This window comes from Grampus griseus (assembly GCF_964374135.1).
Source record: "Grampus griseus genome assembly, chromosome: 3".
Lineage (NCBI taxonomy): Eukaryota > Metazoa > Chordata > Mammalia > Artiodactyla > Delphinidae > Grampus > Grampus griseus.
This window is the reverse complement of record NC_139019.1, coordinates 42,611,653-42,755,831: the sequence shown is the minus strand read 5'-3', so window position 1 is coordinate 42,755,831 and position 144,179 is coordinate 42,611,653. Positions and strand designations below refer to the sequence as shown.

The 144,179-nt window shown below is 38.9% G+C and overlaps 3 protein-coding genes and 1 pseudogene across 5 annotated transcripts; 1 reads left to right on the top strand and 3 right to left on the bottom strand.

Annotated features, from left to right (window-relative positions):
* Positions 1 to 8,362: 8,362 nt before the first annotated feature.
* IL31RA (interleukin 31 receptor A) lies at positions 8,363 to 62,830 on the bottom strand (the record flags this gene model as incomplete). Its single annotated transcript, XM_082650290.1, is given in 10 exon segments — positions 8,363 to 8,812; positions 10,127 to 10,203; positions 10,206 to 10,208; positions 11,392 to 11,481; positions 17,311 to 17,451; positions 19,445 to 19,518; positions 19,520 to 19,589; positions 20,538 to 20,639; positions 21,632 to 21,814; positions 62,518 to 62,830. Coding segments are annotated over 10 exon segments (1,503 nt in total).
* A 3,891-nt stretch (positions 62,831 to 66,721) lies between these two features.
* Positions 66,722 to 133,933, bottom strand: DDX4 (DEAD-box helicase 4; the record flags this gene model as incomplete). 2 transcript variants are annotated; one of them, XM_082651644.1, is made up of 21 exons in its annotated part: positions 66,722 to 67,233; positions 67,900 to 68,010; positions 68,472 to 68,742; positions 69,900 to 69,999; positions 75,072 to 75,217; positions 82,110 to 82,276; positions 83,659 to 83,788; positions 86,950 to 87,104; positions 88,239 to 88,391; positions 89,029 to 89,171; positions 89,397 to 89,444; positions 89,549 to 89,596; positions 91,239 to 91,286; positions 92,348 to 92,424; positions 93,389 to 93,494; positions 98,459 to 98,518; positions 102,716 to 102,766; positions 105,027 to 105,104; positions 107,963 to 108,040; positions 124,973 to 125,033; positions 133,862 to 133,933. In XM_082651644.1, the coding sequence occupies 21 exons, from the start codon at positions 133,931 to 133,933 to the stop codon at positions 67,147 to 67,149; spliced, it is 2,190 nt and encodes a 729-aa protein (XP_082507770.1). In that variant the 3' UTR covers positions 66,722 to 67,146. The 2 variants fall into 2 exon arrangements, with proteins under 2 accessions (XP_082507770.1, XP_082507771.1); XM_082651645.1 differs by lacking the exon at positions 92,348 to 92,424 and having other exon boundaries at positions 93,393 to 93,494.
* LOC309820549 (inorganic pyrophosphatase-like) lies at positions 79,234 to 80,103 on the top strand (the record flags this gene model as incomplete). The annotated part of the gene is given in 3 exon segments (XM_082651372.1): positions 79,234 to 79,284; positions 79,288 to 79,929; positions 79,933 to 80,103. Coding segments are annotated over 3 exon segments (864 nt in total).
* LOC309820581 (MORF4 family-associated protein 1-like) lies at positions 130,519 to 130,886 on the bottom strand (annotated as a pseudogene). The gene has a single exon. The product of its transcript is annotated as an MORF4 family-associated protein 1-like (transcript).
* Positions 133,934 to 144,179: the final 10,246 nt, after the last annotated feature.

Below are 144,179 nucleotides of genomic sequence, written 5' to 3'. Positions count from 1 at the left end.
GAGGATGGGTTTGTGGGTAGAAACTAGGGCTGCAGGAAGGAAGACCAGTGAGGCATTTTCTCAAAGGTCCAGATCAAAGATGACCAAGCCGGGGTTGGCACGGGATTAGAGGGAATGGAGTAGAGAGGGCTGATGGGGAGAGTTTTGCAGAGAGGAGTATGAGGATTTGGTGACCCACTGGATGCTGGTGACGAGGAAGGAGCTTCAATGACTCCAAGTGTCCAAGTATGAGAATGGAGAAACAAGGTCTGAAAGAGTACTACATAGGTTGTGGATACACATTCTTTGTCTTGGACGTGTTCATTCCAAGTGGAGATGTCCACTGAGCAGTTGGAAGTGTGGATCCTGGGCTCGATGCAGATGGAGATTTGGGGATGACACAGATGCAGCTGAAGCCTGGGTGTAGATGATGGAGAACTTGTGGAGCCATCTGTCCACCAGGGACTCAACCCCAGGGAACTCTGAGGTTCAAGGGGCAAGTCAGCCAAGAGGAGTCTGAGAAACAAAGAACAGAAGAGTGAAGGCTTTCCTGGTGGCGCAGTGGTTGAGAGTCCACCTGCTGATGCAGGGGACACGGGTTCGTGCCCCGGTCTGGGAAGATCCCACATGCCACGGAGCGGCTGGGCCCGTGAGCCATGGTCGCCGAGCCTGCGCGTCTGGAGCCTGTGCTCCGCAAGGGGAGAGGCCACAACAGTGAGAGGCCCGTGTACCTCAACAACAACAACAACAAAAAGAACAGAAGCGTGATTAGGGAGGAGTGGAAAGAAGGGATTAGTGGGAGGGGAAAGTCACGTGCAGCGCCCTGTTCCAACTGTCATGGGAAGTCCCCTCTTCCACCAGACTTCCCTTTGCCCTGCCCGAGGTCCCAGGGTGCTCCCAGAGTCTATCACTCTGTCGTGGCACCTCGTCTGGCTTCTGCAGCTTCCCAAGCCCATCCTGAAGCTCAGGCTCCCTGGGTCTTCTCCCTTCCTCTCATTCCCTGTGCTGAGAACATGGACATGGTGCCCGCCCCCAACCCTACCCACTCCTGGATCTGAAACCAATCTCAGGGGTCCTGGCAGGCAATGAGAGAGAGGAAGGGTCTCTAGGCCCAGCCAAGAAGAGATTCTCAAGGGCCCTCCACACCTTGGAGTCTCCACTCCCCTTTAACTCTCTCTGACCCCAGGAGCCAACTTGTTATTGACCAGAGGCAGAGTAGCACAAGAGGAGTTGGGAGCCTGGGTTGCAACCCACCACTCCCTGGTTGCAGAACCGTGGCCAAGTCACTTAAGCCTCTCTGAGCTCAGTTTCCTCGTCTGTAAATTGGATAATGGTACTACCCTATCTATGGTCCCCACCCTTCTGCAAGTTGGGTAGTAGTACCTCACAGCGCTGTGAGAATTGCTGGATAATGCACAGAAAGCCTTTAGCACATGCCTGGTACACAGCAAGTGCTCGTAAACATTAACTGTGGGCGAACTTAGTGATGAACAGAACAAAATCTGGTAACCGCCCCACTCCAGCATTTCTCCAACAAGAGTGGGCACACGTGTGCCTTATACTTGGGTACTTAAGAGGCCAGTCTGGTGCCCTTGTACCCTGTTCCAAAACTGTCTGCTCCTGAAGCACTTGCTTTCTATTCCTTTAGAATATTTTAGCAGTGCAATCTTCTCACTACCAAAATAAGAAAAAGAAAAGGAGTTCAGCCACCTGGAGAAACTGCTACACTAGATGTGGCCCTTTCTACCCTAAAGCACAGACCGGGCTGCAGGGTCACAGGTAGCAGAGGCAGGTGAAGATCGAGGAGCATCCTTTGTCCTCTTTGAAGTTGGAAGCAACCAGAGCAAGTTTAGAGGCCAAGGGGAAGGAACTGCTGGAGAGGGAGAACTTGAAGGTACAGGAGAGGCCAAGGAAAGGATGGATGAGAGCAGGGCCACCTCTGCCTCTGAGGCCCTCCCGGGAGACAGGCCAGCAGTGCATCCTCCATGAGTGGGGGCCACGTCACCTGCTGAGAGCAGTGAGGGAAGACCCCGAGGGAGCTCGAGGAGCTGGAAGGAGTTTGAAACACTGCCACGAGGAATCAAGCAGGAAGACAACCACAGCTCGGGCGTGAGGCCTGGCTGGCTCCTTGGTGGGAGGCGCGCAGGGGTAACTGCCGGCATCTGATCCCTGGTCACCTGGAGCTCTGGTGCTTCCCACAGCCACAAGACCCCTCATGTCTAACAAAGCTAGCCTTTTACATTTTTTCACGTCTCATTTTAAACATCTGAGTGGGTAAAGCTTTAAAATGGAAATATAGCATTACATAAAAACGGTATTACAGCTTTACTATTTGAAAGATCAAAATGTAAATGCACTTACAATAAAGCATTTGAAAGGCTATTCTCATTATAATAACATGTCTTCATACTCTCCTTAAGACAGAGAACTTTCTTGTACATGCATTACGTGTTGCATCGACATACGAACAGTATGTGGAAAAGACAACATGCACAGCCCACAGAGAGGCGTCTCTCCTGGTACACGTGGTCAGCCTTCCTCGTTGCCATCATCATTCTGGTTTGCACATCTTGATTTCTGTCTCCAAGTCCAGGCCTCCGGACACCTTCCTGGCATTTCGCTGTACACATATAGTGAAGTTGGGCAGGACAGAGAATTCCATTCCTACAAAGGGAATCAGCACCTCGATTCCCTTGAACAGCCCCCTGCGGCTCAGGGCCAGCTGGCTGTGAGGTCTCCTGGAGGGGTCACCTCCCACCCCCTGCCTCTCCTGCACCTTTCTCAGCAGCAAGGGGACAGGCATCTGGACAGGATGGCCCAGCAGGAGCTCAGCGCGGAGGGCAGGGGAGGTCTCCAGGCCCTTGCAAACGTGGACTGTGGCTGTTTGTGCTTCTGAGCAAACTCTCCCCCTGCTGACCCGAGTGTCCAGTAAAAGCTGCAGAGGGAACAAGACCTGCTAATGACCCTTGTCACTCCGCTCCGGACCTCCCACCCAGCAAGAGCGCAAGACATGGTAAAGCCACATACTTTGATTATAAATAGGCCTTGTCGCTAATTAATGTTTGCATAAAACAGTTAAAATACATCAGCATGAAATGTCTTTTTAAATACCCTACAAAACCCACATATTTTTAAATAGTCAACCAGAGGACAAAGTCCATCAATTGTTCTGAAGTCCTGCTTAGTGCCTCTCATTTCTAGCAGCTCAGCTGGTCTCTCAACGTCCCTGGGAGCTTAGAAATAGAAGACTCTGTAATGTCAACAGGTGGACATGTGGACAGTAAGATATAGATGGGAAAACTTTAGCTTCATAATGATTTAAGCAACACAAATAACTATGAAGTTTCATTGACCATACCCAGTAAATTGACAAAATCCAATTAACAGCAATGAAGAGCTGATGACCAGTGGAAAAGGACAAAGGATACTTCAGACGTGTCTGGTGATATTGCAAATCAGTGTAGCTTTCGCGGGGGCACAGTCATGCAGTAACCATAAAACTCTGACCCAGCCATTCTACCTCTGGAAACAGTCCCAAGGAGTGAGGACAAAGGTGGGAAAAGAAAATTTTGTGCAACGAAGTTCCCTAAAGTGTCTCTCTATACGAAGAGGACGTTTAAAACAATTCTTAGCAAGCCACAACACGCAGGTACACCGAGGGGTTCCGTGTGGCCACCATGAGCTATATTCATACATGGAATTTTACACACGAAATAATAAGTGACAGTAAAGGGAGACTGCAATCGAATCAATATATAACTTGCAATAGATGAAAACATGTACAGGGACACACAGATCATATCAGGCGTGAATTAAGAATGATATAAATAATTGGTATTAAGAGGTTTTTGCCGTCGATGTTGTTGCAAAGTTGAATCCAAAACAAAATTTAAATTTACAAAGAAAAAAAAGAGTGCCACCTAGAGCTCTGTATGGAGGCTGAACAGCACCCATGGCAAGGGACGTGGGCCCAGGGCAGAGGTTAGCTCGGATCCTCAGGCATTGCCAAATGTGTGACAGCTGGGGGATGGGAGATAAAATGACCTGGGTCAAGGACCACTGGAGTAAGTGGTAAATAGCCATCAAGTCTCCAGCTTGGCTATGGGCAGCAGGGACAGCGACTGTGAGGGCTCTGGCGAGCCAGGGATGTGTGCCCCTCTAAGCGGGCCGTCCCTATCCTGTTAGAAACCCAGGATGACACAGTCTGATTTTTTTTTTCTCATTAGCAACCATTTCCAAGTTAAAGTGCTTTGTGCAGTCTGAGCCCCATGTCTGTGGGCTACACACGGGTGGGCCAGCAAACTATTTCTGTAAAGGGCCAGATGGTGATCATTTTAGGTTCTGTAGGAGAAACTCTGTGTCACAGCTACTACTCAGTTCTGTCTGTGGGTAGCAGCCGCGGGTGACACATAAAGGATGGCGTGGCTGTGTTCCAATTAGGCTTCACCGGTAGACACCGAAATTTGAATTCTATGGAATTTTCACACCTCATTAAAACGTTATTCTTCCTTTCATTTCGTTTTCTAGCCTTTCAAAATGTCAGGATCATTTCTGGCTCATGGGCCCACAGAAACAGGGCCCAGACTGGGCCTGAGGGCTGGCTGGCTGAGCCCTGGGCTGAAGCGTGCCTGCGGCGGCAGCAGTAAGTGGGGCGCGGGCTGCGTGCGCGCCCGGCAGGCCGCACGGGCTTTCCCCGCACGAGGTAGGAGCGGCCTGGGGACGGCTGGGGCCCTTTTCAAGCCACGCCCCTCCCCACCCAGACCCGCCCCCCACCTGGTGCTTTTACTGTGTTTTACTGTAGCCACCCGAGAAAGAATGAAGGTATCATCTCTCTTTTTTAACCACAGATTGGCTTCTCTGCCATTCTTTAACATTTTTTTCCTTGATATTATTGTAAAAGAAAGGCTATTGATAGGGCACTAACGTAGTTGTTTGCATGGTTCCCAGAGCCCTAGAAAACTCTAACGGGAATTTTATCAGTTTTTAATGACCTTGCTAAAACACAAGTTTTCCTGTTTGTGTCCTCTCAACGTCTCTCTGACAGTTAACAGAGAAAACGCAGATGACCTTCTCCAGTCACAGAGGCAGCGCAGGACACTGGGAGTGGGGACAGTTCATGACTCGATTCCAGGAGAGAAAGGTCACCACTGCCTTCTTTTAGGCCATGTCCTGTGATCTGCTCTGGAGAGCGAAGTGTGTGGCCTGCAGAATGCGCTTCTGGGCTTCCTGCCCCTCTTACTAGAGGAGATGCTGACTCCTATGAAACTATCTTGGACCGTCTAGAACAAAACAGAGGACCCTGATTTCCCTAGCCCTCAAAGGTAGCAAAAGTAAATTTGGAAATCATACAAGCGGGGCTGATGGGAAGGGGAGAAAGGAATAAAAAGAAAAGAAACAAGAAATAGGGAAAAAAAAAAGGAAGTGTTAAAAAGATGAGAAGCTGCTGGGAGTTGTGGGAAAAAAGAAGCAGAAGACAGGAGGCAAGAAGGAAAGTGAGAAAAGGGAAGAAGAAATGAAAAGAGGAAGGGCCAGGGTGTGGTATTTGCAAACTATTCATTCAGGCTTTAATGAATAATTAAGGGGAGGAGAGAAGAGGGTAACATCTTCATCTCTGAAACCCACTCACAGAAGCCACCTGTGACCTTTTCTTCTCCCCAGCCATCAAATTCTTGGACTTCAGGTTCAAAAGCCTCACCCAGGTGTGAGACCAACAAGATTAGAGGGGCTCCTCCGGCCCCCCTGCACTGTCCCTCAGCTGGAGGTGGCAGAGGGTCACAGGAGGGAGGGAGGAGTTTTGGGGCACCAAGCTAGGACTTCCTGTGAGTTCACAAATCAGAAGCAGGCGGAAAGGGCCCCGTCTGGAACTCTGAGGGACTGGCGGCTCACAGAAGTGCCCACATCACAACAGTCGGGGGTGGAGGAGGTATCAGGGTGGAGAGAACCCACCACAGCCGGGACCCCATGTATCCCCTTCGCTTGGTCCCTTTCCACTCCCAGGACACAGGTTCCCCAGAGCCCTGTTCCAGGCCCCCCTTATTCCTTGATTTATCAGTAGTTGCTGTTCTGTAAACTAGGAGTGACGAATTTGGGGGGTGGGAGGGTGCTACAGACGCTGGAGATTTAACGAGGAGAGCTTTGGGAAAGCATCACCCTGCTTGTGCCTGTGATAAGGATGCAGCCATTGGCTGAGGACAGAGGCAGGTGGCGGGGAGGCGGGGAGGCACATCCCTGCCCAGCGCTGGGCAGCAGACTCCGTGCTGCTCTCCTGAACATCTGTTGGTGTTCAGAGCCAGTCCCAGGGTGGACGGGGCACAAAATCCCCAGTGAGACCGAGTTACAAACCTGAGGCGACACAAATCATTGCACTGGGCCATGGCCACTTCGAAAGGCCAGGGGCTTGGGCCAGAAATTAAGTTTAGTTCTAGAAGAGTAAAGTGATGGTTTTGCACACCCGAGTCGGTGGCTTGTGAAGTCTGTGCCTGCTACACAAGCACTGACTTCTCAAGCACTCAGGAAAATTACCGTCAGCCTTTCTCTCTGGCAAATGCCGGGCTCACTGTGCCCTGCTGCCCCCATCTCACCAGGCTCTCAGCGACCTCCCCTGATGGCCAGGTGAGTCTTAGCCACACGTCAGGAAGTCACGTGATGTCACTGTGCTCAGGGTAGGAGCCCAGTGCCAGCCATAAGTTCCCAGGTATCTGCCATTAGCACTGGAGCTAGAGGCTCCAGTCATGGTTGCAAGCCCTGGGCTTTGCCGCGCGAAGGCAGAGGAATCCTGGTGTTGGAGCAGCACAGGTGCTAAGCATTCCATGTGCACAGGCCCTGCTCAGCTGCTTCTGGGAAGAGGTCTTTGAAGGGTGTGTTTAGTAAGCATTCCTGGGCTCTGAGCCAGTGTGAGGGGACAGAGTCCCTGTAAAAAGCTGCTGCAGTCTTTGGTATCTTTCTATTCCCAGGCTTGGGTGCAAGATCGAGGGGCAGCGAGGGCCTCCAGGAACTGTCTGCAAGGCTGGGCAGTGGTCTGGACAGTGGTGTGGACCTGCCGGCCCAGCGAGAGTCCGTTCCCCAGCACGCTGCCAAGGCCCTCCCTCGTTCCTCCATCCCCAGCCATGCAGTGGACCAAGGGCAAGAGCCCTGGGCGGGGGTTTTGCTACAGACACTTGAGATTTAATGAGGGTAATGAGGCATTTCAGGCACACCATCAGGAGGGCCACACCACCTCCCACCCCTATGTTGAGAGAGAGACTTAATCTCTAAAGTGGTGTCAGCGCTACCTCAGAGGTGTAGCCTGGAGCCAGGGAGGTCAAGGTGGAGGGAGAGAGCCTCGCCTCCTGGCACACCACCCAAGTGCCAACTAAGCAACTGTTCTTTGGCAACAGGGAAAGTCTCTCTTGGAGCTGCGAGGAGTGGTCCCAGCAAAGACTGTGCCCATGGCCCAATTCCTCAGGAAGGCCAGATATGTCCCCCTCTGGTGTCCACTGCCCCTCCAAGTCAATCCGTCAGAGGCCTTAGCGAGAGCTTGTTATCTGAACAAAAGAAAATAAACTGCTTTTCCTCTGCAAAGTGCTCAGGCTGATCACCATCTCTTTTTTTTTTTTTTTTTTTTGCGGTATGCAGGCCTCTCACTGCTGTGGCCTCTCCTGTTGTGGAGCACTGGCTCCGGAATGAAGAAGTAATTTTTTTTTTTTTTTTTGTGGTACGCGGGCCTCTCACTGTTGTGGCCTCTCCCGTTGCGGAGCACAGGCTCCGGACGCGCAGGTTCAGCGGCCATGGCTCACGGACCCAGCCACTCCGCGGCATGTGGGATCTCCCTGGACTGGGGCACGAACCCGTGTCCCCTGCATCGGCAGGCGGACTCTCAACCACTGTGCCACCAGGGAAGCCCTTAAATCTTTAGTTTTAATTAATTAATTAATTTATTTATGTTTGGCTGCGTTGGGTCTTCATTGCTGTGCACGGGCGGAGAGCGGGGGCTACTCTTCGTTGCAGTGCGCAGGCTTCTCATTGCGGTGGCTTCTCTTGTTGCAGAGCACGGGCTCTAGGCATGTGGACTTCAGTAGTTGTGGCACGTGGGCTCAGTAGTTGTGGCGCACAGACTTAGTTACTCCACGGCATGTGGGATCCTCCCAGACCAGGGCTTGAACCCGTGTCCCCTGCATTGGCAGGCGGATTCCTAACCACTGCACCACCAGGGAAGTCCACCATCCTTTCTTCTCAAGCAAGCTACACGTCTGGGCCAACCAAGCTCAACGAGTCACTCGGGGGTGTGCGAAACTTTCTCTAACACAAGCGGGATGGGGAGATGCCAAGGAAGCTCTTGTAGCCATGTCTTCTCTCTGTGAGTCATGCACACTGAGACGTAGGGGGATTCAAGCCGTGGCGGCATTTAGACTTCTCTTTGGGTTTGGTCTAGAAGTTTTTCAGACATGAGAAATTCTCTGGTTGTCACTGAATTTTTCAAGTATGGGTTTGGTGCTCCTTCCCCACAGAGATGGTCTGGCCCTAAACCTTGGGTAGGAGGGAGAGGATGCTCTTTGGCTTCTGAGCAGATCCCCTCTGGCGTTCCAGAACATAGGTGTTGCGATTCTCTCGGTGGAATCTCGACTGAAACTGCGGGACAATAAGTCCCATATGGGGAGGTCATGTACTCATTCTTTTCCCCTCCCAAGATATTTTCCTGACCCTTTTCAGGTTCCTCTGTGGAAACCACTTCCAGAAAATTCTCAAAATTTACCACCAACCTGTCAATAAGGTCACTGGGGGCAGAACATGGTTTTAGAATCCCATCTTCTTCTGTGTTCACAGAGTCATCAAACTCCTTCAGATTTAGCTTATCCTGGAAAAGAGAAAGGGACACCCCAGTGGTCATTTGGGGGCCACATATGATGTAGCCAAAAGCTATTAGGCTTGGGACACCCAAAGCCCCACCTCTGGACCAGCCCCCCTCTTAGAGGCCAGAAGTGGTGCCCTTCCATGGGAGGTTAGCAAGAGTGGTCCATTTCCTGAGAAGAATGCAGTGTATTCAAACAATTTCTTCTTCTAGAGAGCTCAAGGCTATTTTCCACATAATCATATGCTCATAAAATCCCAGTGAAGATGGAAGCATCAAAATTAGAATTATCACAAAGACAAATAACTTGTCCAACATCACCAGAAAATCAAAGGTGGCCTCCTGGTGGGTGTGGTGTCCGACATCTTTGTAGCCCCAGAGCCTAGCTCACTGCCTGGCGTATAGTGAGTGATTAATAAGTGACTGCTACAGAGGCCAGACCTACAGATGATTCAAAAAACATTTTAGACATCAGACAAGACTGCCTATGAATTAGTTCACTCTCTTAATAATTTTTGGTAAGCAGGAAATGAAATAAGGTAACACATGAATGATAGAGAAGAAAATAGAAACAACCAAAATTTAATTAAATAAATAATAAAAATAATTTTCACGTCCATGTTAAAAAAAGACTTCTGAGTTGAAACAGGGGCTAATATTAAAAATTCCGTATCAAGGAATACTGGAAACAGTCTTTCAATAACAAGGATTTAAAGGTTATATTTGATTGGGCTTCTTTCTACTTAACTGAGAAATTAAACCTTAACATTTCAGAACAGTTTTCAATTTAAAAATGTATGAAAATGGGAGGTTTCTATTACGGATAACTCCCTAGGAAACCCCATTGCCAATGTCTCCAATCTGAGAAAAACAATCTGCTGCAGCCTGCCCCAGCCTCTGGACAGAAGTGCACATTAGCGGCCCCTCGGGTCCCCAGGTGGTCTCTAGATTAACTTGCTCTTGGCTGCTTTTTAAATGGTCTCCAATCTTATAGCTGGGTTCTCCTGCTTTCTAATTAGACAGTCAGGTCCTTAAGGGTAGGGCCAGTGTCTCTTCCGTGGCACCCTGTATAGGACCAGTTTTATGCCCAGTAAACACTGCATCCTATGAGCCTGGTAAAGCCCTTTCCTCTTGTCCAAAGAATGAAGTCAAAGTCATTCCAGGAAGGCTGATTCCACCTGTGCTGCCAGCCATTCCCTGGGACTTTTTAACCTCGAGTTCTCTTTATGTGAACCCTATGCAAACCTCAGTCCATCACCCTGTCCACCTCCCACAACCAGCCTGCTCAACAATCACCTTAACAAAAACAGGAGTGTTTACCTTTAAATCATCTCCACGCCACGTGGCTATACTGCTTTCAGCAGGGTTGGGGACACTGGGCCAACATAGGTGCTTTCATTTGCTAATAAGAGATAAGATTTTAAAATAGGAAGTGAGTCCAAGAAGAATTTTACTTCTACTGCATGGCCAAGCCAAAGAGCAGGGCTTCGATGCAGGGAATCGTATGGCTCCCTATTGAATAAGGGCAAGCTCACAGCCTCCTGACAGAAACTGGGAAAGCAAAGTACTTTGGGGAGTGAAATTGCAAGTCAACTATGGGACGTGATGGGAGGAGACCTTTCCCCAGGCAAAGCTTTTCTTACTCTTCCCTGCTCTCCCACCCTGCATCTCCACCCCCTGGTCCTGATGCTGAAAATCACACCATCACAGAGCCATTTCCTTGAGATTTATTCCCCAGGAAAGGTAACACTCTAAGCCTTACAAGACACCCACACTTCAGAGCAGTGATTCTCAAAGTGTGGTCCCAACCAGCAGCATCAGTACCACCTGGGAGCTTGTCGGACGTGCAAAATGTACGAGAACGTGTGCTGATGACTTGCTTACAACCCAAAGCTGACTCAGGTTGACATTAGCTTGGCCATAACTAAGCACAGCTGCTTGGCAGAGAAGGCCCACGACTGTGTAACTCTGGAGAGAGCGGTCTAATGGGGAGAGAGCCCTTGACCCTCAGGGTAGAATGAGGCTCTCTGGAGAGAGAAAGCACAAGACCCTGAAGACAAGCTTCCTTCCCTACAGTGGCCAGAGCAGGCAGGACAAATGGCCCTCAGCGAGCCCTCCGACACTGCGCCACAAGCAAGGACCTGCCTGTGCTGGGCATACGCTGGCCAGTGCTCTAACTCCATGGGCACCCTGCTCCCTGCTCTGCCTGGGAGAGAGGCTGGTGGCCTTGAGGGCCCTTGCTGCTGCCACGGGTCCCCTCTAGACACACAGAGAGAGGATCTTCTCCCCAACTCTAGTCTCAGATGCCGAACACAGAAGACAAGGCCTGTGGGGCAGCTGGCCTTTCCCCGGCTTCAAAAAGTCCTAGGCCCGGTGCACAGCGCTGTCTGGGGTACAAGTCCTCCTGTTTGGTTAGAATTCTGATGTGCCACAGTGTAAGGCATACAATAAATTCAATACATATGTACCAACTCAATAAATGAATGGACACCCCTTAACGACAGTGTGCCCTCTTCCACCCATGGTGTCTTCCACCCCTTTCCACCCCCGATTTTGAGGGCCCACACTGTTGTCTACAAACTCACTTTTTTTGAGATCATATGCCACCGTCAGGATGATGAGAATAAGAAGGGCACCTCCAACCAGAGAAGTTATAACAAAAATCTCAAAGACACCTTTGAGAAAAGAACAAAAGTCAGTAGCAGGTTGAGCCCCTTACTTTCTTGACAAAAATCAAAGATTAATGTTTTCTTCCAGTAGCTTCAGCAACATATACCCTAAACGTTTTCTTTCAATTTAACTCAAATTCATTCAATTTCTCTTCTCCCTGAATAACACTGACAGAAATTGTGTTCCCCACGTTCATCCTCCAACTTCATTCATCTAGTAAACATTTTCTGAGCACTTACAATTTGCCAAACACTCTTCTGGGTAATAAAATAAATAGCAAGAAGCAAGAAACACAAGATCCCTACTCTCGTGGCGCTTACCTTCTGGCTCAAGAATTCAGACAATAAATAACCTAAGATTATTTCAGATAAAATGGGGTGATAGAGAGTAGGGTAAAGTGGGTAGGGGGTTAGCACCTTTAGATAGGGTGGCAAAGGAAGACTCCTTGGAGAAGTGAAATCTGAGCTAATGTGAATAATGAGAAGGAACTGCCCACATTCATGCTGGGGAAAGCATTCCAGGCAGAAGGAAAAGCATAAATGAGAACATGAACGGGAAGTGGTGGGAGGTGAGGTCAGGAAGGGACAGATGAGGAAGGGTCCTGAAAGCAATGGGAAGCAGTTTGGATTGAATTCAAAATACAACAGAAGCCACTGGTGGGTTTTAGGCAGGGGGTCTAGGATTTTAAACTCTGGCTGCTGTGTGGAAAACAGATGGTAGAGGATCAAAGAAGCAGGGAGCTCTATAAGAACCAAGAGTAACAGACCCATCACGAGTAATGAAATTGAAACTGTGATTAAAAATCTTCCAACAGGGGCCTCCCTGGTGTAGCAGTGGTTGAGAGTCTGCCTGCCGATGCAGGGGACACGGGTTTGTGCCCCGGTCCGGGAAGATCCCACATGTCGCGGAGCAGCTGGGCCCGTGAGCCATGGCCGCTGAGCCTGCGCGTCCGGAGCCTGTGCTCTGCAATGGGAGAGGCCACAGCAGTGAGAGGCCCGCGTACCACCAAAAAAAAAAAAAAAAACTCTTCCAACAAACAAAAGTCCAGGACCAGATGGCTTCACAGGTGAAATCTATCAAACATTTAGAGAAGAGCTAACACCTATTCTTCTCAAACTCTTCCAAAAAACTGCAGAGGGAGGAACACTCCCAAAATCATTCTGCGAGGCCACCATCACCCTGATACCAAAACCAGACAAAGATGTCACAAAGAAAGAAAACTATAGGCCAATATCACTGATGAATATAGATGCAAAAATCCTCAACAAAATACTAGCAAACAGAATCCAATAGCACATTAAAAGGATCATACACCATGATCAAGTGGGATTTATCCCAGGAATGCAAGGATTCTTCAATATATGCAAATCAATCAATGTGATACACCATATTAACAGATTAAGGAATAAAACCCATATGATCACCTCAATAGATGCAGAAAAAGCTTTTGACAAAATTCAGCACCCATTTTTGATAAAAACTCTCCAGAAAATGGGCATAGAGGGAACCTACCTCAACATAACAAAGGCCATATGTGACAAACCCACAGCAAACATCATTCTCAATGGTGAAAAACTGAAAGCATTTCCTCTAAGATCAGGAACAAGACAAGGGTGTCCACACTTGCCCCTCCTATTCAACACAGTTTTGGAAGTCCTAGCCATGGCAATCAGAGAAGAAAAAGAAATAAAAGGAATATAAATTGGAAAAGAAGAAGTAAAACTGTCACTGTTTGCAAATGACATGATACTATACATAGAAAATCCTAAAGATGCCACCAGAAAATTACTAGAACTAATCAATGAATTTGGTAAGGTGGCAGGATACAAATTAATGCACAGAAATCTCTTGCATTCCTATACACTAACAATGAAAAATCAGAAAGAGAACTTAAGGAAACAATCCCTTTCACCATCGCAACAAAAAGAATAAAATACCTAGGAATAAAACTACCTAAGGAGGCAAAAGATCTGTACTCAGAAAACTATAAAGCACTGATGAAAGAAATCAAAGATGACATAAACAGATGGAAAAATATACCATGTTCTTAGATTGGAAGAATCAATATTGTGAAACTGACTCTACTACCCAAAGCAATCTACAGATTCAATGCAATCCCTATTAAATTACCAATGGCATTCTTCACAGAATTAGAAAAAAAATTTTCACAATTTGTATGGAAACACAAAAGACCCTGAATAGCAAAGCAATCTTGAAAAAGAAATGGAGCTGGAGGAATCAGGCTCCCTGACTAATCTACACTACAAGGCTACAGTAATCAAGACAGTATGGTACTGGCACAAAAACAAAATATAGGTCAATGGTACAGGATAGAAAGCCCAGCAATAAACCCACACACATATGGTCACCTAATTTATGACACAGGAGGCAAGAACATACAATGGAGAAAAGACAGCCTCTTCAATAAGTGGTGCTGGGAAAACTGGACAGCTACATGTAAAAGAATGAAATTAGAACATTCCCTAACAGCATACACAAAAATAAACTCAAAATGGATTAGAGACCTAAATGTAAGACGAGATACTATAAAACTCTTAGACAAAAACATAGGCAGAACACTTTTGATATAAACCACAGCAAGATTTTTTTTGACCCACCTCCTAGAGTAATGAAAATAAAAACAAAAATAAACAAATGGGACGTAATTAAACTTAAAACCATAAATAAGATGAAAAGACAGAACCTTCACAATGGGAGAAAATATGTGCAAATGAAGCAACAGACAAAGGATTCATCTCCAAAATATATAAACAGCTCATGGAGCTCAATATCAAAAAAACAAACAACCCAATTAAAAAATGGGTGGAAGACCTAAATAGATATTTCACCAAAGAAGACATACAGATGGCCAAGAGGCACATGAAAAGCTGCTCAACATCACTAATTATTAGAGAAATGCAAATCAAAACTGCAATGAGGTGTCACCTCACACTGGTCAGAATGACCATCATCAAAAAATCTACAAACAGTAAATGCTGGAGAGGGTGTGGAGAAAAGGGAACCCTCTTGCACTGTTGGTGGGAACATAAATTGATACAACTACTGTGGAAAACAGTATGGAGGTTCCTTAAAAAACTAAAAATAGAACTAGTATATGACCCAGCAAACCCACTACTGGGAATATACCCTGAGGAAACCATAATGCCAAAGGACACATGTACCTCAATGTTCATTGCAGCTCTATTTACAATACCCAGAACATGGAAACAACCTAAATGTCCGACAACAGATGAAAGGATAAAGATGTGGTACATATATACAATGGAATATCACTCAGCCATAAAAAGGTATGAGGGTTTTTGTTGTTGTTGTTTACATGATAATATTTATCTTTTATTAGATATATTACATATTCCCCCAAATATATAAAATCTTCCAAGAGAAAATATCAAAACCTATTGATTTCAAGGCAAGCAACATAATCAAAACAAAAGCAAAGAATTTCTTCCAGACAAAGGAATGTGAAAACATTTCAGCACAAATACAACAAAGACATGGGAAGGTAATTACAATGTTTTACATTTTACAGCATGTTGTTTTAATCAGTATTTGTAGAAAACAAGGATGCTGAGTTCTCAAACACTGTAGTTACAACCGCAAATTAAATTTTCAGAAAAAAAAATAAGAGAAAGTAATGAACTACTGAACATCTGCAATAATAAACGTAATAAAACATAAGCAAACAAATATGCCACTGAGATCACAACCGAAGTGTGTGATTTTTAGTGTGTGCCGGGGACACTAAATTATTTAATCAGTTCTTGACCACAACCCAAAGCAAAAGCATCCTCTCTTCATTTCCCTGATGATTTATTCTAAAAATAAAAAGCAGAAACTTGCTGGTAAAAGAGACTTTCTGCTTTACCTGTGAGCAGCCGGTGGCAACACACACTGAATAAGACCCCAACCAAACATGGGACAGATCCATCTCAAACAACCGGGAGTGGCAAAACCACTATTATTGCAACAAGATTTTTTAATTTCAATTGATCAGAAATTCCAGAACAATTAAGCACACCTGCTTAAACCACAGAACACAGTGAACTCCTATAGGAAGGTTTTATTGGGTATTTGTAGTGAGGTGGATGGACCTAGAGTCTGTCATACAAAGTGAAGTAAGCCAGAAAGAGAAAAACAAATATCGCATATTAATGCATAGATGTGAAATCTAGAAAAATGGTACAGATGAACCTATTTGCAGGGCAGGAATAGAGATGCAGATGTAGAGAATGGACATATGGACACAGGGCGGGAAGGGGAGGGTGGGACTAACTGGGAGATTAGGACTGACATATATACACTACCATGTGTAAAACAGATAGCTAGCAGGAACATGCACAGGAAGCTCAGCTCAGTGCTCTGTGACGACCTAGATGGGTGGGATTGGAGGGGTGGGGTTGGAGGGAGGTCCAAGAGGGAGGGGAAATAGGTATATATATAGTTGGTTCACTTCATTGTACAGCAGAAACTAACACAACATTGTAAAGCAATTATACTCCAATAAAAAAATGAAAAGCAAACAAACAAAAGAACCAAGGGTAAGAAACTTCTAGTCTCCAAGGCAGACTCTTGCCTTCAATCTGACCCGTAGAGAAAATTCCATCAGATAATGCAATTTGTGCCTAGTGTTGTGAAAATATAACATGATTTTAAAAGACTTTAAAGAGCAATATCAAAAAGAACTCCCAAAAGACAATGTTAGTCAATAAAAACAGAACATGTTTTCTGTGTAAAAACACATGTTTTACTCACATTTTCCAGAACCATAAGCTATTTTTATTCTTTTGGATGTGTGATGATGAACAGGAGAATTTCAAGAATACTTAGACTATTTATAGCTTTTATTGAAAATTTTGCAATGTTCCTTCACTTTTAAGCTTCATTTTTTTTTAAAGTGTTAGTATATCCTTAAAATCAAACCTCTGTCATTCAAAGACAGAGATTTCTGTTTCTCCCATTCTATTTCTCTGTTTTCTCCCATTCTCCTCCCTTCTTTCTTCTTCATCTCCCTCTTCAGCCTGTCTTCTTTCCCTCTTGAATATTCCCCATAACCATCGTATGAATCACATTATATTTTACATTATTGTTGCATTTATTAAATTTTTCTTGCTCCCATTTTTTGTTTTATTTATTTTTTTTTGGCGGTACATGGGCCTCTCACTGTTGTGGCCTCTCCCGTTGCGGAGCACAGGTTCTGGACGCGCAGGCTCAGCGGCCATGGCTCACGGGCCCAGCCGCTCCACGGCATGTGGGATCTTCCCAGACCGGGGCACGAACCCGTGTCCCCTGCATCGGCAGGCGGACTCTCAACCACTGCACCACCAGGGAAGCCCTGTTGCTCTCATTTTTTAATATAAAAGCTGATTAGTAGAACATATTATACACTTTTTTACTCAAAAAACTCCACAAACAATGAGGTTGAGTGGGCCAATGGTGCTTGATCAACCAAGGCTTTCCCTTGTTTGACACACAGGGACTGGTGACTATGAACTTGGGGATAGCCTTGAGGTGGGAGCTGGTTTGGAGTGACAGTGAAGTTGGCATTCACTTGATCCCTCCTCCCTAAGAAGATTCGGGGCTACCCAGGAAGAAGCAAAATGACCCATCTTTCCAAATTCAGCTCTCAATTTTCCTGCTCTTCCTCCTCCCTCCTCACCCATATGCTTTCCAGGAAGGCCAATGAGTCAGAGAGCAAATGGTTCTTCTCACTTCTCCCTTTCACTTGCCCTCCCCCTGCCTTTGGGAAACATCATCTGTGACTAGCCTAAAGGAAATGCCAAGGAGACATTCCCAGGGACTGAAGGAGTACTCACTAATTGACAATGTCTTGAAGTTTATCCTGGTGCCACTAGTTCCCCCAGCACTGGTGCTGGCCATGACCTGAACAGTGTAAGAGGTCTTTCGTGTCAGGGACTCCAGGCTATACTGCAAGATGCTGGAGTTGACTGTCTTGGCTAAAGGAAAAATATAAAAGTCAAACACCACAGCCAAACCCAAGTGAAAACTGTGCTTTAGTGGCACTGATATAAAAGCATTGGAACCTGGGCTTCCAAACTTGGCCACCTCATACCCCAATATCTCTATTCATGTTCTGATTAAAATTAGCCTATCAAGATGGATCAAAGACCTAAATATAAGAGTTAAATCTATACGACGCTTAGAAAACATAGGATAAATCTATATGTCCTTGAATTTGGCAATGATTTCTTAAATATGACACCAAACACACAAGCAGCAAAAAGATTAAACTGAACTTCATCAAAAGACACTATCAAGAGCGTGAAGAAACAACTTACAGAATGGGAAAATATTTGCAAATCATATATTTGATAAGGAATCTGTATCCAGAATATGTTAAAAAAAACCCCACAAAACTCTAACAGCTCAACACCGGAAGACAAACAACCAATTTAAAAATGGCAGGGCTTCCCTGGTGGCGCAGTGGTTGAGAGTCCACCTGCCGATGCAGGGGACACGGGTTCGTGCCCCGGTCCGGGAGGATCCCACATGCCGCGGAACAGCTGGGCCCATGAGCCATGGCCGCTGGGCCTGCGCGTCCGGAGCCTGTGCTCCGCAACGGGAGAGGCCACAGCAGTGAGAGGCCCGCATACCGCAAAAAAAATAAAAATAAAAAAAATGGCAAAGAGTCTGAAAAGACTTTCTCCAAAGAAGATACACAAATGGCCAAAGAGCAAGTACAAAGATGCTCTACATCATTAGTTATTAAGGAAGTACAAATCAAAACCACATTGAAATAGCACTTTACACCCACTAGGATAGCCACACTTTTTTTTAAAATGGAAAATATCAAGTGTTGGTAAGGATATGGAGAAATTAGAATTCTCATATATATTGCTGGTAGAAATGTAAATTGGTGTAGCTGCTATGAAAAGAGTTTGGTGGTTCCTAAATAAGTTAAACTAGAATTACCATATGACCCAGCAATTCTACTCCTAGTAATACACCCCAAAGAATAAAAAGCAGAGATTCAAACAGATAGTTGTACACCAATGTTCATAGCAGCATTAATCACACTGGCTAAAAGATGAAAACAACCCAAATGTCCCATCAACTGATGAATGGATAAACAAAATGTTTATCCATATAATAGAAAATTATTTAGCCATGAAAAGGAATGCGGTGCTAATACATGCTATGACATGGATGAACTTTGAACACATTATGCTAAGTGAAAGAAGCCAGGCAAAAAAAGGCCCCATATTGTATGATTCTGTTGATATGAAATATCCAGAATAGGTAAATCCATAGAGACAGAAAGCAATGTTGTGGTCGCCAGGGACTGTGGGACAAGGGTAAGGTAGCGACTGAATGGGTACAGGGTTTCTATCTGGGGCGGAAATAGGTAGTGGTAATGGTTGCACAACATCATGGATGTACTTAATGCCACTAAATTGTACACTTTCAAATATTTAAAGTGGTAAGTTTTGTGTTATATGTATTTTACTGTAACAACAACAACAACAAATTAGCCTAAATGGGAATCCAAGCCCAGCCCAGAACTCAGGATGTTAGGCAATATTGTAGATGCAAGAAAAAAGCAGTGGACAGTAGGAGTCATGGTAAAGGGTCCTGCACTGAAGTAAGTGCCTGTCCCCCTCCAGCCTTTAATCCAGGTTATGCCCCACTCTGGAATAGAGGTCAGGAAGCTCCCAGAAGGCCCACCTGTTCACGGCCTGATAGGCACAAATTATATCAAGCCCTCTGGTTCCTACCGGACTCTCAGGTACAGTCATTTCACTCTCACTTGACTCTAAAAAACTCAAGAGGTGGGTGCCCTTGGCCCCATTTTCAGAGAAGCTCAAAGAAGCTGAGTGATTCCTGCAAGGTGGCAGGGCACCAGCCATGGGAGTCACCCCTATAGCAGGTCTATCCATAGCATCTATCTGGGGCTCGGGGTTCTTTCAACTTGTCTATAAGCTCACTTACAGAATTCCTTTCCATCTTCAGCTTGGTAAAATATGGTACAGTTGTTGATGAAACCGTTCCTCTGACTCTTGGGACTCCTTCCATGTAATTGTGACTGTCTCCACACCAATGTTCTCCGCCTTTGTCATGGGACCTGCTGATGGACCTTTATAGGACAGGGAGATAAATAATAAACACCGAATTACACCCCAGCAGATCCTTGCCCCACAAAATCTCTGGCCAGTCCTCAGACTAATCAGTGCTGGGGGTGGGAGGTGGGGGCAGAGTAGGGAACTGATGAATCAGTTTGTTTGAGAAAATTGTTGTCTAGAATGATCCATCTTGAACAGGAAGGGAAGCAGTGTCCAAGACCAGAGAACAAGACCTCTCACTCTGACTTGGAGCCCAGCTCTTTCATTCATACCTGTAATAGCTATTATCAAACAATTAAAGAGTATGCCTCCATGGGCTACCTCTGAGTGACAGGATATATTTCCTAAGGTTGAATCTGGAAGATGTTAACTTTCAAAAAGATACAGTCTGAGTGGTTTGCCAATAAAACCCTGGCTTATCACTACACAATTAAAAATAAATAATGTTTTAGCATCTCCAAGTTACGAATAACTCTTAGGGTTCCTAACTTGGTCTTAGCTAAATGTTGTTTCTGCTTACAGCGCTATCTGCACTGAGTTTCTTTGTGACTTTGGGCAAGTTATTTCACCTCTCTGAGCCTCAATTTTCCATTTGTGAGATGAAGGGCTTGGACTTGAGGATCTCTAATGTCTACTCCAGCTTTAAAATTCAGTGAATCCAGGGACTTCCCTGGTGGTCCAGTAGTTGAGACTCCACGCTTCCAATGCAGGGGGTGCAGGTTCGATCCCTGGCCGGGGAACTAAGATCCCACATGCCACACAGTGCAGCCAAAAAAAAAAATTCAGTGAATCCATACCGTGACCACAACTGGGTCAAACATACATAGCTTACTATGAGCTAAGGTGCAGCACGGATGGGCACTAAAGCAACTGTGAACAAGCTACAGGCCTTCACAGCCTTGTGTAAATGTTGGACAGGCCCCAGTGTTTCCTTTCCTCAACAGAAACTTGTCCATACATACCACCTTCTTTGCCATAAGCCTGGATAGAATATGGCTCACCCACTCGGTCTTGCAACATTGGATACACAGAGATGTTACAGCACCGGAAAGGTTTTAGTTCATCTGTGGAAAAAGGGGAGGGGGGAGAGAGAGAGAGGGAAGGTTGGGGAGGGAGGGAGATGGAGAGGAAAGGAGAGGGAGAAAGAGAGAGAGAGGGGGACAGAGAGAGTGGGAAGAGAGAGAAACAAGCATTAGGTGCAGAGCATGGCATAGAAGAAGGAAAGCTAGACTAAGACTTATGTCCTATGACTTACAGAAGATATTTTATTTTTCTATAGTTTCCACATATGGAAAATAAGGAAGTTAGGTTGGATGGTCTCTAATGTCTATTCCATTTCTAACATTTTAAAATTAATTATTAGAACTAAACCTGCACCACTCTGACAAAATGACAGAGCCACCCAGGAAAGGAGAAGTAAGAGCTCCAGTCTCTCCTCCATCACTGATTTTGTTACATGATTTGGGGGCAACTACAGAATAAACTTAACCCTTCTTTCAATAGCATATCACCCTAGAGAACTCAGGTACCATAAATTGTACCTCTTCTGTCTGCATCCCTACATAAGCATAACTCTTCATGTGGATGCTACTAAGTATTAAGAAATGGTTGGAGAGTAAAGCCTCACTTATGTGTCTTACATGGAGCAGGGGCTTTCTTGAAAAGAAGGCTATTCCCTGTATCAATCACCTGGGGAAGGGGCCTAGATCTTAAACAGGCAACCAGAACTGAAGGAGGTGCCCTGGGTAGGACAGATGGGATACAAACTCTGGTGTTATCCACGTGATCAAGATATCTGGGAAGAGCTCTCTGATGGTGGGTGTCAAGATGGTGTTTTCCACCTGGAAACACGCCAGATGCCTGGTCTGATACCTATGGCTTCCTATTCTAGTATTGCTGGGAAATGCCAAGAAGTACACTTCCTTAAGCTTGCCCTAGCTTGTCAAATTCTATTACTCACACTTACAGTTTTGAAGCCAAAGTTAAGGATTTAAAAACTGATGAAAATGAAACGGAATCCTACACAGAGGGAATTTGTGGGCTCTGCACTGGCTACCCTGCTGGATTGTCCAGTTCCTGGTCTGAGACACAGATTCCCAGGAAATGGTCGAGGACTCTGAGTCCAAATCTGGGACCCACTCAATCATCCATGTATCCACCTCCAGAGCAGAGCTTTGCCACTCCACCACCAGCTGGTCCTGAGTGAAGCAGGTCTGCATGGCCTCGATGCACTGAAATGCTGAAAGGAGAAAAGAGGACTGCTTCACAACACCCAACTCATCCTCCAAGTGCACCAACAACATTTACAACCATTCATTGCCCAAAGTGTAAAGAAGGTCAAAGTTCAGGATCCCCACTGCAGCCTTCCCCTATGATACTGTTTTTACTGCTTTTATTGTGTCCCTTTTCCTTACCCTCAATATTTGATGAACTGCCTTCTTCACATTTTGTTATCTTCCCCAATTTTACCTATTTCCAGCAAAGAATCTTACTAGAAGGTTGATGACTAAGACGACTTACAGGGTAGCTCTGGTATCTCTGCAAGTCCAAAGGAAAGCAAGCCTGAGACAAAGAATGAATCTCTAAAGGTAGAATTTCAGGCACCTGTAATTCTGTGGCTGGGAAGCTGGAAGATGGTGACGCTAAAATCATACCAGGGTGATGGTTTCAAATTTCAGTTGTCTAGGCTGGCGCTATACAACCTGGCTACGGAGTCCTATTCTCAAGGTAGAAAGAATTGTCTGTAGCAGAAAGACACATCCATCCAAAGTACCTAGGTGTGGACCAATATGTAAATGACTACGTTTTCTGCAGGCCTAGCAAAAAACGCAGGTGGGGAAACAGTCCGCAGGGTTCCTTTAATAGAAAAGTTGAACATGTGGCTTCAAATCCCTTACCTGGGATTTAATCAAATCAGAGAGCTCCCTTATTGGCAATGTTCTGAACACACAGAAGAGAGGACTATCGGAGGTGTGGGGAAGCAGGGAAGGAGGGCATGAAGGAGTGGGGCTCAGAAGACCACAGCGTATGGCTCTTCCCTTCATCTACTCCTCACCACCTACAACACACCTGAGCCTACAAAATTGGAATCCACAGGAAGTATGTTTAAATGAACATCAAAGATGGTCCTGGGGCTTCCCTGGTGGCGCAGTGGTTGAGAGTCCGCCTGCCGATGCAGGGGACACGGGTTTGTGTCCCGGTCCGGGAAGATCCCACATGCCGCGGAGCGGCTGGGCCCGTGAGCCATGGCCGCTGGGCCTGCGCGTCCGGAGCCTGTGCTCCGCAACGGGAGAGGCCACAACAGTGAGAGGCCCGCGTACCGCAAAAAAAAGAAACAAAAAACATAACACCATACACAAAAATAAACTCAAAATGGATTAAAGACCTAAATGCAAGGCCAGACACTATAAAAGTCTTAGAGGAAAACATAGGCAGAACACTCTACGACATAAATCACAGCAAGATCCTTTTTGATCCCCCTTCTAGAGAAAGGGAAATAAAACAAAAGTAAACAAATGGGACCTAATGAAACTTAAAAGCTTTTGCACAGCAAAGAAAACCGTAAACAAGACGACTCAGAATGGGAGAAAATATTTGCTAACGAAGCAACTGACAAGGATTCAACTCCAAAATATACAAGCAGCTCATGCAGCTCAATATCAAAAAAACAAAAAGCCCAATCCAAAAATGGTCAGAAGACCTAAATAGACATTTCTCCAAAGAAGAGATACAGACTGCCAACAAACACGTGAAAAGCTGCTCAACATCACTAATCATTAGAGAAATGCAAATCAAAACTACAATGAGGTATCACCTCACACCCATCAGAATGGCCATCATCAAAAAATCTACAAACAATAAAAGCTGGAGAGAGTGTGGAGAAAAGGGAACCCTCTTGCACTGTTGGTGGGAATGTAAATTGATACAGCCACTATGAAGAACAGTATGGAGGTTCCTTAAGAAACTAAAAATAGAACTACCAAATGACCCAGCAATCCCACTACTGGGCATATACTCCGAGAAAACCATAATTCAAAAAGAGTCATATACCACAATGTTCATTGCAGCTCTATTTACAATAGCCAGGACATGGAAGCAACCTAAGTGTCCATCGACAGATGAATGGATAAAGAAGATGTGGCACATATCTGAGTAATGGAATGTTACTCAGCCATAAAAAGAAATGAAACTGAGTTACTTGTAGTGAGGTGGATGGACCTAGAGTCTGTCATACAGAGTGAAGTAAGTCAGAAAGAGAAAAACAAATGTTATATGCCAATGCATATATATGGAATCTTAAAAAAAAGAAAAAAAAAGGTTCTGAAGAACCTAGGGGCAGGACAGGAATAAAGACGCAGATGTAGAGAATGGACTTGAGGACACAGGGAAGGGGAAGGGGAAGCTGGGACGAAGTGAGAGTAGCACTGACATGTATACACTACCAAATGTAAAACAGATAGCTAGTGGGAAGCAGCTTCATTGCACAGGCAGATCAGCTCGGTGCTTTGTTACCACCCAGAGGGGTGATATAGGGAGGGTGGGTGGGAGATGCAAGAGGGAGGGGATATGGGGACATACATATACATATAGCTGATTCACTTTGTTATACAGCAGAAACTAACACAACAATAATTGTAAAGCAATTATACTCCAATAAAGATGTTAAAAAAAAAAAAACAGGGGGCTTCCCTGGTGGCGCAGTGGTTGAGAGTCCGCCTGCCGATGCAGGGGACACGGGTTCGTGCCCCGGTCCGGAAAGATCCCACATACCGCGGAGCGGCTGGCCCCGTGAGCCATGGCCGCTGAGCCTGTGCGTCCGGAGCCTGTGCTCCGCAACGGGAGAGGCCACAACAGTGAGAGGCCCGCGCACAGCAGAAAAAAAACAATAAAAAAAAAACAAAAACAGGAGTACTGGCAGTACTCCTCAAGACTGCCAAGGTCATGAGAAATAAGGGAAAACTAAAAAACTGTCACCGACCAGAAGTGACTAAGGAGACATGACAGTTCAATGCAGTATGCTACCCTGAATTAGATCCCAGAACAGAAAGAGAACATTAAGGAAAAACTAGTGAAATCCAAATAAAGTCTGGAATTTACTTGATAGTCGTGTGCTAGTATCAGTTTCTTAGTTTTGTCAAATACACTATGGTATTATAAAATAGTAACAATGAGGGAAACTGGATGAGGGGTATATAAGAATTCTCTACACTATGTTCACAATATTTGTGTAAATTTAAAATTAAAACAGAATGTTTGTTTTTTTAACATGGACAACTGAAGTCTAGATTTGCCCCTCTCACACATCTATCCTTCTCCCCCTTCTTAAGAAAAAACATATAACCATATTTCTACATTTCTAGAAATAACTATTTCCCCTATTTTTAGAAATAAGGAGAAACAGTCATAACTTTCCTGTAAGAAAGATAAAGAGAATGTTCTTGCTTATCAGAGAATTTCCCACATGCAAAAGGAATATTTTTCAAAATTAAAAAGCTGTTCTTGATCTCCCTTCTTCCTGCTATGCTCGTTATCACTTTGGTACTGTTGTAAAGTTAGTGTTTGTTCTGAAAAATGTCTTGAAATAAAACAAGGGCAAGGCTGAGACCAAGCGAAGAATAGTCTAGAAGGGAAGTAGTGTGGAAATTGGAGTCAGTTATGTAGGAAATTATTAAGTGAAACATGGTAAGAGAAGACAAAGATCTAAGATCGAAAAAGACAAGTCGAGGGGAAAGGTGTCATGATCCTCATCACCAGAACTTTAAATTGGATTAACTGGGAGCAACTGTTGATTTCTGAGGTGGCCAAAAGAGGCTGAATGAGACAGAGAGACACAGGCCTACCTGCCTGGATTATATACAAAGCTCTGGAGTGCCACATGTGTAACTCCAGGGAGCTGCAGGGCAGGCCAGGCCAGGACAGAGGTCTGGAAGACATTATCTCCAGATCACAACTGCCTTCTGGGTGACCCCCAATTACATGTTATGGGCTGAATTATGTCCCTCCCCTCAAAACTCACATCTCTCTGCCAGTACCTCAGAAGGTGACTACATTTGGAAATAGGGCATTTAAGGAGGTATTAATTAAAATGAGGCCATTAAAGTGGGCCCTAATTCAATCTGACTGGTGTCCTTATAAGAGGAGATTAAGATACAGAGACGGATGACCATGTGAAGAGGCAGCAAGAGGATGGTTATCCACAAGCCAAGGAGAGAGGTGTCAGAGAAAATCAACTCTGTAGGCACCCTGACCTTGGACTTCCAGTCTCCACAACTGTGAGAAAATAAACTTCTGTTGCTCAGGCCACCCAGTCTGTGGTATTTTGTTATGGCAGCCTCAGCAGACTAGTATGTATACTACATGTCTTCTCTACTTCCCCAGTGCCCAATCCCCACTTTTTTTAATCTGGTCTTAATTTTCCCCCAATTCCCACTTTTTTTAATCTGGTCTTAATTTTTTTTTACCATAATATGTGATCAAAGTAATACATCTTAGACCTGCAAGGTGTTGTATGGGTATTAGGCCCATAGTTTTGAGTTGGACCATTGTAGGTATATGGTGTTTCATTTTCCTTTCTATCCTTGAAATTTACGGCAAATGGTGTGAAAATGGTATTTTTTTATGTGTGCGTCTTATATGAAACCAATGCACTTAACACAGAAATTATCAAGGTAAGCACCAACCATTACTCTAAAACAGTGGATCTTGATCTTTTTGAGGGGGGGGTGCAGTACGCAGGCCTCTCACTGCTGTGGCCTCTTCCGTTGCGGAGCACAGGTTCCAGACGGACAGGCCCAGTGGCCATGGGCCCAGCCGCTCCGCGGCACTTGGGATCTTCCCGGACCAGGGCACGAACATGCGTCCCCTGCATCGGCAGACGGACTCTCAACCACTGCGCCACCAGGGAAGCCCAAATCTTGATCTTTTGGAGGGTTGTAGCTCCCCTTGAAAATATGATCTTGCAAAATCTGCACATGCATAAATATATATAAACATGCATACAGACACCCACGCAAATTCAGGGAGCCCACAAATCCCCCAGTGTCCATCCATGTGTGCCTATATCCAGGTGTCGTCCCTTTGTTCTCAAGTTAACAATTCTTATCCAAAGAATGCAAAAAGAATCACATAATCCATAAAAGGGCACAGGCTGACCTACCTGCCAGGCCAAATTTGCAGAGTAGAGGGAGCATCCACAGTGTCCAGCCCCACATTGTCCCCAAGTTAATGCAGGGAGGCTGGGAAGAAAACTGAAAATATCATCAGTCAAGAATGAGTTTGCTTCCTATCTCTTTTCAACAACTCTATTTCCAGTGACAAACAGATTCTGGGAATTTTGAGGAAAGGTATTTTATTTTATATATTTTATATTTTATTTTATTTTGTTTTATTTATTTATTTGGTTATCATCACCCAGATCCCTTCATAATTACTCCATTAACCCCAGTCAACATTTTATTTCGTCCACAAGTCATTCTACTACATAATACAGGAAGTGCACCAGCCACCAAGAATATACTCCAGAAAGAGTACAGTCCTCCAGTTTCTGCTTCAGTTCCTGAGCACTCCAGCCAAATGGGACATCTCATAATTTCCCAAAAGCACCCTGCGATTTCGCATCTCCACACTTTGTCCATGTGGCTCCTTCTGCCTAGAATGTCATTTCTTCCTTATTCCTGAAAATTAATCCATCCTTCCAGACTCAGCTCAAGGCTAACCTCTAAATGCCTTCCCTCAACTCCCAGATGGACTCGGCCAGCCAGTCCTCCTGTGTCCCACCCACCCTCCATGCCATCTGTACTGTGGCACACGGCACACAGAATGGCATTTAGTAGTTTATCTGTTGGCTTCTCTACAGATAGGGAGCTTCTGAAGAGTGGAGCTTCTCTAATGCCTCTATGAAGCCTTAGTGTTGAAGGCAGTGCCTGGTATATGGTAGACATTCACTACTGTTCGTGGAATAATTAGAATAAAAGACTATTGGCACTGGCTCCTCATCTCATCCCAGATGAGATGGTGAGATAGTCTCAGGATATAGCAAATATAAAAGCAATACCTCCCTTTCAGGAAGAAATAAATGCTACATTTTCAGCTGACATATCATCATAGTGGGGGAAAAAGGAGAGTGCTCAACAAAATAAATCATTTTAGAAAAAATCCCATGCAGCATTTCCGGACAAAACCACAGGGATAACATTTTCTCATACACAAACCAAGTGAAATACCTAATTGAAAATGCCTAAGGCAAAATAAAGCAGAATGAGAACTTGGATCCATAATAATAAAAATACCATCATGAAACAATAAGAGACTAGTTACATAACAGCAATAGTTAATGCCCGTTATTCAAGAGCTATAGCTAATCTCTCCAAAAATAACCATTTTGATTGAAATGAGTATAAAACTTAAAGGGAAATTTTTTTAAGTTTTTCAGTGAAGAATAAATGTGTTCTTTGAAAATTAATTATAACGGTAATAGCATTTTTTTTTTGGCCATGCGGCATGTGGGACCTTAGTTCCCCAAGTAGGGATCGAGCCCGTGCCCCCTGCAATGGAAGTGCAGAGTCCTAACCACTGGACCGCCAGGGAATTCCCAGTAATAGTATTTTTAACGTCTAACTATTCACAATGTTGTCTTAATTTTCTCTAATTCTTAGCCAAAAGACATGCCTTTACAAGTTCTAAAAGCATACTGGAAAGGTAGGGAGGCCCAACCATGTAGGCTGACATTCTCAGTAATTGAATAAATAATTACAGGTGCTAAAGCTCAAACTGTTATTCCAATACAGGATTTTGCATTTAAAAATCTTATCAATATTAAATATTGAATATTTTATGTATATAAAATATTTTAATTAATTGTAGCTATTGCTTGCTTCCTTTATAGTGAGAACACTCACCTATTATTTGTGAATTTTTTTTAGGCCTTAAGAAAAAGCAACAGGGTTTCCTTGGTGACTCAGTGGTTAGGAATCCACCTGCCAATGCAGGGGACACGGGTCCGAGCCCTGGTCCGGGAAGATCCCATGTGCCACAGAGCAACTAAGCCCATGCGCCATAACTACTGAACCTGCGCTCTAGAGCCTGCGAGCCAAAACTATTGAGCCTACACACCACAACTCCTGAAGCCCATGTGCCACAACTACTGAACCCCACGCACCTAGAGCCCATGCTCCGCAACAAGAGAAGCCACCGCAATGAGAAGCCCGCGCACCACAAGGAAGAGTAGCCCCCGCTCACCGCAACTAGAGAAAGCCCACACGCAGCAACAAAGACCCAACGCAGCCAAAAATAAATAAATAAATAAATTTAAAGGGAAAAAAAAAAAGAAAAAGCAACAGTACTGTTATACCCAGAGACAAAGCTGGAAAAATTGCAGAAGAAAAAAGGCTTGAGGACCAGTGATCTACTTGCAGAGACAGAAGCATGGACAGTAATAGAAAATATCACCTGGTAAGTGTTGTAATTACAATAGTACAAGGAGAGCACAGAGTGTCCATGGAGAGGAAAGAGCTGACGACTGGGGAAAGCCAACAAGCGTTGCTAGGATGATGATAATGCCTGTTTGTCCTCCAGTGCCTTTTCCACTTCCCCTCACACAGCAGAGAACCACCACATGTGACTGCTTGTTGGTAGTAAGTGCGAACAAATGTGAGGTGCCTCCCAGGAACTCAGAAATAAGTTCAATTGAGAGTTCAACCAGCAAAATCTGTGCACAAAGGCTATCCTAGTTAACTGTGGGAGTAAATCAAGAATGTACTGGTAAAAGGGTAATTGAAGAACTTGAATTCTCTCCAAACTCCATCCAAGGAAGCCTGGGTATAAACTCAAGAGAGTTGGATCTGGAAAATCAACATTGCCATTTAGCTGCATGAATCTATTCAACTAATTGTATCCTAAATGGAAGGAGATTTTGGGAACAGAAAAGAGAGGTCACCACAGAATGTAAAACATTGATGGTTAAAGAAGACAAAGTTGGCAGTGTTCATCCAGTACGATCCGTGGGAGGAAATGATGAAGTTTTCTGTTGCTGGAGCAATATACAGTTGACCTTGAAAAATGTGGGCTTTAGGGGTGCTGGCTCTCCACACAGTCAGAAATCCACTCACATAACTTCCGTCCATATATGTGGTTCCTCCCCATCCAAGGTTCCGCATTCGTGGATTCAACCAACCACGAATAGTGTAGTACTATAGTATTTACCATTGAAAAAAAGTCCACATGTAAGTGGACCCACACATTTCAAATCCATGCTGTTCAAGCGTCAGCTATACTCTATAAGAGGGCAACTTTATAGACCTCAGACTTCACCACGGCCTTGATGAAATATACCTCAAAACCCAAAATCTCCATGATTGCTCCGATTCTATGAAGCCCTTTCTGGTTACTAATTTAGCAGAAGAGGAGACCCTGAAAAAGGGATATAAGCCTTCTTCTAGTCATTAGAAAAGACTATCCCGCCTTTGTTTAAATATATCAGTATCATGAAGTCTTACATGAGGTGAATCAACCCTCCCAAATCTGAGCAATTCTGGGTGCAGCGAGACTACGGGCTGTAGAAAATTCACAAAGATTATCCTGTGCTCTTAAGGAGACCCATCAAACCATTTCCTTCATTGCCTGGGTTATCAGCCCTAAACTTTTAAAATGCAACAGCTGTGAATAACTGGTCTTCACTAAGAGGGCACTTCCTAGAAATATACAGTTTCTCATTAGTGGTGCCTCATTTGAATACAGCATTTAATGGAGTCCTGGAATTCTCAAACAACGCTATGAATATTCCATGCTGAATCAAAGGACTCTTAGAATATAAAGTGATGCCACTTAAGTAATTTGTGGTGTCTTATCTTCAAAGTGGAGCTACTGTTTGGAGTAGAATGACTGGAAATAAATCCAAGTAATTACTGCTGACTATAGCAGTGGCTGGAGACAAGGTAGGAGGGAGAAAACAAAGGAAGAGACACTGCCCCTGCCAGTTGATGTTAAATTATCCCTGCCTCCCAACATCCTGTCTCATATGACCGAAGCAAAAGCAATGGAATGGCTGTTCCACTCTCTAGCAGGCTCCCATTACACACACAAACACTCCCCCTACCTCGGTTGTCCTTTGGCAATTCAGTTCCCGCTCAAGGCTGTGTCCTGGATGCTGTTTTATCTGATTTCACTTGTATAAAAATGTATCACTATGTGATTTTTCCCAGGGCTGACCTTACTTTCACTCATTCATTCATTCATTCATTCATACATTCACTCAATTAATGTATGTTGATACTCATACTGTGCCACAAACTATGCAGAGTGTGGGATTGGTCTTTAAAGGATGAGCAAAGGAGTAGTAAATTCTAGGGAGAGCAATACACTTTTACGTTGAATCATACAAAACTGCTATTTTCATAAGTCTAAAACAGTCAAATATTGGCAATTTCAGCCTAATAAATAATACTATCCTTTCTTTTTGGATTATGTACCTTGCCCAAAATGAGATTAAGAGCTATCAACATGGTGACGATAGTTGGCAATACTGTATCGTATATTTGAAAGTTGCTACAACAGATTTTTTTTTTGATGTGGACCATTTTTAAAGTCTTTATTGAATTTGTTACAATATTGCTTCCGTTTTATGTTTTGGTTTTGGCCGTGAGGCATGTGGGATCTTAGCTCCCCGACCAGGGATCGAACCCACACCCCCCACCTTAGAAGGTGAAGTCTTAACCACTGGACTGCCAGGGAGGTCCCATGACAGTAGATCTTAAAAGTTCTCATTACAAGAAAAAAATTCTGTAACTATGTATAGTGATGGATGTTAACTAGACTTATTGTGGTGATCATTTCACAATACATACAGATATCAAATCATTATGTTGTACATCTGAAACTAATATAATAAGTCAATTATACCTCAACTATTTTTTAAAAGAACTGTCAGATAACTACATTCAATTTCAAAGTCTATAAACCCATTTGAGGTTCAGAGTGCTTTCATACAATGAACATTTTGAGACAGCCAACAGCAAGATTGGCAAAAACACAACCATGACGATAGTGAGAGTCTACAAAGTGCTGATTACATTACAAATTACATCTGTCCCTCTTAAAATCTCTGCAGAGTTGGTATTATTACCTCCACTTTACAGATATGGAAGTTGAAGCTCAGCAATATTATGTAATCAGTCCAAAAATCTTATAGTTTGTAAATGGCTTGGCTGGATTTGAACCTATGATTGTCTTATTCCAAAGCCTAGACTCTTTCCACCAAAATTAAGCAGTAAATATTAGTGATTTACTCTCCCTCAGTCCTCCTGCCACAAAACACCAATACACACAAGGATTTTCCTCTGAACCTCCTAGGTCTAATTTTCTATAGCCTAGAGTTTCCAGAAAGTTAAATCCATTATGTTCATATATTTTCCGCAGCCCCTGACCACTGTCCTCCATGATTTCCCACTCCAGTCCCAGCATTTTAAAATATTTACTGCCAAAAGATTAGATTCCCTGTAACCATCAACAACCAGTCTAAGGAGCAATTCTAAGGTTAATTCTGACCCATAATTTTAGTGAAGAAAGCAGAAAAACACCCTTACATAATAGAAGAAGAGACCTAATCTGCAAGTGTTTGGGTTATCAAACTCTGCAACACTCACCTCCCTGTATCAGATGGTGTCCCACAGATGTCCAGCTGGTTCAAAGGATCTGAATCAAACGTCTCTGTCCCCTACAGCACAAGTGAGAACAGGGAGGGTGGTCTGTTATTTATCCACATAGAGCTATGTGAATATTTCCTCTCTGGTTGTCCAGGGGCTTTTCTTTTGCTTTTAAGCCCAGCCCAAGCCAGGGTGGCACTTAACCCACTTATGCTGGGAAGCAGAGTGCATTATTGTAACTTAAAAAAAATCACTTCTGTGAGACCACTCAACTTTACAGGAAAAGTGACACCTGAACGTGCCATAAAAAAACTAAAAGGAATGACTAAATTTAAAATTTTCTATTCAGGGGAAGTCCTTACAAATGTGGTAATGGGTGAAATGCTAAGAGTACGTTTAGCTTGAAAGAGGACTATATCATCATGCAATCATCTTTAAACAAAGGAGGAGATGAAGGAGAGAAAATAACGGTAGCTAACTTGGAAAAAGTTTTATAATTCCTAAGTATGTATTAAGCATACTAAACTGAGAGGCCAGAGCCCAGCTAAACTACTAACTTAGTAGCTTATTATGATAATTAAAAATATATGGAGTTCTTACTATGTGTCAGGCACTGTACTAAGAACTTGAAATTAATTATCTCAATCCTCACAACAATTCTATGATATCGGTGGTATTTTTATTCCCATTTTACAGATGAGGAAACTGAGGCCAAACAATTAAGAAATGTACAAAGCGAGTAGTAGAGCCAGGAATTGAACCAAGACAGTCTGATTCTCAGTTTCCTATAAATCAAAGGGTTAAATCTGATGATTTCTGGGGTCACTTTGGGCATTATAATTGTACAACCTTTTGTAACTGACTGACAAAATCATAAAGAAATCTTTTTCTAGGGAAGAGATTATGATGCAAAAGGAAAGAAACCCAACCTAAGCTTTAAAACAAGGCATGCTCTCCACCGTCATATGTCTTATTTTAAACCTATTTCCCATCTTCCTTAGGCAATGTTCTACTAAGTAGGAAAGGTTAGCAGAAATAAGGAGGGGAAAGAGAGGTGGTCTTTTACCTAGTAAACTATAAGTATGAGATACTAAACATCCATTATAATGTACTAACTAGGATAGCTAAATTTTTGCATAAAAATAGCACTTCTTAATTTATTCAACCAATACTTAGTAAACCTATTATATGTATAACACCTGACTAATGGTGTCTGTGTATGAAATAAAGTTCTGGTTACCACATGGTTGACTGAATATATGTATTTATCTCTGTTCTATCAGGTAACTCCACAAAAATTATGGTAAAGGTAGGGGAAAGCTACAGAGCCACAAAACAAAACAAATGGGAGGAGAGACAACAAGTCACGGCGATAAGCGAGGTCAACAAACTTTTGGAGTATGAGAAGTGAATCAAGTGGCAACTGAATTGGGAAAGATGAGAAAGCTGAAACCTAAAAACACTAAAAGGGAGGCCACCAAGAAGACCTGTGCTGTAAATTTCATAACGGTCAATTGAGACACCAGATGGGTACAATCGACCCTCATTATCCATGGATTCATATCTGCAAATTCGCCTACTCTCTAAAATTTACTTTGTGTCCCCAAAATGAACACCTGAGCTGTATCGTGGTCATTCACAGACATGAGCAGTGTTGAAAACCTTGAGTCGCTGGAAGTACACATTCCCAGCTGAGGTTGAACAAGGCAACACTATTCTCGTACTGTACACACATCCTTTTCATGGTCTACTTAGTGCCACAGTTTTCGCATTTTTGTGCTTTTTGATGGTGATTCTGTTTAAAATGGCCCCCAAGCATAGCACTGAAGTGCTGTCTAGTGGTCCTAAGCAGAAGGCTGTGATGTGCCTGACAGAACATATATGTGTTAGATAAGCTTTGTCAGGCATGAGACACTGACAAAACTTACACTGCTCACAGAGTGTAAAACTTACACAACACATACACTGCTGTTGGCTGTGACTTCAAGGTTGATGCACCAACAATATATATTAAGCTAGGTGTCTTTAAATGGAAACACATATGAAACAAGGTTATGTACTGAATAGCTGGCAAACATGTTGTGACCAGAGACTCACAGGAACTCAACCCTGTGCTTCCCCTAGGGAGAAGAGTTCAGTATTCACTAATTCAGTGCTCACAGTGACTTCATAGAATACAATCACTGCAAATAACATGTACAATAGGGAAGATAAATGTGAACTGAAGGAGGAGGGCAAATTGGACCTGCAGGGGCCACTGAAGCTATGTCAGCAGGAATTTGTTGATAAGGGCTAAAGCAGATCTGAGCATGTAACAGAGCATGGGACAGAGCACATATCAGATAGCGCTGGCTAGAATGGGTAATTAATATACTTGAAGAAAGTAACACTGAGGTTGGAGGGGGAGAGAAGAAATCCACGCCTTGCAGCCTTTCAACTCGATTCCACAAACATAATTCAATGTTAGGTCCTGTGCTTGACTCTGTGGAAACAAAGTTGAGAAAAGCAGAGGCCCCAACCAGGAAAAGTTCACAACTTAGGTAGGAAAACAGACTTGTAAACAAGGTGCTATAAAGCAAAGTAGCAAGTGCTGTCAAAGGTGTGTATAAAGTGCTACAGGAAATGAGAAAGAGGAGCCATTAATTCTGCTCTATGGGAAATGTACACCAGAAAGTAATTAAGAGAAAGGGAAATTTTAGTGGTACATTCAAGGTAAATGTACAAAATTATAAAATAAATATTCCTGGTAGAGATGTATAAGAGCGTGACATTTACGGCACCTGGGATGGGGTCTAGAAGACCCAATGGTAGCCCTTGACTATACCTCCTTCAGTGAGTCAAACAGTGGACCCTCGGAAGTTAAGTCCACCCAGAACTCGCAATATGACCTTATTTGGAATAAGGGTCTTTGCAGATGTAATTAAGGTAAGGATCTCTAAAAGTGACTATCCTGGATTAGGTGGGCCCTAAAGCCAGTGACCAGTATCTTTATAAGAGGCAGAAAAGGAGAGTCAAACACAGAGAGACACAAGAGGAAAGCTATGTGACTACAGAAGCAGAGATTGGAGTGATGCATCTGCAAGTCAAAGGACACCAAGGATTGCGAAGCCACCAGAAGCTAAGAAAGAGGTATGGAACAGATTCTCCCTCAGAGCCTGCAGAGGGAACCAATCCTGCTGAAAGCTCGATTTTGGATTTTTGGCCTCCAGACTGTGAGAGAATAAATATCTATGTTGTTACCCACCAAGTTTGGGCTAGTTTGTTACAATAGCTCAAAGAAATGAATATACCTTCCTATCTCAGGTTACATGTGATTCATAGACCAGGCTGACCCATCAGATTCTCCCCTCTGGGAATGTGGAACTGAGTGGGCTAGATGGTGGTGGACAATGGGACTGTCAGGGTCATATGGGTGCTGGCAGCCATGTTTTATATATGTAAGAAAGAAAGGTTAAGAAGGGAGTGAAGAAAAGCAAAGAGAGAAGCAAAGGTGAGAGTCCATGTGATAACAGACAGATCGATAACCGACTTCCCAGCTGCTTGTGTGGAACACATGAGACCTGGTGTATTCCCTGCCTGTGGACGTCCCTGACATTTCCTGTTATGTAACTGAAATAATCTGCTACTGACTGAAGTTAGATTGAACCAGTTTTTATTCCTTGCAACCAAATGAGCCCCAATTTAACAATGATGCTTGGAGTAATTTGGTTTTAAGAAAATATAAGGTGGTGGAAATAAAATAGTAATATCTAAACCGATGGATTCAAAGTGTAAACTGATCAGGAAAGAAAAGGTAACAGTTGGGAAATGTTAGCAGTAAAAAGGCAGGTAGATATCCAAAAAGTAGTTGGAATTACTGAATTTTGAGCAGTTACAATATCCTTGAAATACATCTGTGATCCTGTAAACTGACTTGTAAAAGATAACACTCCTTTAGATTAACAAATTCTGGCTTATTTCCAAAACAAATTTCTAAACTATTATAGTTATGTCCTCTGTAATTCTTACTCCCAACTCTATACCTGCAAGAAGCAATGACCCCATTTCTAGGGCTTGGGATTTTAATAGGCTAATTAAGGAAGGTGGTTGTGATTCCACTAACTCAAAACTCCACTTCTGCACTTCCACTAATTACAAAAGAAAAACTGCAGTAAAACTGCAAAACCACTGTGCACACAGTCCCACTTCAATTTGAACAATGATGTGAATGAGGCAATTTAAAGTGGTTTTCTGAAATCTACTTTCTTGAAATATAATAGAATCAAATAACAACCTTCCAAGCAAACTCTCACAAGTAGACTCCATTACATTATTATGCCAAACACTAATGATGTACCATGCTCTCTGGGAAACTTTATAAGCCTTTTAAGCATTTACCTCATTAATTAATTCAAAAAATGTTTAAGACACATGAATGGAAAACATTTACATTTTCACATAACTAAGCACCTCCCACAAATACCAAATGGCTTTTTCCCACATCATTATAACTAAAAAAAAAAAAAAGAAATGGGAAACAGATGTACACAGATAGTCATTGCTCATTTCTTCTTTCATTGTTTTATTATCAGCTGAGAACCAGTCAAATTGCCCCAGAACTTGACTTTTCAAAGTATGGTCCATGGATCAGCCACGTGAACATTAACTAGGAACTTGTTTAGAAACACAGATTCTCAAGTTTGTTGGAACTGCATCTCAGTTTGAGTTCTCCCTCTGCCCAATCCTGATTCCTACCCCTCCCTTTCACAGGCATTGATAAATATGCTATGCCCCAAAGTAAAGCAACCATAGTAAATTCCCACAATACAAGAGAAAGCCTGCCATGTTTTTGTGCAGATCAGCATATGTCAGTATATTAGGCACTCCATAAATATCTGTCGAGTGAATGAATAGACCAGTCGCCATGTCTTGCAAATCTCACAGCAATCTTTCATATCCAAATTATGTGTCTTCTATAGTCATATTTCTCAACTTTTAAAAATCCACTCTCAATTTTGATAAACATAAAAATCCCATTAACAGCCTGCCAGAACAGGCATACTTATTTCCAGGGGTAATACTATTTACCTGAGTCTCTACACATGACTAGCATTTGAGCAAAACTTGTCAAGAGATAGTTAACAGAATCAAACTCAGAGATGACTTAGATACTGAACTATCAAACAGGAACTTTAAAATAACAACCGGGATTAGCTCAAGATGGAGGAGTAGAAGGACATGAGCTCACCCCCTTCTTACGAAAACACCAAAATCACAACTAACTGCTAAACAACCACTGACCAAAAAAATGCTGGAACCTGGGCTTCCCTGGTGGCGCAGTGGTTGAGAGTCCGCCTGCCGATGCAGGGGACGCGGGTTCATGCCCCGGTCTGGGAGGATCCCACATGCCGCGGAGCAGCTAGGCCCGTGAGCCATGGCCGTTGAGCCTGCGTGTCTGGAGCCTGTGCTCAGCAATGGGAGAGGCTACAACAGTGAGAGGCCCACGTACCGCAAAAAAAAAAAAAAAATGCTGGAACCTACCAAAAAAAGATACGCTACATCCAAAGACAAAGAAGAAGCCACAACAAGATAGTAGGAAGGGCACAATTATGATAAAATCAAATCCCAAATCCACTGGGTTGGCGACCCACAAACTGGAAAGCAATTACACCACAGAAGTTATCCCACAGGAGTGAAAGTTCTGAGACCCACATCAGGCTTCCCAGCCTGGGGGTCCAGCAATGGGAGGAGGAGTCCCCAGAGAATCCGGCTTTGAAAGCCAGCGGGGTTTGATCGCAGGACTTCCACAGGACTGGGGGAAAGAGAAATTCTCTCCTAGAGGGTGCACACAAAGTCTCGTCTGCACCAGGACCCGGGGGAAAAAGCAGTGACCCCATAAGAGACTGGGCCAGACGTACCTGATAGTATTGGAGGTTTTCCTGCAGAGGTGAGGGGTGGCTGTGGCTCACTGTGGGGACAAAGACACTGGCAGCAGCAGTTCTGGGAAGTACTCACTGGTGTGAGCCCTCCTGGAGGCCACCATCAGCCCCACCAAACAGCCTGTAGGCTCCAGTGCTGGGTCACCTCAGACCAAACAACCAACAGGGCAGGAACACAACCCCACCCATCAGCAGACAAGCAGATTAAAACTGTACTCAGCACAGCCCTGCCCACCAGAGGGACTAGACCCAGCTCCACCCATCACCAGTCCCTCCCACAGGAAACTTGCACAAGCCTCTTAGACAGCCTTATCCACCAGAGGGCACACAGCAGAAGCAAGAAGAACTACAGTCCTGAAGACTGTGGAATGGAAACCACAATCACAGAAAGTTAGACAAAATGAAACAGCAGAGGAATATGTCCCAGATGAAGGAACAAAATAAAACCCCAGAAAAACAATGAAGTGAAGTGATGGTAGGCAACCTTCCAGAAAAAGAATTCAGAATAATGAGAGTGAAGATGATCCAGAATCGTGAAAAAAGAATGGAGGCAAGGATCAAGAGGATGCAAGAAATGTTTAACAAAAACCTAGAAGAACTAAAGAACAAACAAACAGAGATGAACAAAACAATAACTAAAATGAAAAATACACTAGAAGGAATCAATAGCAGAATGACTGAGGCAGAAGAACAGATAAGTGACCTGAAAAACAGAATAGTGGAAATCACTGCTGCAGAACAGAATAAAAAGAAATGAAGACAGTTTAAGAGACCTCTGGGACAACATTAAACACATCAACACTTGCATTATAGGGGTCCCAGAAGGAAAAGAGAGAGGGGACCTGAGAAAATATTTGAAAAGATAATAGCAGAAAACTTCCCTAACACAGGAAAGGAAACAGTCACTCAAGTCCAGGAAGCACAGAGAGTCCCAGGCAGGATAAACCCAAGGAGGAATGTGCCAAGAGACATAGTAATCAAATTGACAAAAATTAAAGACAAAGAAAAACTATTAAAAGCAACAAGGGAAAAATGACAAATAATATACAAGGGAACTCCCATAAGGTTATCAGCTGATTTCCCAGCAAAAACTCTACAGGCCAGAAGGGAGTGGCACAACATATTTAAAGTGATGAAAGGGAAGAACCTACAACCAAGAATACTCTACCCAGCAAGGCTCTCATTCAGATTTGACAGAGAAATCAAGAGCTTTACAGACAAGCAAAAGCTAAGAGAATTCAGCACCACCAGACCAGCTTTGAAACAAATGTTAAAGAAACTTCTCTAGGGGAGAAAGAGACTAGCAACTTAAAACAATATTGCACATATAAAGATTGCTATATCAAAAGTTCGTGGGAACAGCAAAGCCAAAAGCTACAATAGATACACACACAAAAGAGAAAAAGCAACCCAAACAACACTAAAGATGGTCATCAAACCACAAGAGAACAAAAGAAGGGAAGAAAAAGGACCTATGAAAACAAACCCAAAACAATTAAGAAAATGTAAATAGGAACATACATATCAATAATTACCTTAAATATAAATGGATTAAATGCTCCAACCAAAAGACATAGACTGGCTGAATGGATACAAAAACAAGACCCACTGTCTACAAGAGACCCACTTCAGACCTAAGGACACATACAGACTGAAAGTGAAGGGATGGAAAAAGGTATTTCATGCAAATGGAAATCAAAAGAAAGCTGGAGTATCAATACTCATAGCAGACAAAATAAGCTTTAAAATAAAGACTGTTATAAGAGACGAAGAAGGACACTACATAATTATCAAGGGATCAATCCAAGAAGAAGACATAACAATTGTAAATGTATATGTACCCAACATAGGAGCACCTCAATATATAGGGCAAATACTAATAGCCATAAAGGGAGAAATCGACAGTAACACAATAATAGTGAGGGACTTTAACCTCCACTTTCCTCAATGGACAGATCATCCAGACAGACAATCAGTAATGAAACACAGACCTCAAATGATACATTAGACCAGATGGACTTAACTGGTATTTATACAGCATTCCATCCAAAAGCAGCAGAATACACATTCCTCTTGTGTACACGTGGAACATTTTCCAGATTGACCACATGCTGGGCCACAAAGCGAGCCTTGATAAATTTAAGAAAACTGATATCATATCAAGCATCTTTTCTGACCACAACACTATGAGATTAGAAGTAAACTACAAGAAATAAAAAAAAAGAAGTAAGCTACAAGAAAAAAACTGTATAACACAAACATGTGGAAGCTAAACAATATACTACTAAACAACCAATGGATCACTAAAGAAATCAAAGAGGAAATAAAAAAATACCTAGAGACAAATGAAAACAAAGGCACAATGATTCAAAACCTATGGGATGCAGCAAAACCAGTTCTAAGAGGGAAGTTTATAGCAATTCAATCTTACCTCAGGAAGCATGAAAAATCTCAAATAAACAACCTAACCTTACACCTAAAGCAACTAGAGAAAGAAGAACAAGCAAAACCAAAAGTTAGTAGAGGGAAAGAAATCACAAAGATCAGAGCAGAAACAAATGAAATAGAGACGAAGAAAACAATAGCAAAGATGAATGAAACTAAAAGCTGGTTCTTTGAAAAGATAAACAAAATTGATAAAACTTTAGCCAGTCTCATGAAGAAAAAAAGGGAGAAGACTCAAATCAATAAAATTAGAAATGAAAAAGGTGAAGTTACAATAGACACCAGAGAAATACAAAGGACCATGAGAGACTACTACAAGCAAGTGTATGCCAATAAAATGGACAACCTAGAAGAAATGGACAAATTCTTAGAATGGTACAATCTCTGAAGAGTGAACCAGGAAGAAATAGAAAATATGAACAGACCAATCACAAGTACTGAAATTGAAACTGATTTTTAAACTCCCAACAAACAAAAGTCCAGGATCAGATGGCTTCACAGGTGAATTGTATCAAACATTTAGGGAAGAGCTAACTATCCTTCTGAAACTGTTCCAAAATAATTGCAGAGGACAGAAAACTCCCAAATTTATTCTATGAGTCCACTATCACCTTGACACCAAAACCAGACAAAGATACCACAAAAAGAAAATTACAGGCCAATATCACTGATGAACATAGATGCAAAAATCCTCAACAAAATACTAGCAAATAGAATCCAAAAACACATTAAAAGGATCATACGCCATGATCAAGTGGGATTTATCCCAGGGATGCAAGGATTTTTCAATATCCGCAAATCAATCAGTGAGATACACCACAACAACAAATTGAGGAATACATACCATATGATCATCTAATGGATGCAGAAAAAGCTTTTGACAAAATTCAACACCCATTTATGATAAAAACTCTCCAGAGAGTGAGCATAGAGGGAATATATCTCAACATAATAAAGGCCATATATGACAAACCTACAGCTAACATCATACTCAACGGTGAAAAGCTGAAAGTATTTCCTCTAAGATCAGGAACAAGACAAGGATACCCACTCTCACCACTTTTATTCAACATAGTTTTGGAAGTCCTAACTACAGCAATCAGAGAAGAAAAATAAATAAAAGGACTCCAAATTGGAAAAGAAGAAGTTAAACCATCACTGTTTGCAGAAGACATGATACTATATATAGAAAACCCTAAAGACACTACCAGAAAACTACTAGAGCTCATCAATGAATCTGGTAAAGTTGCAGGTTACAAAATTAATACACAGAAATCTCTTGCACTTCTATACACTAACAATGAAAGATCAGAAAGAGAAATTAAAGAAACAATCCCATTTACCATCACATCAAAAAGAATAAAATACCTAGGAATAAACCTACCTAAGGAGACAAAAGACCTGTACTCTGAAAAGTACAAGATACTGATGAAAGAAATTGAAGATGACACAAACAAATGGAAAGATATACCATGTTCTTGGATTGGCAGAATCAATGACTATATTACCCAAGGCAATCTACAGATTCAATGCAATCCCTATCAAATTACCAATGGCATTTTCCACGGAACTAGAATAAAAAAAATCATAAAATCTGTATGTAGACACAAAAGACCCTGAACACCCAAAGCAACCTAGAGGCAAAAAAAAAAAAAAAAAAAAAAAAAAAAAAAAAAATGCAGCAGGAGGAATCAGGATGCCTGGCTTCAGACTATACTACAAAGCTATAGTCAACAAAACAGTATGCTACTGGCACAAAAATAGAAATATAGATCAGTGGAACAGGATATAAAGCCCAGAAATAAACACATGAATCTATGGTCAATTAATTTACAACAATGGAGGCAAGACTGTACAATGGAGGAAAGACAGCCTCTTCAATAAATGGTTCTGGGAAAACTTGACCGCTACATGTAGAAAAATGAAATTAGAACATTCTTTAACACCATACACAAAAATAAATTCAAAATGGATTAAAGACCTAAATTTGAGACTGGACACTATAAAACTCTTACAGTAAAACAGGCAGAACACTCTCTGACATAAATCACAGCAATATCTTTTTCAATCTGTCTCCCACAGTAATGGAAATAAAAACAAAAATAAACAAATGGGACCTAATTAAACTCAAAAGCTTTTGCACAGCAAAGAAAACCATAAACAAAACGAAAAGATAATCCACAGAATGGGAGAAAATACTTGCAAATGATGTGAACGACAAGGGATTAGTCTCTAAAATTTACACACAGCTCATGCAGCTTAATATCATCAAGACAAACAACCCAATCAAAACATGACAGAAGACCTAAATAGACATTTCTCCAAAGAAAACATACAGATGGCCAAGGGGCACATGAAAAGATGTTCAACATCACCAATTATTAGAGAAATGCTAATCAAAACTACTATGAGATATTACCTCACACCAGTCAGCATGGCTACCATCAAAAAATCCACAAGCAATAAATCCTGGAGAGGGTGTGGAGAGAAGGGAACCCTCCTACACTGTTAGTGGGAATGTAAATTGGTATAGCCACTGTGGAGAACAGCATGGAGGTTCCTTAAAAACTTAAAATAGAGCTATCATATGATCCAGCAATCCCACTCTTGGGCATATATTTGGAGAAAAACACAGTCTGAAAGAATACATGCTCCTCAATGTTCACTGCAGCACTGTTTACAATACCCAAGACATGGAAGTAACCTAAATGTCTATCAACAGAGGAATGGATAAAGAAGATGTGGTACATATATACAATGGAATATTAGTCAGCCATTAAAAAGAATGAAATAGTGCCATTTGCAGCAACATGGATGGACCTAGAGGTTGTCATATTGAGTGAAGTCAGTCAGAGAAACAGAAATACTGTATGATATAACTTATATGCAGAATCTTAAAAAATGATACAAATGAACTTATTTACAAAACGGAAACAGACTCACAGACTTAGAGAATGAACTTATGGTTACCAGGGGGAAAGCGGGGGGAGGGGAGGGATAGTTAGGGAGTTTGGGATTGACATATACACACTGCTATATTTAAAATGGATAACCAACAAGGACCTATTGTATAGCACAGGGAACTCTGCTCAATATTAGGTAGCAACCTAAATGGGAAAAGAATTTGAAAAAGAATAGATTCAGGTATATGTATAACTGAATCACTTCTCTGTATACCTGAAACTAACACAACATTGTTAATCAACTATACTCCAATATAAAATAAAAAGATTTAAAAATAACAACCATATTAATAGTTTGGTGAAACAATATTTAAACAGTGTCTAAGAGGTTTCATCTTGTCCAACAGGCTAATTTTGAGATGTTAATGTTCCACTCTCTTATGTTTCCTTCCTTCCCCATTATAAGCAAGAAGACAGGACCCTTGTTATTTCTTTTACTTGGGAATGTGAACAGGCTGGAAATGTCCACTTGAAGTCAATGACTCTTCCAGTCTTTAGGGAGGGCTCAGATTAATGGGAGAGGTACCTCAAGGAAGGGAGAAGAGAGTGTCTAGAGAGGCAGCAGAGAATAAGAGGAAGAAAACCCCCACCCAGCCCCAGACCATGGAGAGGTAAAGGATTTTCTAGGTTTTAAGAGTTTGATCTGAAGGGCTTCCCCAGGACTTTGGTGGTGCTCATGAACCTGGAACCTCAGCATAACTATGAGTTTATGTGTTGGGGTGAAGATGATCCCTAATAATGCCTGAGATCAAATTTCCTGCCATTCCAACAGGATAGGGACTATCAGATTCAGGCTGAATTTTTAAAGTTGTTATATTACTTTCAAGAGTTATGGAATAGGAGTCACACCCCTATGTGTTCCAATTTCCAAACTGTATATCATTCATGTAATAATTTACATTCTGTTTTAGACAGCTTCTCAAACGTCTCCCATTGGAATTTAAATTGATGCAGCCACTATGGAAAACAGTATGGAGATTCCTCAAAAAACTAAAAATAAAACTACCATATGATCCAGCAATTCCACTTCTGAGTATTTATCCAGAGAAAACAAAAACAGTATTTCGAAAGGATACATGCACACCTATGTTCACTGCAGGATTATTTACAATAGCCAAGATACGGAAGCACCCTAAGTGTCCATCAATGGATGAATGGTTAAAGAAGATGTGGTATAAATATACAGTAAAATACTACTCAGCCATAGAAAAAGAATGAAATTCTGTCATTTGAGACAACATGGATGGACCTTGAGGGTACCATGCTAAGTGAAATATGTCAGACAAAGAAAGATACATACTGCATGATTTCACTTGCATGTGAAATCTAAAAACAAAACAAACAAAATTCACAGATACAGAGAACAGACTGATGGTTGCCAGAGTGGAGAGGAGTTAAGGGGAGGGCAAAATGGGAGAAGGGGATCAAAAGGCACAACTTCAAGTTATAAAAGAAATGAGTCGGGTTTCCCTGGTGGCGCAGTGGTTGAGAATCTGCCTGCTAATGCAGGGGACACGGGTTCGAGCCCTGGTCTGGGAAGATCCCACATGCCACGGAGCAACTAGGCCCGTGAGCCACAACTACTGAGCCTGCGCGTCTGGAGCCTGTGCTCCGCAACAAGAGAGGCCACAACAGTGAGAGGCCCACGCACCACGATGAAGAGTGGCCTCCACTTGCCACAACTAGAGAAAGCCCTCGCACAGAAACGAAGACCCAACACAGCCAAAAATAAAAATAAATAAATTAAAAGGCTCAACATTTAAAAAAAAAAATGAGTCATGAGAATGTAACGTACAGCACAGTGACTATAGTCAATATTGTACTGCAAGTCTGAAAGTTGCCAAGAAAATAAACCTTAAAATTTCTCATTACAAGAAAAAATTCTTATAACTTTGTATGGTGACAGAGCATAACTAGACAGATTGTGATAATTTCTTAATGTATACAAATACCGTATCATTATGTTGTACACCTGAAACTAATATACTGTTGTATGTCAATTAGACTTCAATTAAAAAATTAAAAATGTCTGCCAATCATCTTGCCTTTTGTTATTCATGCTCTGTGTAATGCTCTCTTGAGTGTAGGTTGGAATTGGTGAGTCACTTCTAATTAACAGAACACAGCAAAAGTGATGGGATGTCACTTCTGTGATCAGTTTATAAAATTTTAACTTTTTTCTTTCTCAACTCTCTCCTGCCCTCTCACTTGCTCACCCTGATGACACTAGTGGTCACATTGTAAACTGTGCTATGGAGAGGCACATATGGCAAGGAACTCACAGGGCAACCTTTGATAACAGCTCGTGAGAAACTGAGGTCTTAAGTCCAACAACCTGAGAGGAACTAAATCTTGCCAACAACCACTTGAGTGAGCTTGGAAGCAGATCCTTACTAACCAAGTCCTGAGATGACCATCCCAGCCAACACCTTCATTGCAGCTTTGTGAGACACGCAGAACCAGAGGACCCAGCTAAGTCATGCCCAGATTCCTAACCCACAGAAATGGTGAGATAATAAAGGTTGATTTATGCCTCTCAGTTTGGGGCTAATTTATTATGCAGCAATAGATAACTAAAACAGATTTCAAGAGAAAAAGTAGAAAAGAGAATGTGCTAATATACATTTACCTATAGGTGATATTTCTATAGAGAGTAAAATCTAGCCAGTGCTTCTTAAGCAGGGGTGCACATCAGAATAACTCAGGGCTAAGAGGAGTGTTAGAAGACAGAAATATACAGAAAAGGTAAAATGGGGTAATCAAAAATAAGGAAAATGAAGTCCATTTTTTCCCAATGAGATTCCACTGCCCAAGCCTCTGGTTCAGTCCATAGCAGGTGAAGCTGTCAGAGCCACTGTCTCAGGATTTGCTCTCCTTGTTACAAAAAGGCTTTGGTTCACCACATTTCTTATGTGGTCTTTCAGGATCCTTTGGCTTCCTGCTATCTACCAGTTGAATTTGGTTTCCAAATTGCATTAAAGATAAATGCAGGGGCTTCCCTGGTGGAGCAGTAGTTAAGAATCTGCCTGCCCTTGCAGGGGACAGGGGTTCAATCCCTGGCCTGGGAAGATCCCACATGCCGCGGAGCAACTAAGCCCATGCACCACAACTACTGAGCCTGCACTCTAGAGCCCGTGAGCCACAACTACTGAAGACTGCATGCCACAGCTACTGAAGCCCGCATGCCACAACTACTGAAGCCTGCACGCCTAGAGCCCGTGCTCCGCAGCAAGAGAAGCCACCACAATGAGAAGCCCGAGCACCACAATGAAGAGTAGCCCCCGCTCGCCACAATTAGAGAAAGCCCATGCGCGGCAACAAAGACCCAATGCAGCCAAAAATAAATAAATAAATAAAAATTTTAAAAAATTAAAAAAGATAAATGCAAGTGAAGAGGGACACTGTTGTGATATCATCAGAATCTTATCCCCAGTCCTTATTCCTAGACAGGCTTAGCAGTCAGATTTGGGGAAATGGCTCCAGTTGGATCCTTAGAACATTCCACAGTTTAATTAGTTTGTTCTGCCCTGGTAGAGGTTGTGAAACAGCTCATGGCAGTCCTGACACAGAGTAAAGTGAAAGTCTCCTTTCATATGTGTAGTCTCTTCAGGACTCCCTCCAGTTAGTGAGACCCATGAGCTAGTGAAATTAGTAAAGTCTCATTTTCAGTCATATCATGTTTCCCAAAACTACTAAGCAAGATTTCAAGTCATTCCCAGAAAACCTTGGCATGGTCAGAGGTGCTAAAAATCCCTAGAAAACACCAGTGAGTGGGGGAAAAAAGAGGACATAAGATTTGACAGTTAGGTGTTTTACTACTTTGACCTTTACAAGATAAGGACTTTGGGCCAAAAAAAGAAAAAGGAAAACTTACTCTTCTCAGGTGATTGAGAAATAATTTACTTAGCCATGGGAAGCTCTCATAATTAAATACGGAGGAACAAACATCAAAGAAAAATTAGACATTGGCCTCTCTGCTTCAGAATGTCCACTGTATTCCCTTCTGATTCTATACCCTACACCTCAATCTATCTCAACAGAACATGTTAGGACAGTCTAAAACACAGATGCCAAAGACATAAACTGCCAAATTCAAGATCTTATGTAGGAAATGTTTAAAAGAAATATAGGTAAGAAAATATAAAAAGATATTGTATCTCACCAAGATTAAGACTTTTTGATTCTGTACTTGTTTTTTTTAAAAATTGAAGTATAGTTGATTTACACAATTATATTAGTTTCAGGTGTACAACATAGTGATTAACATTTTTATAGATTATACTCCATTTAAAGTTATTACAAAATATTGGCTATGTTCCCTGTGCTGTACAATATAACCTTGTAGCTTATTTTATACATAATAGTTTGTATTTCTTAATCCTCTACCCCCGTCTCTCCCCACTGGTAATCACTAATTTGTTCTCTATAACTGTGAGTCTGTTTTGTTATATTCGTTCATTTATTTTTCAGATTCCACATATAAATGATAACATACAGTATTTGTCTTTCTCTGTTTCAATTATTTCACTAAGCATAATATATTCCAGGTCCATATATGTTGTTGCAAATGGCACAATTTCATTCTTTTTTATGGCCAAGTGATATCCCATTGTATATATATACCACAACTTCTTTATCCACACAGCTATTGATGGACAATTAGGTTGCTTCCATAACTCGGTTACTGCAAATAATGCTGCTTTGAACACTGGAGTGCATATGTCTTTTCAAATTAGTGTTTTCCTTTTACATACCCAGGAGTGGAATTGCTGGATCATATGGTATCTCTAGTTTTTAGTTTTTTGAGGAACTTACATACTGTTTTCCATAGTGGCTGCACCAATTTACATTCCCACCAACAGCATAGGAGGGTTCCCTTTTCTCCACATCCTCACCAACACTTGTTATTTGTAGACTTTTTAATGATAGCCATGACATGTGTGAGGTGATATCTCACTGGGTTTTGATTTGCATTTCCCTAATGATTAGCAACGCTGAACATCTTTTCTTGTGCCTGTTGATCATCTGTATGTCTTCTTTGGAAAAATGTCTATTCGGGTCTTCTGCCCATTTTTTAATTGGGCTATTGGGTTTTTCTGATGCTAAGTTGTATGAGCTATTTATATATATTGGATATTAACTCCTTGTTGGTCATATCATTTGCAAATATTTTCTCCCATTCAGTAGGTTGTCTTTTCTTTGTTGATGGGTTCCTTTGCTGTGCAAAAGCTTTTAGTCTAATTAGGCCCCATTTGTTTATTTTTGCTTTTATTTCTTTTGCCTTAGGAAACAGATCCAAAAGAATATTGCTACACTTTATGTCAAATGGTGTTCTGCTTTTGTTTTCCTCTAGGAGTTCTAAGGCTTCAAGTTTTAAATTTAGGTCTTTAACCCATTTTGAGTTTATTTTTACATATGGTGTGAGGAAATGTTCTAATCTCATTGTTTTACATGTAGCTGTCCAGTTTTCCCAGCACCACTTGTTGAAGTGATTATCTTTTCTCCATTGTATATTCTTGCCTCCTTTGTCAAAGACTAATTGAACATAAGTGTGTGGGTTTATTTCTGGGCTCTCTATTCTGTCCCATTGATCTCTGAGTCTGTTTTTGTGCAAGTACCATATTGTTTTGATTACTGTAGATTTGTAGTACAGTCTGAAGTCAGGAAGCGTTAACACCTACAGCTTTGTTCTTTTTTTCTCAAGATTGTTTTGGGTATTCAGAGTCTTTTGTGGTCCCATATATATTTTAGGATTATTTGTTCTACTGTGAAAAATGTCATGAGTATTTTAAACAGGGATTGCATTAAATCTGTAGATTGCTTTGGGTAGTATGGGTATGTTAACAAAATTATTCCAATCCATGAACATGGGATACCTTTCCATTTCTTTGTATCATCTTCAATTTCCTTCATCAATGTTTCATAGTTTTCAGGGACTTCCCTGGAGGTCCAGTGGTTAAGACTCCACGCTTCCAATGCAGGGGATGTAGTTTCAATTCCTGGTCAGGGAACTAAGATCCCACATGCCCTCACACGTGGCCTAAAAAAAAAAAGTTTTCAGAGCACAGGTCTTTCACCTCCTTGGTTATGTTTATTATTAGGTATTTTATTCTTTTGATGTGATTTTAAATAGAATTGATTTCTTGCTTTCTCTTTCTGAAAGTTCACTACTAGTGGCTAGAAAATGTACAGATTTCTGTATAGTAATCTTGTATGTTGCAACTTTAATGAATTCATTTATTACTTCTGATAGAGTTTGGTGGAGACTTTAGGGTTTTCTACATATATAGTATCACATCATCTGCAAATAGAGACAGTTTTACTTCTTCCCTTCCAATTTGGATGACTTTTCTTTTTCTTGTTTGCTGTGGCTAGGACTTCCAATACTATGTTAAATTAAAGTAGCGAGAGTGGACATTCTTGTCTTATTCCAGATTTGAGAGGAAAAGCTTTCAGCTTTTCACTATTGAGAATGATGTTAGCTATGAGTTTGTCATAAATGCCCTTTATTATGTTGAGGTATGTTCCCTATATACCAACTTCAATGAGAGGTTTTTTTATTGTGATTGGATGGTGAATTTTGTCAAATGCTTTTTCTGAGTCTATTGAGATGATCATGTGATTTTTTTATCCTTCCTTTTGTTACGGTGGTGTATCACACTGATTGATTTGCAAATATTGAACCATCCTTGCAGCCCTGGAATAAATCCTACCTGATCATTGTGTATGATCCTTTTTATATATTGTTGGATTTGGTTTGCTAATATTTTGTTGAGGATTTTTGCGTCTATGTTCAGCAGAGATACTGGCTTGTGATTTTGTTTTTTTTTCGGTAGTGTCTTTGTCTGGTTTTGGTATCAGAGTAATACAAGCCTCATAGAAATGAATTGGGGGGTGTTCCCTCCTCTTCAACTTTTTTGGAATAGTTTGAGAAGTATAGGTATTAGTGCTTCTTTATGTGTTTGATAGAATTCCCCTGTGAAGTCTTCCAGTCCTGGACTTTTGTTTACTGGACGTTTTTAAAATTACAAATTCAATTTCACTAGTGATTTGTCTGTTCAGATTGTCTATTTCTTCCTGATTCAGTCTTGGAAGACTGTATGCTTAAAGAAATGTGTCCATTTCTTCTAGCTTGTCCAATTTGTTGGTGTATAACTGTTCATAGTATTCTCTTACGATTTTTTGTAGCTCTGTGGTACCAGCTGTTATTTCTCCTCTTTCACTTCTTATTTTATTTGGGTCCTCTATTTTTTTCTTGATGGGCCTGGCTAAAGACTTATCAATTTTGTTTTGTTTTGTTTTTCAAAAAAACAGCTCTTGGCTTCACTGATCTTTTCCATTGGTTTTTTTTTTTTGGGGGGGGGGCTCTTTTTCATTTCCTTGTTGATCTTTTTTTTTTTTTTTTTTTTTTTTTTTTGCGGTACGTGGGCCTCTCACTGTTGTGGCCTCTCCTGTTGTGGAGCACAGGCTCCGGACGCGCAGGCTCAGCAGCCATGGCTCACGGGCCTGGCCGCTCCACGGCATGTGGGATCTTCCCGTACCAGGGCACAAACCCGTGTCCCCTGCATCGGCAGGCGGACTCTCAACCACTGCATCACCAGGGAAGCCCTCCTTGTTGATCTTTACTATTTCCTTCCTTCTACTGACTTTGGGCTTTGTTTGTTCTTCTTTTTCTAATTCCTTTAGATGGTAGGTTAGGTTGTTTGAGATTTTTCTTGTTTCCTGTATTGCTATAAGCTTCCCTTTATAGACCTGTTTTTGCTGTGTCCCATAGATTTTGGAAAGTTGTGCTTTTACTTTGTCTCAAGGTATTTTCTGATTTTCTTTTTATTTCTTCATTGACCCATTGGTTTTTTAGTAGCTTGTTGTTTAGTCTCCATGTGTTTGGGGTTGTTTCCCCATTTTTCTTACTGTAGCTGATCTCTAGTTTCATACTGTTGTGGTCAGAAAAAATGCTTGATATAATTTCTATCCTCTTAAATTTGTTGAGACTTGTGTTGTGGCCTAGCATATGACCTACCTTGGAGAACGTTCCATGTGCACTTGAAAAGAACGTGTATTCTGCTGGTTTGGGGTGGAATATCCTATAAATATCTATTAAGTCCAACTGATCTAATGTATCACTTAATACTACTGTTTCCTTGTTGATTTTCTGTCTGGATGATCTGTCCACTGATGTAAGTGAGGTGTTAAAGTCACCTATTATTAAAGTTAATTTCTCCCTTTACATCTGTTAACATTTGCTTTATACATTTTGGTGCTCCTATGTAAGGTGCATACATGTTAACAAATGTTATATCCTCTTATTGTATTGATCCCTTTATCAATATATAATGACCTTATTTGTCTTTTCTAATAGACTTTGTTTTAAAGTCTATCTTATCTTACAAAAACAGAAACATAGATCAATGGAAGAAGATAGAAAGCCCAGAGATAAACCCACACACCTATGGTCAACTAATCTATGACAAAGGAGGCAAGGATATACAATGGAGAAAAGACAGTCTCTTCAATAAGTGGTGCTTGGAAAACTGGACAGCTACATGTAAAAGAATGGAATTAGAACACTCCCTAACACCAAACACAAAAATAAACTCAAAATGGATTAGAGACCTAAATGTAAGACCAGACACTATAAAACACTTAGAGGAAAACATAGGAAGAACACCCTTTGACATAAATCACAGCAAGATCTTTTTTGATCTACCTCCTAGAGTAATGGAAATAAAAACAAAAATAAACAAATGGGACCTAATGAAACTCAAAAGCTTTTGCACAGCAAAGGAAACCATAAACAAGACAAAAAGACAACCCTCAGAATGGGAGAAAATATTTGCAAATGAATCAACAGACAAAGGATTAATCTCCAAAATATATAAACAGCTCATGCAGCTCAATATTTAAAAAACAAACAACCCAATCCAAAAATGGGCAGAAGACCTAAATAGACATTTCTCCAAAGAAGACATACAGATGGCCAAGAAGCACATGAAAAGCTGCTCAACATCACTAACTATTAGAGAAATGCAAACCAAAACTACAATGAGATACCACCTCACACCAGTTAGAATGGGCATCATCAGAAAATCTACAAACAACAAATGCTGGAGAGGGTGTGGAGAAAAGGGAACCCTCTTGCACTGTTGGTGGGGGTGTAAATTGATACAGCCACTGTGGAGAACAGTAGTGGAGGTTCCTTAAAAAATTAAAAATAGAATTATCATATGATCCAGCAATCCCACTACTGGGCATATACCCAGAGAAAACTATAATTCAAAAAGACACATGCACCCCAATGTTCATTGCAGCACTATTTACAACAGCCAGGTCATGGAAGCAACCTAAATGCCCGTCGACAGATGAATGGATAAAGAAGATGTGGTACATATATATAATGGAATATTACTCAGCCATAAAAAGGAACGAAATTGGGTCATTTGTTGAGACGTGGATGGATCTAGAGACTGTCATACAGAGTGAAGTAAGTCAGAAAGAGAAAAATAAATATCGTATATTAATGTATGTATGCGGAACCTAGAAAAATGGTACAGATGAACCGGTTTGCAGGGCAGAACTTGAGACAGACGTAGAGAACAAACGTATGGGCACCAAGGGGGGAAAGCCACAGTGAGGTGGGGATGGTGGTGTGATGAATTGGGCAATTGGGATTGACATGTATACACTAATGTGTATAAAATTGATGACTAATAAAAACCTACTGTATAAAAAAGTAAATAAAGTAAAATTCAAAAATTAAAGTCTATCTTGTCTTATATGAGTATTGCTACCCCAGCTTTCTTGTCGTTTCTACTTGCATGAAATATTCTTTTCCATACCCTCACTTTAATTCCATGTGTGTCTTTAGCTCTGAAGTGAGTATCTTGTAAGCAGCATATACATGGGTCTTACTGTTTTATCCAATTAGGCACTCTATGTCTTTTGATTGGAACATTTGGTCCACGGACATTTAAATATACTTATTTCCATTTTGCTACTTGTTTTCTGGTTGTTTTGTAGTTCTGTTTTCTTCTTTTTTAGTTTCTTCCCTTGTGGTTTGATTATTTGCTTTAGTGGTATGCTTGTTCTTTTTTCTCTAGCTTTTGTGTATCTATTGTAGGTTTTTGATTTGCAGTTACCACAGAGTTCATATGTTGACCTATATCTACCTGTTTTAATTAAACTGGTAGTCATTAAGTTCACACACATTCTAAAAGACTTACATTTTTTTACTCCCCACCCCTGCATTTTTGTATTTTTGATGTCATATTTTACATATTCATGTTTATCCCTTTTTTGTAGTTATAGTTGATTTTACAATTTTTTTACCTTTTAATCTTTGTACTAGGTTATTTAAAGTGATTCACAGCCTTTACTATGTATTTGCCTTTACTAAATGGATTTTTCCTTTCCTATAAATTCTTACTTCTTGTTGTAGCCTTCTTTTCCACTTATAGAAAATCCTTCAACATTTCTTTTAGGGTTGGTTTAGTGTTGATGAATTCTTTTCATTTTTTTACTTGTCTAATAAGTTCTTTATCTATCTTCCAATTCTGAATTATAACCTTACTCAGTAGAGTATCCTAAGTTTCAGGCTTTTTCCCTTCAGCACTTTAAATAAATCATGCCACTCCCCTCTGGCCTGCAAAGTTTCTGCAGAAAAATCAGCTGATGGCCTTATGGGAGCTCCCTTTTAAGTGACTCTTGTTTTTCTCTTGCTGCCTTTAGAATTCTAACTTTTTGCCATTTTAGTTATGTCTTATTGTGGGTCTCTGTGTTCATATCTTTTGGGGGACTCTGTGCTTCCTATATCTGGATATCTATTTCCTTCTTCAGTTTCAGGAATTTTTCAGCCACAGTTTAATCAAGTTACATTTTCAGTACATTTTTCTCTCTCTTCTGAGATGCCTATAATGTGACTATTAGTATACTTGGTGTTTTCCCACAGGTCCCTTAATCTGTTCTCATTTGTTTTCTTTTTGCTGTTCTGATTGGGTGATTTCCCTTATTCTATCTTCCAGATCACTTATGTGTCCTTCTGTATCACTTTAGTCTGCTGTTCATTTCAAGTGTGTTTTTCATTTGTTATTGTATTCTTCAGTTCTGACTGGTTCTTTTTTACATTTCTACTTCCTTATTAAAATTCTCACTGTGTTCATCTATTCTTTTGCCTAATTCAGTTAGCATTTATTACTAATGCTTTTAACTCTTTACCTGATAAATTATCATTTTCATTAGTTTTTTCAGGGTTTTTTTTCTTGTTCTTTCATTTGAAAAAAAAATGCCTCTTTCTCATTTTGCTTAACTTTCTCTTTTGAAATTAGGTGAACCAGTTACCTATCCCAGTCTTGCAAGGGTGTCCTTGTGTGGGAGCATGCCTATACTGTCTGCATGTGCCCGGTTGCTTTCCTGGGAGAGCTGGACCTGAAGTGATCATGAGTCACGTCTTACCCCAGGGTGTGCTGGCAGCTATCACCTTGGTGGGAGGTGGGGCTGGAGATGGAGGGGTTAGAGTCAGAGCCAGGTGTGAGCCAGGGCATCTCCTCTGCTCAATGACCAACATCATTCTATTGGGGTCAGGGGCAGGTCCCAAACTGCTGGAACGAAAGGCCTGAGGGTCAGGTCTGAGCTGGTTCTGTTCCTTCTAAGTCTGTGCTTTCCCCCTCCCAGCATCAGTACCCTTTACCCCAGAGGGGAGCAGTGCTGGAGCAAGAGGGACTCAAGTGAGTGATGGGAGTTGGTGACTGATGCAGGCCAGGGTGCACACTGGGGCAGTCCCAGCACACCAGAGTTCCACACCACTCCTGATCTGTTGCCCCCATAAATGCCAGTAACGCCTGCCCTCACCCTATATGGGTGCTGTGCTGGGTCTGAGCCACTCCATCCCCCACAACTGTGTACTCTCCTCAGAAACAGCAGCCTTCACCCTAGTGGGAAGCTGCACTGCAGAGCAAGAGGAGCTGGAGCAGGTGCTTGGCATCGGCCGGGGCATGCACTGAGTGGTCGAGGGAAACCAGCCTAAGTCCCAGGCAGTTTCAATCTACGCCCTCTGCCCTGTTTCAGGAGTAAGCAAGCATGTGCATGCTCTTCGTGAGCCAAGTCTAGTTTCCTAACAGTTCTATTGTTAGTCCCACTGGTTTTCACACCAGCTAAAAGGACTTGTCTTCCCAGTGTCAGACCTCAGGGCTAAGGCACCCAATACGCGGTTTGAACTGTTCACTCCCCAGGGAGGATCTGAGCCCACATAATCCTGCTCCTCTTCTGTGTCTCCTCCCAGGGACACAGGTCCTGACCTGACCACTTTTCTTTCCTTCTTACTCAACTCCATGTGGATCTTACAGCCTTGGTTACATAAGTCTGCCAGTCTCCAGTTTGTTTTCTATGAGAATTGCTCCACATGTAGATGTATTTCTATGTGTTCATCAGGGGAGGTGAGCTCCATATTCTCCTTCTTGGCCTTCTTGCTCTCTATCTGCTGGTACTTTTCTTGATTTTTATCCAAAAGCATCAGTTAGATCACAGCTGTTACCTGGATGATGTCAACTGTAAAATGCATTCTGATTTCAAAGATATTAAAACGTGAGGAAATGTCCATCCTAGAATAGATGAGAATAGTTTCAGGTCCTGAGAATAGAAGTATTTAGATTTCATATGTAAGGAGTCCACCTCCCAGCCCAAAAAAACCTGACTTTTCAGGCTGACCATAGGCAATTACAAAGGCTTTCCCTGGCAGGCTTCACAGGAGAAAGAGGCCTTCTCCATATCAGATTTGGTACAAAATCAATACACAATGCATTGCCATTTCTGAAAGTTGTTGCATACAAGGACTCAGGTCCCCATGGATGGCCATGCTCTTACACACATCTGCATTCCTGGCCCAGGCGTCTCTATTTGGAAGTCTTCCTATGGTGGAAAACTTGAAGACAATTTTCTTCACCCAATTCAGTACTTTCCCACTCCTAGCTCTTCCTTCTTCCTTCTCCCAGCCCCTAGGTCCATAAATCTGCAGGTGCCTTTTGTTCAGGGCTCCCTGAACAGTGAGACAACCCCCAACATCTGTGCTGATCCACCTGATCCTCAACCAGTAGGACATTCCATAGGGAACAGTGGAACAGAGGGAGTCTTTCTTTAGTTTAGACCCTTGTTTATACAAACTCAGTAAGTGATTAATGACTTGACTGTCACTTTCACTTTGGCTTGTTGTTTAATCCAGTACTCCCAATACCTGGCAGTTCAGCTCTCTCTCTCCGTCTCAGCCAAGCTGCTGCCACTACTCAAGTCAAACAGAATGCGGTAAAGCAATTTGAACACAAACCATGGGAACAGTCAGGTTCTTAAGAAGTCTATCAGCCAGGATTTCTTTCCACTTGTTTTCTGTGTACTCAAGCAAATGTTGAGGAACTGCTACTCATTAAACACTGAGAACACTGAGTTGGCACGGCTAGATATGACATGACATGAGTCAAATGGGAAACAATTCACAACACTGTAGATACATATTTGGATGACAAAATATTGGGGTCTATGAGAAAAGAATCCAGGAATGGGAGGAAGCATTATGAACTACAGTAACCAAGGAAGGCTTTGTGGAAGAAGTGTGAGTAGAGCACCAAACTAGTAAAATTTGCGTAATTAGTGGGAAAAAACATAGGGATGTTAAAACATAAAACTCCCATTCTCAAAGAATGTAGTCCTTTTTTCACACTATGGAACATTGTGCAAGTTAGATTTTTGTTGTTGTTGTTGTTAAATTAGATGTGTCTGCCCCTGTAACAACAAAATAGTTTCCTCTGCCGAGCAACATAGAATAGGATGTATGATTATTTTTCAGAATTAAAACCTTAATTATTTTGACTTCATTCATTTTCCTTTAGTTTATATTCCCCAAATTCAAACCAATGAAATACAGAAAGATCAGACTGACTACTTTCCCCCATAGTTGCTTAGCTAATCCACTATGTGGCAATTAATATGCAATTTGACCAGAGTTGCCAGCCACTGGAGTGGAAAGAGGCATGCTCCAAAAATGTATAGCCATTCTGGCCTAAATAGCTCCACACTAAATGCTTATTAGGAATAATTAAATTTTGGAAACAAAGACGTAGCTTTGGAAGCCTGGCTTCCCTCCAGCTATTCAATTAATTAAATTAGTTTATTTATTAAGTCTCACTTTCAACTCTACCAACTTTAAAATAGGATATTATTTGCAAACCACAAATATTTCCTGAGCACTTTCTCAGTGCCAGGCAGAAGTCCCTGCCTTCCTAGAGCTTACAGTTAACTTAGTCTAGACTTTAGAGTTGCACTGTCACTAAAGTAGCCATAGCCACTAACCACATATGGCTACTAAGCACTTGAAACACAGCTAGTGCAACTGAAAAACTGAATTTTTAAAAATTTTATTTTACTTAATCTAAATTTAAAACCTGAGACATGATTCAGCTACTGGAAAACTTAAGTATGTCTGGAACAACTTGAGTATGTGAATCTATATTGGGTACATGAATCATAATTTGCTATATTCAGTATAGTTGATAAAATCTAAATATCGATCCTAAGTATTTCCAATGAAAACAGCATCCAAATTGAGATATGAGGTAATTATAAAATATATACTGGATTTCAAAGATTTAGTACAAAAATGTAAAGTACCTTAATTTTTATATTGATTACATACTGAAATGATATTTGGGATATACTGATCACATATGTGTCTCACAATATACTTCTATCAGACAGTACTGCTCTAGAGCAATGATTTGCCCAAGGAAGGCTTAAAAGCAGGGCTACTTAGGAAGCTCTACTGCACCTCACCTCACACTCATTTTCTTTCTGTTCCCTTCTTTCTTCCTTTGTTTTCTTCTCCCTCTCTTCCTTCTAACAATGATGTGCACTGGACTCAAGAGCTAGAAAGATTGCTGACCCAAGGTTTAAATAATTCAAGGCAACTGCTTATTCGTTGACGATTTTAATTACAAAAGATCAGTGGAATGACTTAGCAACTACAATATATTAGGAGTATCTTAGTAGCTCAAGGGAAAGGTGTGAAAGAAACAACTTCGCATTTCCCCATGGACAGTCTTAGAAGTAGTGTTCTAATAAGTCACTAAAAAATACTTAAACACTTTTTTAAAGTTTTAATATCAAAAAGTCCTGAAATATTAATGAAAGATAAATTTTATTACCTTATCCTAAATTACATTTCATAAATGTAAGATATTACATAAATAAAATTACACGGGATAACAGCTTTCACCAAAGCATTTTAAGCCAGCACAAAGTGGATTTATTAAGTTATCATTATCTTTTATGGTCACTCTCCAACTCCTACAGCACAGGCAGGTTGCAAAAACACAGAATGGGGAGGTATCTTATTTAATATCTTCTTAGCAGTTTACACAGGTTCTTTGCTACTTGAAACAAATCAAGAATTTAGTCTTTGTCCTAAGTTTAGTACAGAAATCCAGTGACTGTTCCTAAGAACATCCCATTTCACCAGTATTGGCAGAGACTGCTAGCTGATTCCCAGTTTCCTGGGTGTACAGAAAAGGCTACTTTACCTAGTCTCCCTTACAATTAGATGTGACTAAATTCTCAACAGTGGAATGTGAGAAGAGGTATATATGCCATTTCCTTGCCTAATCCATAAATATCTTCCGTATGTGCACCTCTGCCTTCCCCACCCACCTCTTCCCCTTTTCCTGGTTTGATGAAGAGAAGCATAAAGACCTTGGAAGCCATGTACCAAAGATCACAGAGCCACATGATGGAAGAAGCCTGAAGTCCTAAGTAACAATTTGAGAGGCCACCTACCTTGCAGGAACACCCTCCTTGGATAGTTAGGTGAGCAAAAACCTCCTTCTATCTTGTTAAGTCACTGAAGTTTTGGGAGTTGTAAAAGCAGCTAGTGTCATTCTAGTAGATATAATCAGTGACTCAAAAAAAGATAAACCATTTCACAATTCTTGGTGTCACCACCAAACAGCAAGATAGCACCCCACCCCTTGATTCCACCTTTTCTCCACCCCTTTTACCACTCCCAGGTGTACTGTTGCCAAGACTGTGACCAGGTAGACATGTAAACAGGTGAAGAAAGAATGAAATAAATGACCGACACATGAAAAGGTGCTCGACATCACTAATCATCAGGTAAACATAAATTAAAACCACAGTAAATGGTTAGAATTTTAAAAGCCAGCAATACCAAAAAATGGTGAGGATGTGAAGCAAGTGGAACACTCTTACAATGCTGGTAGCTATAAATGATTCAACCATTTTGGAAAAGTCTTTGTCTGTTTCTAATAAAGTTAAACACATACCTACCCCATGATCCAGCAATTCCACTCCTAGGTACATGCCTAAGAGAACTGAGGGCTGTGTTCACCGAAAGACTTGTAGTAGAATACTCACAGAAGCTTTATTTATAGTAGTTAAAAACTGGGAACAACTCAAATGCTCATCAACAAGAAACTGGAAAAACAATTTATAGTATATTCACATGACAGAACACCACACAATAAAAGAGACCTACTGATACACACAACATGGATGAATCTCACAAATACTATCCTAAACAAAACCAAACACAAAAGAGAGCGTACTCTATGATTCCATTTATATAGAATTCAGGAACAAATATAATTTATGGTTATAAAAATCAGAATAGTGGTTACCTCTGGGCAAGGGAGTTGAGTGCAAAGGGACAAGAAGGTGATAGAAATGTTACCCACCTTGATTCACACAATGGTTTTAAGTATATGTAGGTAAAAATTTAAGCCATACACTAAATATCTGTGCATTTTATAATATGAAAATCTTATTTCAAATAAAAAGATTAAAAAGTTAACCTGTCCCAAAGCACACAAATAGTAAGATGTTGAGCTCGGGTTCAAACTTAGGTCAATCTGCGTCTTCTGACTTGAGTAGGGTTCACTTTCCTACCCAATTATATACAGAGAAAACTACAAGAAGACTGTTACTACTTATTTTAAATGTGATTAGCATCATTCTCTCTACATATTTCATTCATAATATCCATATTATGATAAACTGTACTTATTTTGGCACCAAAACATTCTGTACTTCAAATGCTGGTTTTAACTTTGTTGCACTATAGCAGCAGTAATTCTGTCTACAGAATTGAAATAAATGACTGAATCCAAACTTTCCACCATCCCCCATGACTAGTAATATAGTAAGATAATTCAGCTGAAGAACAAACATGTTAAAATTGTCAGAACCTGCACTGCATTTAACTGGTACAAATGCATTAGTTGATTAGTATCTGTAGATGCTCCGGTGGTGGAGCATCCTATGACTGATGAAACAATCGATAGATGAGATATATAGTAAGATGCAGAAATAGTCAATTAACAAGCGTCACTCATGCCCCTGTGATATTTATAAGCAATTCAAGCACTATAGTTGCAAATGTGATCTCTGACATATTTCTCGAGAATCAACTATTATTGAACGTTGATATATCAGCTAGGGACTTCCCTGGTGGCGCAGTGGTTAAGAATCTGCCTGCCAATGCAGGGGACATGGGTTCGATCCCTGGTCTGGGAAGACCCCACATGTGGCAGAGCAAGTAAGCCCATGCGCCACAACTACTGACGTGAGCCACAACTACTGAGCCCGTGCACCACAACTACTGAAGCCCATGCACCTAGAGCCCGTGCTCTGCAACAAGAGAAGCCACCGCAATGAGAAGCCCGCACACTGCAACAAAGAGTAGCCCACATGCTGCAACGAAGACCCAACGCAGCCAAAAAATAAATTTTTAAAAAAAATTTTTTAAAAAGATATATCAGCTAATTCAATATTAGAATATGAACATAAAAATACAAGTGCACCAGCATTTGGCTATAATACCCTGCATTCTTACACAAAGCTGCCTCTTTAAAAGTATTTTATTGTAACTGCATGCACTGACTGTGTGCATCTTCATTGGGTGAACACCAAATGAAGAAAAATCCAGTTACTGTCTTTCTTTTACATAAAAGCAAACTGAGGCATAAAGCAGATCACTGATAGTGCTAGGCAACACCAAGTCAACATTAAAGCCAGTGTTAAGGTTACTCCAACTAGTTCTTTATAATAAAGCATCATACCTACCTTGTCACACAGGAGCTTCTCATCCTACACATACAAGTTTTTGAGTATTTTAAACTGCTCTTACCTCTGTTGAGAATTTACCCCCCACATGGTAACCCCCTCCCAAAACTAAGGAGAAAATCAGGTTAAATAGATATAGCCAAGACTTTAGGAGAATTAACAAGTTCATATACAAAGAAGGGGAGAAAAAGTTGGGTTTTGTTCCTGAATGCTGAAAAAGAATTCTACAAACACATGAGACTCCAAATCCAGAAAATACTGACAGCAGAAAAAAATCTTTCAAGGAATTCTCACATGCAAAATCCCCCACAGAAAAGATTTCAATGCCCTACGCTGACAATTTGGCAGTCTCCTAAATTACAGTAAAACAAGTAATGAGTCGCTTAAAGGATTAACCTGAATCGCCAGACCCCAAGCTCTAAGACAAATCATTTGCTCACCGCAATTTCCAGCCTCCGCAGTGTTTCCGCACACTAACCCTGCTGTTTCCCCCACTCCAACCCACACCCACCCACCCCCATTCTCTCTTCACGAGGAATTCCTCGGGGCACCACCAACTGTCTCTAAAGCAGGAGTCATTTAATCTTCGGTTCTGGGGCCTTTCGCTGGGTCTACGAATGGGTTTTACATAGGTTGATAAATCCCCCGAGATTTGAAGTAAAACTTGGGTCGATAACCTACGCGGTCCAAAGTGATTTAGGAGCTGCGATTCTAAAGGGAAGGCCGGAGGAAAGCCCCGCGGTGCCAGCCCACCACGCGCGCACGCCCCACACTCACCTGGACTTGGTCAGCCAGAGCTCCCGGCGGCAGGGAGGCCTTCCTAACAGCTGCTCATCGCAGTCCCTCAGATCCCTTGAGGCCAACCTCCGGCTCCGCCCCGGGGGGAAGGCTCCTGCCGCCCCACGCCCCCAGTACTAGTTGGCATTCCCCAATCGAGGCCGCGGAGAGAACGGAGAGAACGCTGCCAGGTCCGGGAGAGGAAGGACCACCAGGTCAGGGCCGCCCCCGGGGGCCGCCTCCACAAGCCGGAGGCGGGATGCAGACGAAGCTGCTTTCCAGCACTGGCTGCTTCGAGGTGGCCACGGCCGCACACAGCCGTCTGGCCGCCGAGGCTTGGCTCTCTGCTGGCCGGATCGTAAAACGAGCGCCTTATCTCACCACCAGCACCCTGGGACATAATACGAGTCCATTCTGGACTTTTACAAAGGAGGTACTAGGTTTCCTGTTCTGCGTGGGATACAGCGGGGAAATCTAAAGCCGACATTGAACACAGACAACCCCTGTCGACCATCATGCACGCTGTTGTGTGGCTGAAATTTTAATAGTGCCATTTTAAACATATTTAAAAATCTATAAAGAGCACACAAACCAAACAACATGAAGAGCTGTCTTCTCCCGAATTAGGGGACCAATGAAGAGATTATAAAAACAGCTCAAAGTGTAAAGCTAGGGGAAATGTGGGAGGGTAAACTTATGCTGCTGCCCTATGATGAAATGTTATCAATGCTGAAAAGTTAAACCAGAAAACGAGGACTATTCTACCCCAAGACCCTAACAGACAGATGCAGTAAGTCATGTACCCAATACGAAATCAGGACCATTCTTCATCTTTATCCCTTCACTGGTACAGCTATTCCACATTTTGAGCTTCCCACTTTAGTTTGAGCTTCCCACTTCAGGCCAGAACCTTTGACTTCTTAAAATGCAAAGAATTCAATAGAAGAAAATCTAAGCTTTATTATTCACATCTCAACTTATCCCTTCTCTTGAGAGGAGGCCTTGATGAACAGAGTTAGAGAGAGAGGAGAGGGCACTAGACTCTAGGGGTTGGAGGGAAATGCACAAAAATGAAGAGATTACTGAATTTGACTAAAGCCAGCATTCAATATACTTAGAAGTTGATAAAGGCTTAAGATTTCTGATGCCAAGCAGCAGGAAAACAAATGCTTAATGCAAAAAAAAAAAAAGATTTCTCAGGTTAAATTACAAGGATTAAACAAGTATTAGTAAAGCAGAACATTCATTTTTAAGCAACATTTAGAAAAACAAAGTAAGATTGGAAATAAAATTGCTAAAAATGTTTTAAACGCGTTTAAAGATGGTAAGTATTCTACCAGAACATAAGCAAAAAGATGAAAAAACATGAACGATAGGACATTTAGAGATTAATTTTGCAGTTCTAGCAAAATTAATAGAAGTTCCATAAAGAAAGAACAGAGAAAGCTTAGGAAAAATTATCAAAGAAATACAACACACTCCCAGGGATCTGCAAAGCACACCAAGTACTCGCCAAAATTAAAATGTCCATTCATAAAAGTTAACAACACCAACATATTTGAGGATATAGCTTCCAGACAATACTAACTTTGAACCCAGAAAGGTAATAATATGATGAAAAGGGCATGTTTCTTCTCCCAACAAGAAAAAAGAAAGACAATCAAACTACAGGGTAAATAAATTGCTCTAAGAGTATGGCCCAAGGTTAAAGCAAACTGGTATGTGAAATGGTTTTGATCAATTTTCACTTGACCCTGGCATTTATAATAATTATAATAATTCTCCCTTGAAACACAGAGGTGACAAAATTGGAAAAATAGTAAAGATAATCAGACTATGTTAACTGGCCCATTCAGAGAACAATATTTGTATAATGTAAACCTTGTCTATTGATTTCCAATTTTAGAATCAACCTGTAGATATAACAAGGGAGACTTTTTGTTATAGAATAGAATGCAAATATTAACTTTGGAAATGTAAATGTATAGTTTACAGATGCTGTAATATAAAAACAGAAATAGAGGGAAGGAAAAGGGTGCCTTTATCAATCATCTCACAAAGTGTACTTCTAACTATATTAAAGTTACGATTTTTTTCTTCTTTTGCTTTCTTATTTTATATACTATATAAGATGATGATTACTGCAGTAATCATTTCACAATACAGTGTAAGCCAAACCATTATGCTCATTATGCACCTTCAGTTTATATAGTGATGTATAACAATTATATCTCAATAAAACTTGAAAAACGTAATAAAGTTACCAAGGAAGTAAGAGTGAGGTGAGTGATCTTTATCTATCACACACAAAGTCAATAGAAGTCTAAACTTGGTGAGACAAAAACAAACGATGTGATGGCAACCATTGTAAATGATTAAAGGTATTTGTGGGATGTGGAAGAGCAATTTAGAAAGGCAGAGGCAGGCTTCCCTGGTGGCGCAGTGGTTGAAAGTCCGCCTGCCGATGCAGAGGACATGGGTTCGTGCCCTGGTCCGGGAAGATCCCACATGCCGTGGAGCGGCTGGGCCCGTGAGCCATGGCCGCTGAGCCTGCACGTCCGGAGCCTGTGCTCCGCAACGGGAGAGGCCACAACAGTGAGAGGCCCGTGTACCGCAAAAAAAAAAAAAAAAAAAAGAAAGGGAGAGGCAGCAGAATATTGCTTTCTATTATTAATCTTTCTATAGAATTTTATTTTCTAGTCATATGTGTATCCATTACTTTGATTTTTTTTCTAGTCATATGTGTATCCATTACTCTGATATTTTTAAAAGAAATTATTCAAATCTATACCTAGAAATGAGGAAAGTAATTGAACACTGGGACATTTACAGTTGGTTTATAATGATGGTAGGATCATGTATGATTTTCTTTCTCTTTTTACATTTGTTTCAGTAATGCTATTATGGTAAATCTGACAAATCAAGCAAATTCAAAAAAGTTTTAAGGCAATCAGGCTATGACCAAGAAGCTCTTTGAGGAAATGAAAAAAAAAAAAAAAAAAGAAATGACTTATAAATGCTCTTTGTAAACAAAACAAACTGGAAATTAGCCTTTCCCAGAAGTGAGATTAACAGTACAAGTTAAATATTTCCCCTTTTTTTTCTTTTTTCCAGCTTGTGGGATCTTAGCTCCCCTGACCAGGGATCAAATCCAGGCCCCTGGCAGTGAAAGCACAGAGTCCTAACCACTGGACCACAAGGGAATTCCTGTCCCATGTTTTTTAAAATTGAACCTCCCTTTTTGAGTTGTCTGTTCTTTGCGCATTGATCTAATAGAATTCCTAAATATCCACATATAAATAACTATACACTGATAATCCATTGTAGTCACAGTAATACTTTTCCTTGTCTACTGTTTAACCTTTTTACATAAGCAACTTATTCTTTTGTGATCAAATCTGTTTGTTGTTTCCATCATGATTTCTGTCCTTTGAGCTTAATGTCAACTCTCATTCCCAATTCAAAGGTTTAATATTTAACTGTATTTTTCTGTAGTTGTAATTTTTTATGTAATTCACATAGGGCTTATTTTTAATATGGCATGGGCATATAACTAGTTATAGGCATCTAACTAGTTATCCCAACAGAATCTGTTGAATATTCCATTCCTCTTTTCATATGTGATGCCTCATTTATTAACCAAATTCCTATAACAAGACATATATGTTGGGGAGATGTTGCTTTGGATATTTTAAGCGATAAAAACATACATTTGAAACTGATTATTTTTGTCCCCCTAAATATTTACATCTCACTTGTTTTATGTCCTAATGTTTTGGCTTACTCATTTAATGATTTATTAAGAATTTCTTACATTCTAGACATAGTAAGTTTAAGATATATAACGGTAAATGAAAAAAAGAGTACTTTCCCTCAATATTAAAATATCAAAAAATTATAACAGTGAACAGCAATGTTTTTTATTGATATAGTTTGAGTTCAAAGAATGACATTCATTATTACATCTGTGTATTAATGTATATTATATTCAACTTATATGACTTTTTGTTCACTTCATTGGTTTCACAAGACTCAATAAAATTTCAAAAGACAGGAGTTGAGAACTATGACCTGTAACAAGAAAAATTAAAAGTGCTGTTGGAAAACTTAGGGGGAAAAGAGTTTCATCCTTTATTTTCAAGGAATGTCTATATAGTATAACTACAAACAGTTGTATCATTGAGTACAGAGCTCACATTGCAAACATTTAACTATGTTCATCACATATCTGATGATATAAAATCAAAATTACTTTTAAAAGCTTGTCTATTTGTCATGAAAATCATGTCATTATATTTCAGTGACTCACTACTGTTTAAAGGCTCCTTTTAAGTAAAAATAGGACCCGATAATTTTTAACCAAAAGTGTATCGTTTGTCCTGTTTGTTATAGGATCAATAAACACTATACTAAGACATGGCATTTAGACATAAAATATGTCTAAAACCCCTGAAGAATACAATAAAAATAAGCAAGACATTTAGAATGCTTTAATCTTTCCAGTTAACACCATTTGTATCAGTAACTGCAACGTTGTAACTTTCAGCATTTCACATAACTAGTCAGCAAGGATGTCTTTTTAAGGGTGGGAGTAAGAACAGAAGACAGGAGAAACAAGAGTGTCAGGTTTCATACTTCTATTAAAAAAATCAAAAATCAAAACTATTTTCATCTCCGCATCAAAACTGTACCACAAACTTGAAGGTTGTTTTAGCTTTAATCCCATGACTCATCATCTACTGGATTAGGAGCTTGTGAAGAAGAAAACCGTGCTGTGTTCAAAGACCTCTTGCCCTGGTAATTCTTTAAAAAGAAAAAAAAAAAAGAAACAAACATTTAATTTTAATGTAGCTTTAAATTTACACTGCCTAGACTGAGATTCAAGCTTTCCACCATGTCTTCCCCAAATATATAAAAAATTTCATTCCAACTGACTCCAATCCATTTGAAAAACGGTACGTATAAACCTGGAAAGTCTAAATGCACAGAGGATTTCAAGAAAACTTTAAGCCAGTAGTTTTGGCAAGTGGAAAAACAAAGCTCCTCACTTCAATGAATAAGCGTAAATATTTAATGATTAGTATGCTCATTGTTTCTGTATAAAAATGATGTTGCCTATAAACTGACAACAGAAAAGATATGCAACCACATCTCTATTATTTTCTTACTTAATAATGTGGTCAGAATTCAAAAAATAAAGAATTCCTACAAAAATCTCAGAAGATCCCAAATTAGAATTTAAAATGCCAGCAGAATTGGGAAAGGAAGGTGTCTGAGCATAAATCTCAAACTCACCTTTAAGACCAAAACTATATAATATGTATATGAAACTTTTAGAGAACTATTATTCTTCCAGGTATGAAAATAATGGAATAGGTAAATTACTGAATGTTATAGTTACTTCACAATAGCACAACATTTACAAAGAATAACTAAAAGCCAAGTTCTAAATTTTTCCCTTCAACTTACCTTTCTAGTATCAACTGATACAAACATATTTCCTCTTGTACTACCACTGAAGCCAGTAACATATATACTAAAGGCAATTTCTTCCAACCATGCAGGAACATCCTGTTGAGCCTTTAAAAGAAAAAATTAACTTCATATACAACATGCATAAAGTCTCAAAGATTGGCACAGTTTACTTTTCCTTAAAATACATATATATAAAATGTCCGCTTTCAATGACAAGGTAAGAACACTATCCATTCAGTTTTAAAAATTAAAAACTGGGGCTTCCCTTGTGGCGCAGCGGTTGAGAATCTGCCTGCCAATGCAGGGGACAAGGGTTCGAGCCCTGGTCTGGGAAGATCCCGCATGCCGCGGAGCAACTAGGTCCGTGAGCCACAATTACTGAGCCTGCACGTCTGGAGCCTGTGCTCCGCAACAAGAGAGGCCATGATAGTGAGAGGCCCGTGCACCGCGATGAAGAGTGGTCCCCACTTGCCGCAACTAGAGAAAGCCCTCGCACAGAAACACAGACTCAACACAGCCATAAATAAATAAATAAATAAAATTTTAAAAAAAAATTAAAAACTTACATCTGACAGTACTTTCACTAGAGGCTGTGCTAAATGGCCATCAGATTCAGGATCAAAAAAGGAAATAGCTCTGCCAGTATTTCCACAACGACCAGTACGCCCAATTCGATGAACATATTCATCAATGGTAGAAGGGAGATCAAAATTGATAACATGCTGAACATTTTCAATATCCAGCCCTCGGGCAGCTACTGAAGTAGCAACAAGAGCTAGGCACTTTCCACAGCGGAAATCTCCAAGGGCTTGTTCTCTCTCTCTCTGTTCTCGATCACTTGAAAGAAGATATCAAGTATGTATTAGGACAGCACTTAAGAAAATTATTTAAAAGAAACATTGAAGTTCGACACAAATTTCTTTTTAATAACAGTAAAAAACAGCAACATTTAACATTAATGTCTACTTCTTACATACCAAGTATTATACTAATTCCTTTCAAGTCATAATTTAGTTTGATTCTCATAATAATACTTTGAGGTTAGGACAATTAACCCCATTTGCAGATGAGGTAAGGTGACAGCTAATACACAGAGCCAAAATACAAACTCAAATATGACAAACATCAAATCTTACCTATTAATAATCTCTTTCTAGTCTTGACAAAAAATATACTACTTGATCAGGATGCCACCTCAAAAATTGCTGCTTTTTGAGTGTGGGTGGGGGCCGGGGGCCCGAGAGGTTCCGCCGCCGCAGCGCTGGGAGCCGCAGTGGTTCCGAGCGGGGCTCAACATGGCGGAGAGAGAGGTGGAGTCCAGCCCCCGAAAGAGGACCAAGGTGGAGGTGGTGCTCTTACCTGAGAAGAAGTGGGGTCGTTGGCATGCCCTGATGTATGAGAAAGATTTTGGCAACTATGAATGTCATTTTCTAGTCTAGCCCCTTTACCAACATTTAAGAACGTGGAAGAGTGTGACAAGTTTTGTCATATCAAGGATGTACCCAAACAACCTGCAGAGGCGAAGCCAATTCCACATAGTTGAGTGCCTTTTAACGTTTGTCTTGAAACTTTTCTTATTTAATTCTTAGTGGGTTTTTTTTCAGATGGAGAATAATACAGTACTGTCGATTGAGCAGTTAAAAAAAAATTGCTGCTTTTTAAAGAGCATAATCTCTGAATTCTATATATTCACTGATTAATCAGAAAGATTAGATTCAGCTGAAGAAACACCTAGCTCTAACTATCAAAGAGCCTTTTAAATAGATGTCTTGAGAAGTTACCAATTCTCATAATAAGAAGTCTAAGACACACCTTTAACTCGCCCATCCCCGCCACTTGGTTCTTATAAAAACTTAAAATGAAGATGAAGAATAACAGTTTAGATCTTGAGATCTTAATTCTAGGATTTTATACGAGTTAAATATACTGACATTTCTTAACAAATGACAAACAGAAGTTACCTCCTTACTAGGAAATCATATGAATCTACTCACCCATGAATACTTGTTGTTGATATTTTTTCTTGACAAAGAAAAGTGGCAATAAAATCTGCTTTTTTCTTCGTTTCAACAAAGACCATAGTTCTTTCATCTCCTACAAGACAATGAAACAATGATTAACATTCAAACTACAAAATTAGGAAAAGAAAAGAAAAGGGTAGGGTGAGTAGGAAACTGTCTCATCCACCACTGTATTCCTAGCACCTAGACTGAGGCCTAATAGGTAATAGTAACTCAAATATTTCCTGAATGGATGAATGTCAAAGATGGAGAGACAAGGACTTTTTCCTACTTTAGGACTAAAAAAAAAAAAAAATCAGCTTGCCCTTTGACTTCCTAAGCCAACCAAGAAGTAGAGACTTAGGGAAAGATAAATGATATCTACCTGCCAACCCTTAACAGTTCCACAATTTTGTCTCAGGCCCTTCGTTTCCCTCTCTATAAATAAAGGCTTTTGTTCTTTACTTCCCAAGATCATAGAATCTTTTATTCTACCTTGACTACCAGAGGTATTCATAATAATGGCATCCAACCCAGGGCTGACAAACTCTACAATATTCCATGTTCCAACATTATCTCTTAATTCAAACCCCTTAATCCCCAAAGTATCTTATATATACAGAAAATTATCCCAGGGCCTTAACGCATTAAAGAATATTTACTTGTTATTTTATAAGTACTTAATTGGCTGAAATTCAAGCATGAGCCAGAGACATTTCCACACAAGGAACTTTTCTATAAAATGTTAGAGAGGAAAGATATTTATAGCCTTAAAGTAAGAAGGTATTACATTTCATAATCCCACTCCCCCATCTTCCTATGAGCTGGCTTCACTTATTCAACAAATATTTAGTGCCTAGTAGATGCCAGTAACTATTCTAGGTGTTGAAAACACAGCAATAAAACAAAGCCCCTGCACTCACTGTGGGGAGGCAAATAACAAATATTATGCATTAAGTCTAAAAAGGAAAAAAAATCAGCAGAATAAAGGGCCCAAGTGGACGGATGTACCCTCTCTAATTAGATGACATCTGAGTAGAGATATTACTAAAATAAGTGAACCATTCAGATACCCGAGGAAACAGTATTACAAGCCAGAGGGTAAGAACAAATATAAAGGATCGATCTAAGGTATGGGTGTTCTTGGTGTGCTCAAAGAAAAAAAAAAACAAACAGAAAAGAGGTCCCCATGTGGTTTTTTATGTTCTAGGCAGAGGGAACATCAAGAACAAAGGCAATGAGGCAGAACCATGTCTGCTATGTGTGGGGAATAGTAACGAGCAAAGGGTGCCTGGAATAGGGTGAGCAAGGGAGAGCAGTAGGATTTGAAGACAGAGGGGTAATGGAGGCCATATCATGAAGGGCCTTGAAAACCATTGAAAGATCTTTACTTTGAGAAGGGAAGCCACTGGGTTTGGAGAAGAGAAGTGGAAAGATCTGATCTTTGTTTTAACTGAGCAGCTGATGGGTTCTGATATACTTTTTATTTTTATTTTATTATTATTTTTTTTTTGCGGTACGCGGGCCTCTCACTGTTGTGGCCTCTTCCGTTGCGAAGCACAGGCTCCGGACGCGCAGGCTCAGCGGTCATGACTCACGGGCCCAGCCGCTCTGCGGCATGTGGGATCTTCCCAGACCGGGGCATGAACCCGCGTCCCCTGCATCGGCAGGCAGACTCTCAACCACTGTGCCACCAGGGAAGCCCGGTTCTGATATACTTTGATGCTAGATAGAAACAAGAGGATTTTGCTAACAGATCAGATGTGCACACTGGAGAAAGAACTCAAGGATGCCTCAGATTTTGTGTCTGAGCAACTGGAAGAATGGAACAAACACTAAGTGAGATAGGAGGACTGTAAGAAAGGAAGGTTTAGGGGTGATATTTAATTATCAGTAAATCACAGGTATCTATTAGACAACCAGGTAGGAAATCAATAGAGCAACTGATTCTTACAGTAATAAATGAGTTATATCCTTGAGACATAGTCATTTTATTTATCAGAGAGTAATGATTTTATGTTTTATCAAAAATTACCTTTCAATCCAACAAGATGCCCAATGCCAAAACTGATAAATTTGATAGTCAGTTACCTAATACTACTGTGCAGCTTAAAGCCTCGATTTCATCTTTTCTTGGTTCCCAGTGTGAATCCCAAATGGTAATAAAAATTTAACTCCCCTGACACTTCTCTAGTTTTTTTCCTCTACTGATTTGGTATTTTTTCTCCTTCAGACAATAAGCTATACCCCTTTGGTGGCAGCAATAATGCAAATTTAGTTTTATAAGCAGACCACCTGGTGATCTTTGTAAATGGATTAATGAATTATAGTTACGTATTTTGTTGCGTGAAAAATAATAGACAATTCATCTTGTTAGCCTTTTTTGACTATTAGTCCATTGTGAACTAAAATCAATTAAGAATCTAAAAAGAATTCTAGCTTTGGTAGTTAGATTGCCATTTTTTGTATTTCTGTGTTTACTCTTTACCTGTGGCTGAAGTGGTAGAAATGAAGCTATAAGCTCTTTATGTACCTATAATTCAGAAAGGGCTTTACCCACCACTATGTATAAGCATTATGTTAATACTCTATGGAGAGTATTAACAAATTATAAAGTCTCTTAAAGGAGCTCAATTCTGATTGGTTTACAGAGATAAATTAGAGAATTTATAGAGATAAATACTCCTAAAATTCCTGGAAAATAAAGAAATTGACTCATAATACTTTAACTATATTAAACTTAAAAAAAATTCTTCCTATAGGAGCTAAAGCAGAAATATTTTAAGATTCCAAGTTCCCATAATTAAGTGAAATCTTTGGTAAACAAGACTAACTTACTTGGTTTTAAAAATACAAATGTATTTTCTCGAATTTATCAGTGTTAAGTAGAAAACAAACATGTATCTTATTTTACTTGGGTTTTTCTTAATGTATAGAGATTTGCCAGTCAAAATAACTAACATTCTCCATAATGTTTTGTTTAAGTGTATGAAAATGTAAATCTGTGTTCAACTAAACTGACTATTCAACACTATCTACCGTTTTGTATACTGTCATCTGAAAGATAATTTCCAAGATCTTTGGCTTTAGATAACTTAAAATAGTAGACTATATTGAGTTAATTAACTCAATAATCACTGAATATAGGATAGAATTCTCAAACATTAATTACTAAACATAAGTTTATATCCTTTTGCTTGTTATTTTTCATATACTATAGAGAGGCAATATCTTTGAGTCATATTAATGAACCTACTCGGGCTTCCCTTGGTGGCACAGTGGTTGAGTCTGCCTGCCGATGCAGGGGACGCAGGTTCGTGCCCCGGTCCGGGAAGATCCCACATGCCACGGAGCGGCTAGGCCCGTGAGCCGTGGCCGCTGAGCCTGCGCGTCCAGAGCCTGTGCTCCGCAACGGGAGAGGCTGCAACAGTGAGAGGCCCGCATACCGCAAAAAAAAAAAAAAAAAAAAAAAAAAAGAACCTACTCAATTTTGCTACTTTAAGTGTAAAAGAGTATGTGTGGTGTAGAAAGATATATGTGTGGTATAGAAAGTTCATGAGCTCTGGTAGTCAGCTACAATGTTTGTGTATGACATCTCTCAACTGTCCATCCCTGCCTCTAGTTTACTCTCTGAAATAGAAGTTACTACAGTTAAAATAATTAACATAAGTGGTTGAGACTACACTTGGAGTAACAGTGACCAAGAAATATAAACCATTTGTGTGTGTGTTTTTCAAGAAAAGAGCAAAGATGATCACTGATGAGCACACCCTTCAGGGCTGTCTGTGTCTTTTACTGTCTTTTATTTTTTTTTACCTCTATTGCAACTGAGAGCAATGCAAATGATTCTTATCAATAAAAATACAAATGAAAATTTTCCCTCAAATGTAATTGATTATTGCTTTGTGGATACTGACCACTTTTGCATCTATTTGTAAATCCATCTTAGCTTTCCTGATATCCTATACATAAATGTGTTCTCTGGGGACTTCCCTGGTGGTCCAGTGGTAAAGAATCCGCCTTCCAATGCAGGGGACACAGGTTCGATCCCTGGTCGGGGAACTAAGAGCCCATATGCCGTGGGGCAACTAAGCCTGCGCACCACAACTACCGAGCCCATGCGCCTCAATGAGAGAGCCCACATGCCGCAAACTACAGAGCCCATGTGCTCTGGAGCTCGCACGCCACAACTAGAGAAGAAAAGACCCGCACGCTAAAGAGAAGCTCACGTGCCACAATGAAAGATCCTGCATGCCTCAACTAAGACCCAACACAGCCAAAAAACTAAAAATAAATAAACATAAATGTGTTTTTTCAATTCTCCTTAGAATTGGCTGTAACATCTTACTAGCTCCCTTTGTAATTAATGAGCTCAACAAAATCTTTGACACCTGTTCATTTAAAATTATGAAAAAGGCAGATGGTACACTACTATGAAATAATGAAACCTACACATTTTAAAGGCAGAAGAGGAAAGCTAGCAGATTTAAGTTAACAATTAGAAAAAGAGGTAAATTATATGAACAAAAATATGTAAAATACTAGGATATATGGCATGACATTTCCATGCAAAGTAAAAAAAAAAGGCCATATTAGAAAATTTTATTTCAAGGCACAAACTAAAGCTATCTCAATCAAAGAAATACAACTTTCTATTGAAAAAAAATTTTTTTGAGGGTAAAGAGATAGATTTCTCATCAACATTGTGAAGGAACAGAACTAGAGCTTTAAAGTCCCTTCTATCTCCAAAATTCTTTGAACTATGAATACAGGAAGCCTTAGAGAGCAGAAACTGGGAAGTAGAAATACAACAAAGATTTCACTTTTAGTGGAGTAAACAGAGCTTGATGTAGATATGTTACTCTTCCTTTCTATTTTCTAAAAACAAGAAAATATGTATTTCTGCTGGAATAGTTTTTTGTCAAACACTGTTCAAACAAAGTCTCAAATTCTTCCTATTTTTAACATTTATGGAGGAGAAAGGATTATACTGCTACATCATTTATCCAAAATATCGAATCATAAGAAAAAGAGCTTTAGAGAAAGAGGAAACAGTGAAAATTTATTTATTTAACTTATGCCAAATAATGTTTAAAGTCATTTCCAGAAGTCATTATTGTAAAAATCAAAATCATAACAAAAGATAATTATATCAATGTAAGGTACCTATGTTTCGTAGAATTTCGACAAGTTTTTCTCTTTTTGAGTACTGGCCAACTTGGAGAATGGTCTGCTGAACATCTCTACATGCTCCACCCACTTGTCCAACAGCAACAAACAAATAATTCGACTTTAAAAACTCCCCAGCCAACCTTGAAAGACAAGAGACAAGAAAGAAAGACAAGAGAGTATTCCTTAACTTATCCTCTTCCATTAATACTCATAATATTTACTGAATTCCTGCAAGTGTTACCTCAATATTAATAAGCCAGATTATAACAGCTATAATAAGAGAAGGTGGATACTTACATCATCCGAGTACTTAGATGTACATCCAAGTACATTCAAATATCAGTACTTTGTACATTCAAATACCAGTACCAAGTACATTCAAATATCAGTACATCCAATGTACATCCAAGTACATTCAAATATCAGTATTAAATGTTAAGATTTTGCAAAATACTTAACAACTACTAGTGAAAAAGTCTGTGTCAAATTACGGATAAGTAATTTCAAGTGGATGTGCTCACCATACAAAACTATATAAAACGTGTATATAACAATAAAAAAAAGTATGCTAAGTATCAGACTACAAGCAGGAATTTTTTTATTAAAAATTAAAATGTAACCCTACAACAGAAATTCTGTTTTTCATTCATTGCTTTCATGTATGTTATTTCTAGGAGTTGTTTCCTGAAAATATTAGTTGTCAAATTAGTATACTTCAAATGAAGTATTAGAAGCAAACCAGATCTTAAGTCAGTGCTTTTTGTAACATGACAAACATAGAAAATGATAATATTTGTACAGCATAATTGGGCAAAAAAATGTGATGATGTGAAGAGACTAGGGGCCAGGGCCACACCAAGTTGTGGAGGCTCACCCCAAAGGTTGGGGGTATCAGCATCTTCACACACACACACCTCACTGACAGCACACAATTAAGAAGCCCTGCTCTAGATCACCCAGGAACATGGAGTAGGGAGAAGGGGAATTGCCAATTACAGAGCAAGTTTGGAAGGAAAAAAAGGGAAGGTCATGTAGCAGTCATGTATATACTCTCCTATGTAGCAGTGCCAAAAGCAGTCCCTTTCTAGCCACCTCCTAGCATATCAAGAAAATAGTTCAAACTCAGTAAATCCATAATCTTAATAAATCACTGCTGCTTCTCTCTCTTCATCTGCTCTCTTACCATAAAAGAAAAACACTGTTGATATACTACCTCTAGAGACAAGAACCCTCTCAAACCTTGAGATCATCTGCAAGTCTTAATTGTCAATCATCCTTTACACTCATGAAAACATATTCTGAGTGCCTCGTGTCAGGCATACATGGTACAAGGCACTGGGTGTATAAAGATGAATGTGATGGTCTCTGCCTCTGAGGTGCTCATATCAGGTAGCATAAATATAATTATATTAAAAAATAATTACTATAATCTAAAATATTTATATAGGTTAATATTTACATATTTTAATTATTTAATGATTTACTATAATAATCCAGTGTTACAATAGTTAATATCTATTGAACCTAACTATATTCCAAGAAACATGAAAAGTGTTTTAAATAGTTTCTTTCACAAGATACAGGATTCTTTCACAAGACTGGCAGGAAATGGATGAAATGATGTCTGTTAAAGAGTCTTCAAGTTTGAAGCTTCATCTAAGGAAGCAGCAAGCAAGAATGTGAAAAAATGATGACTAGGGAAAGGCACTCAATGCATAAGAAGACACAAGGATAAATAATGAGGAGGAACAGAATTTGGCTTGTGTGGCTGATAGGAAATAGTCTAAATAAGCCAGAAATACATCGGTCCAGGTAAAAAAGTGGCAAATAAGGCAGAAACTGTCTTGTGTAAAAGAATTTGAAAGTTGGTTAGTCTGTGGAGATGGAAAGACATGGGAGGGTTTATCTTAAATAAATAGCTATAAAGATCAGACTTTGTTTTGGAATTTTTACCAGCATAAAAATGAAACTACAGGCAGGGAGACAGGTTAGAAAGAAAGCTACCACCAATGAGCAGAGGGAAACTGAAAAGGACCTAAAATAAGGTGGGAAATAAAGAAACTAACGAATTTGAAATATTTTAGAGATAACTGCCAAGTTGAACACTTTTGAAGGGCAGAATTAAAGGAGTATGAGGGAGGAATCAACATGATTCAAAGGACTCTGGCTGCCAAAGACCACAATGCCAATAAGGAAAACTGGAAAGGAAAGAGGGAGCTGAAGAATAGGTTCAATTTTGGACTTGATGAACATGAGTTACCGGTTAATTCATCTAAGAGGAAAAACAATCCTAAAGAGTTAAATCTAAAAGTCTGGAGCTGAGGAGAGAGATTAAGCATACAAGTAATAATTGGGTTGTTTGTTTTTGATATTAAGTTGTAGAAGATCTTTACATAATCCCTTATGGAACATATCATCTGCAATTATCTTCTCCCAACCAGTACATTGTCTTTTTGTGTTTCTTCATGGTTTCCTTCACAGTACAAGACAAACAACCCAATTTTTAAAACTGGGCAGAGGACCTGAATAGACAGTTTTCCAAAGAAGACATACAGATGGCCACCTGGCACATGAAAAGATGCTCAATATCACTAATCATCAGGGAAATGCAAATCAAAACCACAATGAGATACCACCTCACACCTGTCAGAATGGCTATTATCAAAAAGACAAGAAATAACAAGGGTTGGCAAGATGTGGAGAAAAGGGAACCCTTGTGTACTGCTGGTGGGAATGTAAATTGGTACAGCCACTATAGAAAACAGTATGGAAGTTTTTCAAAAAATTAAAAATAGAACGATCGTATGGAGCAATTCCACTCCTGGGTATATATACAAAGAAAATAAAAACACTAATTTGAAAAGATATGTGCACCCCAATGTTCACAGCAGCATCATTTACAATAGCCAAGATATGAAAACCTAGGTTTCCATCAACAGATGAATGGATAAAGAAGATGTGGGGTATACGTATATGCAATGGAATATTACTAAGCCATAAAAAAGAATGAAATTTTGCCATTTGCAACAACATGGATGGACCTGGAGATTATTATGCTTAGTGAAATAAGTCAGAGAATGACAAACACTGTATGTTTTCACTTATACGTGGAATCTAAAAATAAAAGGAACAAATATAACAAAACAGGAACAGACTCACAGATACTGAGAACAAACCAGTGGTCACCAGAAGGGAGGGGGCTGAGAGAGGAGTAAAGGAGGCGAAGAGGATTAAGAGTTACAAACTACTAAGTATAAAATAAATAAGTTACAAAAATGTAATGTACAGTACAGGGAATATACTTCATATTTTAAAATAACTTTGTATGGAATATATTCTACAAAAATACTGAATTACTACACTGAGCACTTAAAAATAATATAATATTGTAAACCAACTATACGTCAATCAAAAAAATACAGGTAATAAGTTTGGGAGAGTAAACAGGTACAAGTGCAAGCCAAGGAAATGGATGCTTCAATGGTTCAGTGAATATGTAGAATGAAAAAAGTGGACTTTAGACAGAATAATAGGCAACTTGTAACATTTAAATGCAGACAGTAAAGCAACTGAGAAGTCATCAAGAACTCAAGAATATAAACAACTCAAGGTCAGGAACTCTATCCTATTTATCATATAGCCCCAGGGCTTATAATCAAATATGGCTCATAAAAAGTCCTCAACAAATATTACTGACTGACGGTAGTATACATTAGTCATTTGGGCTGGCCAATATCTGGCCAAACACTTTCCTATTTCAGGGTAAATTAAAGAAATAGATGGGACTTCCCTGGTGGCGCAGTGGTTAAGAATCTGCCTGCCAATGCAGGGCATACAGGTTCAACCCCTGGTCCGGGAAGATCCCACATGCTGTGGAGCAACTAAGTCGGTGCGCCACAACTACAGAGCCTGTGCTCTAGAGCCTGCATGCTTCAACTACTGAGCCCGCGCACCTAGAGCCCATGCTCCACAACAAGAGAGGCCACCACAATGAGAAGCCCGCACACCACAACAAAGAGTAGCCCCACTCGCCACAACTAGAGAAAGCCCCACGTGCAGCAACGAAGACCCAACACAGCCAAAAAAAAAAAATTAAAATTAAAAAAAAAAAAATAGAGTGGCTTTGTAGCAGCAGCAGCGGCTGGTCTCCAGCATCATGAGCGGCTTCAGCAGCGAGGAGCACGCCACACCCTTCACCCTCGAGTACTGAGTCTTCCTCAAAAATGAAAAAGGACAATATATATCTCCATTTCATGATATTCCAATTTATGCAGATAAGGATGTGTTCCACATGGTGGTTGAAGTACCACGCTGGTCGAATGCAAAAATGGAGATTGCTACAAAGGATCCTTTAAACCCAATTAAACAAGATGTGAAAAAAGGAAAACTCCGTTATGTTGCAAATTTGTTCCCTTATAAAGGATATATCTGGAACTATGGTGCCATCCCTCAGACTTGGGAAGACCCAGGACACAATTGTGAACACACCAGCTGCTGTGGTGACAATGATCCAACTGATGTGTGTGAAATTGGAAGCAAGGTATGTGCAAGAGGGGAAATAATCAGGGTGAAAGTTCTGGGCATACTGGCTATGATCGATGAAGGGGAAACTGACTGGAAAGTCATTGCCATTAATGTGGATCATCCTGATGCAGCCAATTATAATGATATTAATGATGTCAAGCGGCTGAAACCTGGCTACCTGGAAGCTACTGTGGACTGGTTTAGAAGGTACAAGGTTCCTGATGGAAAACCTGAGAACCAGTTTGCTTTCAACGCAGAATTTAAAGATAAGGACTTTGCAATTGATATTATTAAAAGCACTCATGACTACTGGAGAGCATTAGTGACTTAGAAAACTGATGGAAAAGGAATCAGTTGCATGAATACCACAGTGTTTGAGAGCCCCTTCCAGTGTGATACTGATGCTGCCAAAGCCATTGTGGATGCTTTACCACCACCATGTGAATCTGCCTGCACAATACCAACAGATGGGGATAAGTGGTTCCATCACCAGAAAAACTAAGGAAATTTCTCTGGAATACAAGTTGATATTGCTGCATCCTATTCGTCTGAAAGCGTTAGATGCAAAAGTAGTAACTTTTCCAAGCTTTAAATTTATAGAACTAATCAATCAAATTCTGCTGTGACCAATGCAATATATCCATACTGTTATCCATCTAAAAGCATCTTTCATATCAACTAAGATAACTTTTAGTTCCTGCTTAAATATCAAGACAGTTGTAGTTTGGAAGTCATCTGTGAATAAATGTCCAAGATAAGTACGTACTGGATGTATATGTTTGCCACGTGTTAGGAAATAAATAAATAAAAATAAATTTTAAAAAATTTTATTTATTTATTGTTGGCTGTGTTGGGTCTTCATTGCTGCGTGCGGGCTTTCCCTAGTTGCGGCGAGCGGGGGCTACTCTTTGTTGCGGTGCGCAGGCTTCTCATTGCAGTTGCTTCTCTTGTTGCGGAGCACAGGCTCTAGGTGCTCGGGCTTCAGTAGTTGTGGCACGTGGGCTCAGTAGTTGTGGCTCGCGGGCTCTAGAGCACAGGCTCAGTAGTTGTGACGCACGGGCTTAGTTGTCCCGCAACATGTGGGACCTTCTCGGACCAGGGCTCGAACCCGTGTCCCCTGCATTGGCAGGTGGATTCTTAACCACTGTGCCACCAGGGAAGTCCCGGAAATAAAATTATTTTGTTGAAAAAAAAAATAGATAGGCAGCAGGAATATTACCTGCTAATTAGGTAGGTATTTACCCACCTAGTATTAATTACCTATGATGATGATGGGAATGTAGATACCCCATTTCAAATTTAAGACACCATTTAAATGTAAGAAACTATTCTTTTATGTACCACTAAGAAAGAAAAAAATCCTGGCAACTGGCCAAATGCTTTATTACGATTTAGACTTTTTCCTCAGTAAAGAGCTCTTTTTAACTTTATACAAAGGCTTTTAAAATCATCTAATAAGTAATACAAATTGATAGTGTTTGACCCCACGTAACATTCTATCAGACCAGGGGATCCACTTTCAGCAAAGGTGGTATTGCAGCAGGTGCACAACCATGGGGTCCATATCATATCACAACACCCAGAAGTTGCCAGCCTGACAAACTGGAACTGTCCACTGAAAGAACAGCTAAAGGGACAGCTTGGAAGTGATTCTTTATGAGGATGGAATATCTTTCAGTAGGAATCAAAGATCTTCATGTGGTACATGGGTCTGTGAACCAAGAGATACAAGCAAGGGTGGTCCACATACCATCCATCACTTCCAGTGACCCACATGGGAAATCTGTGCTTCCTACCCCCACTACAAGTATAGGTTCTGCAGTTTTGGAGGTCTTGGTTCCCAAAGAGAGAATGGTTCCACCAGAGAAAACAGGAAGAGTCTTACTGAACTGTAAGCTAGAGCTGCTGCATGGGCATTTCAGGTTCCCTGTGGCCAAGGGATCAGCAGGCAGGAGGTAGAGTCACCACTCTAGCAGGAATGTGTCATCCTAATCTCAGAACTCACAGACCACAGAGTACGTGGTATGATACTCAAATATCTGCGGAAATTGGTATATAAATTTTCCAACACAAGCACAATTCCCCCAAGCTCTATTATTTGGTTTGAGGAGAAGGCACAACAATAAAAATAATTTCATTTAGTAAGCACTTATTAAATCCTAGCTAGGTGTTGCACTCATGTGCTCGCTCGCTCGCTCGCTCTCCCTCTCCCTCCCTCTCTCCCTCCCTCCCTCCCTCTCTCTCTCTCTCTCTCTCTCACACACACACACACACACACACACACACAGACTTTAATAAAATGTGATGCTAATGTAAAGCCAGGAATTAAGGTAAGAAACAATGAAAAATAGGGTAAACTTCCTGGAAATACTTCTAAACTACCTACGTTACAATCTTAAATTTAGGATTAAATGAAGTAAATCTCTCAAAAATAAGATATTCACAGTATTTCTCCTGCTATAAAAGCATCAAGTACATAGCAACTACTTTTAAGAAGAAAAAATTTACCTTTGAATTTCTTCTGGAAAAGTTGCGCTAAACATAAGGGTCTGACGCTGTTCCTTTGATGGCATTCCTGGGCAGGAAATTAACTTCTTCATTTCTGGTCCAAAACCCATATCCAGCATGCGATCAGCTTCATCCAAAACTATATATTTGACTTGTCTGAGACCAATCTTTAAGGATATTTTCAAGGGTGAGGGCAGAGAATGCATACTAGTTAATGTATTAAACTAAAATATTCTCTACAACTCCAACTATTAATATATTCTTAAGGATGAAGATTAGAAATAAATGCATACAACAAAGAGAACTGTTATGTTTAGGTAATACTACCAGTGTTTATTTCAGTTCTCAATTTTGCCTTATGTTATAAAACATTTTATAAGAAAGAAACCAAAACATCTAGATCAGTACTACACAATACACCTTTCTGTAATTACTTAAAAATTCTGTATCTTCACTGTTAGCCAGTAGCCACATGCAGCTATAAGCACTTGAAATGTAGCTAGTGTGCCTGAAGAAATGAATTTTTAATTTTATATCACTTTGACATTTAAATAGCCACATGTAGCTAGTGACTACTGTATTGGACAGCACAGATCTAGACTATATTATCTGATAAAGTCAGACTCTTTAATGTAAAAAATAAAATTGCTTAACAGCATGACATATTCAAATGTCTTGTAACTGCTAAACTTATTTCTAACTCCTTTAAACCCTTAATAAATCCCCCATTCTCTAATCACTCAGGAACAACTGGGAAACTTTTCTAACCTATCATGGATACTTAGTGCTAAAAACAGACACACATTTGCAAAAAGAAAACAAGTTATTTTGGTACCCCAGGGAAGATGTTTAATCAAGGTGGATTTCTCTGGATACTCTTAATAAGTATCCTAAGAAAAGTCCCTTTATGCAGAAACAGCATGTTTTGAACAATCCCTTTAGAGAAGGGCCTTAAAAAAGCAAATCAGAGTCATGAAAGTGAACTGAAAATATTGATACAGAGATGTAATACTGTGGTATGTGAATACCAAAAAGAAATACATAGCCCTAAAATCTCTTTCTGAAGACAGAAAATTAATAGTCCTGGATAATAATCACTCCCACACCTAAAACAGAAGACAAAATTACTGATGCCACAAAGGCTTTCTTTCAGGAAAAAAAATTTATTTCATCAAGACATATATGAAACTAGATAAAACCACTTATTACATTTCTCTCCCGGTGTAGTGGGGTATAGGATATAGATTCTGGAATCAGATCCAGATTCTAACCCTAGCTCTATCACTTACTAGAGCTAACTGAGAGGTTTAAAATAAATTACATAATCTCACTAAGCTTGTTTTCCCAAGTATAAAATGGAAAATACTATTTACCTCCTATTTTCATTATTTTAAGATTTATATGAGAATGCATTCAAAGCATCTGATGGGGGCCTAATATATAAATGGTGCTGTAATAAATATATGTATCTTTATACCAATCTCTCTCTTCCCCAAACAAAAAAAATTATTAATCAATACCACAACTTTGTTATCCCTCTAGAGCCTACCTTTTCTTTACGTATGATATCCATCAGTCTCCCAGGAGTAGCACATAATATATTACAGCCTTGTACTATTTGTCGAATGGAATGCCCCAACTGGGTTCCCCCATATATAGCAACAGCTCTTACACAAGTCCTATTAACAATAAAAGTAAATGCCACTTTCTAGTTACTTGAAAATTAGCCATTTGTTTCTAACAAGATGTAAAATGAAATCCATAAAGGAAAAGCTAATACATTCAACATAATTTTAAAAAAATTAAATTCTTCCCAGAAAGAAGCTGAAAAGCTGTGAGAAAAAAATATTTGCAACCTGTCTGATAAAGGGCTCTTCAAAAACAATGATAAACATGACCAACACTCACGCAATAAGCCAAAAACATGAACAAATGGTTCACAGAAAATACAAAGGTTTTTTAACACGTTAAGTTCAACATTACTTTTAAAAGCAAAATAAATGAAGACTAACAACATTTTCCCTCAAGTGTGATAATACCATGTTATCCAGGGCATAGGGAAACTGGCATTCAGGAGGATAAACTGATACAACACCTTTCACAATTTTAATCTCTATTAAAATTTTAAAACATATCTTTTTCCCAATAAATTCACATCTAGGAATTTTCCCTTCAGATGTGTCCCCACACATGGGTAAAGATGACTGTAAAATAATATTCACTACTAACATTATTTTTAGTATCAAAAGATTGAAACCTATCTAATTGTCTAACAATAAAAGACTTAAAATTATAGCCCACCCATACAAAGAAATACTGTGCATTCATAAAAAGGACTACAGTTCTAGAGTAAACAATAGCTCCAACATACACAACTTTTAAAAAACAGGGTGACAACAAGCTTAGTATGCCACCATTTGTTGAGAGAATTAAAGTGCATACATGTGCACCAGCTATTTCACATAAACTGTTAATAGTGTGTAAACTCTGAAGAGGAGAATTAAAGATAAACATTGATACTTTTCAGTTTTTTGCCACAAAAATGTTCCAACAAATATCCATGTACTAATATTCATTTTGTGCATAATTATCTGAATTTATCATACATATGCTTTCGTTTTTTAAAAAAGAAAACTGTTATCTTTTACGTGATTTAAAAGCCTGAAGTTGGGACGTCCCTGGTAGCGCAGTGGTTAAGAACCTGCCTACCAATGCAGAGGACATGGGTTTGAGCCCTGGTCCAGGAAGATCCCACAGGCCACAGAGCAACTAAGCCCATGCGGCACAACTACTGAGCCTGCGCTCCAGAGCCCACGCACCACAACTACTGGAGCCTGCGCACCTGGAGCCCGTGCTCCGCAAAAAGAGAAGCCACCACGATAAGAAGCCCACACACCACAACAAAGAGTAGCCCCCGCTCGCCACAACTACAGAAAGCCCGCGCACAGCAACGAAGACCCAACACAGCCAAAAATAAAATAAATAAGTAAAAATTTTAAAAAATTTACTGGAAAAGCTTTAAAAAAAAAGTAAAATTAAAAGACTGAAGAGCAACATACTACATGGGGATAAGCAAGAAATAAACACTGATATAAGCAATGTACACCTACTTTTTCCAAAAGATCTGTCAAACTTGACATTAAAGGGATTTTAATAATTTTAATTTTTTCTACTCTCATTTTAAATAAACTGATTTATACAAAATAAAAGGTTAAGCTTCTATACAGAGAAAACTCTAAAAAATGGTAAAGAAAAACACTAATATCCCAATAGATAAACTGGTAGATAATACATAATTCACAAAAGAAAATGTATAAAGCGTTCAACCTCTCAATAACCAAATAAATGAAAAAAAAATGAAGATACCTGTGGTGGTTTTAAAATATGTACATAAATTCTTCAATACTCCTTCCTTTAAATATAGATCCTAACTCCGCTCCCCTATAGGTGTGTACAAGGCTGGCTTCATAGGTGTACAACCTGTGCAGTCATACAGGGTCCCAAGCTTAGAAGAGCCCTGTGCTTGGTTTAATGTTCTATATTTGCTGCTTAAAATTCATAATTTTTTAACAAAGGACCCTGCATTTTCATTTTGCACTAGTTCTAGCAAAATATATAGCCAGTCCTGAGTATGGGATAGACTTACTGACTTGCTTAGTAACTAACAGAATATGGCCAAAGTGACTGCAACTGTTTTATAAAAGTCATAGCAACCTCCTCCTTGCTCTTTCTCATTGACCACTCAATCTAAGGGAAGCCAGTTGTCATTTCCTAAGGACAATCAAGCATCCTTACACAGAGATCCAGTCAAACCTTCAGATGACTGCAATCCTAGCTGACATCTTGTCTGCAACCTCATAAGTGATCCCAAGTCAGAAACACCCAGCTAAACTGTTCCGCAATTCCTAACCCTCAGAAACTGTACGATAATATTTATTGTTTTTTTGTTTTGTTTTGTTTGTTTGTTTTTACAGTACGCGGGCCTCTCATTGTTGTGGCCTCTCCCGATGCGGAGCACAGGCTCTGGACGCGCAGGCTCAGCGGCCATGGCTCACGGGCCCAGCCGCTCTGCGGCATGTGGGATCTTCCCAGACCAGGGCACGAACCCGTGTCCCCTGCATTGGCAGACTCTCAACCACTGCGCCATCAGGGAAGCCCGATAATATTTATTGTTTTGAGCAACTAGGTTTTAAGGTAAGCAGCAACAAATAACTAATACCAAATACTGGCAAAGTGTGTAGTGAAATTGGCATTCTCATATACTGCTGGTAGAAGGCAAGCTTTAAAATAAGTCCATATTCTTTAACATTAAATTTATAAAAATCTCTAAGAAAATACTTAAAACATAAAAGTAGAAAAAATTTATATAGCAAGCTGTTCATTACAGCAAGAATTATTTTTATTTATAGTAGCTCCAAATTAGAAACAACCTAAATCCCCCAAAATAGAGAAATAAAATACATACACATGGGCAATCTTAAAGTCATTAAAAATTAGGTCTGGTTGTTAAATAAGCAGTTATCCATTTTATTAAGTTACGTGTAAAGAACAGAAAATTATTAGGAACACCCTAAGTTCATTTTTTAAACATACATTTAAAAACTACCAGAAGACACACCAATATGTTCACTATTGTCTTATCTATTTCTATTATCATCTAATTTTTAATAAGAATGTTTCCTTTTAAAATAAAGAGATTCCATAAACAAGATTATGAAAAAGGAAACTTCAATCAATTACATGAGTGCATTCTTATTCATGCACTGTGTTCTTCCCAAAATAAGTAAGAAAATTCTCTAAAGAAAAACTTGTTTGTGAGTGGCATTCTAGATGTACTTACCCAAAAGAAAATTTTCTGGCTTCCAAATAGATCTGACTGATCAATTCTCGGGTTGGTGCGACAATAATACACTCTGGTTCCTGCAGCTCTTTAAAACGACTGGCAGTTACTCCATCACGCATCATATGAGCCAAAATTGGCAAGAGAAAAGCTGCCTAGAAGTTAAATTCCATAAATTACAAATGTATAGTGCATCATCCTTCTCCCTATGGCAACCTATTCCTCATGTCTTCATATCCTTTAGCTTCTTCTTTCATCTTTTTGGTAAATTTAAGATGAGAAAGGAAAACTATTTTTATTTCCACGAGTTTTTAACATTTAGGTCTTCATGCTCATATTATACAATATAAAATGTCTGATAGTTAATCTACCCTATGAAAATATCTTTTGTTCTTTTTTTAAAAAGCACAGCCATAGATTCTAAATAAACTTATTTTTAGAGGTTAATGCAGCATGCAGCATTCATTCTAAATGACTCCTTTTGGGGTAGAAATAAAATTATCAGAATGCATGACAAAAGTGGTCCACAAGCAGAGCAAAACTTGGGAAATCATTCATTTGGATTACTAAACATATCACCCTTATTAAAGTTACATGTGGCAAGAAACTTTGTGCTATAGTTTTCTCATTAAACAAATAAGACACTAAAATCTACCTCCAAAACCACATTTAAGTCACACAACAGCTGCTGTATTATACAACTCACTTATTTTCCCTTCAACTCTACTATGGAAGTTTTTTAAGACTAATACAGTATGAACCAAGAGTCTATCATCCTGGAAATGACAGTCTTTAATACTCATCTCATGGAACCCTATTTAATAGACAAACCCCACAGTTTAGTCCTAAGACCAACCTGGTCCCATCAGAGTTCTTTTAGAATTAGCATAACCGGAGGTCACTTCATACTAAGGAACAGGTATAATACCTACAGCTATTTCTCATTCTCTTGACTCCAAAACTGTATCAGCTGTATTACATAAATTATTTTTTACCTTTCTCTGTGGCTTATAAACTTTGGTGCTTTGACCCTCAATCATTTTGTTTTAGATACTATGTTGCACAGAAAAAGCTGACCACACTTAGAGATTAAAAATCTATGAAGTACTCTGGAAATAGTTCAAAATTCTTTCTTCAGAAGCACACAAACCTCAATAAAACCAGAAATCAGAAGCAAACACACATGAATATTTATGACAGTTCACTGAAATCTTCTACTTGGGAAGAACCAAAGTTCAAAAAGTAGCAGTTTGAATATGGGGCAGAATACATGCAGGAAAGTGACTTACAGTCTTTCCAGACCCTGTCTGAGCACAAGCCATCAAATCTCTTCCTCCTAGTATAATAGGAATACTGTATTTTTGCACAGGAGTAAGCTTAGTATAACCAGCTTTAGCAATGTTGCTATTCAGTGTCTGACAAAGATTAGCTTCTTCAAAAGTCTAAAAAAAAGCAGGTGGCAGTGATTAAATTCCATATATCATATACAGGTCATTCCATAAACATATTCTATTTGAATTAGTTTCAAGTTGTTAATTCCACTTTATATACTATGTTAACTTTACAAATATGCCCCCACTCAAAAGTAGTATCCAGAATCTGTATGTTATTACTTGATAGAATTAAGGAATATTCCGTATAGACAGTGGTTCTAGAAACTCTTTTCTGTCCCCTTAAAACCTGTGAGATACAAATAACTCTAATCAGTAAAAATGGTTCATTACCAACAAGGGACTCTGGGCTCCCCCACTCCTTAGAAAGCCACTCCCCTAAGACACACTTTCTCACACACTTAGGAAGCAGAAATCTTGATCTCTAGGAAAAGTATCCTTTTTAGTGAATTTAAATAAAGTTCTCATCCTGGTTTTGGGAGGTGGGGAGGAAATATAGTACCCTCCCTTTCAACATAGCAATTAATTCTAATGTAGATGGTAGTCATGGTTCTAAATTTCCAACCTAAGACATTAGAGAATAAGATGAAATTTTTGTATTCTTTAATACCAACTTAAAGAAATGTACTAAATTTTTAAAAACCGAAGTTTGCTACACAGTCATTATAGAAACAATTATTACACTGACCAGAATTGCTGGTGGTACATCATGTCCAGATACTTCTACAAGAATAGCATCATATTTGTCAAAGTTTATGCCTGTCTGATAATGTGCAAAGATGGAGTTCTCATCCTCAGGTGGAGGAGGTGGTATGTAGGTCACTTTTGGTCCTTAGAATTTAAAAAGAAAATTTACATTACAAGGACTAGAATAAAAATAAGAGGGAAAACATACAAAAACTGACAAACTCAAATTTTAAATACTGTAGTAATTCCCAATGTTTACCATTAAAGTTTTCACTTCAAATTTTAAAAAGTTACCTCTGTTTTTAAATATTCTGTATTTGTATTAAAATGCAATATACACTCATGTGGATCACACAAAAATTAATATACCTTGAGTGTCACCACTTTCTCCTCCTTTAGCTTCTGACTTCCAAGAATCTTAAAAGGAATCAAATCGAAAAACAGATAAATGTTCTTAAAAATCGAAGGGTAAAAGAATGCTCACTATAAAAATCAAATACCTTATCTAAAGTAAAACTTACTCTTTCCAGAGCCTGTAATTACTTCTTCATTTAAACCTTTGTAACCACCTATTAAAGAAATCCACAAGATACAGTCAAGATACAAGATTATGCACATCTTTCTTTTCACTGCTTATCTTCAAAGAGAAAAAGTTCTGAAAATGCATGAAGTCCCTTCGTACAAATAATACTTGACACAATTAAGATAAATAGAACCCTGAACATTTTGTTTCCTTAGCATTCAACATGCTGATTTTATGATTACACTGTTATAACATATTAGTATTCTTTCATTTAAACTGTTATGTCTCTTTCCTAATCCCTATATTCCTCAGCAAAAGAATGTATTTTCTAAAAGGAACTAAAAATCCATCTTTGTTGGGATGTCCCCACTACAACCCATAGGTTCTATGATTTGCTAGGACTCAGAATATAGTCATAACCATGGCTGTGACTTATTACATAGAAAGGATAGGGAGCAAAATCAGCAAAGGAAAAAGGTGTACAGGGAAAAGTCCAGAGAAAACCAGGCAACCGAGCTTTCAAGAGTCTCTTCCACTGGTATCACACAGGACAAGTTGTGACAACATGTTGGAAATGCTGTCTACCAGAGAAACCCATTAGAGGTTCAATATCCAGGGTTCTTATGAGGTGCTGATAATGCAGGAACCTTCTGCCTGGCATGTACCAAACTTCCAGACTCCCAGAAGAAAAGCAGGTATTCAGCATAAACCACACAGTTGTACAAACTGTTTAGGCACAGTGAGCCACTCACACCAGTTAAGAGTGGTGAGAACCCTAAATTCAAGTTCTCAGAAGCCAGGTCTTTCAAAGAACAGCAGTCAGGTCTGCCGTGTTGACTCCTTTCTATACACTATCTTTCTGATCTTTAGACAAGGAGTCATCTATTGTGCCACTTTCAGGTACTATCACAAAAAAAGAACAAGGACTGCATTAGATTTGAAAGGCTAACTAGATATAGCATCTTTACATGTGAGCTAATTTTCTTGTCCTGTATGTCCATAGGTCTTGAAATCCTTTTTCAAACAACATCTGAGCATTTGTAGAAGATACGGTTTAGCCATTAATAATCTTTTTCTATAGTGAAGAATCCAGGAATCCAAAGGAAGGAAGTGGGGACTAATAATGATCACTAAGAATTTTTCAGAGACATCAAACAAGCTTTATGGTTTTACTAGTCTGGAAAACATTTCAACTTTTATATGACATTTAAATATTTTTAACTCTGAAAAATTTTTTCATAGTATAAAATCATCTATACTGAACTTTCTTTATCCCCTATGCCAAGCCAAATAACTATCTCATAAGAAAAAACATTATTTTAGTAAGAATTTATACATATAGATTACATCTCAATCTTTAACATCTGCATGGTATCTCCCATTTTATGGTTATATCATTTATTAAACAGACTGATGAGTTTTTAGGTGGTTTTCAGTTTTTACTTATTATAAATGAAGCTGCAGTGAACACACTTTTACATGTACTGAGCAAATACACCTACAGTATGTAATTCCTATAACAGAATTGTTGGATTAAAGAGTAGTAGTAAACAACTCCCCAAAACTGGCTGTGCAAATGCATACTCCACAAAGTGTATAAAAGCAGCAACAGTTACCTTTAACTTCAAAAATTAAGCTTCGATTACAGTAATTTTAACCACTTACAGGTAAACCAGATAAGAACTCACCTCGTCCACTTCCACTACCACTTCTGCTTTGATAAGTGTCACCCTTACCTGTAAGGCATTGTTTTACAGAAGATTTAGAGAAATCACAGCTCCTCCTCAAGCACATAAACCATATAGCTATTTCTTTTCAAATACTGAGTAATTACTCAGAATTCTAGTCCCTTAATCCACCCATCTCTTAATTCTATACTTAAACCTTTTTCTCATTTGAACATTTTGTTTAAAGACTTCATTTTTTTTAGGGCAGTTTTAGGTTCACAGAAAAATTAAGCAGAAAGTACAGAGATGTCCCATATACCTCCTATCCCCACACCTGCATGGCCTCCCCCCATTATCAACATCCTCCACCAAAGAGGTAATTTGTTACAATTGATGAACCTACACTGACACATCATAATCACCCAAAGTCCATCATTTACATTACAGTTCACTCCTGGTATTATACATTCTTTATGTTTGGACAAATGTATAATGGCATGTCTCCACCATTACAGTATCATACAAAGTAACTTCACTGCCCTAAAAATCCTCAGTGCTCTGCCTATTCATCCCTTCCCCCAACCCCTAGCAACCACCTATTTTTTTCACCCTTCTTCTTATAGTTTTGCCTTTTCCTGAATTTCATATAGCTGGAATCATACAGTATGTAGCCTTTTCAGATTGGCTTCTTTCACTCAGGAATACATATTTAAGGTTCCTCTATGTCTTTTCATACCTTAATAGCTCATTTCTTTTTAGTACCACAGTTTATTTATCCACATTTCAACATTTTTCGTCAATAATTATGTTCCTTTTTTTCACTTTCTCCTCAAATCCCCTAACTCAGAATCCTTTCTTTGAAATCAAAGCAAACTTAATTTTCCTTCCTCCAATTAAAAGTATAATTTATAATTCAAATTAAATGGTAGATAAGAAAGAAGAAATAATTCACAGAGCACAAACTTTGTAAGGGAGGCAAAACTGTCCATGTATTTTTGCCTACAAATCTAAAAAGCAGAGAAAATCATGAGCCAATCTAGTACACTTAAACATATATATTAGGTTTATTAATCCTAGAGATAAAAGCAAATGTGAATGATTAATATTCAGTAATAAATTCTATTTCTCACCTACACCAGTTAATGCTGATCTTCTAGAGCCAAAAATGCCACCAGTGCACTGGGTCCCCTCATCTTGTTCATATTTGCTATCTAGATTTACAGATAATAAATTTAGATTATGTTACTTTTAAGAAGCTTTTAAATCATGCAGCAAAGAAAAAAAATCAACTTATGGTGCCATAAGTTAAAAAGATGCAGAATAAAATAATCTAAATTTAACAGGAATTACAGTATTTTTCTAGGAAGCACACAAAAGAATTTCTCCACAAATTATTTCCTTCAATTACAAATTACTTCCTTAAAATTTTTATTTTATTAAAATTATTTTATAAAAGTAGTTAGGGTCAATACTACACCAAAATATGATATAAGCAAAAGTTAAATTACCTCTGAAAAACAGCATGGTTACTGCCCCCAGAAATTTCACATTACATAATCTCACTGCTTATTCTCCGGAAAAGCACCCCTTGCACCCACAGTTCCCAAATCAAACTTTATCAGTCCTGAACAGCAACCCTCCAGATCCCTTCACTTTTTTTAAAGTGACAATTCACTAATCCACTGTACATCTATTAAATCATTATTACAATTTATGTTTTTAGCTTCCACTATTCTGTCCTCCTCTGTTAAGTGACAAATGCATTCCAACAGTGACTTCAGAAAACAATACCTTAGCACCAAGGAATGATGACTGGTAGAATTTAGGTAGAAAGCCACATTGGTATAAAAGAGGTATAATGGGACACAGAGCCATAGAGAAGGCCACCTATTTGTAAGGTCAGCCATCTTTATCAAAGCTCTAAAATGCTTCACAGTATGTAATATTAAAGAAATGAGTCACACACACTGCTAAAAAGATTCATATATTCCCACTTAACTGTAAGGAATTACATGTGTCTAAAAAATAATATTTTATACAATATAAGTGATTATGTACCAACCAGTATGCTTAACTATTCTCATATAATCATCATAACAACCTTATATGATAAGTATTATTTTTTATCATTTCTTTCGTAATAAATGAACACACTATTTGCAATCCACCACTAACTTGGACTTCCTAGAACAAACCCTCCACAGCAACCTCGGAAACTACCTCTTCCACCTCTTCTGGATGACCCTGAAGCTTCTGAATCATTTCCATCTTGACAGCCTATAATATTAAAACATACACGCAAAAACAACACAAAACAACAAGAAAGAAATACTGGGGACATGGTGGTCAAGTTAATTCAAGTCTTGCATAATTCAATGACTTTAATATTTTAAGCCATTAACAGATAGTTACTAAAAAGAAACGCTGTATGTGACCTATAAATGTTCAACTTCATTAGTATAAATAGATATACTACAGTATTTTAAAAACCTGCTACTTGCTTTGGGAGTAAAAACTAAAAATGACTAAAAGGAAAAAATGACAGTTGTAAAACACTCAAAGTTGCCACAACTGCACCATTAACAGGGTATTTCCACAATCCATGGGAAGAAAAAGTACTTACCATAAGTTTAGTGACGTTACTGAACCTTCAATATACAAAAGTTAATTGTATTTCTATACACCAGCAAACAAAATGAAAATTATTAAATGGTATGTATCACTGATATCAATGAAAATGGCAAAGTAAGGGACTCCAAATGCTGCTACTCCAAAGAAGAAAAAAAATTGAAAAAACTGTTAGAATTAACATTTTCCAAACTGAAAATTCAACAAGGACTTGCATCAACCCAAGGAACATTTCTTTTTTTTTAAAAAAGGCAGATTCTTGGTAAGAGCAGTGATTTTGACCACAAGGCTGTGAGACTAGATATCAATTACAGGAAAAGATGTGTAAAAAATACAAACACGTGGAGGCTAAACAATACACTACTTAATAACGAAGTGATCACAGAAGAAATCAAAAAACACCTAGAAACAAATGACAATGGAGACACGATGACCCAAAACCTATGGGAGGCAGCAAAAGCAGTTCTAAGAGGGAAGTTTATAGCAATACAATCCTACCTTAAGAAACAGGAAGCATCTCGAATAAACAACCTAACCTTGCACCTAAAGCAATTAGAGAAAGAAGAACCAAAAAAACCCAAAGTTAGCAAAAGGAAAGAAATCATAAAGATCAGATCAGAAATAAATGAAAAAGATATGAAGGAAACGAGAGCAAAGATCAATAAAACTAAAAGCTGGTTCTTTGAGAAGATAAACAAAATTGATAAAACATTATCCAGATTCATCAAGAAAAAAAGGGTGAAGACTCAAATCAATAGAATTACAAATGAAAAAGAAGAAGTAACAACCGACACTGCAGAAATACAAAGGATCATGAGAGATTACTACAAGCAACTGTATGCCAATAAAATGGACAACCTGGAAGAAATGGACAAATTCTTGGAAATGTACAATCTACCGAGACTAAACCAGGAAGTAATAGAAAATATGAACAGACCAATCACAAGCACTGAAATTAAAACTGTGATTAAAAATCTTCCAGCAGGGCTCCCCTGGTGTCGAAGTGGGTGAGAGTCCACCTGCCGATGCAGGGGACACGGGTTCGTGCCCTGGTCCGGGAAGATCCCACATGCCGCGGAGCGGCTGGTACCCGTGAGCCATGGCCGCTGGGCCTGCATGTCTGGAACCTGTGCTCTGCAACAGGAGAGGCCACAACAGTGAAAGGCCCGCGTACAGCAAAAAAAAGAAAAAAAAAAATCTTCCAGCAAACAAAAGCCCAAGACCAGATGGCTTCACAGGTGAATTCTATCAAACATTTAGAGAAGACCTAACACCTATCCTTCTTAAACTTTCCAAAATATAGCAGAGGGAGGAATACTCCCAAACTCATTCTACAAGGCCACCATTACCCTGATACCAAAACCAGACAAAGATGTCACAAAGAAAGAAAACTACAGGCCAATATCACTGATGAACATAGATGCAAAAATCCGCAACAAAATACTAGCAAAAAGAATCCAACAGCACATTAAAAGGATCATGCACCATGATCAAGTGGGGTTTATTCCAGGAATGCAAGGATTCTTCAATATACTCAAATCAATCAACGTGATACACCATATTAACAAACTGAAGGAGAAAAACCATAGGATCATCTCAATAGATGCAGAGAAAGCTTTCGACAAAATTCAACACCCATTTGTGATAAAAACCCTCCAGAAAGTAGGCATAGAGGGAGGGAACTTTCCTCAACATGATAAAGGCCATATACGAGAAACCCACAGCCAACATCATTCTCAGTGGTGAAAAACTGAAACCATTTCCACTAAGATCAGGAACAAGAAAAGGTTGCCCACTCTCACCACTATTACTCAACATCGTTTTGGAAGTTTTAGCCACAGCCATCAGAGAAGAAAAAGAAATAAAAGGAATCCAAATCAGAAAAGAAGAAGTAAAGCTGTCACTGTTTGCAGATGACATGATACTACACGTAGAGAATCCTAAAGATGCTACCAGACAACTACTAGAGCTAATCAATGAATTTGGTAAAGTAGCAGGATACAAAATTAAGGCACAGAAATCTCTGGCATTCCTATACACTAATGATGAAAAATCTGAAAATGAAGTTAAGAAAACACTCCCATTTACCATTGCAACAAAAAGAATAAAATATCTAGGAATAAACCTACCTAAGGAGACAAAAGACCTGTATGCAGAAAATTATAAGACACGGATGAAAGAAATTGAAGATGATACAAATAGATGGAGAGATATACCATGTTCTTGGATGGGAAGAATCAACATTGTGAAAATGACTCTACTACCCAAAGCAATCTACAGATTCAATGCAATCCCTATCAAACTACCACTGGCATTTTTCACAGAACTAGAACAAAAAATTTCACAATTTGTATGGAAACACAAAAGACCCCGAAGAGCCAAAGCAATCTTGAGAACGAAAAAAGGAGCTGGAGGATTCAGGCTCCCTGACTTCAGACTATACTACAAAGCTACAGTAATCAAGACAGTACAATACTGGCACAAAAACAGATATATAGATCAATGGAACAGGATAGAAAGCCCAGAGATAAACCCACGTACATATGGTCACCTTATCTTTGATAAAGGAGGCAAGAATACACAGTGGAGAAGACAGCCTCTTCAGTAAGTGGTGCTGGGAAAACTGGACAGCTACATGTAAAAGAATGAAATTAGAACACTTTAACACCATACACAAAAATAAACTCAAAATGGATTAAAGACCTAAATTAAGGCCAGGCACTATCAAACTGTTAGAGGAAAACATAGGCAGAACACTCTATGACATAAATCACAGCAAGATCCTTTTTGACCCACCTCCTACAGTGGAAATAAAAACAAAAATAAACAAATGGGACCTAATGAAACTTGAAAGCTTTTGCACAGCAAAGGAAACCATAAAGAAGACCAAAAGACAACCCTCAGAATGGGAGAAAATATTTGCAAATGAAGCAGCTGACAAAGGATTAATCTTCAAGATTTACAAGCAGCTCATGCAGCTCAATAACAAGAAAACAAACCCAATCCAAAAATGGGCAGAAGACCTAAATAGACATTTCTCCAAAGAAGATATACAGATTGCTAACAAACACATGAAAGAATGCTCAACATCATTAATCATTAGAGAAATGCAAATCAAAACTACAATGAGATATCACCTCACACCGGTCAGAATGGCCATCATCAAAAAATCTACAAACAATGAATGCTGGAGAGGGTGTGGAGAAAAGGGAACCCTCTTGCACTGTTGGTGGGAATGTAAATTGATACAGCCACTATGGAGAACAGTATGGAGGCTCCTTAAAAAACTAAAAATAGAACTACCATACAACCCGGCAATCCCACTACTGGGCATATACCCTGAGAAAACGGTAATTCAAAAAGAGTCATGTACCAAAATGTTCACTGCAGCTCTATTTACAATAGCCAGGACATGGAAGCAACCTAAGTGTCCATCATTGGATGAATGGATAAAGAAGATGTGGCACAGGGCTTCCCTGATGGCACAGTGGTTGAGAGTCCGCCTGCCGATACAGGGGACACGGGTTCGTGCCCCGGTCCGGGAAGATCCCACATGCCGCGAGCAGCTGGGCCCATGAGCCATGGCCGCTGAGCCTGCGGGTCCGGAGCCTGTGCTCCGCAACGGGAGAGGCCACAACAGTGAGAGGCCTGCGTACCGCAAAAAAAAAAAAAAAGAAAAAAGAAACAAAAAAATAAGATGTGGCACACATATACAATGGAATATTACTCAGCCATAAAAAGAAATGAAATTGAGATATTTGTAGTGACGTGGATGGACCTAGAGTCTGTCATACAGAGTGAAGTAAGTCAGAAAGAGAAAAACAAATACCGTATGCTAACACATATATATGGAATCTAAGAAAAAATAAAAAGGTCATGAAGAAACTAGGGGTAAGACGGGAAGAAAGACACAGACCTACTAGAGAATGGACTTGAGGATATGGGAAGGGGGAAGGGGAAGCTGTGACAAAGTGAGAGAGTGGCATGGACATATATACACTACCAAACGTAAAATAGATAGCTAGTGGGAAGCAGCCGTATAGCACAGGGAGATCAGCTCGGTGCTTTGTGACCACCTAGAGGGGTGCAATAGGGAGGGTGGGAGGGAGGGAGATCTAAGAGGGAAGAGATATGGGAACATATGTATATGTATAACTGATTCACTTTGTATAAAACAGAAACTAACACACCACTGTAAAGCAATTATACTCCAATAAAGATGTTAAAAAAAAAAAAGGCTGATTCTTGGTAAGAGCAGTGATTTTGTGGCATATTTTAACTTACCACAGTCCCATTCCCTGGCAATTCCACTTCTAGACATATACCCCAAAAATGCAAAAACAGCGACTCAAACAGATAACTGTATATTAATGTTCACATAAGCATTACTCAAAACAGCCAAAAGTAGTAAGAAACCCAAGTGTACATCAACAGATGAATGGATTTTAAAAAGTACAGGAGAGGCCACAACAGTGAGAGGCCCGCGTACCGCAAAAACAAACAAAAAAAGTACACATACAATGGAATAGTAGTATTCAGCCATAAAAAGGAATGTAGTTTTCAGTTTCGTATCTCTGTCTTAAGTACAAATTGTTCCAAAACATGGTCCTTACCGCCTCTCTTGGAAAACCCTCTGTTCCGTGTTTGATTATCTTCACGGTCATTATTAGACTCTTGAATAAAAATTTAACGTGAATAGCATCTAAATAATTACTTTAGTATTTACATTAATGTAGCATCTAAAGAATAGCACTATCACAAGAGAAATTAGTAAGAAAAAATAAAAATCTTTATAAGTTAAAATATGAACATTTTAATTTTTAAAATAATTGTAACCACAGAAATACAAAGACATTATTCAGTCAATTCCCTATAGAAATCACCTAATATATCTAAATATTAAATGTTAAGCGTATAATTTGTCAAATTCTGAGCACAGCCAAAAAATAAGAATTTCATAAATATCAGTTTAAGTAGAAACAGTTTCAGAAATATCTAACCATTAAGTAGTGGGGATCTCAGAAATGCATGACTGTTCTTCTTATAACGTCATCATTATTTCTGTAACTTGCCTTTCTTAATAAATCTGAGATGTCAGTGTTTTTTTAATATATGCAAACTTTCTCCCATTCATCTTAATGGAGAAATTGGGGGATATCCTGGTTTTCTGTTTTTAGTGACATTATCAAGTAACATTACCAGGGTTTCTAAATAGTGGTATGAGGATCACTACACTGAAGGCTGCCTAAAAATTATTAGTAAGTTGGAAAGAGCCCACTCCCAGAGATGTTTATTTTGAACGTGTAGAGTGACAGCAAGGAATGGATGATTTTTCTAAATTAAAAAATTATAACTTTTAGTAATAACTTTAAGCTTTCTAGAAGATTCCAATAAAGCCATGTTTGGGAAATACCGAGATGGTTTCAAGGGATCTTTGTACATATCACTAACGTTTAGCACCTGAGAACTTTAGGTCCCAGTGATGACACAAATGGCTGAACAGATTAGAAGCTATCAGATAAGTTTCTGCGCAAAAGTACTAATCTACTCAATTAATATTGTTTTGTAATAAACAATGGCCCAGAGCTCTTGTTGCAGGCTCCTATTTGAGCTGACATCAACAACTGACAAATATTCCTGAAGAGCCATCTAACATCAAGACAACTTTCTTAGAAGCAAGATATAATATGACAAGCGTGCTGAACAGTAAAGAAAGAATTTTGGAAAGATACTTGGAATAATAATTCTGGAATAATGATGACGTTAGCTAATATTTATTGCCTTACAGAAAAAAAAAAACTATGAATTAATCTGGGGCCTGACATGGAGAAAAAGGTCTCATATAATCTTTGGCCAACTGTTCTAAAACAAGCCCAAAGCTATTTTTACCACACTGGGAATTAAAATAGGCTGATGACATTAGCAGTTGGGTGAAGGGTACAATTACATTAGAAGAAGAAGGGTGGAGTAAACCCTCTGTACTATTTTCGGAACTTCTTTTGAGTCAAATGATTTCAAAATTAAAAATTAAAAAAATTATTTCTGTAGCTTAAAAAATAAAGCCAAGCGCAAACAAAAATGAGACGATGATCCCAAGATCAGTTATAATCTATTAATTATATAAAAATAATAGTAATAACAACAAATAGAACTTAGTATCTGTCTGGCACTGCTCTAAATGAAGTCTGTTTTAAGTTTTTAAGTCCTCACAAAAACCTTACGAGGTGGGTATTATCCTCAAATTATAAACAAAGAAAAAGAAATGCAGAATTTTTTAAGATAATACAACTGACAGGAGGAGCATCTGGGTCTCAAATCCAAGGTGTCTGAGCTCCTTATCGCCATACTATACCAGCTATGGGACATGAGATTGCAGAGAAAATAACCACAGAACACTCTATACATCTGTGTGCAGAGAAAAAGCTTCTATAATGATAGCAAAACCTGCTCCTGGGCTTGCCAACAACTGTGAGAGTGAAAGAAATTTTTAGGAATATACACAGTTTTTTAGTATAGGGGAACTAAAACTGAGAATAGAAGTAAATAAGGAAAGGAAGGGTGGGGGGGGAGGGATACACAAGAGGGAAGAGATATGGGAACATATGTATAACTGATTCACTTTGTTATAAAGCAGAAACTAACACACCATTGTAAAGCAATTATACTCCAATAAAGATGTTAAAAAAAAAAGAAGTAAATAGATCAAAGGAAGAAAGTAGACCATTTTGGAGGAGAGAAGTTCTCTCAAGTGCTGTGAGAAATTGGAATTTGTGCTCAAAAGCACTCTGGCTCATCACTAAAGAGTCAACTGGGGAGGAAGGAATGTCTTTGGTGAGTAGAAATGATCTTGAATACTAATTAAAAGTTGGAAAACTAGGACAAGGAGAAATGGAAAAGGATAAAAATGGTGATGTTTTTCTTCTCTCAAATATTAGCTGTATGTTACATATGTTTTCATTAAAAGAGGATAGGAGAAAAAGCAGACAAAAGCAGGGAGAATGAGACAGAGTAGTTTGGAGAAGCAGTCTTAACTGATATATTAAAACCCCACCATGTTCCAAAAGGGTTTTAAGGTGATCAGGTCTAGGTTTGGTTTTGATTTTGAGAATCACAGTTAAGATCAAGTTTCAAAAAAAAGAAAAAAAAAAGATCAAGTTTCAAATATTTAATGAAGATAGATGACATTTACTGGTTACCATGAATGTGTCTGGGACTAAGCTTCGTGCTTTTACACACATTCTCATTTAGTGTGCCTATCAAGCTACAAAATGAATGGTCTCCATTCTACAGAAGAGGAAATTGTGGCTCCGAGAAATTAAGCAACTCGTTCTATGTTATTCAACTAGCAGATAGCAGAGCAGGGACATGAAACAAAGTTTGGAACTCCAAAGTGTATTATGTTATAAAGATTCCATAGATCAGTGGTTACCAAACAAAAGAGGCATCAGAGTCACCAGGGATGCTTTTTAAATACAGGTTCCAGGGCCTCACCCAAATCTACTCAACCAGGCTCTCCTGGAAGAGTAATGTTAATTATTGTAGTCTACCTTATGGTAACATTACTCTATTCTCATCATTCTCTGTATTCCTCCAAACCAGAGTGTCAGTACCTTTGACAGAAATGTCTTTGATTTCAGCAGTGATCCACAGTCTCATGAATCTGAATAAAGACCTATATGTCTCAAACTATATTTATATATGAAACTGGAATTCTGATTCGTTTTTTTTTTTCAGAGTGGCTAAAACCATTTTATTTTCCAACCAGTGATGTGATATAATTTTTATACGTACTCACCAGCATTTGATGTTGTCACTATACTTTAATTTTAGTTATTCTCTGATATCTCATTATGGTCTTAATTTGCATTTCCCTAATGGCTAATGATGTTGAGCATCTTTTCATGTGCTTCTTTGCCATGTGTATATTCTCTTCCATGAAATGTCTGTTCCTGTCTTCTGCCTATTTTCTAGTTGGATTTTTTCAAGTTGTTTGGAGGGTTCTTTGTATATTATAGATACAAGTCATTTGTCTCATATGGGATTTTCACATATGTTTTCCCACTGTGTAATTTTAGTTTTCATCCACTTAAAAGGATCTTCTATGAAGCATTTTTAACTCATTTTGATGAGATTCAATTTATCAGTTTTTGCTTTTATTGATCATACTTGCAGTGTCAAGTCTAAGAATTATTCACCTAGTTCTAGATGCCAAAGATTTTCTATTTTTTTTTCTAAAAATGTCCTGCTTTTACATTTAAGATTATGATCCACTTTGACTTAATTTTTATGTAAGGTGTGGAGGTTTAGGTTAAGGTTCATTTTTTGTTTGTTTTTGTTGAGGGATGTCCAACTGTTTCAGTACCATTTTTTGAAAAGTCTATTCTTCCTTGATAGCTTTTGCACTGCTGTCAAAAACAAGTAAAATGTATTTATGTCAGTCTATTTCTGGGTTCTCTATTCCATTCCATTGATCTATGTATCTACCCTCCATCATTACTGCAAAATCTTGAAATTGGGTAGATTAATTCCTCCCATTTTAATCTTCCTTCACAAATTGTTTTAGTTATTCTTTTTTTTTTTTTACATCTTTATTGAAATTCTGATTCTTGACTTGCTCTTTCTACTATCCTCTTTTTCTTAAGGAAGCACAGCATTCAAAAGTTGCACTTTATAGATTAATTAAGGCAGGTGACAATAGGCCAAATTAGGATGGCTGAACTCTTGGTTAAGGCTCTGGCTATAGCTGCTTTATAAAATGGGTTTAAATAAAATAGAACTGGAACAGACTAAGATAATTAATCTTAGTTTCTCTTTAGCATGTACTCTGGACACTAAATTCTTAAAGTCACTACAAAAAACAATGAACTTACCTCTCCAGAAACCAGAGCTATCACCTTCTTCAAACTTGTTATTTGAAAAACCTACAAAAAATATAAAATTAAACTTGCACATTTCTGAAAACAACAATTACCTATACCTTTGTAGAAGAAAGAAAGAAAGAGAGAAAGAAAGAGAAACATAGAAACAAAGAAACACTCTCTTTACAGGGACTTCTAGTCTTGATGCCCCTTTAAAACAGTATAAACCACATACAACTGTATATATAAATAGTGAATGAGAATTCATACACATTGTATGACAACTTCTTCCTGTGTCAGTTTATTAAAATACCAGCCAATCTTATATTACCTCAAATGTCACATATTCCTCTATACGTACATGGCTGTGTGTGTGTATTTATATCACTATAACCACTATGTACTTTCTATTCAAAATATAAAAACTTTTTAAACTTTATAAATTAACTTGTAATCTCTTCATCTGCTGGAGGACAATACAACTAAATTATAATTCAATATTCAATAATTTTCCCCTTCTCAATAACAAGGAAATTCTGCCAACTTCTTTTTGTTTATAAAATTTTAAAGAAACAATCTTTCATCAAGCTCTGCTTTCAAATTTCTCATTTAATAAAAACTTGTATCTCCAGATTTATGCATCTCTGGAGCATATAGATATATCTCTAAAATTCATTTTAAAAGCATCCATCAAAACATTTCATAAAATTTTAAAAATTTGAGTCTTGATAAAATGATCTTTACTGCAGAGATACTCAGGGAATAATGTAAGTTAAAACTAATGTCAGGGCTTCCCTGGTGGCGCAGTGGTTGAGAGTCCTCCTGCTGATGCAGGGGACACGGGTTCATGCCCCAGTCCGGGAACATCTCACATGCCACGGAGCGGCTGGGCCCGTGAGCCATGGCCGCTGAGCCTGCGCGTCTGGAGCCTGTGCTCCGCAGCGGGAGGGGCCACAACAGTGAGAGGCCCACATGTCGCAAAAAAAAAACAAAAAACTAATGTCAATATGCAATGCCTATCAATTAGTATCTAACCTAAATAATAAAATACATTAAATTATGGCTTTGGTACTACAGAGACCAATCAGTTACTGTTTGACAGATGTTAAATTTATATGCAGGGACTTCCCTGGTGGCACAGTAGTTAAGAATCCGTCTGCCAATGCAGGGAACACGGGTTCAAGCCCTGGTCAGGGAAGATCCCACATGCCGCGGAGCAACTAAGCCTGTGCGCCACAACTACTGAACCAGTGCTCTAGAGCCCGCGAACCACAATTCCTGAGCCCGTGTGCCACGACTACTGAAGTCCGCACGCCTAGAGCCCATGCTCCGCAATAGAGTAATCCCCGCTCACTGCAACTAGAGAAAGCCTGCGCAGCAATGAAGACCCAACACAGCCAAAAGTAAATAAATAAAAAATAAATTTAAAAATACATATATATGCAAAATGTCTACATATAAAGTCATTTAACATCTCAGGTTCAACAAACCTATGTACCCTCCAGCATTAAACCTCTTGGAAATTTAATACCCAATTAGCATATAAAAAATAAGTACCCTTTGACCTCAATATATGATTGGATGATACTTTTTCCTTGAACAGATACGTAATTTCAAAATAGAGATAATCCCTACAAAAAGACTATATATCACAAAACTTGAATTTTGAGTTATTTTATTCATTTAAATATTTGCAATCTTTGAAGTTGGTTCAGAAAAGGATTACGTTCTACTGCCCTCTACAATTGCCCCTTCCCCTCCATACACCTCTCCCAGAAAAGTCAAGTGCTGGGTCTCCAAAATGCTTGAGAAAGTCTTCCACCTACACACTACTGGTCTTGATCTTAAACTCTTACCTAAGTTCTACTTTACAGTTTTTAAAGTTTTTATGGAAAAAAATGTAATTTCAAAGCTTCTACTGGTTCTTTGCTCAAGTAAAGATGGCGACTCAGATTCACCTTTGGAAGTATAAGATAGATCTCTTGCTTGTGGGAGCAGGGAAAGCAAGTCATGAGTATAGTAGAAAAGAACTGGGGTTCACCTGTGGGGTAAATCAATTTGAAGAGATGTTGCAGCAAGTAGCATGGCTATTAAAAAGAAAAAAAAAAGCGAAATAGAGTAGCAGACACATCCAAAGCAGCATAAGCAGCATAAACTGCTGCTCTAAACTATGACTAGGAAAGTGAAAGCACTCCCTTGTGATCTCCACAAAGTCTTGGGAAAGGCACACACTTTCTATGTATATTAAAGGGAAACAGAATTCAAAGACTATAAAACTTGGGGTCACTTAAGTTTTGATTGTACGATATCATAAGCAGGTTACCTCTGTTTCCAAAACTCCTTCCAACTCTAAAGCCACCCACTGTGGATGTATTCTCTCTTGTATTAGACTCGCCAGGATCTGAAAAAGTTCAGAGAAAGTTAAAAAACTCTTCAACATACAAAATCAAGTGTGCCATCAATAACTAGGAATTAAATGAATCTGTGGGTTAAGGGAACTCCCAAGGACAGGGAGAGAGTAGTACAGGAACTTATAAAGATAAAATACACCTGCAACTTTTTAAAATCATTAAATTACACCAAAGTAAAAACAAATATACTATTGGTGAAATACAACTGTCTACTAGGTGTTATTTTACTAGTGACCTTTAATCAAGAAATTCAACTCTGATTTTCTATATATTGAAACCTCACCCTGATAGCTATTTACATTATACCCCTATGTGAAAGTCATTGCTACTGAAAATTTTACACTGCTGTCCTGTAATTATTCTGTTACTTATTCATTTTTCTAGTACTTCAGTCGCTCTCAGTCTTTCCACTTTTTAAAATTAAAATTAGGAAGGGACTACATAATAAAGAAAAAAATGCCATGAATACCACTCCCCTTTACCTCCCACCCCTCCATAGTATGTCCTCATATCGGCCTTATTAGCTTTATCCCCCACTACATGGCTCTGAACACCCAACATTTTAATTCATAAAACAACTTCCCATATTTTTCCTAGCAAAATTCTTTTCACTCTTCAAAAGCCGGGTTCAAAAGCCACCTCTTCAGTGAAGTCCTCCTTCAGTCCTCCAGCCATAGTCAATCCTTCAGTCACATTCCCACAATACACTATGTGCATCTCTTTTTTTAGCAATATTTCTTTCCATGTGTTTCTCTACCACTAAATTAAGAATTTTGAGGGCAGAGTTGCTATGGCAAGCAGCACAGGTATTTAAAACAAAAACTTAGAACAGACATCCAAAACATCATAAACTGCCACTTCAAACTATCATTGGGATTAACTATCATTATCTTGTGATCCTCATAAACTGTCTTACCTCCATCTGTAATATCCTAGTTCAGAGGAGTTAAGGGATCTGTGAAACTCCTAATGCCAAATGCAAAATTGCATATATGCAACTATCAGTATTTTCATCAGATTCTAAAGAAGTGTGTGATTCAGGAAGTTAAGGCTTTTTAGGCCATACTTCACAGAAGATAAAAAGCTAATCAATATATATGTTAAGCAATTAAGAGTCAATTTCAAAACCATGTGACTAGATATGCAAGTTCTGAGAACAAATATCACAGAGATTGAAAACAGCGAAAATGTTAAATGGATCATTCGGGAAAGGGGTTATACTCATGGGTCTTCTATGAATTTCCAGGATTATATGTAGTATTAAAGATAGCTTTTTTTTCTTTTAATTTTATTGGAGTACAGATGATTTATAATGCATTAGTTTCAGGTGTACAGCAAAGTGATTCAGTTATACATACACATATGTTTATTCTTTTTCAGATTCTTTTCAAAGATAACTTTTTAAAGTATTAACATTTACAAAGAGTTTTGATCAGAAATTTAATGTATTTCAACCTACAACATATGGAATTAACAATTTATAGTAAAGTCTCTCTCAGTGATGGCTTTCTCATTTAAAAAGGCTTTATTCAACAATGTTTAGAAGTCTTCATCAAAAAGTTATAACCCATTCTAAATTAGGATTTTAAAATATATCTAAATATTAAATAGTTCCCTGAGTATAATATTAAGGTATTTGTATTTCTAATCTTAGTAGTAGCAAACAAAACCCACACTTCAACCTCTTAGCACAACTACATGCTCCAAATCATCAACGACTCTTACTTAATATGCAGGCTTAAAAAACAAAATGTATATAGACATATTTAACAAATAAATTATTTCCATTAGTAGCAGAAACATGTCAAAACATAAAAGGTCACATTTATGTTAACTGTATCTAAAAATATTAAATTTTCCAAATGGCAAATGAAATACACGCATCAACCTTTAGTTTCCAATGAATAAAAATATCTAGAAGGATTGACGTTTTTCAAAAAATAATAATAAATTCAAGAATAAGTGTCGTGTATATTTAAAACTGCCAATTAACCCTAGCTTACGGCATCCCATAAAAGAAATAAATTGATTTAAAAATCCATATGACCATTTAATTTGAGGTTCTAATAATAAATATTTTGTTGCACTATAATAAAACATAGTGCAGAATATTTTCAGCATTTTAATATCAAATGGACTGGAGGAAGGTATTTTGCTGGGTCATTATCTGTCAAATCTAGCACTGGTTGTTCTAAAAGTAACAACAAAAAATTCCAATTTTTGGAAAACAACCTCTTAATATTAATGAGTTAACAGAACTGCTTTCCATACTTCCTCTTCTTGAGAAATATAAAACTTAAGAAAGAAGTCCTTCACACCATAATCTTTGGAGCTTTTACAAACATTCCTCCTATGCCAATTGTTGGGAACAATAATCACCAACACCTGAAGAAGCTCTGGGAAGCAACTCTCTTTAACCAATCTATCTAATCAATTTAACTACTGCCTACTATCTTAAAAAAAGTAAAGCAGCGGGCTTCCCTGGTGGCGCAGTGGTTGAGAGTCTGCCTGCCAATGCAGGGGACACGGGTTCATGCCCCGGTCCAGGAGGATCCCACGTGCCGCGGAGCAGCTGGGCCCGTGAGCCATGGCCGCTGGGCCTGCGCGTCCGGAGCCTGTGCTCTGCAGCAGGAGAGGCCGCGGCAGTAAAGAGGCCCGCGTACCGCAAAAAAAAAAAAAGTAAAGCAGCAAAAAATAACAGACATCAAAAAAAAAAACTCATTATCCCAACAAAGTCTACTGTACACTAAGTTATAAAAGATTTTACCTTGCACTAAACAGCCATAAAGGCCTCTATTCATTCCACTATTCAAAACTATCTAACAGAAGATTAGGGAAAGATACTTACCCCTGTTTCCCAAACTCCTCCCAGCGGCAAATCTGCTTCTCATGAAATGATCTCTTCGAGAAGATCCATCATCCATTTCTAAAGCAAATAACATTTGAAGCAAGTCAAAATAACAAAAAAAATACCTTGGTGGTAAGCAAACTTTAAACCTTCTCAAAGTGCCATCCACGTGGCAAAGGAAGAATTTTATATAGCACTAAGAAAGATGAAAAGCCTAGTAGAAAAATGGGCTATGAATAAGCCCATTCTTTCTTTCTCTCCAAAAGAAAGCCCATTCTTTCTTTCTCTCCAAAAGAAAGAAAGAAAAAAAAGCGTCTCTCACTTTCCAAAGAAATTGGAAATCAAAAAAAGGATATAATTTTCTCAACCACAACTGACTGGAAAACAGTTTGCTAATACTGAGACTAATCAAGGACATAGCGAAACAAGCACAAATCATATACAATATTGAAACTATAAACTGGATCAATCTTGATTGATTTTAAAAGAAAATACTTTTTGGAAGTATACTAGTATGATTTTCCCTGTGGATATACTCAGATGGTAACAGATACACACAAAGATGTTTTTATAAGCATTGTCTATAATAGTCAAAAAAAAAATCAAAGGAGAACAGGTAAATTACAGTCATTCACAGAACACTGTGCACATTCACAGAACTAAAAACATTAAAGAAGTTGACATTCAACAATAGAATGTTCATAAAAACTGGCCACATGGAAGGCCAAAATGCAAATTCAACAATTTCAAAAATCAATATCATATACACAAAATTCTCTACTTGCAATGCAATCAATTTGGAAGTTACCAAAAGAAAGACAAATACTGTATATTTTCACTGATATGTGAAATCTAAAAAACAAAACAAGCAAACAAATACACAAAACAGAAAAGAGTAACAGATACAGAAAACAAATAGTGGTTTGCCAGATGGGAGAGGGGTGGGGGAAGGTACGAAATAGGTGAAGGGGATTAAGAGGTACGAACTACCAGTTATAAAATAAATAAGTTACAGGGATGTAATGTATAGCACAGAAAATATAGTCAATGTCTTATATTAACTTTGTATGGTGTGTAACCCAAAAAAAATCAAATCACTGTTATATACCTGAAACTAATATGGTATTATAACTCAAGTATACGTCAATTTAAAAAAATTAGAAATTATTAAATACCAAAAAAACTTGATTAAAATCCTCTTACATTTGGAAATGTATTTCTAAAACACTTCTATATAACATAGTGCAAAGAAAAAAATTACAATGGAACTTTAGAAATACTTAGAATTGTATGATAAAAATGACATATATCAGAACTTAAATTTTTATACAAAAAAAAGGAACTCAAAAAAAAAAAAAGAACTCAAAATTAATGAGCTAAACAGCCATCTCAACTAATAGGAATGTTAGAAAAAGAACAAAATAAATCACATAAAAGTAAAGGAGGAAAAAAATGGTAAGAGCAGAAATTAATGAAATAGGAGAAACAAACATATAATAGCGGCTCAACAAAACCAAAACCTAGCTCTTTAGGAAACCAATAACCCACTTTAGGATGGAGGACACACATAGACTGAAAGTGAGGAGATGGAAAAAAGATATTTCATGCAAATGAAAATGACAAGAAAGTGGGGGTAGCAATACTCATATCAGACAAAATCAACTTTAAAACAAAAGCCATAAAGAAAGCTAAAGAAGGACACTATATAATGATAAAAGGATCAATACAAGAAGAGGATATTACACTCATTAACATATATACAGCCAATGTAGGAGCATCTAAATACATAAAACAAATACTAACAGACATAAAGGGAGAAATGGATGGGAATACAATAATAGTAGGAGACTTTAACACCCCACTGACATCAACGGACAGATCTTCCAGACTGAAAATCAATAAGACAACAGAGGTCCTAAATGACACAATAGAACAATTAGACTTAATTGATATTTTCAGGACATTACGGTCAAAATATATACACACTACACATTCTTTCCAAGCACACGTGGAACATTCTCTAGGTTAGACCCATACCAGGACACAAAACAAGCCTCGATACATTTTAGATGATAGAAATTATTTCAAGCATCTTTTCTGACCACAATGGCATGAAACCAGAAATCAATCACAGAAAGAGAAACAAGAAAAAAATGATTACAAGGAGACTAAACAACATGCTATGACAAAAACCAATGGGTCAACAATGAGATCAAAGAGTAAATTTTAAAAATACCTTGAGACAAATGACAACAAAAACACAAACACACAAAATCTAAGAGGGAAGTTTATTGTGATATAGGCCTTCCTCAAAAAACAAGAAAAACTCTCAAACAAGCAACCTAACCTACCATCTAAAAGAATTAGAAAAAGAAGAACAAAAACTACAGTCACAAGGAGAGAAATAATATAGATCAAAGAGGAAATAAATAAAACAGAGATTAAAAAAACAACAGAGGGCTTCCCTGGTGGCGCAGTGGTTAAGAGTCCGCCTGCCGATGCAGGGGACACAGGTTCGTGCCCCGGTTCGGGAAGATCCCACATGCCGCGGAGCGGCTGGGCCCGTGAGCCATGGCCGCTGAGCCTGCACGTCCGGAGCGTGTGCTCCGCAATGGGAGAGGCCACAACAGTGAGAGGCCCGTGTACTACAAAAAGAAAAAAAAAAGAAAAAATCAATAAAACCAAGATCTGGTTTTTTTGAAATGATAAAATCAAGAAACCTCTGGCCAGGCTCACCAAGAAGAAGAGACAGAGGACCCAAAATAAACAAAGTAAGAAATGAAAGAGGATAAATACCAACTAACACTGCAGAAATACAAAAAAAAATAAGAGAATACTATAGACTATTATATGCCAACAAATTGGACAACCTAGAAGAAATGGACAAGTTTCTAGAAACATACAGCCCACCAAAACTGAATCAAGACAAAACAGATAATTTGAACAGACTGATCACTGTAAGTGAAATAGAAACTGTAATTTAAAAACTCCCTGCAAACAAAAGTCCAGGACTGGATGGCTTCACTGGAGAATTCTATCAAACATACAAAGAAGAACTTGTACCAATCTTTCTTGAACTCTTCCAAAAGACTGAGAAGAGGGAATACTCCCAAAGTGATTTTATGAAGCCACCATCACCCTGATACCAGACAAAGACACTACCAAAAAAGAAAATTATAGGCTAGTACCTTTGACAAATATAGATGCAAAAATTCTCAACAAAATATTAGCAAACCGAATCCAAACAACACATAAGAAGGATCATACACCATGATCAAGCTGGATTCATCCCAGGGTCACAAGAATGGTTCAACACATACAAAATCAATGTGACATACCACATCAACAAAACAAAAGACAAAAACCACATGATCATCTCAATAGACTCAGGAAAAGCATTTGATAAAATTCAACACCCATTCATGATAAAAAAAACTCTTACCAAAGTGGGTATGGAGGGAACATACCTAAGCATAACAAAAGCAATTTATGACAAACCCACAGCCAACATAATACTCAACAGTGAAAAACAACACCTTCACGCTAAAATTTGGAACAGGACAAGTATGCCCACTCTCACCACTTCCATTCAACATAGTATTGAAAGTCCTAGCCACAGCAATCAGACAAGAAAAAGAAATAAAAGATATCCAAATTGGAAAGGGAGAGGTAACACTGTCATTATATGCAGATGACATAATATATATAGAACACCCTAAAGACTCCACACAAAAACTACTAGAACTGATAAACAAATTCAGCAAAGTAGCAGAACAAGATTAACATACATAAATCTGTTGCATTTCTCTACACTAACAATGAAATACCAGAAAGGGAAAGTTTAAAAAAAAAAATCCCTTTTCAAATCACATCAAAAACTCCTAAAAGAGAACACAGGCAAAACATTCTCTGAAATAATCTTACCAATGTTTTCTTAGATCACTCTCCCAAGTCAATAGAAATAAAAGCAAAAATAAGCAAATGGGACCTAATCAAACTTACAAGCTTTTGCACAGCAAAGGAAACCGTAAACAAAATGAAAAGACAACCTATGGACTGGGAGAAAATATTTGCTGATGATGTGAACGACCAGGGATTAATTTTCAAACAGCTCATACAAACAACTCAATAACAAACAACCCAATAAAAAAATGAGCAGAACACCTAAATAGACATTTCTCCAAAGAAGACATACAGATGGCCAATAGGCACATGAAAAGATGCTCAACATTGCTAATTATCTGAGAAATGCAAATCAAAACTATAATGAGGCATCACCTCACATGGGTCAGAATGGCCATCATTTAGAAGTTTACAAATAATAAATGCTGGAGAGGGTGTGGAGAAAAGGGAACCCTCCTATACTGCTGGTGGGAATGTAAACTGGTGCAGCCATTCTGGAAAACAGTATGGAGGTTCCTTAAAAAACTAAAAATAAAGTTACCATATGATCCAGCAATCTCACTCCTGGGCATATATCTGGAGAAAACTCTAATTCAAAATGATACATACACCCCAATGTTCATAGCAGCACTATTTACAATAGCCAAGACTTGGAAGCAACCTAAATGTCCATCAACAGATGAATGGATAAAGAAGATGTGGCATATATGTACAATGGAATACTGCTCAGTCATAAAAAAGACTGAAATAATGCCATCTGCAGCAACATGGATGGACCCAGAGATTATCATACTAAGTGAAGTCAGAAAAAGAAAGACAAATATCATATGATATCCCTTATATGTGAAATCTTAAAAAAATGATACAAATGAACTTATTTAAAAAACAGAAACAGACTCACAGACATAAAAACAAATTTATGGTTACCAAAGGGAAAAGGGGAGGGAGGGATAAATTAGGAGTTTGGGATTAGCAGATACAAACTACTGTATATAAAATAGACAACAAGGTCCTAGTGTATAACACAGGGAACTATATTCAGGATCTTGTAATAAACTATAATGGAAAAGAATCTGAAAAGAACATATGTATGTATATATATGTATAACTGAATCACTTTGCTGTATACCAGAAACTAACACAACATTTAAGTCAACTATACTTCAATTAAAAAAAAATTTTTTTTAAAGAAACCAATAAAGACTTGCCAGAGTGACAAATCACTAGAAGTCTGATGGAGGCAAGGGGAAGGGAAAGAAAGAAAAGACATAACTGAACAGTATTTGGAATTTTTTTAAAAAGGAAATAACCTCAAAAACAGCGAGAGGTGCTGTTAAATGGATATAAGGTTTCAATTATGTAAGATAAAAAAGTTTCTAGAGTTCTGCTGAACACTGTGCTTGTAGTTAACAGTAATACTGTACACTTAAAAGTTTAAGAGAATAACTCTCATGTTATATGCTTTTTACCACAATAAAATAAAAATTACCATGAACGACTTCATACTACTAAATTTAAAACTTAAACAGAAAAGTTCCAAGAAAATTAACTCATCAAAACAGACTCAAGAAGCAATAAAAACAAACAAAATTGTCCTAAGAAACTGAACCAGTACTTAAATCTCTGCATCACACCTAAATGTAGTTTCACAGGTGAATTCTACCAAACTCTCAAAGAACAAATCATTCCAATGTCATACAAGTCCACCAGAAAATAGAAAGAGGAATTATACCCCAACTCATTCCACAAGGCCATCGTAATTTTGATATGACAAGACAGAAGAAAATTATAAACCCCTCTTACTCATAAGTAGATACAAAATCTCAAAAACACATATTAGCGAATCAAGCCCAACAGTAACTGAACAGATAAAACACTATGACCAAGTTGGGTTTATTCCAATATGCAAGGGTATTTTAACATCAGAACATCTAAAAAGGTAATTAACAACCTTAACAGATTAGAAAAGAAAAAACTAATTATCCCCACAGATTAAAGTAAATAATACAATTCAACACCATTCACGACTGAAAACATATACTTAGCAAACAAGGAAAAAAAGAGATGTTCATGGCAGCTTTGTTCATAACAATAAAAAAGGAAACAACTCAAATGTGCACCAAGAAATGAATTAAAATATGTGGTATATAGTCACACAACAGAGTTTTACATACACTGTGTTCTATATTACATAGTATTATATATATGATAGATTCACACAGCAGATTATAATTATAAATGAACTACAAGAACTGGCAACACAGATAAAGAATAAAGAAAGAACACTGAGTGAAAAATCCAAATTGCGGAACAAAAACTATTTATGGTACAGCACCATTTTTGTAAAACTTAAAGAAGCAAACTTAAATATAGTGTTTGGGGAGACATACGTATGTGATAAAGCTTTTTTTTGAAAAGGAAGGGAAAGAAACAACGCAGGATGTGGACTGGACAACAGAACAGGAAAATAATACATAAACAATATAACAATATTAGCAGTGTTCTTAAAAATGGGTGGTAGTTCAAAACATTTATGAAGCTTTATAATTTGCAAATGTGACATTTTTAATATAGTAGGTATTTCTTTTTATGAAAAGTCCTTCAATAAAGGTTCTATCAATAAAATAAAGTCACAAGGTAACAATTATTCTTTGAATTCTTACTGTCACTAGTTGCCACATATTAGGGTAAAAAAAACCTTTCAAAAATAAAAAATGCTAAAAGACATTTAAGTCACATATCCCTCCTCTGTACATTCCTCCTCTAGCTATATTCTGGTATCACAATTCATACTAGTTTCCTTCTCTCTTGATCAGGCTAAACATTTCATCAAGCAACCTAAAGGCTTCTGAGTTCCAGGTGGTAGTAAATAGGTAAAGCTCAGATGCTCTCAGATGACGGAAAGCTCAAAGCCAACTTAAGAAGATCTATTCAAAAATCTAACTGCTCCAACATTCAAGGGACTCCTCATGAAGGAAGTACCAATTTCAGCATCACAGTAAGAAGTAGCTTTGCTTTTGGTAAAGAGAAAAGGGAAGGGGACATTACAAGGACAAGAACATTCCAGGCAAGGACACAGCCAGAAAAATTAACAATTTTCCAAACACTAGTTTCTGATGTTTGCGAGGCTCTCCCCAAATATACAAGATGAGAATAGCCATGCCTTAGCTGGCTCAAATTTTAAAGCTATGCTGTATAATACAGTAGTGCCTAGCCACATGTGACTATTTAACTTCAAAATTAATTAAAATTAAATAGAATCAAAAATTCAGTTACTCGGTTGCACAAGTCATGTTAGTCATGTTTCAAGTGCTCAACAATCAAATATAAATTGTAGTTCAACAGCCAAATGCAGTACAACTAGAGAATATCTGCATCCTTGCAGAAAGTCCTAATGAACAGCACTGGTCTAAGACTGGTAGTTCCCAAGCTATATCACTAAGACATAAATGGAAAAAGGAATAAAGTACTCACTCATTCTCTATAGTGAATCAACATATAAAGCAAATGTTGCAATGGTACTCAAATACATAAGAAAGTAACTTGTGTATAAGAAATGGCAAGCCCTTAAGAGTCAACAGGAAATGTTTTAGGCTCAAGAAACAGACTAACATACCTTTCAATCAACTAAAGTTTCTGTATACTCTTCCCAAGATTTCCTGTCTCTGTTAGAAATCAGAATAGTAGTTACTCCTGACAGAGGGATTGTACCTTGAAGGGAGACACAGGAGGGCTTCTAGGGTTCTCCTATAATGCATTGTTTCTTGATCTGGGTGCTGGTTACAAGGGAGTGACCTGTACATTTATGATATGTATATTACTCAATTAAAAATACTGAATCTGTGTGTACACTATGCTTCAATAAAAAAAAATTATTTAGTCAAGAAGAACCTGGCCTGGCCTAGACACTTCTGTGGACAAATTCTACTAAACTTATAAAAAGCAGGTAATTTCCATGTTCCAGAGCTTATTTTTCTTTTAAATGAAAAGCCTGAAAACAGAATCAAATGAGAACAACTTAAAGAAAACTACAGGTCAATCTTTTTTCTTTTTTTTTTGCGGTACGCGGGCCTCTCACTGTTGTGGCCTCTCCCATCGCGGAGCACAGGCTCCGGACGCGCAGGCTCAGCAGCCATGGCTCACAGGCTTAGCCGCTCCGCGGCATGTGGGATCTTCCCGGACCGGGGCACGAACCCACGTGCCCTGCATCGGCAGGCAGACTCTCAACCACTGCACCACCAGAGAAGCCCCAGGCCAATCTTATATAATTCAAAAAGTGCTAAATAAAACACCTAATTTCATCCAATACTGCAATAAAATAACTATATTTATCCAAGGAATGAATTTATCCTAGAAACTTATCCTAGGAACACAAAGTTAGTTCAAGTTAAAAAAAAAAATCCAATTGATATAACCACTATGGAGAACAGTATGGAGATGCCTTAAAAAACTAAAAATAGAACTACCATATGACCCAACAATCCCAACACTGGGCATATACCCAGAGAAAACCATAACTCAAAAAGACACATGCACCCTAATGTTCACTGCAGCACTATCAGCAACAGCCAAGACATGGAAGCAACCTAAATGTCCATCAACAGAGGAATGGATAAAGAAGATGTGGTACATATATATATAATGGAATATTACTCAGCCGTAAAAAGGAATGAAATGGGGTCATCTGTACAGACACGGATGGACCTAGAGACTGTCACACAGAGTGAAGTAAGTCAGAAAGAGAAAAACAAATATCGTATATTAACACATATATGTGGAATCTGAAAAAACTGGTATAGACGATCTTATTTACAAAGCAGAAATAGAGACACAGATGTAGAGAACAAACATACAGATACCAAGGGGGAAAGGGGGAGGTGGGATGAATTGGGAGATGGGGATTGACATATATACACTATTGATACTATGTATAAAATAGATAACGAATGAGAACCTACTATGTAGCACAGGGAACTCTACTCAGTGCTCTGTGGTGACCTAAATGAGAAGAAAATCCAAGAAAGAGGGGATATATGTACACATATCGCTGATTCACTCTGCTGTACAATATAAACTAACACAATATTGTAAAGCAACTATACTCCAATAAATAAATAAAATCTAAATAAATTAATTTAAAAAATAAAATAGAAAATCCATTTATTTCCCTACACTAACATATTTAAAGAAGAAAAACAACAGAAATCAGTAATTCCAAAAAAAAAAAAAAGCACTGGCTAACTTTCAACTGCCATTCCTGAACAAAACTAATAGTCAAGCAGAAAGGAAAGAAACTTCCTTGGCATGACTGAAAAAAAAATTAACAGAAGCCTAAAGCAAACATTACACTTTAATTATAAAAAATGTGGTGCATTCCCACTGAAATGAGGAAAAGCCTAAATGCTTGTTACTTCTACTACTATTCAATGAATGGTAGATTTGTCCAGTGCTTCAAGACAAAAAAAAAAAAAAAAAGAATAAAATTGCATGAGATGAATCTGCATCAGACATCATGAGGGAAGAGACAGAATGCTTAACAGATGGTGCCAGGAAAACTGGGTTACCATATGCAGATAAAATGATCTCTATTTCACACCACATTCAAAAGGATGGATTCAACTGTACACTTAAAAATTGTTAAGATGAGAGAGCTTATTCAACTTGATAAAGTATAGCTAAAAAAACCCTATAGCTAACATCATACTTAATAATGAGAAACTCAAAAGTTTTCCCACTAATATCAGGTATAAAGCAAGGATGTGCCCTCTCATCACTCCTTTTCAACATCATACTGGAAGTTCTATCTAAAAAGTATACATATTGGGAAGGAAGACATACAACATAAAACTGTTTTTTCACAAATGACATGATCACCAATGTAGACAACCCAAAAGAACTGACAAAAAAACCTCCTGGAATTAACGTGCAATTTCAGCAAGGTTGGAGGATACAAGGTTATTACACAAAAGTTAACTGCATTCCTACACACCAGCAATGAACAAGTAGAATTTGAAATTAAAAACACATTACCATTTACATTAACACCCCAAAAAATGAAACTGTTGGGTATAAACCTAACAAAATATGTAGATCTATATGTGGGAAACTATAAAACTCTGGTTAATGAAATCAAAGAAAAACTAAATAGACTGAGAGATAATTCCACATTCATGGATAGGAAGACTCCATATTGTCAAGATGTCAGTTCTTCCCAACTTGATCTATAAGTTCAACATCAATCAAAATTGCAGCAAGTTATATATTTTGTGGATATCAACAACTGATTTTAAAGTTTATATGGAAAGACAAAAGACCCAGAATAGCCACCACAATATTGAAGGAGAACAAAGTTGGAGGTCTGACACTACCCAACTTTAAGACTTACTATAAAGCTATAGTAACCAGGCCAGTGTGGTATTAGCAAAATAACAAATAGATCAATGGAACAGAACAGAGAGCCTAGAAATAGACCCATATTAATATAGTCAACTGATCTTTGACAAAAGAGCAAAGGCAATAAAATGGAGCAAAGAAAATCTTTTCAACAAAAGGTGCTGGAACAACTGGACATCCACATGGTATAAAAAAAAGAAAAAAGGAATCTAGGGCTTCTCTGGTGGCGCAGTGGTTGAGAGTCCGCCTGCCGATGCAGGGGACACAGGTTCGTGCCCCGGTTCAGGAAGATCCCACATGCCGTTGAGCGGCTGGGCCCGTGAGCCATGGCCGCTGAGCCTGCGTGTCCGGAGCCTGTGCTCCGCGATGGGAGAGGCCACAACAGTGAGAGGCCCGCGTACCGCAAAAAAAAAAAAAAAAAAAAAAAAAAAAAGAATCTAGAGCAGACCTTACACCCTTCACAAAAATTAACTAAAAATGGATCACAGACCTAAATGTAAATGCAAAACTATAGAACTCCTAGAATATAACAGGAGAAAATCTAGATGACCTTGAGAATGGCAATGGCTTTTTAGACACAACACCAAAGGCATAATCCATTAAAGAAATAATTGATAAGCTGGACTTCACTAAAATTAAAAACTTCTCTGTGAAAGATAATGTCAAGTAAATGAAAAGACAAGCCACACACTGGGAGAAGATATTTGCAAAAGACATATCTGATAAAAGACTGTTATCCAAAATAAACAACTCTTAAAATTCAACAATAAGAAAACCCAATTAAAAAATGGGTCAAAGACCTTAACAGTCACCTCATCAAAGAAGAATATAGGGCAAATAAGCATATGGAAAGATGCTCCACATGACAGGACATCAGAGAAATGCAAATTAAAACAATAAGATGCCACTATATACCTATTAGAATGGCCAAAATCAATAACACTGACAATAACAAATGCTGAGGAGTATGTGGAGCAACAAAAACTCTCATTTATTGCTGGTGGGAATGCAAAATGTTACAGACACAATTTGGAAGACAGTCTGGTTGTTTCTTACAAAAATAAACATACTCTTAACCATACCATCCAGCAACTATGCTCCCTGGTATTTATCCAAAGGAGTTGAAAACTTATGTCCACAAAGAAACCTGCACATGGATGTTTCTAACAGTTTTATTCATAACTGCCAAAACTTGGAAGCAACAAAGATGTCCATCAGTAGGTGAATGTTTAAAAAAAAAACAAAAAACCCGTGGTACATTCAGACAATGGAATGTTATTCAGTACTAAAAAAAGAAAAAAGAAAAAAAATAATACCTATCAAGCCATGAAAAGACATGGAGGAAGCTTAAATGCATATTACTAAGTGAAAGGAGCCAATCTGAAAAGGCCGCATACTGTATGATTCCAGCTATACGACCTTCTGGAAAAGGCAGAACTATGGAGACAATAAAAAGATCAGTGGTTGCTAGGAGTTGAAGGAGAGGGCAGGGATGAATGGGTGGAGCATGGAGGATTTTTAGAGCAGTGAAAATATTCTGTATGATACTATAATGGTGGATACATGTCATTACACATTTGTGCAAACCCACAGAATATACAACACAATGAGTGAACCATAATGTAAACTATGGACTTTGGGTAATAATGATGTGCCAACGTAGATTCATCAATTGTAACAAATGTACTACTCTGGTGGGGGAGGTTGGTAGTTGGGGAAGCAGAGCATGCGTCAGGACAGGGGTTTTATGGGAAATCTATACCTTCCCTTTAATTTTGCTGTGACCCTAAAATTGCTCTAAAAAGTAATTTTTAATCATTTTTTACCTTAAAAAATGATTAAGACAGTAAATTTTATGTTACATTTATGTTACCAAGATTTAAAAAAAAAAACCTCCACTATCACTGAAGACCCATGGCCCAAGTTGACGAGAAAAACCCTAACGTCAAAGATTATTTTTTGTGAGCCCTGTATGTACACTCATACTACATATACTATGTCCTGATTTGACACCCAAATAAATATGGCCATCATGAATTTTTTTTTTAAAGTACAGATTTGGATGAATAAAATTTAAACGTGAAAGGTAAAACTCTAAAGATAACTTAGGTGGTTACTTTTTTGACACAGAGGTAGGGAAAAGCATCTTAACTAAAAGTGCAAAAGCAAATCAGAAAGCAAAAAAAAATTAATGGCTTTGAATTAAAATTTTTGATCAGCAAGGAATATCATGGACAAAGTTGACAGATAATAAATGGAAGAAGATATTCACAACGTCTAAATCAGAAAAAAGTGTAAAATCTTGAACATACAAAGAATACCTGCCAATCAACAAGAGGAAGAAAGCAAACCCAATAGAAAAATGGACTAAATATATGATACGCAACTTACAGAAGTGGAAACCCAAAAAGATAACATGCATGCATGTGAAGAGACAGTTAAGCTAATAAATAATCAGATAAGCGAATTTAAAACAGAGATTTTACTATATACCCAATAGGCTGGCTAAAAGCACAAGACTGAATAGTAATGTCAATGGAATATAAGAGCCCTCAGGTCCTACTTATGGGAGTATAGACTGACATAGCTATTCTGGAAAGCAATTATTAAATATTTAATCAAATTAAGTATTTATACACCCCATGACCCTGTAATTCCTCTCCTGAGTCCATTACCCAAAGAATTCTCACTTAGACCCATAAAGGGACATGTAAAAGAATGTTCATCCTTGTGGTGCTGGAGGGGAATAAGAGGTAATTACAGTGTCCATCATGGGGATAGGGAGGATATAAAACTTGGTGATAAAGTATATGAAATACCATACAGTAGTTAGAAATAATGCAATCAATTATCAATTAGGAATATGTCATAAACGTAGTGGTGGGGGGTAAGAAAAAATTATGAGATCTTCAGCACAGTAACATTTTTCTAAGTTAAAATTACAAGCACACAAAAAAATAGGCACACGTAACAACATATCTTTTAAAACACACACACAAAAAGAATGGCTGCTTCAGGGAAGTAGAGGAGTAAGAATTCCCTGACACTTCTAATAGCTAGTCTAGGAAGAATTCAAATCATTCAAAAATGGGTAAAAAAGAAATCAGCAAAGGCAGCACAGGATCTGTTCAATACAACAAGGAAAGAGAGAGGAGGGAAGGATGAAACAAGAAATGAGAGCTTAAAAGACTTAAATCCTCTAGAAAAGCACATGATTCCTCTCTAAGAAAACTGCTCTCCCCAACAAAACAGCCTAGCCCTGGTCCAATCACTTAAGAGTAGAACCCATCAGTCAAGAAGCTGTGTCCAGGCACAGGGGTGAGTTTTTAATGTTCCACTCTTAAATACAAAAAGGCAGGCAAGGATCACCAGACTTCTGAAGAAAGTCACCTACATGAAACAAAACAAACACAGGGAAAAGAAGTCTAAGAACCAGCACAGGGAACAGAAATAACATTCAAATGAAATTATAATAATCCTCAGAGAAAAAAATAAGAAAATAAGTAAAGGGTATGAATTTCAGATTTAAAAGGCCCACTCACTAAGTGTCTATATAGACTAAGTGTATAATAAATAAAAAGTTCCACATCAAGTTACACAATCATAAAATTTTCAGAATACAGAAGACAAAGTAAGATCCTAAAAGCTTTAGAAGAGTTTAGAAAAAGTCATATACAAAGGACCAGAACTCATATCAAACTAAGCAGCATCACTAGTATTTCACGTACAATGAAGCAATTATAAAGTTTTGGGGGAAAATTATTTCCAACCTAAAATGTTACTCAAAGTGGGAATCAATCTTCTGTTTTTATGAATCAATTATGAAAGTAAAGATATTTGCAATCTCTCAAATTTCTTTCCCATGCTTCCTTTCCCAAGAAGCTGCAGGAAAATGGGCTCCACTGAAGTGGGGAGGCAGGGGAATCAAGATAGAAAAAACATGGGATTCAGGGAAAAGAAAGGTGACACACGAAAGAGGTGAAGGGTAATTCTTGGGATGAGAGGCTAGAGAGGCAAGTCTATCCTGGAGAGGATAGAGGAATCAAGAAAAAATGAAACTGATAGATCACTGTATACGTCATAGAACCTAACCATGAATATAGTCTGATGCATATCCATGCTTAGAAAGATGTGTTAAAAACTATGAACATAAATAGATATGAATAAATAGCTGTGCTTCTGGCAGAGGGTTTTGAAGTAAATTAGCAATAGAAACACAGATCAAGTAAACAAGGTAATGATTAACTCTAGTAAAAAACAAAACAGAAGACTGAATAATAAAGGAAATGCAACCATAATATATTACATGGTTCACGTATGAATGATATATACACAGCCATGATATAAAAACTGAGTATAGGTTTTTATGCAAAAAGTGTGGTAACTGTTAGGAGAGTGCGAAGGGAAGAAGTGTGAGTGGAGTATACAGGGGAAAGGGGGGGAGCTAAATATTGGTATCGGAGGAGGGTTGGATCCAGGACCCACCACCTAATCCCCTCCACCCACCCCCTACCCCCAAGGATACCAAAATCCCTGGGCGCACAGGTCCCTCATATAAAATGGTGTCATCTTTGCATATAACCTAACATCCTCCACATACTTTAAATGATCTCTAGATTACATATAATACCAAATACAATGTAAATGCTATATAAATAGTTGCCAGTGGAGGGCAAATTCAAGTTTTGCTTTGGGGAACTTTCTGGAATTTTTTTCCAAGTATTTTTCATCCATAGTTGGTTGATTCATGCAGAAATCTAAACAATCAGAGTTGAAAGACTGTCAACAGACACTCATGGTTAAACCTGGGAGCCAAGATTTCACTTCATTTTCTTTCTTTTCACAACTATATTTAAGTTTTTCCACTATTTTTTTTTGCAATAAGAGTATGTAGGTATTAACTTAGTATAGCATTCATTGGCCTAGTATGTATTTCTGTAATAAGGAAATCTATCTTCATGAAAAAAATATTTTACTTATAAAAGAGCTACCAAAGTATTTGTTATCCAGAAGGTGAGCAGGCAATCTATATTTTTCATTATTTGATTTTATATCATTAGCCTGAACATTCAAGATCTAATGCTAAGAAAAGTCCAGGGTTTTAGTTGGTGGCTATTTCAATCTAGTTTACTGATGATTTCACTACAAAGTCACGTTATACCTTAATATACTATAGACCCAAACTTTCATTCCCTTACAAAAATTATCTTTGACACCTCACAGAACAAGGTTTCTCCTGATTACGCAATGATCTATGCATATAGATGTGTTAAGAAGTATAGATTACTTTTACCCAATTTTCTTTTTTGAATACTTCAAGTACACACACATGCATGTGGTTAGCCTTCTGCTGGGGTTTCAGCAGGCATAAATTTCATAAACTTCTGAGAATCTGAATATTCTATATTAAACCGCTGCATTTAAATGTTTACAAAAGACAAATGCATCTTGGTAATAGCAAAAGCATTCCTTCTAAACTCAACTTCCTTCTATCAAGAGAATTACTCTAAGAAAAGAGAGAGAGAGAGAATTACTCTGAAATTAAGGTGAACATGGGAATTAAATTTGCTTTAACCCAATGAACTCTGATTCTCGAACTCCCCTTCACATTTTAGAAACTACCTCTCCACAGGTTTTTTCACTTTGGGACAGGCTTCAGTGAGCCAGTAGCTTCCTAGACTATAAAATGTTTTACTTCATCCACTAATTTTTGATGAGAGAAATGAAACTACCTGGTGTCACCAGGCCCTCTCTTGCATCAGAGTAAGACTTAAAAGTAGTAGTTACTCAAATTCATAGAGACTCACAGTAAATTCACAGTAACTCAAATTCATAGAAAGTAAACAGTGATTGCCAAGAGCTGAGGAGACGAAGTACTGGCGAGTTATTGTTTAATGGGCACGAAGTTTCAGTTTGGGAAGATGAAAAAATTCCAGAGGTAGATGGTGGTGATGGCTGCACAGCAATATGAATGTCCTTAATGTCACTGAACTGTACACTTAAAAATGGTTAATACAGTTAATTTTGTGTTACGTGTATTTTACCACAATAAGAAAAACTGAAGAAAAATAGTAGAAATAGCATTTCAGCCTGCTTTGGACTTCAACAAAATGAAACACTACTGCCATAAGTTTAACTTCCTAGCCCAGGACCTACCACTTCCACCCATCTTCCCATCCACATCAACTTTATAAAATATGTAGGCGAACCAGATGGAAATAAATGGTAGGAGAAAACAACAGCTCCCTTATCTTGATTTGTTTCTCTTATTTGCCTAGGACCTCCCCTAAATTTGTTTTCAGATCCCAAAGAAACTCATATTATCTAGATATGAGTTTGGTTTAAACAGTTATCCTGACAGGTCACCACCACTGCAACCTGCTTCAACACCTTACAGAGTCCAATCTCCTACTGCCTTATATCAGGAACCCTGACAATTCCCTAAGCAGCCTGAAAGCCAAACATGCAACTTCCAGGTCGGGCAAAGGTTTTACAGCAAACCTACTAAATCAAAGGATACACTCTACAGCACTACACTCTCTCCTCTCTCCTTTAGCTGTAAGTGGCCCCCAACCCAAAATATTCAAGTCAGAATGAATTCTCACTAGAAAATTTAGAAAACATCCTCTACAAGACATCTACTAGTCAGCTCCTCATCCACTGGATGAAGCCCTTAACCTAAAAACGGTTTTACATTTTTGCCTTAACACATACCTGACAATGAAGCCAGAGTCCTGTTAAAAGTGTCTCCATTTGCTCCAGAAGAATACCTATCCTGTAAGAAAAAAAAAAGACTAGTTTTCTACTTTGAATAATAAAAATGTGTAATCTATCTCACAAATACTACAAAATTTTAACAACTGGGTTTTGTTCAGAACAAAACAATTACAGAATGTAAGATTTTCTGAGTCACTGCATGGTCCTTTATTAATTACTCTAAAACACCTCCACTTTAACATTGTACGTATAGCGTATTAATATATCACTTAAAACACTGGTCAGCAAACTACAGCCACAAGAGAAATCTGGTGGGCTACCAGTTTTTGTAAATAAAGTTTTACTGGAACACAGCCACGCTCAATTCATCTAGGTATGTCGATGGCTGCTTTTGCATTACAATAGCAAAGTCGCAACAGAGACCATAAGGCCTTCAAAGTTTAAAATGTTTACTACCTGGCCCTGTATGGAGTTTGCTGACACCCAACTTCAAATAAAACTTTAGCCACCCTACTTGAAAAGTATAATCAAATACTATTATTATATAACTACAATAACCAAAGTAATACATGAGTAAATCAATACCTGCCAATACACAATATAGGTTACAGAGTTCAGTATTTTACAGTATACTCATCAAATCTGTACAGAATAAAGTAGAGCACAGAAGGAGAGTGGCAGATAACAATTTCTACAGTAAAGCACTACAGAAATTTATTTTTAAACTTCAATTGTTTTTATATGAAGTGAAACTAATGTACTCACATTATTAAAAAAAGAATTAATTCTAAAGTAAAGAAAACCTCACTTATGCACTAAAAACAGTGTATCTACAGATGTTATCTCGCAGGTGCACTAAAAATCCAATGAAATGGTGGACGCCAGCTACAGGTCAGAATATTCACGGTTAATTTCAATCAAATTTGTCACAGAAATAGTTCAAGATTGCCTTTAATGCTCCCAAATACTGACTGTCCCATTTTCCCTACTTCAGTCTCAAAATTTATTCGCTATTAATACATATGCATTATGCTTGCAATGGTGTAACGACTGGTGGACTCAGAAAATTCATAGCTAAATGTCAAGTTAATTTTGGAACCTTCCAACATTTCTCAGGGTATTCCTGGGTTAATGACAACATGAGTAACATTTTTCTCACTTCCAACTCCTAGGATGTCCTTATCATCATTAAATCTTTATTTCCTCTCAAACAAGCTTCCTCTACTTAAGGCAAAACTTTTGAACAGAGCTCTGAAATTCTTGCACATCAAAATCAGAATTCAATCATTTAAAAACGAAAAGTGACCTAAAATTTACAGATGATACTTTAATTAACTGATTCCATTAGAAGAATCACAATATTTTTTCAAATAAATTCCTTTAAATAAACCCAAAGCTGGAGGGAGCGTACCAAGGTAGGTCTCTTCAGGTAATACTTTTATCTAAAATTTCTTTCACAAAAGACACTAAATGACTTTAAAAACTACCTTTATAAAGCTCAAAAGTCATCCAGTTATTTTTCCGACTTATTAAAAATAGACAATAGAATCCTGGAAATGGCTTGGGCTACAGTAAAAAGTTCCAATTTATGATTACCATAGACATTAAAACAAGAAAAGTAATCCAGTTTTCCCTGTTTAAACTGAAACCCTGAAGACTTCTTTCTCTTTTCTAGTGGCCAAAGTATTACTGGATGAATAGAGCCCCAAAAAGGGCTGGTTTTATAAGTGTTATAATGCTTTCAGCATTATATAACTGATAAAAAAGTAATGAAACACTCTGGCACCAAAGAATCGAAAAATTACTATTATTAGACAATCTTCAGACTGTGGAATTTAATGTCCCAAATACATTCCAAGGCAAATTTTTTAAAAAAAATTTTTTCAACAGAATTCACCTTTCATCATAAAAAATCCTTAACCTTTTTCATTACCTTAAAAATGAATTAACTTCATATTTCCTTCCAGCTATTGCATCACTTCTCTGCTCCTTTGTAGGCAAAACATCTTGTCTACAGTTGCTGCCTCCACTTTCTCATATTCCATTTTTCCTTCAAGCCACTCTAGTCTAGCCTCCATCCTCACCTCTGCTCTGAAAAAGCTTATAATAAGGATATTATGTAATAAAATTACTACTTTTATGCTTCATCCTACCAGAACTCTCAGCAGCATTTGAAACAACAGACTCTCCTTCCTCTTTCCAACATTCTTCTCTGGCTTAAGGAACACACACTCCCCTGGTTTTCCTCTTGCCCCACTGGCCACTCCCTCCTCAATGTCCTTTGCCAGCTCCTCCTCTAACGTTCCTTTAAAGTTGGAGTGCCCCACAGTTCATGGCACAGCCCTCAGTCTATTTTACTCTATCTAACTTTACCCAATCTCACAGCTTTAAACCCCATTAATATATAGGTAATTCCCAAATTTGTATCTATAGCTCTGATCCCTCTCCTAAGCAACAAATTCATATTATCTACTGACTGGCATTCCTACTTACATGTTTTCTTAGGTATCTCAAAATGAACACAGCAAATTCAGAATTCTTGATTTTTTTCCCCTCCCAAATTTGTTCATCTTCCACATATTTCCCATTTCAGTAAAGAGCACCATCATCCATCTAGTTGCTTAAATTTAAAAACCTGGCATCACTCTCTCTTTCATTCCCCATATCCAGCCCATCCAGTCCTATCAGCTCTATGTCCACCACTATCTCCAGGGTCCTCTCCCTCTCCTTTTCTCTTTCCTTCTCGGATTTCATTTTCTACCAATCTTGTCTTATCTCACTGTGCTTCACCCATACTAGCTATAGCAGATTGAATAATGGCCACTCAATGATATTGTCCTAATTCCTGAAAGGTGTAAATGTTATCTTATTTGGAAAAAAGAGATAGAGCAGATATAATTAAGAATTCTGGGACTTTCCTGGAAGTGCAGTGGTTAAGAATCTGCCTGCCAATGCAGGGGACACGGGTTCGTGCCCTGGTCCAGGAAGATCCCACATGCCGTGGAACAACTAAGCCCGTGTGCCACAACTACTGAGCCCACGTGCCCTAGAGCCCGTACTCTGCAACAAGAGAAGCCACTGCAATGAGAAGCCCGCACACTGCAACTGAAGAGTAGCCCCCGCTCGCTGCAACTACAGAAAGCCCACACGCGGCAACGAAGACCCAACGCAGCCAAAAATTTAAAAAAAAAAAAAGAATTCTGAAATGAGGAGATTACCCCAGATTATCACAGTGGGCTCTAAATGTCATCACAAGTGTCCTTATGAGAGGCAAAGGGTATTAAGACAAACACAGAGAAGGCCTGTGAAGACAGCAGAAAAAGAGGCAGCCACAAGCCAAGGACTGCCCATAACCACCAGAAGCTAGAAGAGGCATGGATTATCTCCTAGAGTCTACAGAAGGAAGACAGCACTGCTGACACCATGATTTCTAACTTCTGGCCTCCAGAACTGTAAGAGAAATTTTTCTGTTACTGTAAGCCACCTAGGTTGTGGTAATTTGTTACAGCAGCCATAGGAAACTAATACATTGTACTTCCTCCTGTTGCCCTGATACCCCAAGTTTGTTCCCTTCTCTGGATCTTTACACGTCATGTCCTACTGGGACTCCTTCAGGTCTCCAGCTCATGAGTCACAGTCTCAGGGAAGCTTTTCCTCTCCAAGTAATCTAAATCTACCCATCCCAATATCTCTCTCTCTCTCTCTCTCCCTCTCTTTCTCTCCCTTTCTCTCTCTCTCTCTCTCTCTCTCTCACACACACACACACACACACAGAGTTTCCTGATTTTTTTCATAATATTTTTCACTCTATATTTGATTTTCAATGTGCTTATTCTGTGTCCCCCAGTAAAACAGAACATCCATGACAGTGAGCCCCTTATCTATCACGTTCACCACTCTCTCCAGCACCAAGTATGGCTGAAATAAAAATGTGCTGGGACTTTCCTGGCAGTGCAGTGGTTAAGAATCTGCCTGCCAATGAAGGGGACATGGGTTCGATCCCTGGTCCGGGAAGATCCCACATGCCACGGAGCAACTAAGCCTGTGTGCCACACTACTGAGCCTGCGCTCCACAACTACTGAAGCCTGTGCACCTAGAGCCTGTGCTTCGCAACAAGAGAAGCCACCGCACCACAACGAAGAGTAGCCCCTGCTCACTGCAACTAGAGAAAGCCAGCAAAGCAACAATGACCCAACGCAGCCAAAAAATAATAATAATAATAAAAATGTGCTGAATGAGTCTCAGGTCTTAACATTACCTTATTTTTAGAACACTTAGCTATAAAATATTTATAACCTCTTTATCCATTCAAATGAACCAACTGAGAAATTTCAAAATGTTTTAAACAAGGATTCTCACAGGTAGCTACAAATAATCTATTTGCATTTTGATGAACACATTTCTTTTTACCTTATACGTACTCTTATTATTTTCAATTCTGGAATACCTTACTTTTTTTTTTTAGATCTTTTGTCTTTCCAAACAAATGAATACTTCCATTAACATGTTAAGTTGTTTTTTTTTTAAACATGGTAGAGTTTTGATCTCAATTACTTGTCAGGTCTGCTACTCAAGCGAACTTATAGCTGGACATATAACTTCATATAACTTCATATAACTTCAAGGTTCATATAACTTATGAACCTTGAAGATGCCTCTTCCCTGTCCATTCAGTGACCTATGCAGACAGTTCCATGTGTTTCTTCCCCAGCCCTTTAAGGACCTTTGCAAATATCCTCCATTTTATGCCCAGAATACCCTGAAATGCATCAGAGTACTAAATCAACTTGTACACAATACCAAGATCTCATCTCCTATTCTAGGTTCCATGTCAAATAAAGCCGAGTTACATTGTCCAAATAAACTGACCAGATAGGTTGCATCAGATAGCATGCCATGTAAAATTTAAATTTTGAACAAAATACATCTCTCCTCCTATGATCTAAAACAGAAATTAAAGCCCCCAAATACAGACAATACCATCCTCCATCCCTTCTTCTGATTCATCAGTCCCAGCCAGATCAGCCCCATTCACATTCCCAGTTGAAGTCTGGTCCCTTCTTCAGTTTCTCCAGCAATTGCTGCATGGAGTCATCTTCTAGAATTAATGCAGCTCCTTCAGCATCTCCAGAGCTAGAGAACTCCAACTCTGAGTGTCATGTATCACACACAGACCTAAGGTTCCAGATGACCTATCATGTCACATAAGAAAGAGCAACTCACCTCAAAATAGAAACAATAACCAAAGCCCAGGAACAAATGTGTCTGTTGCAAATGCTTACAATCTAAGCCCTAATTTCTGCATGTGACAGCATTTTCCAAATAAAAGTTATTTCCCCAAACAAAAACATTTAGCAATCAAAACTCACGTCGACGTTATCAACTGCAGACTATACCACAAACCTACTGTGAGGACAGAGTATATACAGAGAAAAAAAGGGAGAAAACGAAAGACTCTCTCTCTGGTGTTAGGTTCTCGTGGGCATCAGCCAATCTCCATCAGTTCATTGGAATCCTTTGGTCATAAACTGCCAATCCTCCTTCAAGAGGATTCACTTTTCTCTATCCCCTGGACTAACTCGACCAACATTTCTACCATCATTGCAATCTCTTTAGCCTTCTTCTCAGCCTTCCCATACTTTTTTGTCACTCTGCCCTTGATGCCGTCATTTAGATTTGGGAGATGAGTGAGAGCACTTTCCTGGGTTTTTATTTGGATGAACATATTATGTATCTCCCACAACTTGCTCCTATTCCACATATATGATTTTCTGTGCTCTTGAGTAAGAGACACAGTATCTTCCCACATCTCACTGATGACTAGAAGCAGAAATTGCTGGAAATCTTCCTCAGGCTCCGGCACATCAACTTCCTTAGGTCTGCCAACCCAACGATGTCCAACCACCACATTTTCCCCTGCTACTTCAGAACTGCAGTATGAACATGAACAAAGAAGCCATGAACTTTACTTTCTTATCTAAACAATTATTACAAACTTTGCTTTTACTACTTAATAAAATAATTGTGGATGGACTAATTATCTCAAGTTGTTTCCACTTTAATCACAAGAGTATCTGCCTTTGAAATATGCCACAAAAAAGGCAAAAAGATCAGAGAGAAGTGATCACTGTGTAGACTTACTCCCAGGGTCATCTAACAAGAAACATTACAACTAGCAAGCAAACCCAGCATCCTGTTACAGTCAGCATACTCATCCATTCCACCACTCATCCCAACAAGTTTGCATGCAACGTGCAAATGCCTAACCACTGGGTTTTCTGGACTGCTGTAACTGTTAACATTATCAAATTTCTCTCAACCCCACATCTTTTATTATTCTATCTTCAGGTGGTACACTCACTTCAAAAACTAGAATTGGGAAGTTCTGAGAACTACCAGAATAGTAGCCTGTTAGTTCAAAATTATATAAGCATGTATCAATATTAAATCTCCAAGTAAGGATCCTGAGAAGCATTCAGAAGAGGCTGATCACATAATAAGGACCTAGTGTATAGCATAGGAAACTCTACTCAATACTCTGTAATGACCTATATGGGAATAGAATCTAAAAAAGAGTGGATATACGTGTATATGTATAACTGACTCACTTTGCTATACAGCAGAAACTAACACAACATTGTAAATCAACTATACTCCAATTTTTAAAAATTAATAAAAAAAAGAAAAGGCTGATCACAGATATTGTTACCAATCTAAGATGGTCTCAGAGCCAATATAAATTGAACAAAAGGGAAGCCCAGCTGTCTCTTGAAATGGAAATTCAATTAGAACAACCAATCAAAATGGTGCCTTTAAAAGAAAATAGGCTGTGGGCTTCCCTGGTGGCGCAGTGGTTGAGAGTCCGCCTGCCGACGCAGGGGACATGGATCCGTGAGCCATGGCCGCCGAGCCTGCGCGTCCGGAGCCTGTGCTCCACAACGGGAGAGGCCACAACAGTGAGAGGCCCACGTACCGCAAAAAAAAAAAAAGAAAATAGGCTGAAGAAAAGACCTCATTTTTCCTACATAAAAACGTCATATATTTATCCTTAGTTTCTACATTTCTTATTCAACCAAGGCAGGCAAACAGAGCCACTGATTGCACCATGTTCCTTCAAGTCAAGTAGACCAAATAACTAATTGCACAACCAGTACCAGGTGTTAAGTTTGCAGACAAGTGCAAAAAGTTTACTACAAACTGGCCCCACACAAATAGATACTAAGAATCATAAGGTAGAAATGTTAACATAAATTAATATTCAACTCAGTATGACCAATATCAAGAAACAAAGTATGTTACTGAATAGCACAAAGATTTCCAAAAGGTAAATCTAGAAGCCTGACAGTTGACCATCCTCAATTTCAGACACCCTTTGCAATAACCATGCACAACATGCTACAGTGCAGTAAGTACACTGTTTGAAGAGTATTTAGTGAAGACAAAATCTCAGAGTAAGAAAAAATAAAAATTAGACAAGTCCAAGTGGAAGAACATCTGTATTTGTGAGTTAAACTTTGTATTAGAACAAATCTGTTGAGAACCAGGGAAAGAAAGAACCATAAAATATTCTTTGACCAAGTAATTCCATTTTAGAAAAAAATACTCCCAAATTAAAACAAAGAATAAACTGTAGATATTCATGACAATATTACAGTGGAAAGATAACAACATCTTAAATTCGCACCAACAGAAAATTATTTATGTTATGGTAGCTCTAGTCCATGAAATATTATATAACCATTAGAAATTATTTTTAGGAAATTAGTAATATGGAATAGTTAATGCTGAAGAGTGAAAAAGCTGAAATCAAAAATTATTATTATGTACTATCATTACAATCTATATAAAAACACGTTTGGGAAAAATAGAAGAAAATTTACTAAAAACAGAGCATTTGTGCTAGTGAGCAAGACCGTTAGGTGATTTTTCTCCTCTTTTCCCAATGGTGTTCCAATATTTTTATGATGGGAAGACTGTAAAAAGATAACATACAAAAGATGTTACTTCTAAAGTAAGTCCCAAAACAAGAAACACGATAAATTCAGATTAACATTTTAGATATTTTAACATAAACTTTATATACATACAGATCAAATCCAATTGAGACAAAGAATTACTTATCTTATGATTTGGGGTAAATTAAGAATTTCCACTAAGACATCACTTTGAAATAGAAAGTGTCAGAATTGACTAACATAAACACCAACTGGAAATTCTAAAAGGAAAAAAAACAACTTTCGGAGACATTTTCAAGTATGTAACACTTATGTAAAAGCAACCCGTTAAAATACACTATCTTCTAAAGTAGAGTCTGTTCACCTTATTAAGTCAATTTTCAAGTGAAAACTGAAATCCAAAACCCACTCCATAACCCCTTCTTCTGAATTCCAATGTAACTCTTCAAACACCATTGAGAAAAAAGATCTGCTGATTTGTACATTTGAAGATCAAACTAATGTTACCATCTGAATCAGCCTAATGTTTTTATCTTGAGAGCCCTGCTTGTAGGAAACCAATTTTCAGAATTCAAAACATCAACCAAAATCAAATTAAATTTTTTCAGTTTTCTATATGACTGTATCTCAGAAACATTCAACCACATTAGCATAAGCTTGCTTTCACCCACAAGTCCTAAATCATTGAGATTTAAATTAAATTGTTAATGTTATTATATACATTTTAGTTTTTAATTATCAAATTACCTCAGACTATTTTATTCTATTTGAGGCTTAGCGTGCCTCTTCATCATTCGCCATGAGATAGTTAATAACAATCACACCGAGATAAGCACAACAAACTGTAATTTAGAACTTTCTCACCACAGTGATTTTCAACTTCGATAAAATCTGCAGCATTTAATAACTGCAAACTTTGAATTTTATTACCTTCTCAAACACAGGAACATAGGAAGACATACGAGGTTTGATTATTTCTGCTTCCCAATCTTCATCTCCCATGGTGGCTTCCAGTTCTATTTTCATAAAAATACAAACATGCACATTTAGCCTCAATTAGAATCAGAGAGATCAGAATCATATCTTTAAAAGCATAAACCCTCATCATTTCACATATACCCCTCCAAACTACTCAACTAAGTGTTGATCCTCCCAAAAAGTTTTTGCAAAACAAGCAATTAGGGCTTCCCTGGTGGTGCGGTGGTTGAGAGTCCGCCTGCCGATGCAGGGTACACGGGTTCGTGCCCCGGTCTGGGAAGATCCCACATGCCGCGAAGCGGTTGCGCCCGTGAGCCATGGCCGCTGAGCCTGTGCTCCGCAACGGGAGAGGCCACAACAGTGAGAGGCCCGCGTACCGCAAAAAAAAAAAAAAAAAACAAAAAACAAAAAACAAGCAATTAAGTTTTGTTTCTTCCCTAGAGACAGCATTTATGTCCATCCTTTTTCTCTTTAAAAATCAGTTGAACCACTTACCTAATCACTCTAGCAATCACCATGTCCCCACTGATGTTTAGGCTTTCTCCCAAAATCTGTTGTTAGAATTTATCGTCTCCATCGAAGGGTCCTCAAACGTCTTATTGTATATTAAGGGGAGGGGACATTTTTCAGATACTACTCAAGGTTTCTCCCTTCACATGCCTCCCTTCAAAACTAGGTAAGCCGTTTAGCTTGAGGTTTTTTACTTAGTTTCTTGGAGGGGGGGCGGGGATCAAGGCCTCGAAGTTTGGCAGGGAAGGAAGCAGTGGTTAGGTGGCCCGAATACCTCCAACAAAGGACTGGCTTCGCCAAGGAGGATTTATACACAGTGTTACTACAACCATCCCTATTCAGAGAAAAAGACAAGCAGGGGCTGGTCAAAAAGGCTCCTTCACCTCCTCTGCAGGCCTCAACCTCAGACTTCGGGCACCCACGGTGCTTTTGGACCCTCCGGCAGAAAGCAGAATGACGCCAAAGGACGGCTTCAAACCCCCGCCCACCGCGTCCGTCCTTCAGTCGGCCCAAAGTCCAGCTACTGGGAAGCCCAGAGGGTCGGGACGAGACGCGTACGTGGGGGAAAAAGCCGCTAGCCCACTCACCTCTCCACTGCTTGCTCTCCCAGAGTTCTCGCAGGCGCTGACGCCGCGTAAACGGCTGCACGTGCAGGACGCAGGCTGCGTCAGGCGCGCCCCTCCAACAACAAATGGCGCCAGGCAACGAGTGCCCTCAGCCAATCAGCGGTCAGGCAGACGCGCCGTCCCGCCCCCATCTCCAGCCTCTCCTACCCTACTTGTTGGCATTCTAGGTTGCAGTGGTGGGACCCATTAGGCTCCTCCCAGAGTGGTCCGTTAGGCCTGGGGTAGAGAGCTGGCCGTGCGCCACTTGTCTCTAGATTCTTGGGTGGGGTCCTCAAACTGGAGTGGCTATAGAATTTCCGTATGCGAGAGCTGCAAGTCAGAGTTGAAAACAGGGCTTCCCTGGTGGCGCAGTGGTTGAGAGTCCGCCGACCTAATGCTAGGGGACACAGGTTCGTGCCCCGGTCCGCGAAGATCCCACTTGCTGCGAAGCAGCTGGGCGCGTGAGCCATGGCCGCTGAGCTTGCGCATCTGGGGCCTGTGCTCTGCAACGGGAGAAGGCCAGAACAGTGAGAGGCCCGCGTACCGCCAAAAAAAAAAAAAAAATTAGAGGAATAAAATGCCTTCTCACCTACCTCTTTAAGCCTCCTCTCCCCTTTTGCCTATTGCAGTTCCTGGCAGTTGGCCTATTTCTGAGGCGCTTGCTTCACATCCGGGAGATTCCCGAGTGCTTCAACGTACGGCTGAGGCCGGTGGAGGTTGCATTCCTTTTCCTCCCAGTGAAGGCTGGGATGAGACTGTCACGCTGATACCCAGAAAACTGTGAAGAAAGTAGCTTGTCTTATAGAGTTGGGGGTCCAACTCTTTGGGAAGGAGACGCTCTCTGATCCAGAAGGAAGAAGGAAATTCTGCTGGTGTAGGTCGTTCATCAGCGCTTGGATTTGTGGCCCACCTGTTTATATCCCTAGAGCTACTGGCCAAAGTTAAGGGTGACCGAAGGTCATTTTGGTACTTACGTTCTCACCAATCAGATATTCTTGTTCTGCCCCACAAAAAGTCAGGGAAATCCCTCCGTATTTTCCCATCCCTCCAAAAGGCATAACAACGGTCTACTTGAAAAGTGTCATTTTCATTTTGGGTTCTATTTTCATCACTTTCTGTTCTCTGAATCTTTGAATAAATTCCCGAATACTTCATAATTATAAGTCCCAACACAGTCCAGCACTCAGGCACAGAGGTTGAGGTACCTTATGGGCACGCTTCATACTTTTCAGCTCTAGAACCACCATTACTGGTCTGTCTCTTCCGTAAAAAATATGTCAGGATTTATTTAGTTAGCACCAAACTTTGTCAGACTATTTTCAAGGTGAATTATCTTTTTTTTATTTGATGTGGACCATTTTTAAAGTCTTTATTGAACTTATTACAATATTGCTTCTGTTTTATGTTTTGGTTTTTTAGCCACGAGGCATGTGGGATCTTAGCTCCCTGACCAAGGATGGAACCCACACGCCCTGCAATTTCTATTTTTAAACAAAATTTTCACATCATACCCTTGAGGCAGCTGACACTTTCAATCACTGTATACGTAAGGGGGAGAGACACAAATACTCTTTCTGGTGCTTTGAATTTGTACACAGGGTCCTCTGAGGTATTTTAACTCACTTTGAATATTCTTTCAAAATTTTTTGTCATGGGAAAATACTTATTAAGTGAAAAGAGCAAAATATGAAATTGTATAGAGAGAATTATAACCAACTAGATTTTTTATTTTAGGAATGGAAAGTTTGGAGATATTTTCTAAAATGAGCATATTTTTTAAAACATTTAGCAAACATTCTCTGCTGTTAAATCTTGGAGAGAAGAGATTTTTGTTGCTTTCAATGAAATAGTTCTTTATGAAACACTCAATGTATATAATTTTTGAGAGCTAGCCCTGGTTAAGAAAAAGTGAATTCTGATGAGAACTGAAGTTCAATATTGAGGAAAGGATAAACAATGGATGAAGATAATGAAATTCAAAAATTGAACATAAACAGTGAAAAAGGACAAACAATTTAGTAAACACTTGCTCCTTAATGTGTGTCCCAAGAAAGTGAAGCCAGTATATTCCATTTTCTGGTTCCATCTAACAGATCTTAAATTAGTGATGGTATTAAATCACAACATAGGGAAAAGGCAGGGATTCATTCAGCTCTTAAATAGGCTTTAAATAAGCACCTACTGTATGCCAGGTACTATGCTAAATGCTATAGGTAAAATTAACCTATCAAGGGACATTCTAGTGAAAAGAATGGCAATGGCTAACAGAACTTAAAACCTTAAGATTCGTGTCTCAAAATTCCCTGGAAAGCTTATATACAGTTTCTCCAAATTCTCTAAATCCCATATAATAAAGGTACTTGTTTCTCAAGTACCTTTAATTCAAACCAATCAATATGCCAAAGTGGCATATTTTGGGGTGCTCCCCTTCAGAGTATTCTGCAGCTGTACAAAGGAAAGAGGGTTATCTCTATATATTGCTATGGAGTGATCACTAGGATATATTATTGGAAAAAAGCCAGGTACAGAGTAGGGTGTCAAGTATGCTAGCTTATATATAAAGAGATGTATCTGTTTATATTTTTAAAAAATGGAAGGATAAGCCAAATATTAGACTACCTATGAGATGAGAGAACAGGTTGAAAAGGATAAGAATGTGTGCCAGACGTCTCTGAGTGAGTGGATTTGATTGTGAAACCATGTGATTGTTATGCAAAACTATAAAACTAAATTAAATTTAAAGAGCTATTTTAGAATTTAAAGCAAAAAACCAAATACACTTAAATAAATGTATATTTATTTAGTGGCTTTTTAGTGGGTATTTAGAGTTAGTGGCTTAACCACACAGAGAAGAGTTATTTCAAGTGATTTAAAATACAGTAATTTGACCATATGTCCCTAGTGGGATATATCATAAGGCAAAAAGAACTGCAAAAAATAAACCAATTCTGTAATCATATTGTTGGTAATAAACTAGTACATAATTAAGTTAATATTGTTTAAGAATTAAGATTTTTAGTGTGAGAGAAAAGAGATTGAAATAGAAATCAGAGGTTAAGAAATAGCCCTATACTCTTAAACTTGAATTGGAAATATCATTATGAACTCACGATATATTATCTCCATAAAATAAAAAGGATTTCCTTACTCTGCCCACTGAAAAAGCATAGAAACAATGACAAACCCATTAGCAGTGCACATGCTAGCACACAGACTGCTGTTGACCTGAAACAAAAACACTGCCAAATATTTCTCCAGCAAAGATGGGTTTATTCAGGATTAGCAGAGAATTGCAATTTGGGGTCTGCAACCATGCCAAACCACATGCAAGTCCCGGCATGGCAAAGGAAGGAGAACACTTTTATAGAGAGGAAAAGGAATTTTCAAAGCACCTGGCCAGTAAGATGGGTTCCTCACAGTTCTAGAGAAGTTCCCCAGGTAGGGATAACCTTTTCTAAAGAGACTTTAGCCACAGAAGAGGCCGTCTGTCTTCAAGGAAAGGCTTCAGTCCAGTGTGAAAACATACAGACCATAAATAAAACAAAGAGCTCATAGCTTTTCATTGGCTGAGTCCCTGCCAGGAAAGGAGTCGTTCTTCTTCCTGTTAGGTTCTATCACCAGAGGGTGTGAGAGCTCCCCCTTCTGGTCTCCCAACTCTATTTAATTGAGGTTTCTGTTTATTAATTTTTTACATTTTCCTCTTTTGATCAGGATTTTTCTCTGAAAGCACTGCTATCAAGAGTCAGGGTTTTTAGTTTCAATGGCTTTTTGTCCCTCAATGTCAAGAAGGACCATTCCTGGGTATAGTGTCTCACATCAGAGGGAAAGTGCACAGATTGGAAGCCTATTAAGGTCACATTTGAGTAACAAGGAGGAGGAAGGAGGACTCTCAGGCACTTTTTATCTAAAGTCCTGTTATCAAAATCATAGACATCAGAGATCTCCTGAGGCATTATGCCATCATCAAAGGCTTGGTGACAAACTTCCAACAGGCCTGGTCCAGATATCTTGGGAAAGCTGTCTTATCAGATGTCATCTGCTTCAATTCTGGAAAATCTTTACTTTCAGGTCACCAGATGATGTGCAGTTTCAGTTAAGGTTCGATGCTTTCTTTAGGTGTGTCTCATGAATCCAAGAGTCTATTCCTTGGAGTCTGGAAGCACAAGGGCTGTTTGGAGTACTTGATAGAGTACTTTCCAGCAAGGTTGAAGAGAGTTCTTCTGATGTATCTTTTCCGATAGATGAAATCTCCAGGTTGCAAGATGTGATGCTTAAGGTCTTTGTCCCCCAAGGGTGCACTGTGAAAAGACTGATCCACCAAAACATGGTTATTTTTAATAGAAGCAATTAGGCTTTGCAATATTGGAGTATCTCTCCTTTTATCAGTTGTAGGTTAAAGAAGTAGGAGCCAAGTTCATTGGGTATACTGTGACTAGCTCAAAGGATGAGAGTTTATAAATTCCAAAAGGGGTGGATGTGAGGTTTAGAAGGATCACAGTAAGGCAAGGGGGTTATCCTCATGCCACAGGGTCCAGCTGTTGGCTATAATACCCTATGGGTCAATGGTGAATCCATGTTTTGGGGTGAGTACCCCAAGGGCGTTCCCTTCCTTTTCATATACAACAAGGAAAAATGGAATTTGATAATTGTGAAGATCAAGGGCAGGTGGGTTCAGCAAACTCTTCTCTAAGACCTTGAGGCTATGTCATCCAATTCTTCCCATAAAATTAAGTTGTGTTGTTATTGTTGAGTAAAACGTACAGAAGTTTGGCCATAAGAGGGAAAAATTGGAATCCAATTTTAGCCATTAAGGTCTAGCCCAAGGAAACCTGTCACAATTTCAGCAATTACAAACTAGACCAAGAAAATCTCACAGTTGGCACTTAATTTTGGGTTTTGGGAAACTAAGACACCATGAAGTCTATCTGGATCTAAGTGTATCCCTTGTTCTGATATCTGACGCCCTACATATCAAACCTCGTTTGGGGCAAACTGCCATTTTTCTTTGGTGATATTATGTCCCTTTAAGGCTAAAAGTTTAGCAAGTGGTTGCTGTCTTCCTGTAAGGAGGCTTGAGAACGAGAGCAAAGAAGTGAATCATCCACTTGTTACAACAAAGCAGTATCTCTAGGGATCAACCTTGAGGATTTGCCCAAGAAATAGGGGCTCCGTATAACCCTGAGGCATTACAGTCCAGGTGAATTGGCTTTCTTGCAAAGTGAAGGCAAAAAGGTATTGGCTAGCTTCACCAACTGAAATACTAAAGACTGCGTTATATAAATCAGCTACAGTAAAGAATTTACTACCTAATAACTATGAGGGCTAGGAACAACAGAGATAACAATGTTGTTTGTTGCTGGGAGGTCCTGGACAAACCTCCACCCTTGGCCCTTAGGTTTTCTCACCAGTAAAATGGGAGTGTCTGCCTAGTACAAGGGATAATGAGGCCTTGAGCCTTGTAATCTTCTATTATAGGCTTTACACCTTGAATGGCTTCCTTACTCTTAGGGTATCAATTAATTCTGGGAAGAGATTTTGAGGAGTCTCTCTGAATTTTAATGGGAAATGTGCTATGAATTTTGCCAACATCATTTGGAGATTTTGCTCATAAGGAAAGTGTTAGCTGATTCAATAGGGACAAATGATCAGCGTTTCCAGAATCTGCTCTAGTACGGTCAGAGATGGAATAAAAGATATCAAAGGGTCATTTAATTCACTTGGTGGATTGCTTAGATGACTACTGTCAATTTCTATATTTTCCCCTTCAGGGAGAAAGAATACTGGCATGATAATTCTCTAAGAAGTCTTAGCCTAATAAGTGGGTAGGGGCAGAGGAGCCAAGGAGAAAAGGGTGAGTATCTCTCAAAAGCCCTAAACTAAAGGGAATAGGTTCAAAGACAAGAACCTTTTGAGGCTCATTAAAGATCTGCACTATTTGAACTGTTTTAGTACTTTGAGGCAGGGCTGTTTTATAGTAGCAGAATTGAGCAATGAGTGTAGCTCCTTTGTCAGTTAGGACTAGAAGAGATTTTCCCCCAATCTGGAGAAATGTTCCTTCAAGCCAGTTAAGAAGGAGGGCTGGGGAAACCACCTATAGTTCCTTGGAGCCCTGTCACTGAGAATTGGGAGGATGTTGGAAGACAAGTGCTTAATTTTGTAACAATCTAGAAACTAGGCAGGTTTTGATTATATTTAGGATCATTCATTTGCTGGAGTTGGAGATTAAGAATTTTGACTGTATTCCTTTAAGGTAACATCTAGAGAATGAGAGAGATGTTTTGCCAGATTTACTAAATCTGGAGTGAACAAAGTTTTCCATTCCAACCTGGTCATTTTTACTAGAAGGAAAAGGTCCCAGTTCCACCCATTAATAAACATAAGAGTTGGGGGAGAGGAACCAAGATGGCGGGGTAGAAGGACATGCTCTCACTCCCTCTTGCGAGAACACCAGAATCACAACTAGCTGCTGGACAATCATCAACAGGAAGACACTGGAACTCACCAAAAAAGATACCCCACATCCAAAGACAAAGGAGAAGCCACAAAGAGATGGTAGGAGGGGCGCAATCACAGTAAAATCAAATCCCATAACTGGGGTGGGTGACTCACAGACTGCAGAACACTTATACCACAGAAGTCCACCCACTGGAGTGAAGGTTCTGAGCCCCATGTCAGGCTCCCCAACCTGGGGGTCCGGCAATGGGAGGAGGAATTCCTAGAGAATCAGACTTTGAAGCCTAGTGGGAATTGATTGCAGGACTTTGACAGGACTTGGGGAAACAGAGTCTCCACTCTTGGAGGGCACACACAAAGTAGTGTGCGCATCGGGACCCAGGGGAAGGAGCAGTGACCCCAGGGGAGACTGAACCAGACCTACCTGCTAGAGTTGGAGGGTCTCCTGCAGAGGTGGGGGGTGGCTGTGGCTCACTGTGGGGACAAGGACACTGGCAGCAGAAGTTCTGGGAAGTACTCCTTGGTGTGAGCCCTCCCAGAGTCTGCCATTGGCCCCAGCAAAGAGCCCAGGTAGGTTCCAGTGTAGGGTTGCCTCAGGCCAAACAACCAACAGGGAGGGAACCCAGCCCCACCCATCAGCAGTCAAGTAGATTAAAGTTTTACTGAGCTCCGCCCACCAGAGCAACAGTCAGCTCTACCCACCATCAGTCCCTCCCATCAAGCCTCTTAGATAGCCTCATCCAACAGAGGGCAGACAGCAGAAGCAAGAAGAACTACAATCCTGCAGCCTGTGGAACGAAAACCGCATTCACAGAAAGATAGACAAGATGAAAAGGCAGAGGGCTATGTACCAGATGAAGGAACAAGATAAAACCCCAGAAAAACAACTAAATGAAGTGGAGATAGGCAACCTTCCAGAAAAAGAATTCAGAATAATGATAGTGAAGATGATCCAGGACCTCAGAAAAAGAATGGAGGCAAAGATTGAGAAGATGCAAGAAATGTTTAACAAAGACCTAGAAGAATTAAAGAACAAACAAACAGAGATGAACAATACAATAACTGAAATGAAAACTACACTAGAAGGAATCAAGAGCAGAATAACTGAGGCAGAAGAACGGATAAGTGACCTGGAAGACAGAATGATAGAATTCACTGCTGCGGAACAGAATAAAGAAAAAAGAACGAAAAGAAATGAAGACAGCCTAAGAGACCTCTGGGACAACATTAAACGCAACAACATTCGCATTATAGGGATCCCAGAAGGAGAAGAGAGAGAGAAAGGACCAGAGAAAATATTTGAAGAGATTATAGTCGAAAACTTCCCTAACATGGGAAAGGAAATAGCCACCCAAGTCCAGGAAGCAGAGTGAGTCCCATACAGGATAAACCCAAGGAGAAACACACCGAGACACATAGTAATCAAATTGGCAAAAATTAAATACAAAGAAAAATTATTGAAAGCAGCAAGGGAAAACTGAAAAATAACATACAAGGGAACTCCCATAAGGTTAACAGCTGATTTCTCAGCAGAAACTCTACAAGCCAGAAGGGAGTGGCATGATGTACTTAAAGTGATGAAAGGGAAGAAACTACAAACAAGATTACTCTACCCAGCAAGGGTCTCATTCAGATTCGTTGGAGAAATCAAAAGCTTTACAGACAAGCAAAACCTAAGAGAATTCAGCACCACTAAACAAGCTCTACAACAAATGCGAAAGGAAATTCTCTAAGTGGGAAACACAAGAGAAGAAAAGGACCTACAAAAACAAACCCAAAACAATTAAGAAAATGGTCACAGGAACATACATATGGATAATTACCTTAAACATGAATGGATTAAATGCTCCAACCAAAAGACACAGGCTTGCCAAATGGATACAAAAACAAGACCCATATATATACTGTCTACAAGAGACCCACTTCAGACTTAGGGACACATACAGACTGAAAGTGAGGGGACGGAAAAAGGTATTCCATGCAAATGGAAATCAAAAGAAAGCTGGAGTAGCTGGTATTTTATTGTGTATATGCAATATAATTAATTTAGCTAGTTTCCCATTGGAAAAAAAAAAAGAAAAAAAACCCATAAGAGTTAAAAACCATACGGATGGATGGAACCATAAAAGACTCAGAATTGCTAAAGCAATCCTGAGGAAAAAGAACAAAGCTGAAGGCATAACCCTCCCAGACTTCAGAGAATACTACAAAGCTACAATAATCAAAACAGCATGCTATTGGCACAAAACCAGACATATAGATCAATGGATCAGAATAAAGAGCTCAGAAATAAACCTACACACCTACAGTCAATCTTTGACAAAGGAGGCAACTGAGAAAAGACAGTCTCTGCAGCAAGTGGTGTTGGGAAAACTGGACAGCCGCATGTAAATCACTGAAGTTAGAATACTCCCTCACACCATACACAAAAATAAACTCAAAATGACTTAAAGACTTAAATATAAGACATGACATCATAAGACTACTGGAGGAGAACACAGGCAAAACATTCTCAGAAATGGGGACTTCCCTGGTGGTCCAGTGGTAAAGAATCCACCTTACAATGCAGGGGACACGGGTTTGATCCCTGGTCAGGGAACTAAGATCCCAGATGCTGCGGGGCAACTAAGCCCGTGTGCCACAACTGCTGAGTTTGCACACCTCAACTAGAGCCTGCATGCCGCAAACTACATGCTCTGGAA